Below are 141,582 nucleotides of genomic sequence, written 5' to 3'. Positions count from 1 at the left end.
TGTTTCTGCTGCGCAGGAGCAGGTCTCTTGTTTTCAGTGAATGAAAGGAGAGGCTTTTGCCTGGAGGAACCCGTGGTCTGAGTTCAGAGATAAGACAGCAAAGGAGGATGACAGACGGAGGGTAAGGGGCAAGAAGGGAGTTAATTCTCTGAATGAACTTCTGTTGTCTAGCAAGGAAATAGCAATTTTTTCCAGAACCTACAGAGACTTAGGTACAACGACTTTGTGATTACCTTTCATCCTTTTTCCATTGGCGATTTCTCATTGCAAAAAGAGCCCTTTGCAGTGCCCCACGGGCCATGCCCCGCGAGCAGCCAAGGGCCGCGTGGCCGCGGGTCGGGGGACGCCTGTGGTGTGAGCCCGCGCTAATGGGCTGGTGTCCAAGTGGAAAGTGTGTTTTCAATGAGGAAGTGCTGAGATATTAGTGGAGCCTGGATTACCCTGTGATTGTGCTGTCAATACTGCTGTATTGAGTCGGAGAGAGCCTGCTCAACACAGGGAAACACTTAGCTCACTGCTGCTGCTTATTGAGAAGCCAATAGCAATTTACTTGCTGACACTTGATATCGAATCCGTTCCCAGAGGTGCAGCTCCCGCTGAACCGCCGGTGGGTTCTCGGTGACACCTGCGCCCCCCTCGCCCCAGCTGCCGGTGTGGGGATGCTGGTGTTGCCCTGCGCGCCCACGCCCGCAGGAGGAGGAGGACAAGGGCCTGTGCCAGCCCCTTCCCTGCGGGACCGGCGAGTGGGGACCCGTCCCTCTGGAGAGCTGGTCTCACGTGGGATTAACTTTGTGCAGATACGTCTCCTTTTCTAGCGTGTATTCAGTGACAAAGAGGCAGTGTGGGTGCTCTGGTCCTTCCATCCAACATCCTAAAAGCCTGAAGCTCCTAGGACCTTTGGGCCAGAGCAGCCGGATTCCTCCTCTGCTGCTGTTCTGTTCTCCTGGCACAGACACAGCTGAATGCCCATGGCCCTTCTTGCTTGCACACACACCTTTTAAGAAAAGCTTGTCATCATCTGCTGGCAAATGCATCCAGGATATTTCTTTGAAAATCTGACTCCCTAAAATGGAGACTAACACATGAAAAAGTAAGGATGGGATGAGAGCAGAGCTGGAGTACTGATGTCGGATCACTAGAAGGGGAAGGAGAAAGTGGGAGCCTGTGTTCCTGTGATGTGCTCAGCTGGGAACACAGCGTGCCGCAGTTCTGCAGGAGTGCGGAGGAGTCGGCACACCGAACCGGACAGTCTGACCAGCCCCTGTGGAGGGGCAGTGAGATTCCCACAGGCTTTTAATTGCAGCTCTTGCTGTTTTGATATGTTGCCTGGCAAACAATTTTAAGCATTCCAAAGAAAATCTGTTAGTTGTGGTGTTGCTTTTTGGTGCACCACTCCCTTGACATTTCCCTTGGGTGCTAAACCTTCTAGGAGGGCATAAAACCTGTGTCCTAAATATAAAAGGAAACAAAATATGATGCACGAGGAAGGCACTTGGAGCTATACTATTTTCATTTTGCAGAAGTAAAATGTAGGTCATGTTGCAGGTCGCGTTTAAATACATCTGCTGCTCTGTGCTTGCAGTTTGTGTAGCATGTGCTGCTGCCTTGGCTCTGCAGGTCTGGAGGAGCAGCTGTGCAGAAGGGCACAGTGCTGCATGTCTGCCAGGCGAGGGGAACCGTTCCCAAATGCTGTTGAAGTAGCAGGCACAAAGCTGTTGGTGTTTGGCTGTCCTGTAGCTGCTGCGGAGAGCAGGGGTGCGATGGAAATGTGTCTGCTGCCGTCAGACTCCTGCTAAGGCAGGGCTCGGTGAGCTGCTGCCCTGCGGTCCCAGCGCGTGGTGGATCGTGTGGCTTGGGCTGCCAGTCAGACACAGACCTGCGGTCACTGTTGGATGTGCCCTCTGTGCAGGGTGTGCCTGTTCCCCCTGCCCTCCCCAGCCCCACTCTCGTCCCAAGGCAGACGTTCCCACTTGTGGTCCCAGAAGCAGCAGTGGGTGCCTGGTGTGCAGACGTGGTGCTCTGTGCGATGGCTGTCCCCGGAGCTGGGAGCCCATCTGGGGACCTGACTGCCCAGTGGCAGTGAAGTTTTTCACCACGCTGGCTTGCTTCATGCATTTCAAAAACTCTAGAAAAAACACGAAGATGGGTTTGGTGTATAAGGATGAGCAGCAGTGGCACGTGATGGGCGAGGGCAGAAGGAGTAAGAAGCAGCAGCCCCTGATGCCTTTTGAGTATCGGCAGAGGGCGAAGCAGCGGGTGTGTATGGGGGATGCTGGGTGGCCAGGACCGCAGGTGTCTTGTCCCTGTGCCTGCTTCTGTGGAGGTCCCGATTGCTTATTATATTTTGTTCTAGTCTGTTGCTAATCTTGTTCAGCAGTTGCTCCTCTTAATTATTGAAGTACTTTTACAGAGATGTAGCAGATTAATCCTTTTAGTTCTGCTTGCTGCCAGAAGAGATTGCCACCATTATTCTCATGCTATGGAGGAGAGGCGGGAGCAGGGCTGGCTCCAGATGCAGGTGTTGACACGTGTGTGATGCTCTGGGGCTGTACAGAAGCGCAGGGTGCAGGTACCAGGGTGAGCAGTGTGTGCACGGGCAGGGCTGAGGCTGGGCTGGTTGAGCAAGTCTGGAGTCAGTCGGTGTCAGGGATGTCACAGCTGCGCTGTCACCTGCCGGGACCCCTGCAGCCCCACGCCGGGTCCCCGCGTGGAGGGCAGCTGCCGAGGCATCGCTTATCTGGTCCTTGCCTTGCTGGAACACAAATATTAACTGACAAACAGTTGTGTAATAAACAGCACAATCACTTTGGCCTGTTGACTTATCTTCCAGCAAAAGAAAGAAACAGGGAAAAGCAGGAAAGTTAACTTATAAACCAGTAAGCTGTTACTGCAGTTGCATTCGTGTGGCCTGAGGCTGGCATGGTGACTGCGGGTTGGGGGGTCCCAGAAGCTCAACTTGGAGAAAACAGAGAAACATTTGCTTGTTAAGTACAGAGGACAACAGGATTGCTGTAGGCACTGTGTGTAGCACGCGTGCAGCCGGTTCCAGTGGTACGCGACCTCCTTGCTGCCCCTTTTCCTCAGAACGCTTTCCTGGGCAGTGTTCAGCTGCGCCTGGCTCTGTCCACAGGAACCCAGTCATTTTCTTGAGCAGAAGTGTCTGAGGCGGAAAGCTGCGCTGTCAGTGCTCACTAAAAGGTATCCGGAGTAGAAACGTAAATCTGCCAGAGCAGATCTTACGTACATTGAGGGCTGTCTGCGTTACCGCTGGTTAGAAACATTAGCGCTGGCGGTGCACGTTGCCTCCCCTCTGCCGCTCGTGCAGCCATTCCTTTCCAAATGTTGATGCGGCAGCTTCTCGGCGGGACGTGGTTTGCAGCGCGGCAGCTTCCCGGGCGATCCCCGTGCCGTGCCGCTGTGCACAGCCTCCTGCGCACACGCGTGTGCATACACCGGCTGCCGGCGCAGCCTGCGCGGCTCTGGTAGAGCCATTTGGGTTGTGCTGGGGAACATCCGTTCTGCGGTCGCTCTGTTGGTGCTGCCTCCATCTGTTCTCAGCTAAGTTATTTCTTGTCATGTGCTCGCAGTTGTACACGCAATTCCAGCTGAGGTCTTGCAGTGCTGTTAGCGGGCCGTTTATTGCTTCCTTATCTCTACAAACACCCTGAATAACATGTTAAGATCATGTTTGCTGCTTTCACAGCTGCATCCCTTTGGTTCAGCTGTCCTGACTAGCGCATCAGTCTGTCTCCTCCTTTGTAATTCCTCATTGGTAAACTCTGGATTTACTGCAGAAATTCAGAGTTTTCCCATTATAATCTTGGATTTAGGTCCTTTCTTGTTATTCTAGGCCTCAAATTGTAACTTTTTCTTGGTGTAATATTCTGGTCTTCCCCTGTGTTGGATGTGTTTCCCAATTTAATTTCACGCAGTATCAGTGGTCTCTGCTGATTTGCGGCAAGGCCATCAGTGAAGTTCGTTAGCGAGATGACTCCCAAGGCCTTCCCAAATAACCTCCAGCCAGGGCAGCGTTTTCTTTAAATCATTTTGGTGTCATCTTCTCTTGGCCTAGTTCTCTGCCCTTTCAAAATCTCAGCTGGTGCCCATCTTCTCTGACTGATTTCCCCGTGGTCTGGTATTGAAGAAGGGGCAGTTATTTTAGTAAAGAAAGATACTGCATTAGTTTGCACAATGTGTCTTTGATAAACCTGCCTTATGTTTTATCATGGTTTCCATTTATTGCCATCTCTTTAATTATTCTTCCCATCACAATACTTACAGCTCTGTCTGTGACAAGATAAAGCTAATGAAACCCACAGCGGTGTCTCCCCAGCCCTTTTTTAACAGAGGTTCTCTATTGTTCTGTACTGAACACAATTCCTGTACTGATGGACGGTCAGGAATATCTGATGTTGAACCTAAGATGTACTTGGCCATTCTTAATTGTGACCTCATGCTATTGTCTGTCTCTGAGAGATGCTGCTGTGCCCCTGGCTTCCATTCAGTCTTCCTGGAGAAAGGTGGGATCACCGGACCTGGGCTGGTTTCAGGTTTGGGAAGGCTGATACTTCTGAGAAAGCGGTTGAACCTTTAGTCGTTGGGGGTTACTTATCAGCAAACACTTGTCACCCGGCTGGAGTTTCATGCACAGGCTGAATGTGGCCCTCTGAAGCCAGAATCGCATTATTATAAACCCAGATCCTATGCCCAACGAGCCGGGGGACGTCCTGGTCCCCCGCCAGGGCTGGGGAGCAGCCAGCCCGGCCTCTTGGGCAGCTGGACCTGGCAGTGGGCTAGGAAGCGCCAGCTGTGGAGACCTGTCACCCTGTCCCCGCAGTGGGCTCTGCGTTGCACTGGGGGATGCGGCAGAGTGCCGGGACACGACAGAGCACCGGGATACGGCACCATCGCACCGCCTTCCTCCACCTCATGCTGCGCAAGGGAAGCCAGGGGGTGGAGTGGGGACAGACAGGGCTGCACCGTGGCACCCGGGGCTTGAGAGTGAGGCTTGTCTTTTCTCCATACTTGAATCTGAACGAGACTTTAAACAAGAAATGAATTACTGTAATGAATAATGGAAATTGAAATGAAATAGATGATTATAACTATAAAGAACACAAATCTTCCCGAAGCAGACCACCTTCTCTGCCGGGGTGTCCCCAGCAGGCTGGAGGAGTCTGGAAGGCAGCAGGAGGCCAGAACCACAAATCCTTTGCCCCTGGGGGCTCCTGGAGGCGCATTCAGCACCCGTGGGTGCTGGGAGCTCCTCTCACGCCGCCTTCGCATGACAGCTTCTCCTGCTCTTCCTTCTAACTTCCTTTGCACTGCATATTACTGCTTTTCTGAAACTTTGTTGCATTTACAGTCCACAATCGCCAGGCGGTTTTCCCACTGTTTTCTGGTGCCTTCTGCCTTGAGTCTCTCTGAGGTGGTTCTTCAGTTTCCTTGTGCCTGGGCCTCCTTGATCCTTTGCAGCTGGTTGCTGTTCCTTGTGTTCCTTGCAGTGCACGCATGGCAGCTTCTGGCTGCACCACGGCTCGTTTCTGCAGGAGGCTCACAGCGCCGGCAGTGATATGTACTCTGAGCTGCGTCTGTGACGGGTCATTCTGGCAACTGCAGCTTATGATTAAAAAGAAAATCAGTCACTGTCATCTTGGACCCCAGTACCAGTGATGTGACAGTCCACAATACATCAGCTTCTTCCTCATCAGAGCATCTTAGGCTCAGGACTGCCCCAAGGGTTGTCCTCTGACTCAGCCTGCTACCAGGAAGCTCGTCTTATTTTATGAGCATAGCACAGCCAGCCACGCAATTTCCTGAAGAGCCTGCGCTGAGACCCAGGGGACCCTCGAATTCCAATTTTTGGTCAGGTCTTCAGGGTCTCAGTGGCTTCGGAAGAGCACCAGAGGGCAAGAACTGCAATTACTGCTGCTGCGTGATCACACCCAGGAAATTCCCTTATGTCCTTGGTCCTCGGGGAATTCAGAGCTGTCGCGTTGGCTTTTGGGCTGGGCTCGGGCTGCCGGCGGCGGCCTCGCCAGTCTTGCGGTTCAGGTGCAGGACAGTGGCTGCAGCTGAAATCATCTCCCCCCTTTACAAATGGGAACTGGTTTGCAACTTCTCTTTCAGAGTGTTGAGCTTTGCGTTGTGTGTGATCATGGTGAAAAGCAGCCGTTCCTCAGTTGCTAGAGATCTACTGACGATGCTCGTTGCTTTTCTCTGTGCAAACTCATGGAACATCCTGCAGCCTCAAGGGGACACGCTGCCCGTGCGTGGGAGAAGGATGGTCTGCTTTACCAAGGGGCCAAGGGGTGCATATATCTTGTGGATAATGTGCACCTCAGTGCAAAGTACAAATAAGTTGATTTGTTTCCCAGAACTGTAGTCCTTGGAAAAAAATGTAGTCATGTACAAGTTTTCATCTTCCTTCTTATTCCTACTTTCTGTGATGTGTTAAAATTGGATTTTAATCGAATAGCTTGTTCCCAGCTGTATCTTTTAATGCTACATTTGCTGTTGCTCCAGAGATATTTTAAATAGGATGGAGAGTCACCCATAGGTTTATCTATTGTAATGCATGGCCCGTGTCAGGAAATGAATTAGGCAACAGAGTTAAGGAAGTGTTATTTGTAAAATGTCTTTGACTTCTTACAACCATTTAAGAATTGGGGGTAAATAAGAGATTTGTTTGAGGTCTGGAGTGATGGCATATTGATGTGTACATAGGTGCGGATTGCAGAGAGCCCGGGAGCGGGTCTTGCATCATCTGTGGCAAGAGCCGAGCTGTGCAGTCTACTGAATGCTGCCGTCATGAGTTGGACAGGTTTCAAAGATCTGACGGCTGGTTTATGTCCCCTTGGAGCTGGAAGATCGAATGCTGGCCGGGCTCCAGCTGCCTCCTGCTATGGTTTGGCTCATGGTATCACTGAGGAGGAGGAACCTACATCAGATTTGAGGATAAGCGGAAGGACATCAGGATGAGCCTGATGGTCAGAGAGTGCCCCACGTCGTGTGTTGATACCAGCACGTACACGGAGGGCACATGGTGCTGGACCTTCCTGGAGGTGTTTCCATGCAGCCAGTGTATCGGTTACCAGGGCATGTGTGTGAGAGGAGAGGAGCTCAGCTCAGAGAGAAAAATTGCCAGGTGTTGTTGGTGCGGAAGGCTTGGGTTCCAGTTCAGCTTTTCTTCATGTTCATAATGGGCTTGTGCCCATTACCTTGCACCGCTTCTCCTGTGCCCGGAGAGCGTGCAGCCGTGTCAGAGCCTCCAGCATGTGGGCCGTGCCGAGGGCTGCGCTGTGCCGAGGGCTGGGGCTCTGCCCAGGGCTGCACCATACTGAGGGCTCAGGCGCTGGGAGAGCTCGTGGAGGGGGAGAACCGCACAGGGTGTTGCACGTGTACTGTGCAGTCTTTACTGTGTACTGTGCACGTGTACTGTGTTCAGTCTTTAATGTACAGAGTAATGTGAAAGCGATACTAAAGTCCACCTCATTTGTTTTTAGGTTTTTGTTTTTTCATGTTTAGTGGAAAAGCTATCTGTAAATTCCTCAGCATTTTAACAGGGATGTGTCTGTAAGAATCTGTGGCTTGAGAATTGTGCGTTTCCAATTTTTATCAATAAACAGTGTACAGGCTTGTGAAAAAGTGTGCAAACTACTTCTCAGGCTCCGTTCCAGGCTGATCCTCTCGGATAGAGCTGACGAGCCACAGTCGTTCAGCCTTTGCTGCGGAGGCCGGGCTGGGTGATGGAATGGTTCCTTCAGGCCTTGCTTCCTGAAGGTACCTCCTTGTCCTCATTTACCCAGGTGGTTAAAACCTCGCCTGCAAGCACATGGCAGGATGCCTGATGCTTCTCCCTGCCTGGTAGGGAAGGGATGTGGGGATGAGGAAGACAGTTTGTAAATTAGGGACTTGTTTTGTAAATTAGTTCATCCTTTGTCTGACTTGCAAAGCTGGTACCTCTGCCTTGCGGCTGCACAGAGGGGAGAGCAGGAGAAAGGAAAGAGCTGTGGAAGGACGTGGTTCAAAGGAGACAGCTGAGGTGAAGCTTCCCAGGTGATGTGTCTTGGCCTCTATCTGTTAGGGGTCTGGACCTGCATGGCTGTAAGGTCATGGAATAGTGGCCTCTGAAAGGCCTCGCTGAAGGATCGTCCTCCTGGTGGCTGTGTTACAAGGCACACGCTGGCATTGAGTCCGGAGCTACTGCAGTTCCACTCTGCTTAGGGGAGAGAACAGAAAAAGAAGGGAAAGGCGTTTCAGACAAAAGCTTTTCCATGGTCCTGGAGGGGTGGCTGCAGGAGGCCGGCGCTGGCCCGGGCTGCTCCGGTGTGAGTGCGTTTTGAGGTTGTTCAGGGGCATTTCTGCCCAGGGCAGAGCACGTGGCTGGGGCTGGACTCTCCGGAGCGTGAGGCCAGCTCAGTGCAGCACCCGCTGGCCGCGGCAGCCCAGGGTGGCCATGGGCTGTGGTAGGGGCTTGTGATGGAAAGCGATACCTCCCTGTAGCTGAAACTCTTTCATTTCCCCCTTCTTTTCATGTTGCCTCTTCTGCAAACCTTTAAAGAAGGCCTTCCTAGTTAAGCCTTCCCAATTGGGGTTTTGCTTTTGAAAGAAAAATAAGGAACAACTTTCTGATTTAACATCTGTTCTGGCTCTTTTTAACTCACTTGCTATTTACCATATTAAATTTTCTCTTAAACTCCTGCTCATGCTGTGTTGTGTATTGCCCCCTTTATTACTTTGACCAAAAAAAAAAAATCATATTGCTGCTTTTGTGGTGTTGTTACTAACTCAAGATTTTCTGTGTGATGAGCAATCGGGCTGCCTAAGTAGTGGGATCTACTGATCCTGTTTGTCTGTTAAAATTAAATCAGTTATTTTGTGGTGATTTTTCTTCTTAAAGCTCTTCTGGGCTCTGTGCTGGAGTGGTTCTTCTCGTTGCTCTTTAGCTTCAAAAATGGACCATTAATTTCTGGAGAAAGTTGTATTAGTTCCCCACCGTTCGTTGGCAGGTGCTGAGCAGGGAGGTGTCCTGTGTGATTCCTGCAGAGCAGCGCGTTCACAAAAGCTCTCTTGGTTGATGGTCACCCTTAGACCCTGCTTGAATCTGGCCCCAGTCTCCAGGGCTTGGTTTGTACTTTCAGACCCCTCCAGTCCCCTAGAGCCGCAGTGACAGGCAGCTGGAGGTGGGTGGGACAACCTCGGGTGGCCCTGGGTCCCTTGGCGAAGGGTCTGTGGGGTCTGGGTCTGTGGGGTATGGGTCTGTGGGGTCTGGCCCTGGCCCCGAGCCTCCCCACACTGTGGCTGCCGGCTTCCAGTGGGACGAAGGAACCTTTTCTCCCCCTTCTTCTTCTGCGCTTGCTGCCTCTCGTGTGGGGCTGGGTACCCTCAGCCCTGGGGAAGGATCTCCTGCCGGTGCAGAGGCTGTAGGAGAAGGCACAGTCTCCTCTAGGCTCAGGTTTAGGAGGCCCAAGGGAGCGTTTAGGCTTTCCTGTGTAATTGCTAGTGGTACATATGTCTGGTGTGGAGCAGGTGTGTCAGAATATCCACAGGTGGGATTTCAGGGTTGAGGAAGTAAAATCAAACATGCAAATTCTGGTAAAATACTTCTGCTCTGAACATGTGCAAGACACGGTTAAAGTTGGGCCAGTGTATCCCGGGTTTTCAAGGAAACTGTTGGGAAGTAAATGCATCTTTATTGACTTGTGATAAGTTACGTGTCTTGAAAAAGCTTCACATTGTTGCAGATTATTTTATGACTGAGAGATTTTTATTTTTTTCCATGTAGTAAAGGTGACCTGTCTGACTTCTGCTGCCTTCAGAAGTGTTGGCCATGGTCGTTGTACGCACACAGCAACGTTCTGTTCTCGCTGTAGCATGCTGGCATGGTTAGCAGTTGAGAATGACTTGGGCGAGAGTTTCACATGTCTTTTGTGTTTTGAACCTTGACAAAGAGAAAGAAATAAGCTACCTTTAGAAGTGGAGACTGGATTTCAGGCTTCCTGTTCAGATTGCTTATGATGTAGAAGTGGGGGATTTCTCATGTCATTCTCTTCCAGCTCCTTTTCTGACACCAGTGGACAGGTTAGTTCAGTTGTTGAACAGATTTCTTTCTTTTCCACCTATCAATTTTACTTATTTGTGGTTTTACGTATTACTTCTTTGAGAAAACCTTTAAAGAGCGAGAAATTATTTGTACTTTGACACTTGGTTTCTTTATCAGTTCCTCAGTTGACTTTCTTGTCAACCAGAAAGGTTTCTGCGTGCTGTTTTGCAGAGGTTTGTTTGTGCATCTGCCGGCCAGAGTTCAGGCTTTAGTCTGAGCCGCGCTGGTCTCAGTCTATACAGTCCGTTTCCATCAGCAGGGCTGGTTTAACGGGAGCACGGGTAATCCACTTGTCTTTGTGCCACACATACAGCATAGCTTTCCTGTGGGACTCTTAAGGTCACTTTTTGCAGATTCAGGCTCGGTGTATATCTCTTTACCTGATTTCCTTCTTTTCGTTAAATCTTTGGTCACCCGTCCCAGCCGAGGTGTGGCTGCTGGGGATGCGGAGTGGTTCATCCCTAACGTGCTCGTCTTATGGAGATTTCTCTGTTGCTGTAAAAGCAGTGATTTGAGTGTTCCCAGTGGCAGAAGTGTGTGAGATCTCAAAGACATTCCCGTGTTGGACAATTAAGCTGTAGATTTAGTGCCAGGATTTAGTTGGAAGGGCGAGCCGGGCCATGTGTGTGACCCTGGGCGAACACGCTGCTCGCTGCTGCTGCCACCGTGGCCATTCTGACCCTGCTGACACAGGCAGGTCTGGATGTGCACAGACCACGTTGTCATCTTATCGGGGAAAACACCCAGCTCGATGGATCACAGACCTCACCAAGAGTGGAATAAGCCCCTGCAGTTGTGAGGCTCATTTTTAGGTTCTCTCTCAGGGAAAGTGTTGCCCTTTTGGAGGGGAGATGTGGAGGAGGCTGCGTTCAGACCTGGCTGTGAGAGTGGGATTTATTTTACGGCTTAGCCCCATTCTCTCTCTCTAAGGGGCTTCTGGCCGTTTGGCTAGGCGTGGAAAAGTCCTACGAAGTCTTGCCTGGGAAACGTTCTGTGCTGGCTGCGCCGGGGAGCTGACTGAGCCCTCACCTGCTGGAAAGCAGCCCCGTGTTTCTGGGGTTGGGAGCCAGCGCTGTCACCCTGGGGCTCTTGGAGCAAGTCCCAGCCTCCATCTGTTCCGTCTCCTCTCGCTCCACCATGCACCTTCCCTTGCCTGGAGCTAAAACAAGGAGCCAAGAATTAATTGGTTTGTGTTTCCTTTTTTCCCCCTTGTTGCGTTGTGGTCTGATTGGTATCTGGGCTCCTTGGACACTGGAGGTGTTTGCTTCCCCTCCTCCAGAGACAGACGTGGGAGAGCTGAGGGAACGCTGAACGCAGGGCGACGAGAGGGGTCCTGTCCGTCTGTGCTCCCACTCGGCTCCTGCGGCAGGAGGAACGGCGGTGCTGGCGATGGCGGTGCTGGCGTGGCTGCCACACGCTCACCGGCCGGGCCGGGCAAGGTGGAGGAACTGCTGTTGGGCTGAAGAGAATTTCAGTCTTACTGTTCTTCACTAGTTTTGGACAGTGAAAGTAGTGGCATGTGCATCCTTACTGGATTGCATGTGCTGGATAGAAGCAATGCTGTTCTCAAGCGCAGATGTCCCACGGTGCAGCCGGGAAGGGCAGGGGCTCAGGGGCTGGGCGCCCCCACACTCCTCTGGCTCCAGAACAGGCCCAGGGATCTGCTGGTGTTTGTGTCCATTACTGTGGGCTACGAACTAGATAATATCCCACCTTTGGAGGTGGAGTAAACTTTCCCAGACAGGAAGCGTAAACAAAGGTTAAATAAACAAATAAAGTTTGTTTCACAGCTACCAAGGAATTTCATTGATACGGATTTTAACGCGGTGCTCACAATAGGGGTGCAAGAGGAGAGAAAGTCACTGTAAGGTGTGAGGAAGATGGAATGTGCGAAGAGGAGCAGGGAAGACTGGATAACTTAAGAGAATTACGAATTTGAGTGGAAATGATGATATTAGTGTTATTTTAAGCCTGGTCATTCTGTAGACTTCAGGATTTTCAAAACAATTCTGTACTACTGAGTCATGTGTTCCAAATACAACTTGAAATTGTGATAAATCAACATTGTTGGGCAGCTGTGGCTTCGGTGGCACTTAACGGGATCCAAGGAACTGAGGGAAAGAGCAGAAGGTGCCTCTCGGGTTCAGCCCATTGTAACAGTGCAGTGAAAGCTATTAATTATGTTGGTAACTTCATTAGTTCTTCACTGGTTGACTTTGTGTGTGTGAACTGCCATAAAATTGTGGTCCCATACTCTGAGGAAGGGACTGGTTTTGGAGATGACAAAGGGGAGGCCCCTTGGTCACGGTTCTGTGGGGGTCCTGCCCTGCTGGGATGGTGGGTGCTGGGCTGCGGGGTCGCGAGGGGCTGGCGGGTCCAGGGGCAGCGTGGGGTGCAATTGGCCCTGCTGGAGCAGGCAGGGGGCGTGATGGATGTGGTTTTGATCAGTGTAGAATGAAAAGTTGTGAAACTTTGTGGCTTGTTTCTGATTAAAGTCTTGAATCCTGGTCGCTGTGTGTGGGCGCTGGGAGGTGGCAGTAGGACAGCCCTTCCTCACCGCGTCCTTCCCACGCTCACCTCTGGCTTTCTGCTTGCTCCAAAACGGCCGAGGCTGCATCTTGGGGCTTTTTATGGGTGTTTCTCATTACTGATGTTTCAGAGAAGCCCTTGATCAGGAGTCCATGTTTCTAGTAATTATGCTTTGTATGGATTTATTTTCTTATGCATTTAATAGGGCTCTGTCTTTTCAGCTTGTACTTGGCCTGAACTCTTGAGCAAATTAAATCATGTCAGGGGCCTTCCACAATTGAGATGGGCATTAAAATCTTTGATATTTCTCAGGGCAATTATTGTGACCAGGTGAGGAAGAGGAGGCTGTTCAGCCGGCGGTGCAGGGCAGAAGCGTTCAGACCCCTTCATTAGCAATGCTCAAGTTCAGCATTTCAAGTTCCGACTTCAGTAGCCCGCTCATGCGGCGGGAATGCCAGGGTGACCTGCGGGCTTTGAGCAGCGCCTGGAGATGCTCCTTGAAGGGAGCTCCGTTTAACCAGGTGCTTGCCTTTAGCTCTGCTGAGAAACTCACTTCTGAAGATGAGAAAAAATTCCCTTAGTGCACCTTCTAATTGTTCATTTAGGAGCAGAACTTTCCTCCAGCTGGGAGGGCTTAAGGCTGTTGTAAAGTGCTAATTAAAAGTAATAGTGATAATGAAAACAGATGTTTTCAAGAAAAGAGAGTGGGGTTGGGGCACTGCTCTGCTGTCCCTGGCATCTCTGCAGCATCTCTGTCCTCTGCGCTGCGGTTGCAGGAGGATTTGGGCACGGGGTGGCTCGTTCCGCTGTGACAGGGATGGCTCCTGAGGGAGCACAGAGGTGCCCTGTGGAGCTTGCACGGTACTTGTGCTGCTGTTTGGTGCCCAGGGAGGGGCGGGTGTGTGATGGTGGAGCTGGGGCTGGGCCAGGAACTGCAGCCTGGCTGCCACGGGATGGTCCAGCATCACTGGAGCCTCCAGGTGCTCCTGCAGGATGAAGATGAATCATGCTGAAAGCAATGAGGTGCAGGTGCCACTTGATCCACAGCAGAGGCAGTTGAGCGCTTGAGTCCTACGTGTCCCAGTGGCTTCCAGTAGCTCGGCTCTGTCGCTGCCGCAGCCGTGCTGGGAGCCGTGGGGTTTGCTGGGGAAAAAAACAGTGGGGAAGAAAAAAAAAACTATCCCATCTCTTGGAGCTATATCCTCTTTCTGAGCTGTAGTTTGTTAGGAACCAGGAAGGGGCTGTTATTTAGCTGAAAAGGTTTTGAGTCTCTCTTTCACCCTTTTTTTTTACCTATGGGCCAAGTGTTATGCACACAGGTTACAATCCCCAGCAGTCTTCTCTGGGGAGTCTTTGTTGTCCTGGTCCACCATGGTCAGCAACTGCTGTTGCTGTTGTGGCGCTAATTAGCATGTCCAGTACTACAGCGGTTTACATGGGGAGCTTGGAGTTATTCAGTAAGGTTAGTCTCTGGCTTAAGAGGCTTTCTGCGGTAGCTTTCTGAGCACAGAGGTATTAACAACACAGAAGATAGAGAAGACCACTTGAAATTTCATCGACCCTTTTTGGCTGCTTGTGTTAGGGGTTTTGTTTTGTGTTTCCAGGATTGATCTGTCTCTCCCATTGCCTGGCTGTGAGTGGTGACCTTTCCCGGCCCCCGTGGGAAGGTGTGGGTGTCTGAAGGACAGGCTGACTACTCAGGACTCCTCTTCAGGACCATTATTTGACTTGTCCTCTTGTGCTGCACAAACAGCCTTTCTCACTGCTAGAAAGCTGATGTATTCTGTATTCCATAGGTGAATGGAGGGTCACCAGCAGGGTTGATGGAGGGATGGGAAAGCGGTGAGGGTGCATAAGGTTTTGTCTTTGACTTGCCTTGAGGATCCTCTGCAGACCATGTCTGTGGAGGACAGAGGGAGCCTTTGGAAGGGGGAGGCACCAGGGAATGGGGAGAGGCACCAGGGAGTAGGGAGGTCATTGGGCTGCTGATGGGAGAAAGCATGAAGAGGAGGAAGGGGCTAGAGCATTAGCCAGAAGCACCACTGATGGTCTGATCCAGGTTGAGGGCAGCCCATAGTAAGATTCCTTTGAGTGGTGTAAAGTTTATTTTGTAAACATCAACTGTGATTACTGAGAGAAAGTGACCCAGATTGCGGGAACGCAGCCAGCCAAAACGGAGAGTCCTGCACCAGAGCTGCTGCACTCGTGGCATATGGTCCTACAGGTTAATGCTGTGATGAAGCTGTCAAAGCCTTGGCCATACTGGGGGATAATGGGACCCATAGTCCATAATTAGTGCCCACAGAGCTGCTGACAGAGCCTGGAGCTTCAGCCCTTGTTAAACTCATTTTCAGCTGTCATTTGGCAGTGGTGGCAACGTGGAGCCCATCTATGTTCGAGTTTCCATTCCTGCTCCTGCTGATGGAGAAGTAATAGCTGCTTTTGCCAGCGTCAGTGTAATCTGGCAGTTTGCATTTTGCTTACCTTCTGAAGGCCAGCTGATGCCTGTTACTGCATTTAATTCAAAAGAAACTTTTTGTGTTGTCTGGCTGTATGCTGGTAGATCCACTGCTCATCTTGTGGGCAGCCGGTGGCACGTGACAAGCGGCTCTCTGTCACCTGCGTGGAGCATGGGCACCCAGTGGTACGCGGAAGTGAATCTCCCAAACGGTGAGACCACGACATGGGGCATATGTGTGATAAATAATCCCTGAACTGTGTCTAGTAACGTGACCTCCATCCAGGCGGTGGCGTGGAGGTGCCTGGGGTTGCTGCTTGGGCATGGCAGAGTGGGGAGGGCCCTCACCGAGGTTCTGAGAGGCTTCAGGAAGAAGATTATGTCCTGGCAATTCTTATTTTTGTAAAAAGCTCAAGACGGCACTAGGAGCATCTTGCAGGCACCCTGCAATTATCATAATAAACAGTTTTATCATCTGCTTGGCAATCAATAATGTGGCTTATGCTGCTTTAGTATCTCAGTGGTATTGATTACCTTAACAACTGTGCTGCGGTCAGTGTCTGTTAACCCTTGCTCTGCTGCGGGGCTGCTCCGTCCTGCAGCCGGCACAGGACTCACCTCCAACCCCGGCATGTGCCAAAATGAAACAGCAAACAAACAGCTTTTCATCAGGGAGGCTCAATGGTAGAATTTTAATCCAGGAACGTGGAATCGAGTGCATGTTCTGGATATGTGGTATTTTAAAATAGAAGGGTTGAAATGCAGTTCTGGGTTTGGGCTCAGAGGAGTTTGGGTTGTCGCGGTGTGTGCAGGGCTATCAGGAGGGTCCCCGAGCCCTGGCCAGGCAGCAGCAGTGCTGCTCTGCTCCCCTGCGCCCAGTGTCGTGCTTTACCGGGGCCTGGGCTCCAGCAGCAGCGTGTGCTGGACACAAGTCCCCACACTGTCCCGTGGGACTGCCCGGGCGCTGGTGGCACCTCCCAGCCTGCGGGGCTGCGGCACCGGCCATGGGCACCAACCGGCTGGGGAACCGTGCGCTGCTGCCGGCACCAGGGACTTGGTTTGAGCTCAGCGAGCCCCTGGCGCTGCTCTGGCGGCGGTGCCGCTGCCGGCGCAGCGCTCGGCAATCAACAAGATCAGGTCAGCGGTTGACTCCATTTTGGGGGAAAGAAAGATGGCTCGCTGTCAGCATCCAGGTGGGACTTTAAGGAAAGACGGGACTTTCTGGGATTTGGGTGTACTGAGGTAGTTGGGTCTTGTGGTCCAGTGTTTCTCCTAATGGAATTTCCCATCATTTACTGCCCTGCTGATTTCTGATCAATGAAAATAAAATTCTTTTGCCTCCTGAGAGGCTCCGTGTATGGCTGCAGCCTCCAGCTGTGTCAGTTCCGGTAAGATAATCTCATCAGGCGTGCAAGAGGGTAATAGGAAATAAAAATAAAACCCGCAATTAGCAAGAGGCCGAGCAGCAGAGTAACACTTTCGGTCCTGGAGGTCTGCACAAGTGTGTGTGGCAACTTCCTTCCCTATCTCCGAAGGTGCCTGCGTGGTGCCGTCCTCGCCAAGTTTGGGGATCTGTACAGATCCACCACACATGCTTTGAAACCTGTATTTATCTGCATCTGTGTCAGCTCTCCCTGGGGAGCTGGTTAAACTTTCACAGGAGCTGTGTTTGTTCTGAAGTGGAGCGGGGATAGAGCGGCTGCATACGGGGACCGGGAGAGCATGAACTTGAGACTTTGAGCTGTCGAACTGTGTGTAGTTATTGACTGCAGTTGCCTGCCGCAATCAGAAGGGTTGATTTGGACCAGATAAAATACTTAGACTGTATCTGAAGTCTAGAGCATGGCACTGTTTTCGTAGTCAATGAGTGTGCAGCAAGACATTGGGTCCATCTTCTTGAAACACTGTGTTTACAGGAGCATATGGGACCTCTTGGACCTGCTAAAATTTGCCTAAAAGGCACTCCAATTGGGAAGGTTTCCCAGCCATGCGGGCAGGTTTCTTCACCTGTCTCAGAGTTCTGGGTTTCTTAGGTTATTTTCCCACAGTAAAACTGTGACTGTGAAAATTTGCTCCTTATCAAAACACTAATAGCTGCTCTGGGCACACATGCTGGTGACCTTTGCGATGGGTCTTTGCAACACCAGTGTGCTATTCAGAGCCAACACGTCAGCCAGCCATAGGGTTTGTCTGAGGATCCGGCAGAACGGTCACTGCGTGGCCCGGTGCCGCCGAGCCTGCCCACCTTGTCCAAAGCGTGGGAAGGGGCGACCGAGCCCAGGACCAGGCTGTGCCTCGGTTTCCTGACAAGGACTGGATCTGAACCCTGGCAGAGATCTGTCTGACTCGTGAATCTCTTACCCTCTGCTTGGCCCTTGACACCACTCTGGAACACGTGTTGTTTGGGTGAATGAGTAGAAAGGAAAAGCTGGCAGACCCGGGGGGAGCACTGAGGCCTCTTCCTCAGACCCTGAGCTCTGGGGGGACGTGGGGACCATGGAGCCTGTGTGACGGAGCAACGCAGTTTGTCCTTGGCAGGTCCTTGGTTAGTTTTGGAGTTAGGTCAGCAACAGTGCACTGAAAATGCAAACCAGATGCAAATACAGTTATTTATGCAGGAATATAGGCTGGAGAAAACTGTTCGATAAGAAATGTTGGGTTTTAAGAGCAAAGGGTGAATTGCGCAACTGCGGAATCGTGGAATGTCTGATGTTTTGAAACAAAATCGGAAACTTCTGTGGTGTCCTGCACAAGAGGAGGGTTTGTGCAGGACCTGGAACAAGCTCCATGTCCCGCAGCGTGTAAATGTCACCTATGAACTAAGCAAGCACTTTGTTTTGTAGAGAGAAATGTGACTTAAGGCAGTTTACCTATGCTACAAAACACCTGCAGCGCAGAGTCTCTCTGGGGGAATAATGCTCTTTTCCCCAGCTGCTCGCTGAAACCCTCTGGCACTCCTGGATTACGCTGCTCTCAATGGCGGTGGGTTGATGATTACATAAATATTTTCCTGTGTAGTACAGTAGCTGGCTCAAAGGGATCAGCAAACTTGGAATAATAGTTCATAACAAAATGTTTTCTGAAAAGCTGCCTGAATCTTGTAGTACTCTTATTGGCTCAATTTGAGCTGAAGGACAGAAGAAAAAAATGCAGATAATGTAGAAGGTTCACCTTTTCAAGGAGACCCTTTCTCTTAGTTCCATGCCGAGTGCTTGAGCCCTGCAGCTTTCAGTCCTGTTTTGTTCAGTGTTTCCTTTGCTTCCTGCTGCTTGAAAAGCTGTTTATGCTAATGATGCTGTGAAGATCTGAGGACCCGGCTGTGCTGGGAGCCCGTGTCTGGGAGGACTCGCATTTCCCGAGCTGTCAGCGTGCCGGCCCCGTGGTGCAGTGCCCGCCAAGGACCAGTGCTCCATGGGGTTGTCTCGCTGGGAGATCACCATCCTGTCCTTGGGAGCAGCCTGGTGGATCTCCCCGCAGACCACTGTGTGCTGCCGTGTCCTCTTCTGGAACCTTGTGCCCTTCAAGACTCATTGGCTAGAACCCCCATGGGAAGACACGTGGTGTTCACAGGGGCGCGTGAATTCACCCAAAGGGCTGTCGGGCATTGGAACAGGCTGCCCAGGGCAGTGGTGGGGTCACCATCCCTGGAGGGGTTCAAACATGGGTAGACGTGGCACTCAGGGACATGGTGTAGTGGTGGACTTGGTAGTGTTGGGTTAAAAGTTGGACTCGATGATGTTAAGGGTCTTTTCCAACCAAAGCAATCCTATGATTCTACAAATTCTTAGCTTTACCAGGATTAGAGACTAGTTCCTGATGACTTGCAGCCCTGAGACTCTGGTCAGCTGTGCTGGAGCCGTAAATCGAGGTTGGCTGGCTCCGTTCTCCAGCAGCAGGCAGGTCTGGCTCGCTGGCTCTGGTCCTGGTGCGGTGGCACTGGATGTGGCCATGGGTGCCGCTGGAACCAGCAGCCGGGCACTGAGCCCTGTGTGGACACACAGATGAGTCTAGCCTGAGCCTGGGCTTTTGGTTGGTAAAGCCTGACTGCAGAGGGGCAGCAGGGCTGGATCGAGAGCTTGTTCAGGGGCTGGCAAGACTGATACCTTGTTATGAATACTCAGCAAACCACCGTGTTGATGAGGCAACTCCACTGTGAGCAGGTGTGTGCCAAAACACAACTTGGTTGTGCTTGGAAAGGAGCAAGATGTGACTTATTATAAACTAGTTTTCTTCTTTCACATAACTTCTTCTTTAAAATGTTGAACTTGGCAAATGAATGTCAGTATTTCAGGGTGGTTTTTGTTGTTTTCTTTTGTTTTGTTTTTGTTAGGAGTGGCTAAGAACAGTCCCAAGGCACTGACATTGTAAAATGTTGATGGAAACCCACTACTAGAAATCCTTCTTTGAGCCATGCCTCCGTGGGCACTATTATGCTTAAATTTTGACTCATAAGTACCATTTTATCCTAATTGTCCAAGTCATGTTGCAGAATCCTCAACGCTTGTTTTTGTAGTAAGAACACCTGCCAGCCTTTCTGGCACCTTAATGAATGGGCAAGAGCTGGAATTTGTATCATCTGTTTAAGTTACAAGATAAAAGCATTTTATGAAACTGGGAATTGAAACTATCTTTGTATTGCTACCGAGCTTGAGTATCCAGCCCTTGTTGCTTAGGGAATTTAAAAAGATCTTTCTATTCTAGGAAGTGACTTTCCACATATTTGTTTGATAACAGCTGCTGTATAAATCTCATGAAGTGACAACATGCTCATGCAGCCTTATTCTGCCCTCTTATGTGACCATCCAGCTTAATAAGTGAGTCAGTGTGTGATCATGTAATTAAAAACACTATCATAATGCACATGCATAAAGGAGCAAAATTAAATTTGCTTTGGCAACATACATTCTGTTCTTCCTTAATTTTTGAATTCTCAATACTAGGTAATGATTTTTCATTGTGTCTTTCCATATGCAATTTCCTAATTGTTATGAGAGTGATTTTTAGCACGCCGGGGGCTGGGTAGCGACAGAAGCAGCTTTGCAGCTCGGGGTCCGTTGTGTCCCTGCTGCAGACAGACGCGGCCATCGCCTCGTGTCCCTCCCAGCCCTCGGGAGTGTTGAACGTATCTGCTCCTGGGGATCAGGAAACCTGCCTGGCTGCTCGGTCACCTTTGGTATGGCCACAGGTTTGAGGCTGGAACAAGTGTCATTAAGTGCCATTCCTGAGACAGGAGCCTCTTGGCTGACCTGGAGCTTCACCCGTTCGGGCTCCATCTTCCTGAGGACACTGAAGGCTGATCTGTGTCAGGAGAGGTGTGCAGGGCATCCCGGCCTGCTTGGTCCTTGGCTGCCTTTGTCCTCCCACCTCTGTCCCTCTCCACTTGCCTCTGAATCCCCTGCACCGGAGCTGATCTTGGCTGGTCTCAGCCTGCATTTATGGTATTGATTTATAGAGCGTCTGTTGGCACAACAGGTAGGTGTGTGTTTCCAAAGTTTAGAGGCCGTTGTGCAGTTTTTTCCAACAGGAACCACTCCAGTTCAGTTGCTGACTGCACGTGCTTGAGTGAGCAGTGTCTTTTGTGGGGTCACGGCAGAGCTCTCGGAGCCAGAGCTGCCACTGGCCAGGGTGCTGTGCAGGAGCGGAGCCGCTCGGTGCTGTGCAGGAGCGGAGCCGCTCGGTGCTGTGCCGGGAGCTGCTCTCTGCCGTCTGCTGCAGGAGCAGCTGGGGTTTGCCTGGTGGGGGCTGCCAGGGGAATGGCTGTGGGTGTCATGCGTCTGCTTGGATCTTCTCCCTGTCCTCAGTGCCCTTTTTTCATGGTGCCATGTGGGTCATTAGCTGAGGGAACAGTTTCTCACTGTCTCTTTCTCCTTTTGTTTTCCTCCTTCCTCATTGCTTCCAGTCTTGGTTTACTGCCAAACAGCCTCTTGTGAAAGGGCCGCCTAATTAACCCTGTGCTAATTAACAATTTAAAATTACACAGCACGGCTGTTCATATTTAATTCTCGGGAAGCCTGGGCAACAGCAGGGACCCCTCCTCCCTCCCTCCTGCCGCCCGCGCTGCTGCACCTCCCGCACCTCCCGGGGGAGGCAGCAGCCTGGGGCCGGGCTGCCCTGAGCCCCCAGCACCGGGTGCGGGGCTGTGGGAGCACCGGCTGCCGTGGCCCTGCAAGCGTGGCTGAAGGTGGCACTTCCGTCCCTGTGAGGACGGGGCCAGCAGCTGGAAGGAGGTGATGGGAGGAGATGTGGGGTTTGACTCCACTCATGGTGAGGGCAGAGTGTGGCTGCAGAGCACCAGCCATGGTTAGGAGCTCTGGATGAAAGGACGGGGCACGCAGAGCAGTGCTTTCCTTCGCCCTGGGCCGCCCAGCCGTGGCTCAGCTCTGGGCGCCGCGGCTGCTGCTCCTGCCCTGGCCGAGCGCTCATGCCCCGCAGCGCTGCCCCCGCGGCTCCCAGACCTGCTCCGAGGGGCTGCGAATGCAGCCAGGGAGCGGGGGCTGCGGACGGTGGTGAAACAGCGGTGGAGCAGCGGTGGGTGCGAGGCCAGAGGAGGGACTGGGAGAGCCCTTCCCTGTCGCTGGGAGCCTGAGGAGTTCCCAGCGCTCAGGCTGTTCTCTCTGTAGCTGGAGTTCATTGATTTTACGGGAAACCATGTTTACAGACAGAGTGCTGATCGACCTGACGAGTTGACTTCTGCCTCCTTAAGTAAGAACTACCTTTTGGTATTGACTGGCTGATAAACAGAGCGGCGAGGGCGGGGGAGGGAGGGGGCGGAGGTGTGGATGCACAGCAGTCCGTCTGTCCTCGCATGAGCTCCTTGTCCCACGCGTGTCACTTGGGGATGGTCTGGGATGGAGGAAGGCGCGAGGCCTGTATTAGCAAACTAATAACTATAATACTAATAACCACATCATACTCCTGCTTAGAGTCTGGTTTGTTTTATTGAGGAGATTGCTCTTTTCATTGTAAAGAGATGATATCTGCAGTTCATATGTGAATAGAAACAAATATTTCTGTGCCTCTTCCTCCCTCAGTGTTGTTCTTCAGGAACAGCTCTGGTGATGGGCTGGCCAGGGTTTTGCAGGGCCCTGGTTGTGCCCGGGGCCTCGGGCAGGTCAAGTTTGGGCTCTGGGTGTTCCCACCTGCCCTGAAGCGGCTGCTCCATGTCGAGGAAAGGGAGAGAAGATTCCTGTGGGGTAGCACCTCCTGAGCTGGTTAACTCAGTGAGTGGGGGGAGAGATGTTAAAGCAACCCAAGGCAGAAAAGCCCGCCAATTAATTGGTAAGCGCTTGCAGGTTTGCCTTGCCAGGCCGAGAGAAGAGATTGGCTTTCTTGTCAATAAACAAGTCCCCAGTGCAGCATCAAAGCCGCAGTCCTTTATCAATCGCGGCCTCCTCTTCCCGCATGTTCCTGTAACTTACCAAGCATTTATTACATTGATTTTACAATCAGGCTATTAACCCTCCCGCCCCATCAGCCCTGCTAACCCTTTTGGCCCAACTGTCAGTCAGGCATCTTCCTGCCAATCAGGAGTTCTTGATAACGGGGCTGCTCAGCCCCACGTTGTGTCACATCCAGGCGTGTTTCCTGGAGAGCTGTGCTGGCAAACTGAATGCTTCTGTCTGAAGGCGTTTGTGGGGTGGTGTTGTTCCACATCGCCTTCTGAAGCCTGCACAGATACTCCCAAAACTTTTCTTGGCAGAAGTATGAGACTTATGGAGTTCCTTATTTTACTCATTTTTTGTACCCAATTTTGTACCCAGTTTTTGGATTGCAGTTGTCAATGCAAAAAAGGTAGCAGTGAGAGGGAGGGAGCATGTCATGTTGTGGGAAGGTGAAAATGCAGCCTCAACACAGAAGGATCTGGGATCAATTTAAAGAAAACGCACAGCTGAGTGCTCAGTGGTGAGAGCTGGTGCAAGTAAGAGCTGCTACGGTGCAGCGTCCAAGTGTTGTTTCAGCCAAGGTAAGCAGAACGGGATGATTAAGAAGACTGAGCCTTTTGGCAACAGGATTATGGTACTCTTCATTCTTATTCCACTCAGTGCACCAGGTTATTTTTATTGCTGATCAAATCCCTGTTTATTCCCAGTGTACCCACAGCAGCTGTGTATGGCTCAGGGTCCCAGGAAGGTGGGAACTGCAGGCGCTGACACTTTGGATCATTGACCATTGCGCCTCCATGTCCTCCCCTCACCATGCTTGCTTTGAGAATTGTTACTCTCTACCTTCACAGGTCATTGCAAATACTTTTTCTCCAACTTCACCAGAAGTAAAATAGGACACAAACCTGCCCAGGTGCCTTCAAACAGGTGTGGCCAAGATAGCAGTCTGGGGGCGGCACTGTGAGGTTGGACTTGTTTTCATCCTGCTCCACCTCTGCTTCCCAGGCCTAGGGTGGTGTTGGGGTGTCGAGGTGTTGCTGCTGTTGCAGGGGCAGGGATAGACAGAAGACACGTCCCCCTGGCTGCCTGTGTGCTTTCTGTCGCTACCGGGGAACTTTTTCTGTCCTTTGCAGCAGGAGGCTCGCCAGGGCAGGAGAAAGGGCACCAGAAGCCGGGAAATAACTACAAGGCAAAAGCACGTAGGGATCGTCTTCCCAAAGAGTGTGCAGGAGGAACCCCCAAAAGGAACTGCGGTATTTGGGGGATAGGGCAGAGAGATCAGTTTCTCATCTAGGTGGGTCATATCCATTCTAACACAGTTATTAATGTTAATCTGTAATATCACAGAAGTTTTGCATTTCCATTGTAATGAATGAAGAGGAGCTTGTTAAAAACAAAGGTGTATAAGTGTACATGCATCTGACATGCATTTAAGTACATGCATCTGTCATTGCATGTACTCGCCAGAGCTCCAGCACTGCACTGCTTGGAGTATCTCGTGGCCTGAAACAGTAACTACTCGGAGGATACTCAGGTAAAAGCATCTTTAAGAAAGCTGTGCTAGATGAGAGCAGTTTAAAGGAAGACTTAAAATAATTTGGATAATTTAAAATATATTATTTAGAATAAATCCCACTGAGTCAGTTTAAGAGTAACATCGTATTGTTAAATCAAAACCTGCCCTGCTCCTCAGAGCTTTATACTGAGTAGCAGCAAAATCTCTCCCCAAGCATGTACTCAGTTTTGGAATAGTCTGACAAGCAAAGTGGTGCTGCTGTTTAGTTGGTAAAAGATAAAATGCTGTGGAAAAATATCCTGTGTGCCATTTTTGACAGTGGATCTAGAACATGGGTCTTTCATTGTAAAAACATGCAGAAGTTGGCCTCTGCTCGTGCAGTTTTTACTCAGCTGTTTTCTGTGGACGTTTTGTATCTGTATACCAAAGGAAATCTGTGGACCACAGGTTAAAAATGACTTTTACAGATGAGGGAGTAGTGCTTTAATTTCTGCTGGTGTTTCCTCCCATGTGGCTTGTGCAGGAGCTCTCTATCTGAAGCAGACTATAGAAATGCTTTTTCACAGACAGGATCGTTGGTGGATTTGCAGCTGATGTGGCAATCTCCTGCTGATTGTGGTCTGCATTACAATGGTGCAGCTCCTCAGGCAGAACCACCTAATCCTGTGGGTCTGTAACCTCCCGAAGGCCACAGGGCCCTGCAGGAGTGGCAGCCGGAGGGTGCTGGGGCGGTGGGAGCTCCGTGTGCCGAGCTCAGTGTGCCGTGCTCGCCTGCCTGGCACCCCGCGGGGGCTCCCGGGTCTGCCTGTGTTTGACAGAATGGAACTGCTGGACAGGGCGTCCTTCCTTCTCTCGACCTGCACCGGCCCTTGGCTGGGGGTGTCAGGAATGTCGGCACAGAGGCCGTGCCCCGCTGAGCGCTTCCCTGTCCCCAGGATGGACCCTTCTCACATCTGGAATTTCCTGTTTGGTTTCTCTCTGTTTAAACTCTGTCCAGAACACAGCAATTAAATCTCCTGTGCATACCAAACGCTCTGAAATCTCTGTGAGCTGCTCTGGGTCCCATGCTCTGCCATGGAGCTGTGCACGTTTTAGCTCTGGTTCTGTGCTCCCTGAAGCACTAGCAGAAGGGAATCACCCAGAAATAACAGCATCTGGCTTAGAGAGTCACAGAGTACAATTTTCACCAGGTTCCAAAGCTGCAGCACTCTTCGTTTGTAGTGTCTTAACTCTGTTGCTGTCAAAAGCTTTTCTGTTAAATTTTTGTTTGTTTTCTGAAGATCTGAGTCTTTGGAGGGGCAGTGCAGGTCCTATGATCTTCCTGCCTCCTTCAGGGAAGGTGGTGGGGGAGCTTTTTACCACCTTCCTGTTCCCTTTGACTTGTTTCTTGCATTCCTGCTTCCATTGTGTTTCCAGCGCTTGTTTCCAGCACCATGTTACCTGGGGCCAGGCTGCCCGTTCCCGGAACCCGTCTTGGGGCTCCGGCTCTCACAGACGCCTGTTTGGTCCTGACGAGCGGGGTCAGCGGCCTTTGTAGTGGGGGTCTTCATGGGAGCTGTTTGTCCTCCCTGACTCACCTGCCTTTCTCCTTCTCTCCCTGCCTGCAGGTCCAAGCCGTACCGGGTGCGATGAGCGCTCCGTGCCGGCCCTGCCATGGAAGGCTGTGACTCGCCTGTCATCCCCGGGAAGGACAATGGGTGCGGCATCTCTCAGCACCAGCAATGGACTGATCTCAACAGCGCCCACCTCCCCGACACAGCCGGCAGCATGGAGCAGCCCGCGGCCGAGAGCCGTGGCCCCCTGGACAGCCTGAGGGTCCCTTTCCCCGAGCGCGTCCCCGAGAGCAGCGCCGCGGCCGGCCCCGGCGCCGAGCCCGCCGGCAAGGAGGTGAGCTGCGGCCAGTGCGCCGCCTCCTTCGCCGGCCTGCAGAGCTACATGGAGCACCGCTGCGCCGGCGCCCGCCCGCCCCCGCCGCTCCGGGGGGAGAGCGGGAGCGAGAGCAGCGAGGACGGGGAGGAGGAGAGCGACGTGGAGAACCTGGCTGGCGAGATCGTCTACCAGCCGGATGGCTCGGCATACATCGTGGAGAGCCTCAGCCAGCTGGCGCAGAGCGGGGCCGGCGGCGCGGCCCTCCCCGCGCTGCTCCCCAACTCTCTGCCCAAGCAGGGAGAGCCCTCCGCCACCGCTCCCGTCTACCCACAGATCATCAACACCTTCCACATAGCCTCATCCTTCGGGAAGTGGTTTGAGGGCTCAGACCAGACCTTCCCGAATACCTCAGCCCTGGCGGGCATCAGCCCCGTCCTGCACAGCTTCCGCGTCTTTGATGTGCGACACAAAAGCAACAAGGATTACCTGAACAGCGACGGTTCTGCCAAAAGCTCCTGCGTATCCAAAGATGTTCCCAACAATGTGGACCTGTCCAAATTTGATGGCTTTGTGCTCTACGGGAAGAGGAAGCCCATCCTAATGTGTTTCTTGTGCAAGCTCTCCTTTGGGTATGTCCGCTCGTTCGTGACCCACGCGGTGCACGACCACCGAATGACTCTGAGTGAGGAGGAGCGGAAAATTCTTAGCAATAAGAACATCTCCGCTATCATCCAAGGGATAGGCAAAGACAAGGAACCCCTTGTCAGCTTTCTGGAACCAAAAAACAAAACCTTTCAGCACCCTCTCGTTTCCACAGCTAACCTCATAGGCCCTGGACACAGTTTTTATGGTAAATTCAGTGGCATTCGCATGGAAGGCGAGCAGGCCCTCCAGGCCGGGGCGGCCGGCGGAGCGGAGCCGCCGCCAGCGAGTGTCCTGGCCCCCGGCGCGCTCCTCAACCTGGGCGGGCTGACCAGCTCGGCTCTCAAGACTCCCATTACCTCAGTCCCCCTGGGCCCGCTGGCGTCCAGCCCCACCGCGTCTGCCGAGGGGAAGGACCCGGGGGCGGCGGAGGGGGAGAAGCAGGAGGGGGGCGACCAGGACAGCCTCTCGGAAAAGGCAGAGCCGGTTGAGGAGGTGGAGGAAGAGGAAGAGGAGGATGTGGAGGAGGAGGAGGAGGAGGAGGAAGAAGAGGAGGAAGAGGAAGAAGATGAGGATGATGAGGGTTGCAAAGGACTGTTTCCGAGCGAATTGGAGGATGAACTGGAGGACCGGCCCCAGGAGGACGCTGGGGCTGTGGCAGGTGGCGGCAGCAGCAAAAAGGACCTTGCTCTCTCAAACCAAAGCATTTCTAACTCTCCCTTAATGCCTAACGTGCTCCAGACCCTGTCACGGGGCACAGCTTCTACTAGTTCTAATTCTGCTTCTTCCTTTGTCTTTGATGGTGCAAACAGGAGGAATCACTTAAGCTTTAACAATGAGGGCGGCGGAGCCAGCGTAGCAGAGGGCAGCAGGAGGCTGGACTTTATAGATGAAAGTGCCAATAAAGACAATGCCACAGCACCAGAACCAAATGAGAGCGCGGAGGGCGAGGACGGGAGCTACATCTCCCATCACCAGCATGCTGGCCCCCTCTGTGAACTTGGGGGTGGGGAGTGCCCCTCGGGGAGCGGCGTGGAGTGCCCAAAGTGCGACACGGTCCTGGGCTCCTCGCGGTCGCTGGGTGGCCACATGACTATGATGCATTCTCGCAACTCGTGTAAGACACTCAAGTGTCCCAAGTGCAATTGGCACTACAAGTACCAGCAGACGCTTGAGGCGCACATGAAGGAGAAACATCCTGAGCCGGGTGGCTCCTGCGTCTACTGCAAAAGCGGACAGCCGCACCCGCGGCTGGCGCGGGGCGAGAGCTACACCTGTGGTTACAAGCCCTTCCGCTGCGAGGTCTGTAACTACTCCACTACTACCAAAGGCAACCTCAGTATTCATATGCAGTCTGACAAGCATCTCAACAACATGCAAAACCTGCAGAACGGAGGGGGAGAGCAAGTCTTCAGCCACACCGCTGGGGCGGCAGCGGCTGCAGCAGCTGCGGCGGCCGCGGCCGCCAACATTGGTAGCACCTGTGGGGCCCCCTCCCCCACCAAACCAAAAACCAAACCTACATGGCGGTGCGAGGTGTGCGACTATGAGACCAACGTAGCTAGAAACCTTCGTATTCACATGACCAGTGAGAAGCACATGCACAACATGATGCTGCTTCAGCAGAACATGTCCCAAATCCAACACAACCGGCACCTGGGCCTCGGCAGCCTGCCGTCCCCCGCCGAGGCCGAGCTCTACCAGTACTACCTGGCGCAGAACATGAACCTTCCCAACCTGAAGATGGACAGCACTTCCTCAGATGCACAGTTCATGATGGGTGGATTCCAGCTCGATCCCACCAATCCCATGGCAACGATGGCTCCATCTCTAGGTGAGGCTGAAGGGTTTTCCACCCTGTCCATGTGTCAGGAAGGGATTGCGTTTGTGTTACCTCAAAACTCATGTGTGGACAGGGCGCTGCGTGCCGGATTCTTCCGTCTCTGCGGCTCCTGGTGTAGCACAGCCGCAGTGCGGTGAGTTACCTTGGGGTGGTGGTCGAGGATGGAGACGTCTCTTCTGCACTTCCCAGACCGGTTTGTCTCATTCTGGGAAAATACGTTACTTTTCTGGTACATTTTGTAAGAGTTTTGGTAGGGGGCTAATAAACAGTACATATTGATAGTTGCTGACATGCATTAAACATTCCTCCTCGTGGAAAACATCTTTCCTGCAGCGTTCCCTAATGATTCTGCCTTGGTTTGGTAGGAGTGTGGGAGGCTTGGCAAGTGCCTTTGTGAGAGGGTCTGGTTGGCTGCTGGTGCTCTCAAAGGCAGATGCTGAGTTAGTTTGTTGCCCTGAGAAGAAAAGGTAAGCAAGTTTTAAGAGGTGTGATGTATTTGGTGCAAGGAGTGATGTTCCTCTGCTGAAAAGAGTGAGCTGAAACCGTTCTTCTGGTGCCAGCATGAGATGCAAAATTCAAGGCTTGACCAGATTGGGATTATTAAACTGAAGGGAAATGGCTAGAGAGAGAGGAGATTATTTCCCTCTTCAGATGACAAAAGCACTTAAAAATGAACTACTAAATGCATTTTTCCTGGCAATGAGTATTCATCATGTGCTGAAGTGCCGGTGCACTGGATGGGAGCTGCTGTGGAGCAGAGCAGAGCACCCACCACGCTTCAGACACAGACACCCACTGAAATTACTGCTGTCTTTATGTTGGTTTGCTGCTGCTGAGAACTTTTCACAGTGCCTGGAGAAGGTATGTGAGATTTGCCACTTTACCTGCCTTGCTCTGCCCTGATTTCTCGGTGCAGCGCTCTGCTCTCCCCGGCCTGGTCCAGCCACCAGCACCGTTGTTACTGCTGTGCTCCGTTACTGGTTCGTTGAGCTCATGCGTGTTCTCCTTTCCTTCAGCTATTCATAGTACAGTTTATTATTAGTCCAGAAGGACATGAAAGTCACATGAGAGAATAACAACATAAGGTACTAAAAAAAGGAAAAAGAAAATGGAGGAACTCAAGTGACTATAAATTAATTATCTTTTTTTTTTTCCTGTGGTATCCCAGCTTGCATCCTTGGGAGGTCAAGGACAGCATCTTTTTAAGTGTATTTTCAATAGCTCCACGTTGCCGACAGATGTAATAGACAGTCATTTGTAATACAGCTTGTAATGTGTGAAGTTGCGGTGCTGTCTGTGGGTTCTGGAGCTCTCGGCCCCTCCTTCCCGAGGAACAACGCGGCTGGTGTGGGAGAACCTGGGGCTGTTTGAGGTGGAGCCTCCCGAAGGGCACAACGAGGGGTTGTGGTTCTACACTGCGTCGCTGTGGATCTCCAGCTGAGGATCACGGGGCGAGTTCTTCCCATGTCCATAAGCACTTGACATGAGCTCAGCTCGTTAGGCTCATATACACACACTATGAACTTCGATAGAAGTGAAACAGATTTTTCCCGTTTTTATACTTCAGTCCAAAACTATATTTGAGTAGAATATTAATAATTTGGAAGAGTCTGCTTAGGGGTTTTTACTGCATTATGTGTTCAGGAGAGACTGATTTAAAGAGAGGATTTGGGAGTATAATCTAAAAGGGATGCCTAGAGAAATCACTGTGATTAGGAGATACGGACCATAGAAGGCAAGTGGTAGAATATTTAGTGAGCAAGTATGCAAGAGGAGCTGGACGGAGAGGATAATTCTGCTGTGGCAGGTAGGAATAGAGTAGGTGATGAAAAAGTTGTTTGCCTGCTCTGATGGAACTATGGGTTCCTGGCAGTACACGCAGGGGGTGTTTCCCGTGCTGGTCTTTGTGTGAGCACCAGATCTGCTTGATGGAAATGAGGCGCTGTTTCTCTAACAAGCTCAGCATTCGGGTTGTTTTTTAAGCTGCAGTTCACCCTGCTTTGGACTGCGATGAACATAGTGGTCTTGCATTTCTGCAGGAAGGACAGTAGCACATACCCGGCCCAGAGCTGTGGTCTGCACCAGCTCTGGTTATGTGTTTTCAGAAAGGTCAGCGTGGTTCTGCCTGAACTTTGTGTGCCTTGAAACATAGGAAACTAAAAGTTAAGGAAATAAAACCTCTTTTTGATTGACCGAGTAGCTGTTGACCTGAAGGTTCCTTTAATAAGATTGCTGAGCTATGACGCAAGATCGAGGTAAAGTACCAAAAAGCTGCAGGAGGAGCTTAAATGTCTTAAAAATGGAAAAGGGGAGCAAGGTGGAGCAAAGGTCCTGAGGAGAGGCTGGTGGTTGGTCTCTGTGCTTGGGCATAAAAAGTTAATGTTAGAAAAAGAAAGTCTCTCTTGTCCGCACCTCCAAAGTGCTCTCTGATTTAAATAAGAGCTTGCTGCATCATTTACTGTGAGTGAAGAGCTTTGGCTTTGAAGAGTAGATCCGACACTTAAAGACAGTGAGTGTCCTGCCAGCTTTCCTTGACACGCTCTTGTACTCTCATCATTAATAGTGGTTGCCTTTTCCTTGTGCACACAAAGCGTCTGTCAACACTGCTTTTAGAAGACTGCCCACCACTTTGCACCCTTGCACAAGAGATGAGATTCAGTGGTGTTGGGGCGGTGCTTTTCAGATGGTGCTTTGCCACATTCTGCTGCCTGGTTCCGAGGGCAGCGGGTGACCTCGCAGTCATGCTGCCATCGCTGGGACTTGCCATTTCTGACCTTTGTTGGATTTAGCAGGTACTGTGCCCAGGTACTGCATGAGGTAACATTTCTTGCTTCTCCAGGTAGGGAAATAAAAATAGGATAACGTGTTATGCTGTTCTTGAAATGGCCGTGGAGGCTTTCAGTGCAGCACTAAGGAATTCTTTGTCTTCTGAAACTTTGTACAAAGTATTTTTCCTGCCGCCTTTCATGGGTCTCTCAGAGGTGGGTTTCCAGGGCTGTCGTGGTCCTTTCCCAGTCCTGTGCACCGGCTGCGGTTGCTTTTGTTTGCCAGACGCGGTGCTGGTCGGCAGTGCAGAGGAGCAGGCGAGCGGATGGCTGCGCTTGGCTTTCGTTGTGCACTTGGTGAGTGCAAGAGTTGCACCGAGCACAGCATACGTTCTGCTCTGTGTTTCTCTTCTGTGAGTAAAGAATTCAGCTTTTCTGACCTCTTTCTCCCCTTTTTCCTTTATGCAGTGGGTGGAGAGATCCCCCTGGACATGCGGTTAGGTGGTGGACAGCTGGTGTCTGAGGAGCTCATGAACTTGGGTGAGAGTTTCACGCAAACAAATGACCCATCGCTGAAGCTCTTCCAGTGTGCTGTGTGCAACAAGTTCACTACAGACAATTTGGACATGCTGGGCCTCCACATGAACGTGGAGCGAAGCCTCCCCGAAGACGAGTGGAAGGCGGTGATGGGGGACTCGTACCAGTGCAAGCTGTGCCGCTACAACACGCAGCTCAAGGCGAACTTCCAGCTCCACTGTAAGACGGACAAGCATGTGCAGAAATACCAGCTGGTAGCACATATCAAGGAGGGTGGCAAGGCCAACGAGTGGAGGCTGAAGTGCGTGGCCATTGGGAACCCAGTACATCTGAAATGCAACGCGTGTGACTACTACACCAACAGTCTAGAGAAGCTGCGTCTTCACACGGTGAACTCGAGGCACGAGGCCAGCCTGAAGCTCTATAAGGTAAGGCTTGGCTTTGCTTCATCTTCCTTCATTGCCCAAGTGCTGGAACAAAGGAAAATCTGTTTTGAACTGCAGTGGATTATGATCCTTTGGAGAAGAGCTGCTCAGCTCTCCAGCAGGACCCAGTCTTGCCTGGCAGTACAGCTCCTCAGCCTGCGTTCTGGGAGCAACCGTGGCTGCTAGAGCCTTGGGCCAACAGGTGTTCATGTCAAGGTGCTTCAGTGGGGACTTGGGTGTCCTATAGCACTGCATATACGTGGTACTTCCACACAAAATTTCAACAGTCGCTGCTGAAAACATTGTGCAAGGTGGTATTTGCCACGCTTTTGTTGTCTCTTTTCTGTAAGGCAGTTTGTTCACCCAAATGGGATTCTTCACGAGCACTCAAAGGTTTGTGCTGTTGTCAGAAGCACGTCCGTCCTGGCGTGGAAGGGGACGGAGGCAGAGGCAGCTGGTGCGCTGCTCTGGTGCTCTGTGCCCCATGGTGCCGTGTCTGTAAGGAAAGTGTTGCTGGAGGCTGGAGAACGGAGAAGGCTAAAAGAGGAGCCCGTGTGTGTATGTACTTGACTGTGCATGTGGACACACTGTATCTGGAGGTGTTTCAGGTTTTCGTCCACCACAGTATTTGCACTGTGGCTGCCATCTTGTTTCCTTTAATTTTTGTTATTTTTCCCCCTCATTTTGTGTCTTTTGTTAATCTGGATAACCATCTTCTCTTTCCTCACTTCTTTTCTTGTTCGCAACCCCCTCCCCTCGCTGGCCTGAGCCCTGTGGGCTGTAACCCAAGAGGAGCTCCGGATACAGTAAATAGTCCTTTCACTCGTGCAGCAGAATTGCTCCAGACGTTTCTATTGATTTTCACTGGACTTAAAGCTTCACCTTTTTCTCTAATCATCCCATAATGGCTTTAGTATGAACAATCAGGTACGAATTGCCATAAATCTAAGCAGCAGCATACCTTCCATTGACATGTGCTATCCCACTCATTGTCTTCTCATTTCTCTCTGGGTTTTTTTATATTCTTTCTGTCCTCATCCTTTTCTTCCTCCTTTCCCTGAAACATGGTGATATTTTTTTTAATATAAGTTTACATACACACAGGCTGTATTTTGTGCTTAATTATTTGAATATTTTTCTTTGTGTAATGTGAATTTAAAACATGACATTGAACTGTACAGTAGTCCATCCACATCACAGTGCAGACACACTAGATTGCAAAACTCCTGGATTTTTCCCTAGGAATGAGCAGTTCCAGCAAATTCAGAGAGGAGAGGGACAACGGCAGCGTCATAGGAGGTTTGCCTTGAACTGTGGTTGATGGGAGCTGCCCAGAGGAGGAATATGGATCTGCTGAACTTGCTGCTGAGGCCAAGGCTGCTGAACCCGTTGCTCTTGCCATTGTCAGCTGGGATCCAGCCTAATGCAGCGCAGTCTGTCTCTAAAAATGGTCAGGTCTACACATGAGCCTCTGTTCTCAGATGTGCAGGAGACCTGGGAGAGTAAAATCAACTGGAAACTGAAGGCAGGAGAGTCGCAGGGAGACTTTAAAAAGCCGGCTGGGAAACTGAATCTCCCCTGCCTGTGGAATTCAGTTTGGGGCAGGAAAGAGTTGTCTGAAAGCTCTATGATGTGTTTTCACACATAATATTGTTCTCTTAAATAGATATTGCAAAGGTTTAAAAAAATCTTTATCTAGATCCTTCATCTGCAGTGGTTTCTACTGGGAAAGCAGCAGTCAGCACTGGAATTCTCTCCTCTGAGGGAAAGCGGGGCAGGGGGAAGTGAAAAACCCTCCACCAGAGTCAGGCTGGGAACAGCTGTAGGTGCTTGTAGTGAAGGTTCCTGAAATGCTTCTTCAGACAGGCCAAGAGGAATGGTTGGTTTTCAGGTTCATCAGGGGCCAGACAGCCCTGCGTCGCTTCTGAGGTGAAAGCAGTGAGAGACCAGATGGAGAGCAGCACACCTCAGAGTCGTGCAGTCTGTGGTGTGGTCCATATATTAGCTTTCTCGTGTGCCTATATAAAGTCCGTAGCAGGGGACAGCGGATAGCTGGATCGGTATAGCGGGAACTGGTGTTGGGCTCACGGACAGCCCGTCGGTGGATGGAGCGGCCCCGGTGCGGCTCCTCGGCGCTGAGCGGCCCTGTCTGTGCTCCGGAGATGTGGGGGAGTTCACAGAACGGCTGCTCTTCTCTCAGGCCTTGGTGTGGTCTGCAGTAAATTGAGATTGATTGGATGTTATTTTTCCTCTTGCTAATGTAATCCATTAGCCTGGCACATGCATAATCAGTTTAGAGCACAGTTAACTGGATGTAATCGAGTTCTTCCCTGCCTGCTGGAGAAAATCCTCTCCAGATGCTGCTGGGTGAGAGCGCGCACTAGGCTTATCACACACAATCCTCCTTTTTCTGCTTTCTGCCGTTTTCCTTTTAAATCACATGTTGTTGGCTGCTTGCATTGCCCAAGAGCCACTTCTGTTAGTGCTACTTGCTGCCAAAAAGTGTGATCTGGAGGCACTGTTAGCCTGCAGCGGGTGAACCTTTTAGTCTCCTCCTGTAATGCTTCCAGAGCCCGAGGAGAAGGTCTGGGCTGCTGCTGCCATCTTCCCCCTGCCGTTGCAATAGCTGGTGTCAGGCCTCTTCCCGGGGCAGGGTCCTTGCTTACAACAAGAAACTGGAAGATCTGATAATCTTTCCTCTATTCTTATCTTCTCCCTGAGTCCCTACTGTCCCCCTAAAATCCTGCGACTAAATTGGAAATCCTGTCATTTATCTTGCACTTACCGGCGGAGCGCGGTGCTCGTGCCTCTCACCATGACTGTGCATCCTCTGCATGCAGCTGGTGGGTTCTGTGTTCTGAGACATGACCCGAAAAGCAAAAGAACCATCATAAAGGTGTGTGATTAAGTTTTTGAGGTAGATGTACTGGCTGGAGGTAGCTGCCGGGTTTGAAGAGCCTTCATCTCCTGGCTGGGACAGCCTGACGAATGTGGTGAGTCTGGTGGTTGGAAGCGGAGAGGCAGAGGCTGTACGCACTCTTGACAAGTGCAGGCAGACGGCAACAGAAGCCAAGTCCTGTCTCCTCGTGACCGCGGAGGACGAGAGCAGACTCAAAGCAGAGCAGCGTTCCCCACATCTGGAAGAGGTCGGGCGTCTCTTGCACAGGTGGAATTTCCAGAAGGAATTAATCTGCTCAGGCAAGAGCCAGGTTTGGACGTTTCCTACAACTTCCTGAAAATCCCCAGTTTAAAACCTGCAACTCAGAAGAAGTTTAAACAAAGAACTACTGAAGAAACACATTGCTGACCAGACTGCCAAATGAGTGCATTCAATGAGTTCATTCAGTGTCTTCCTTTTCAGTTTTTCCGAGTGCTGAGTTAACTTTTTTAGGGAATAGGGAGTCTGAAGGAGAGGGTTTGGGTTACTTGATGGCCTGCATAGAGGTTCTTTGTTAACTAGGAGATGCAGACTGTGCAGAAAAATGACCCCTTAATATCAGTACTGGAGATACTAGCAGTGATGAAACTCTGTGGCTCTCTGCTGACCTGGAAAGAAGTGAAGATGACCTGTGGAAAGGAAAGCAGGAGGTGCGGCTGTAACCCAGCAGCCTGTGGCTTGTCCTGCCTCTTCAGTGGCGCAGCAGGAGTTTGAGCATCTCTTGAGTGGGAAGGCTGAGCTGGAGGGACTGCGGGGAGATGTGGAGCTATGCTGGGGTTTGGGAGCCAAGCTTTATGGTTCCAGTTAAGTACAAACACAAGACAGACCGAAACCAAAAGCACATGTTCTGTGCAGCGTTAATTGAAGAGCTGTGGTGGGGCTGTGCGTCTGAAATCAAGATACTGATCCAACAGGCAGTTGAGAAAACTGGTGGGAAGGAAGGAAACCCCAGGGATGCGGTTGGGTGAGTGACAGAGGAGCTGGGTGACTGGGCATTAACTTGACTCCACTAAAATACCATCGAATTCCCAGCAGTGATTTAGATCACTTGGTTAAGAAGAGGGGACAAGGCTGGATCACCAGGTACCGGACCAGGATGGTGGCTGCGATGTCTTTGGCAGCTTGCAGTGTAGAAAGTGCTGGAGGAGACTTCAGCTGGTGCTCTGCACGTGGGGTAAACGTAATGGCAGCGTGTGCTGCAGAGACCAGACCGCTGGAGACTCAAGTGTCAACTGGAGGAAACTTGTTGGAAAATCCAAAAAAAGTTTTTAATTCCAGATGATGCATGAAATATTGTATGAGATGTAGCTACTGAATGATAATGATAATGCATTCAAATTCAGTGTCCTTCCATAATATAATAGAAACAGGCAAAAAGAGCATTTACCATAATAGTATCTAGATTTGAAGTTAAAACTACGTGAAAATGGGTGAGCTACTGTTAGAGAAATTAAAAGGGTGTGATATGTGCAGGTCACAGGGGATTTACTTAAAATCACGTTAGGTGCTCGTATTAAATGTATACTACTCATGAGAAAAAGCTGAAAATGAGCGGGGGGATAGCCTGCCAAAGTCCACAGACAGTCCAACATGATTAAATAGGAAAGTATTTCAAGGGGAGACAGAAAAAGGAAAAGAGAAGAAGGAGCACAGCATGGGGAGGGGAGGAGGAGTGAATTCTCGCCTGTGTTTCAGGGAACTGCAGGATAAACCACAGAGGCGTCTCAGGCGGAAGTGCTAGGGACAGAACCGGGACCGGAGGGTTCTGCAGGAACCTGTGCCTGCGGTGGGACAGTTGTAGCAGTGCTGTGTGCCGGAAACTGCAGAGCATGAACTCAGCGGATGGATAGAAGCGGTAGCAAGCAGAGTCCGAGCAGGCGTATGGGTGAGAAGGGTGCCCGTCCCTTCAGAGCGGGGCAGCCTGGGCAGGGCTGGCTCGGCGCTTCCTAGAGGTTGGTTGGTCGGTCTGTCTGTCCTGTGTCACAAGACGTGACCGCAGTCCTTGCCGGTGAGCGGCGGTGGTGCCATCACCGTGGGACCAGCCCGGCCCGGCGAGTCACCGGCGTGATTCAGCTCTGAAATACCCAAATGACTTAACGTAGGTGAAAGGAAATGCGGTTGGGTTTTGATTTTTGTCAAAAACTTCTTTTGCTCTCTGCCTTTTAAGGTTCTTAGAGTAAAGTTGCCCACAAAGAGTCTGTTGTGCTTGTTACAGAGGATTTAGAGCTGTATTAACCTTTGATTTACTCAGTCTCTGCCTTCTGTGTGTTTTGGGTTTATTTTTGCAAGCTTATCTTTTGAACTACAGATGCAGCGTCAGAGCTCTGACTTACACTCATGAGTAACACAAATTGTGCCAGAATCCTGTTTAAATTATAGAGTATAAGGGAATTTTAGCTGATTTCCTACAATGTCTTAAGTTAAAATTCCAACAGCAGCTTCACAAGTGAAATACCCATTTAAGTCTCCCCACAAAGTCATTTTTAAAGCTGGTCTCCAAAACCTTTAATTCAAATCTGCCATCCTCTAGTCTTGGATAAACTCATAATGAAAGATAAGCTTAGTAAGTGAAGCGTGCTTAAATCTGGAATGAACTTTGAGCCCTGCTGAACTCCCAGCTGGAGCAGCTGTGTGAGCTCCAGCCTGGGCTGGACTGAGCCCGTGTGCGTTGGGCTGAGCTCAGCCCTGGGACGGGGTTGCTCGCCCAGACCCTCCACACCCCCGAGCTCTGTTCTGCCTCCTCCCGCCTTCCAGAAATTCAAGCAGCACTTTGCTTCTACACAAAACTGCTTTTCACAGTACAGTCAATTAAAGGAGGAATGAACCCTCATGATCTGGTTCTACTTTTGCATCCTGTTGGGTTTGCCAAGTATTTTAATATAAAAACCACTCACTATCCGTTTAACCCTTTCAGAAACCTCCCCTCTTGGGACTGCGCCTTGCTCTGACAGATTGCTCCAGCACATCACCCTGGCATAGAAGTAGGTTTTTACCTTCCTTTAGGTATAATATTTGATGATAAAGTATGTTAGAATAGGATCAAAAACCACTTTGTCTGTACTGCTTTTTTAAAGCGTTGAAATCAAAACTATTGAGAATACACAGCACTGCTTGCTGTATGTTTTATTTATGGTCTTCAGTCACTTAGATTTTTCTTTCAATGGTTTTCCCCCAAGTACTGAGCCATGTGCAGCCAACAGCCTGGTGAAGAAGCCGCCCTGTGAAAGCAACTTGAATAGCAATTGAGGGAGACAGCAGCTGTAAGGGGAGCGAGTGATCTCGGCTGCAGGAGCCAGGAGTTGGCCAAAGCATCTCAGCAAAGCCTTCTGTCAAACAGGACTTCAAGTTCAAAATATTTGTGAGAATTGGTTAAAAACAAACAAACAAAACCCAAACAAGCGAAGGACACCTTGCCAGGCTTTATCCTCGTGTGCCGAAAGGGGCAGTTTGTCCCAGCTCTGCCGCAGTCCCGGGCTGGGGGCTGGCAGGGCTGACACTGGAGCGAGGGGTGTCTTGAGCTGTCCTGGACCTCAACTCTTCTCTCGCAAAGTGTCACTATTTTAACGAGGTGGCAGCAGTGGGAACGTTGTGCGACATTTTCCCATGTATGATGCCATTTTTGTCTGTTTACGGTTCTTTTTTTTATGTCAGTATTTCTGGAACATGTGATACATATTTAAATTTCAAAGCAGGAATTTCTGCCATTTCAGAGGATGCTTGTACGAACTGTCAGGGTGAGCACAGGCAGTTATGGTCCTTGCCCCAATGTTGAGCCATGAACAGAAGCTCTAGCAGGTCGTGCTGTGGTGGTGTAAGCTCGGGGACCTGCTGTCCCTCCTGTCCCAGTGTGCCAGGTTGCTGCTCTGCAGGGGAGCCGGAGGGTGAGAGTGTGGTGGAAATGCAGAAGACCTGCATTTGTTCTCCAGGTGATGGGCCGGTGTGAGCGCAGGCTGGTGCAGAGCTGTGTGTGTCCACCTGCTCTCTGCCAGCAGACCTGGCGCTGCGGCGGGAGATCCCGTCAGGAGAGCTGGCCTGAGATTTGTTCTGACAGGTAACAGGCCCGTTTGTCAAGGGCCTTATCCCGGTGCGTTTGTCAGGGCTCTCATCCTGATGCTTTTGCAGCCACCTGATGTGTGTAGTTGGAGACAAGCAGTGGGACTGAGCTGGCCCGGGTGGAGCAGCGGCCGAGCTTTGGGGACAGTTCTGCAGGGTGGGGTTGCAGTGCAGGGCTTGTAAGTCCTGCTGGAGCCTGTGCCTGAGCGAGTCCCCTGCCTGATGACCCTCTGCTCCCATCTGGGTGCCCATGTTCCTCCTCACGTGCCTGCAAGTCCTGGGAGATGCTCTTAGTCCCTTTGCATGGCTGGGGCGGGTCAGCCTTTCAGCGCCGCGGGATCAGTCCTGGCCAGGTGACGGCAGCGTAGCTGCCTGCTCTTTGAAGATGAGCTTATTAAATAATGGATGGCTGTTCATTACTATCCATCTCTGACAGTGGGTTGATTTGCAAGCTGGGAAGGAGGCCATAAGGTGCTTTCCCCACCCTGTTCTGTGTGACATGTTGGGCTCTGTCAGTGCAACCAGGTTACAAGGCGTGTTGTCATCTTCCCTCCTGAGATAACTGAGCTGTTCCTGAATAAATTTTGTAACAGTTAAACTCCCAAAATAATTGTACTGTGGAAGTGGCATAGGAGGTTCTATGTTTGGTATCTCTTAGGGAATTCATTAAATTACAATAAATAATGTATGCACAATACATAACTTATTACCGTAATGTTCTTTTGGTCCTACTTGCCAGTCCTAAAAATTCTGGCCTTGCACTGTAATGTGTGCAATCAAGTTCTGCAACTCAAATTAGGCAATAAGTCACACTTGTGCAACAGGTTCTTTGGAAGTTGTGCCTTTGGGTACAGTTGGACAAGCTCCGGTAAACCTCATTGCCGCTCTTTGAAGATCCTTGTCTCCGGGTTACGTTGTCTGTGTGCCAAGGCTGCTGCCCACGCCGCAGAGCTGCGGGCAGAGCGCCAGGGCGCCGAACCCAACCGCTGCCGGAGCACGGCCCTGGCCCCGAGCTGCACCATCTTCAATGGCACCGCTGCCTGGTAGGTGATATTTATGTAAAACCTGAGAGATGCCAGTTGTTCCCTGGCTGCAGACGCTGTGCTGAGGTGTGCACAAGGAGCAGATCCCAGCTCCTTGTGGCTCTGGCAGGGGCTCGGCGTGTCTGTGCAGAGCAAAGATGATGAGCTCTGGTGTCAGTTGACTTTGGGTAGTGCTGTGTCATCGTTCTCTAAAACTGCCTTCCTGCTACCATATTTTGAACCTTCCCATGAGCTGTGAGGAATTGAATCTGGCCGTTGTGGCACAACAGGGAAAAGCTGCTGGGATCAGCTTGCAGTACAAACACTTGCTTAGGCACCAGTTTGATTTATGTTGGAGCTGCCGTACAGCTCCTTTGTTAAGCTACTTTTTTCCTGACACCAGAAATGAATGCCGTGATTACTTCCTTCCCTCTCTGCGTTTAAAGCAGGGTGCTCGTTTTCTAAGAAGGTACCTTTGTGTGGCTGTTGAATCATCAGTGCAGTCAGTTAATCCCAGGATCCTGGTTTCCTCGTTGTCCCAAGCATCAGTTGGGGTTCTGGTGCCCAGCAGAGCCGCTGTGGTGATGCAGGTCCCAGTGCAGCCGCTGCTGTGCCATGTGGCTCCTGGAGCCTCCTCGGCTCCCCCGCTGGCTCAGGCGCAGTGGGAGGTGGTGCGGGAGGCAGGGGCCAGCATTCTCTGATCTAATTGGACAGAATGTAAAAATTTTGATTTTATGCCTTCCTCTCGTCCCACGCTTGCAGGTACAGAATTTGCAGGGTTGATGCCTGTGACCTGTGTGGGTTTCACCACGTTCATGTGGCCATTCAGATCCTCTGACTTGCTGCTGTTTAATTCCCTCCAGCTGCCTGGTGGCCTTGGGACTGTTCTGACTCTCTTGGAACAGGCATCACAGTCCTGTCCCACCCACTCCTGGTTCTCAGGCTTGCAGAGGGATGGTTACAAAGAAAATCACCTGGGGAAGTTTCAGGCAGCAGTAACAAAGCCTATCTCCACAGAGGGGAGGCTAATTACACAGCTAATTAATCCAACAGATGTCACTTTAAATGCCTGTTTCTTTGTGATTCTGTTGCACACGTCATGCTGGTTAAACAGACTTCATGGACCCCATTCAGAATGCCAGCACGGGCTGCAGGAGCTGCAGGTTGGACCTGGCGTGTCCCCTTCGCTCCCTGGGGTTCCTGTGGGGGAACTGAGTCCTGCAGAGCCCAGCCTGGACTGTGCTGCGAACCGACGGCACTCGGAGACAAAAACCCTTTAATAGTTACACATGGTTTAAAACCCCTGAAATAGCAGATGCGAGTGCCAAAGCGGTTGCTTACGTTCCTGCTGTACGTAGGGAGGCGAAGCAGAGACATCGGGGAGCGGAGACCCTGTCCTGCTGCCCGGGAGCATGGCTGGGCCGAGGAGAAGGGAATTTGGAGAGCTGAGCTGTGCGGGGAGGCTGGCGGTTCCACCCAGGCTGCTGGGGGGCCCGAAGCCGCTGTCTGATGTGAAGTGGTCCATGCAGTTCCTGCAGCCAGCTCCTCCTGTGCTGCGGGGAGGGTTTCCCTGGGCTGGCTGTGCTGAGAAAAATGAGCCTATTTCCAACATCTCCAGCAAGTGTTTGCTCGTGAGGGCAGGGACGTGTCCAGCTTGTCCCCCAGGAGAAGGGAGCAGTTCCCTGTCCTTGTGCAGAGCTGGTCCCTTGCTGCAGGTCACTATGTGACAGCTTTCGTCACCTCTGCTGAGACTGCCCTGTTTCTGGCTCGTGCTGCATGGGACTGCCAGCCTGGGGCCACCTGTAATGACACAGTGCTGGTGGCTTTGTTCGGAGGTGCTGCTGTATTTTCTGCCCTTTGTGCTGTTGTGTGGGCTGATAACGTTAAGGCAAGGTGTGAATGCCACAGCAAGTGTCCATCACCCCAGGCACCCTGCCCTTGTGTGAACATCCAGGTTTGGGTTTGTTGTTTTTTGGGTGTATGCTCTGCTGGCTACTTGGCTTTTTATTCCACTTCTATAGTAGTGGAGTCAGAGGGTTCCAGGCTTCTTACTGGGCAGACGCCTCCTGGGGCCAGGAGGCCTGGACAGTGCTGAGCAGAGCTGGACTGCAGCGCTGTGCCCAGTGGGGGTGCTGCGGTGGGGAACGTCACCCCAGAGCTCTGAATGTGGCGCACAAGACAGTCCTGGGGACGGCAGGTTGAGCTGCCCAGTGTGACAGAGGCAGGAGAGACACAGGCAAGGGCAAAGAGCATCTTTCTTGGGGTCTTAATGTTATCGGTAAATCACAGTTGGCGCACTTGATTCAGCATAATGGATGTGCTCTCATTTCCCACAGCTGATGAGGATTATATCAGCTTGGTTTAACAGTCTCATTTTCTGCTCCCAATGCACACTTGTTTTAATGCGTTTCAGTTAATGAGGTAGAAGAGAGAATGAGGTGTTACTGTTTATGTACAGACAGCAAGTCTGTGCAGGGGACCCTGGAGTCCACGCAGTCCCTTCCCATTGCTCTCAAAGGGACAGCATTAGCTGGCATTTATAGAAAATTTATTGGCTGTGGTTTATCTAGGTAAAATTTTTCCCAGTGGTGCATAATTCTCTCTCCTGCCTTCCTTATGCATTATTGCAGCTACAAGACATGTCGCCAGCAGCCTGTCTGTGGGCAGGGGACGTCAGCGAGCTGAGCTGGCCCAGATGTCATGTCTCACAGCACAGCACAATATATTTGATATGGGAAAAGCTGCTGTGATCTACCTGCGGTAAAAAGTTCACGTGTGCCCTAGAGTAATTTACGGCTGGGGCACTTGGTACCTTGGTTGTTTCTCTGCAATGGTGTTTGCAGGCCCTGGGGGTTGGGGCGCGCAGGCAGGTTTGCCAGCCAGTGCCCGCAGAGCTGGCGGCTCGTGCTGTCTCCTCCCCAGAAGGTGTGCTGTGCCGTGCTGTGCCGTGCCGTGCCGTGCCTGCTGGGGTGTGGCAACGGACCTCCCGTGCCCCAGCCAGAGGGACTCACCTTCCTGAAAAACAGGTTGTCCTGGTGCTGATGGCAAATATTTGCTGTGGGGTGTGCTGGAGCTGTGTTTCTCCCAGCAGCATCCCATCTCGCTGCTGGTGGGAAGTGCCTATAAATAGTTAACACTGTTATCTAATTACTGGCCAAGTGCCAGTTGCTGGCATCACTTGCCTGACAGCGCGCCTGGAAGGCCCTGCACATTGTACCACATTTGAAGGTAAAGCTGCTGTTGGTTTAAGCGGGAATTAAACAATTACCACGTCTTAGTTCTCCCCACCTTCAGTGGATTGACTCTATAAATTGTCAGCCTGTTGACATTTTAATGTGAATTATGTCATATGGTATCCCCTTTGATTTCAACATGCCTCAGTTTGTAAATACATGAGCCTCTCAAAGGGCTGTGGTTAGCACACACGCGGGAGGCCTCGGGGTTTTTGGTGGGGAAGGAGCAGAGCGCTCGCCTCTCGGCAGCAGCGTGCCTGGCACGGTGTCCCGGCTGCGCCGCTGGAGCTCCAGCACCCGCAGCGGCGGCCACGTCGGGGGCTCCCGGTGCCTGCAGGGCTGGCAGAGCCCCTACCCGGGCACTCGCCAGGGGTCCTGAGGCGTCCCCAGCCTCCTGGGTCTGGGGTCCCTGTGCCCGTGGCGAGAGCTGCGGCCTCTGCGAGGGCTGAGGGCTGGCTCCTCCAGCGCTGGTGTCCCTGTGCCAGCCGCAGAGACCAGGGCAGCACTGGTGCCCTGTGAAGACTCGGCGCTCACCTGCGCTCCCGCTGGCGGCTGCTGCCGGGGTGCAGATCGGCTCCTCGGTCAGGAGCAAACAGGAGGGTGCTGGTAGGGCAGGAGCTGCACCCTCACACCGAGACGTTTTGGGGCTGGATGTAGCTAGAACCAGAGAACAGTGAAGGGTGCCTGGCTGTGGCAAAGCCTCTGGGGGCCAGCTGGGTCATGCCCCAGGCAGGGAGGTCCTGTCCCCTTGTCTGGGTTCCTGCTGGGTCCTTGCAGCCCTGTCCAAGTCCAGGTGTCCTCCTGTGCTACCGAGAAACTCCTAATTCAGCGGATCTCCACTTCTTGGATCAGCCATTCTTTCCTTTTTTGAAACTGGCTCAAAGAGGCATTGCAGTCTTCATGTGTGTGTCAGGGAAAGGAGGATCCTTAGGCAGGGTAAGCAGCGAGTGAGGAATATCTGGGAGCGATCCTGGGATGGCTAATGCCTTCCTCCCTTCAGGTATGATTTGCATCCTCTTCAGCAAAAAGCATGAGAGTGTCCCCATGTGAGAACTGCTGATGTAAATTGTGACACCCACAGTGTTTGCGGGGCTGTTTTGTGACTCCATGACTGCTGGGTATGGGTGCATCGCGTTAGGACCACGATTCTGCCTGTGTGGGTGGTGGCAGTGTCTCTGCTCATGGTGTTTGCTGAGCCGGGCCGATGTGTGCAGGATGGCTCTGGAGTGGGCAGTTGTGCCTCTTGAGCACCAGCTGCCGAAATGGAGCAGATGCTGTTGCATGTGCTCTGCTCCACATCCCTTGGAGAAGACCAGCTGTCCCAGAGCCAGTTCTTGAACATACTTGGACCATAGTGGGGGACGTTTAAAGACTCGGGTGTCCTTGCGTAGATGGTGTTTCCATGTCACGGGCTCTGCATTCCAGGCCGCTCCTGTCTGCCTCTGTATGTTTCCTGTGGTCCCACCGTGTGGGAACCCTGCTCTGATTGCTTCCACACCTCCTTGGATCTGGCTTCCCTGTGTTTTCTGGTGTGTGCTCTGCATTACTCAGACAGACTGTTAAAATGTCTGACTCTGAGCTGGGCAGGTGGATTAGCGAGACACGAAACCTGCATACTGGCCTCTTGAAAGCAAACGCTAACCCCGAGCAAGTGTCTTTGCAAAGCAGTTAATCCCACACAGTCACAGAAATAGGAGTCTCAGGACTACTGGAATAAATGGAGTTACACAGGCATCTTCAGAAATAGGATTTAGAAATCTGTCACCTCTTCACACTTCTCTGCCACGGGTGGACACTGCTCCCGAAACAGATCTTGCTGCTTCCATTTTATTTCTGAATTACAGTAGTCAGTAAGTAGTCTTAATGCTGATTAGTGCTGCCTTTATAGTATTTATCATTTACCCTGTGTGTGTCTCTACAGACTTTACCTTGTGGATTGCAGATCCCACATTGCTAAAACCAATAAATACTGTGCCTGGTTTTTCCCAAGAGCTTCTGTACCTGGATATGCCAAGTACAAGTAGGTGCAGATACACTTGAACAAAGGGAGCACCAAAGAGCAGAGGCATTCATCATCTCCGGTTTTATTCTGTTGGTTTCAGTGTACTTCTGCAAGCTCCATATTTTCCATTTTTGTAGTCTGTCTTGGAGAGAATAGCTGCAACTAATATTTGGAGTAATTCTGGTCTCTTGTAGATCTCTCTTCAGAAGTATACTATAATTGAATTAGGTTTTAGATACACATCGGACATTTTACACAAACATGAGCATCAGCGTTACAGCTGCACTGAAAGGAAGCACTGTATGAACTTGGGAAGCTGGCGCTTCACGTTCTGTCGGAATCTGAGCAGGTCCGAGCCCTGACTCCCCCTTGGTGTCCTGGGGCCCCGACTCACACCGGAGCTGCTCAGTGGTGTGAGCCACGGAGCCATTGCCTGGATTTATATGCACAGTTCTTGAGACACATTAGTGTCCATTCGGTTCATGGAAGCCCTCACAACCATCTTAAACACAGAAAATATCAGACCTAAGGTTGCCTTAATTCAGCCCTTTGTGTGCAGGCGTTATTACAGTTTTTAATTATAAGTATTTCCATACATATTTTTCCAGTAGGATTCTTACCTCATTCTGTGAATGAGTAATTATTCTGTTTCTTTTTATCTTCCTCTTTCATTACATTGCCCCAGGCTTTGTCTAATACAATCCAAAGCTTTCACTGAATGAAGAATTATTTATTTTCTCATGGGCATTTCTGTGGTGCTCTGTGTTCTGTTTGTGTGTTTCACAGACACTTAATGAACTTACTTTCACAGCGCTTGTCTGAATGAGGCGGTGCTGCTGTCCCTCTGTTTGGGGTACCTGATGCCCAGCAGCACCCCACAGGTGCTGTGTTGTGGTCCTGCCCCGCTGGGCGCCCACCCGTGTCTGCCCTGGCTGCTCTGCTGGAGGGGCTGCCCGGCCCTGGGCTCGCTCTGCTGGTTTATCTTCAATAAATATTATACATCTCCTATTTCCTCTTTGTTTCTCTGTTGTAGCAGTCCACTGCACCTTCCTTTGGTTCCCCCTCCTCCCATATCACGTGCTCTTGCAAATCCTTGCATCATCTGCATCTTTGACTATCACAGCTACACCACCACCACCGCCATCCAGCTTTCCTTTTGTTGTAGCACCTCTTAACATGCCCCAGAGTGCGGACGGTGCCTTGTCTTAGTCCAGGACTTGTCTGTGTCCTGGACTGACCCCGTAAGCCCAGCTCAACCATGGCACTGGATGAGGAGAAGGCTGATCCGGGTGGGATGCCGGAGAACGTTGATCCCGGTGGGATGCTGGAGCACGCAGCTGAGCAGAGGCCAGTGCTGGTCCTGGTGACCTGCCCGATGAGCAGGTACTACTGTCTGTCACAGCAAGTGGAGATTGGGAAGGGCTGATGGTTTCATGTCTGGGGGTACAGGTTTCTGTGTTGCAGGGGTGCTGTGGCACAGCAGGCTTTTGTTGGCCATGGTTGCACAGAGTCCTCTAGCTGACTGGAAAAGGTGGAAAGTATTTCTCACAAATATTTCTGTGTGAGGACTGTGGACGAAGGATGAGCTTGGTCTCTTGTTCCTAAATGTGTCCTTGTTGGCTTCTGTGAGGGGAGGTTGTGTCATCCATCTCTTCGATATTGATATTCTTCGATTTATGGAGAGGATTAAAAAATTGTCTTGTGTATTGTTGTTATTGTACGGTTATCTGTTGGGATTCAATGTGGTACATTGCTGTAGGAAGTTATAAAGAAGCTATATGAAAACAAGGAAATCTTCAGTCTATCATAGCACTTGCACCTTCTCTAGAGGGAGATGAAACAATAAATACTGGGTAAGGGAAGTTGATCTGTGTCTGTAGTATTTTATTAAATAATGTGAACTCAGTGTGGTTTTTGGAGGCTGGTTCAATTTCCCACGTGGTTTTATGGAGCATTATTACGGTGTTCCCTTGCTGCACGTGGGCTGGCCAGAGTGCAGGAAGCTGCCTGTGCTACCTGTCCCATGCTGCCCGTCCTGCCCATAGGCAGTGGTGCTGCCCTGCTGCCCGTCCCATGCTGTCCTGCCCGTGGGCAGCGGTGCTGCCATCCTGCCCGTCCCTGCTGCTCCTCGGGGGCACCGGTGTCCCAGCCTGCTGTGCGAGCTCCTGTGCGGTTGCTGGGGCACCGGGGCCCAGGCAGAGTTGGAGGGGCTGCGGGGGGCTTGCTGCGGGGGCAGGGGCTCATCCACCTTCCTGCTGCCCTTGGCGTCACCGGAGCCGCCGCTCCAGGCCATGTCCCTCTCGGTGGGGTGTCCTGGTGCCACTGCCCGGGTGCCTCTCAGCCTCGGTTAGCAGTCAGGAGCTCAGTGCAAGTGAAACGTCCTGGGTCTTTCCTTTCAGTGAGCAGCAGTTTCTTTTCCAAAAGACTTAATATGGGGGAAAAAAACAATTTAAATTCTTAAAGCAGGCTCCACATGTACAGAAAGTGTTTGGGGCAGTTGTTTTAAGCTGAGCTGGCATTAACACCAGCAGACCAGCACGTTGTGTTCTGTGCATCGAGCACACGGATCCTTAGAGATCCTTGCAGCGTAACGTGGATCATTCCTGTCACTGCTGAAGGAAATAATACATCAGCTGTATGGGTAGTCCTGCGATTGCTCTGTGTTATGGAGAGCCTTTTTCAGTCACTCAACAGCCATATAATTACAATATGGACAACAGATTTTTATCTTGCTGTCTTTTCAGGTTCCCTCCAGCCCTTTTTATTACAGAACTTGCCTTTTATCCAGCAATTTTCCATATTCATGGGCTGCTCTACTACACCAGCGTGTTCACAGCTTAACAACTCACACTGAACTTATAATTTTCAAGTATTTATACAAAATACATTGAAAAATGACTGGGTAGTGGGATCATTGAGCCTGGTGTTGGTTACTGTCCTGCCTTCCTGTTCAGCTGATCTTTCCCTGTTTCTTTTCCACCCTGGCAAGGATAGGGCTCCTGGAACTGCCCAGCTCCCGTCTGTGCGCAGGCTGCCAGCCCTGACCTCCTCCTCGGTGCCGCTGCTGAGTCACAGCAACAACGTTCCCATGTTTTTGTAACTTCATCCTGTTGCTGTCCATAAGGTACTTTGCAGGCACTACTTTAAAACCAAAGCACAGCTTTCAGGTGGTGTTTCCGTGGGGTGCCAGGAGCATCCTCGTCCCTCGCGGGGCTGCCCTACGCCCCGTGCCCGCAGCAGCAGCGCGCGAGGTGGAGGGCAGCACTTTTCACAGCAGCTGATAGGAAATGGGCTCTCAGTTGTGCTTCTGTTTTTAGCACTATAATTAGCAGGATCAATACACACACTCCTGTATTCATCTCTTTGTATAGCAGTGCTTACGCCTGTGCCTCCTTGGGGAGAGCTGTGAAGATTTGGGGGATCTGGAGAGTTCTCTGAAGTTGCATTTGCCCAAGAGCGGATCGGTGTGACTGCAGCTCCTGCAGTGCGGTGGTGGGAGAAGAGAAAGTTCCAGGGCTGCAGTGAGACCTTTCTCTTTTCTCCTGTTCTCAGCTGCCCAGCAAGCCCATAGCGCAGTGTCCAGCTGTACAAAGGGCTATCCGTGTGCTACCAGAGTTATTAATGCTGACACAGATGGAGGATGGCACCTCTGGCTGCCACCTCCACTTGGAACATCCTGTATGTGTGACCTCCCTGGACTGTGCGCTTGGCTCTTCCTCGAGCGCACGGGAGGAATCTTAGTGATGCTCCGGCCCTGCCAGGGCTCCCACCCCGATTGTCAGGAATGATTAATTAGTACTTTCAGGTCTCTTGCACACTTAAAAGCGTGGGGGAAGTGTGAATACAAGTTCAGCCGTTGTTGGCTCTTGTTTTCTGTTAGTCTTTGTCATTTTTTGCCCAATGACCCTGGGGGACAGTGAATGTGTGGGGCTGCTGCTCATCGCAGTCTGCATAAACAATGTCCTCGTTAGGAGCTGGCTGAGTAAGGCCTGTGGAGAAGTTGGCTGCAGAGCCCCGCACAAGCTGGGGCTGTTGCCTCCCTCTGGGCTTTAGCCCCTCCTCATTAAGCAGGTCCGGGCTATTGATTGGGAGCTTGTGTTTGGAAGAGTCTTACTTACTCTATGCATTATCTTGACAGATTGATCAGACCTGATTGAGAACCTCTTAAAGGAACGAACAGCTGTAATGGGAAAGTTGGACTCTGTCATCCGTTAGGATGATTCTGGGAGCAAGAAGAACGGGGCTGACATCTTGGAGCAATTGTATTTACAATTAACATGGCTGAAAACGATTGCCTCTATTGATCCCCCCTTCCTGCAATTACAGCCTCATTGTTTACATTCCAGCACTTCGGTTATAAAAAGGAAATTCAATAATTATTGCATTATTTAAAGTTAAAGTGCCACAGAGTTTGCTGGCTACGCTTGCTGGTTGATTTAACGTTCAGTAAAATCCATGCTGAGCTCTCCATCTTTAGGCTGAGCAATATTTGTCTTTTAATGAGACTTCAAGGGCTGGTGGAGCAAACCCAGTTTGCTGGGTGGCTTTTGGGGTCATTTATGGGTTTCGGCATGGCAAGCACCAGCCTCCCAGCCACTGCCTGGCTGGGACCATGGTGATGGCTCCTCGTCCGTGCTGCCAGATGATCAGCTCTTAGGTGGAGCTGCCCAGAACTTTGGTGCCTCACACATTGTTACTGACCTTTCCCGGGGCTGGCAGGTCTCTGCTTGGCTACCTGCCTGCTCCTTTTGCAGAAAGTCCTTGGCCTTGCTTCTCTGACAGCATTGCGGTCGGGGGCTTGTGGTGGGATGGTCGGGGGCCCGTGGCGGGATGATTGGGGACCCGGTGCAGCCCCGTGTGGTTTTGCTCAGCAGCTCTGTCCCTGCCTGGGCTGTGCAGGGTCTGCGTCAGCCCCACCACTGGACCGAGTGCGTTCACTTGGCTCTGGGCAGGGTTGGAGGGCACAGAAAATACAGATGTAGGAGGAGAGGGTGTAGGCATTGGCTGTTAACCGGGGCAGTTGGTGCCGTTCTTGAGCCTTTCCATGGGACTCAGGGACTTGCATCAAGTATTGCAGCCTCTTTGGCAGGAGTGCTACATATCCAGCCTTTTGGAAAGAAAAATAAAGATCAGAAACCAAAAAGTAAATAAAAATCCAGATTTGTTGAGCAAAGTCCCCTCATCCTGATCTTGTGGTGGTGATTTTGAGGGCTTGGGTGACACTGAGGAGGCCGGAGCAGTGATGCTCACCTTTAGGCCATTCCAGTTACCAACTGCAGAAACTGGTGGGCGTGTGTGTCCGAACTCCGCGGTGCAACCTGTGCAGCGAGCGGTTACACCAGAAGCCGGGGAGGGGTTGGTAATGCTGCTTCTTCAGAAGCAGCAGACAACTGCAGCATGTTGGAACATGGAAGAGTGTGAGTTCATCTTTTGAACTTGCTGTACAGAGGATGGATTTTTTCCCCCTTTCAGACCATCAGGGCTGGGGTCAGCTATGAATGCTCTAGCCCTTCCCAGCATACAGCCCGTGTGCACTCCTGCCGTGTCCCGTGTGCTCCCGCCGTGTCCCATGTCTCCAGCAGCTCCAGGAAATTCCAGCCGGGGCTGCAGGTGTGAAAGCAGAGCAAGACGGATGGGCCAGCTCTGACTTTTATGGAGTACTTGGAACAGACCGGGATCAGACAGCTGCATCCACATGACTTTCATTAAAAATTCAGATTCTTCTCTTCCAGGGCTGTGTGATTTATCTCATGCAGCAGATCAGAGGCACATGGAGGCCAAGAGACGCTTATGAGGCCTCTGAGGTCTGTGCGGGGTCTGGTCTCTTCCCGGTCTCCCCTCCAGCCCCGCTGTGAGGGTCCTGTCTCCTCCTGCTCCCCAAGGGCATTGTCACAGCCACGGCTCTTGCTGCCACGTGGAATGTTTCCTGCCAAGCCTGTTACTAATTACTCGTGTCTGACTTCACTCTGAGGAAGAGTCAGTCCCTGGGCACCATGCTGTGCCGGGATGTGCCCCCACAGCTCCTCTGCACATGCGTGTGCCGGCAGTGGCTTCACAGTGACCTTGCACGGACCCGGCGCCGCGGTGCTCCCCTCTCCTGGGTGCCGCCGTGAGCTCCGTGGGGCCCTGCTGGCTCCAGGTCCTGTCGCTGGTGCTGGTCAGGGGTGGGTGCTCATGAGCAGCAGTGAGAGCGGTGCGAGGTGCCGTGGTGCTCCCTTCTACAGCTCTGTAACCCTCCAGCGGTTCTTTGGCTCCTTCTTCCTCAGCTGCATCTGTCAATTCTTTTAAATCACTTCTAATTTACCCATTCCAACAGAGCAGACGTCATGCTGAGTTCAGTGGTAAGAAGAGTGTTACATGTGGAAAAAAAACTCCTCCAAAGATGTTAAAGACTGAAAACTTTTTCTTCAAGAAGGTCTCGGTAGTTGTGTGTCCTCTGCTTTTGTGGCAGGAGTGTCCTGTACTGTGGGCGCCAGCCAAAGCAAGTGACCAAAAGCGATTTGGAAGAGATTTCTCCAGATTGTTTATCGATTATCCATCCAAGCAAAAAGGATGTTTGTGTGCACAGGGGGTGGTGGACGCATGTTGCCTGTCCCGGTTTGTGCTCTTGCCCAGCTCAGATGAGTTGTTTTGGACCCGGTCGCCGCTGCGGCTGGTGGTGTGTGTGCGGCTGTGCTGAGGAGGGTTTGCTGTCTGGTACCGCTGGGTCTCCGCTTGCTGCAGAGAGCTCAGGAGTTTATTCTCCCTGTTTGGGTTCTGGTCCCCAGGCCTGTCACTTCACCTGCAGACCCCTGGTCTGTGCAGGACGTCCTTGGGCTCCAGAGAGGGCAGGGGGGCACCGGCTGCCTCAGCTGGGGCAGCTCTGGAGATTTTCTGCTGTTCCTTGTCGTTTTGCAGCCTGCAGGAGGGGCCACCACCCTCGAGCCTGTGGAGCTTTCTCACACCTTCTCCTGCTTTTGGGACCACGGAGGTGAGGTGGGATCTCAGCACTCGCAGACCGGGGGCATGTGAGGTTCCCACACTGTCACCGCGGGTTTGGCCTGAGCAGCTTTTAGGGCTCTCCAAAGGGGAAGATTTATACCAGATGAAGTTAAGATTGCATAGAAATTGGGCCTTTTTTCTAATGAATAATAAACTTCAAAAGCCTGAGATAGTTCAAAGTGGTTATTGCATCTCCCTGGTGACCCAGGGTTACAGTTCAGACATCCCCCACAACAGTATCTGACCCACTAAACACAGCAAACAGGGTTTGGAAAATAACATTGTGCCTTCTGGCAACAGAGCCCTGTAGGGAGGATGGTCTGCTCGTGTTGCCGTCGGAATGGTGGCTGTAATAAACTTAATACAGAAGAGCTTTTGAGCAGATACAGATTTTACATCTTTTAAAATGTGAAAGACATATAGAAGTTTTTAGAAATCAGATTAAATGGTGAATGTTAACTACAGTAACACCCACAGCGGTATTCAGCAGGAGAGTTTATTACTCGTGTGATAGTAGCAGTGTGGATCCTTGGTCCTGGTGACAACAGTTTCATTGCCGAAGAAGGCAGCGAGTCCATGGCACAGGGTGAGGAGGGCTGCCTGCAGTCAGATTAATACAGCTGTCACGTTAAATTCCACAGTAATTGAAAAATACTGTGGGTGAGGCCGTGTTAGATGGGGAAAAGATAGATGGCAAAATAAACAAAGTTGGGATATGTGAAGGATGGAGGTGGAGAGAAAGAAAAATTGAATATAGCGTCATTCCTTATTTCATTTAAAAATTAGATTTCTATAGCCATACATTGTGAATGTTCATTATGCTATTATTTAGTAGAAGAAAACAATTCCAAGCCGTATGTTAGCAAGTGAAGACTGGCAAGTCAGTCCCCCAGCCCGGCGTGTTCGGCTCATCCCAGCGCACATGAGCGCTTGCTCAGGCGCCTCTGCTGCCCATGCCCACGTGTGCCCCCGCAGCCCCGATCCCAACGCGGCCTGCCCGAGCCCAGGCCCGCACGGCGGGGCTGCTGCCCTCGTCCCTCCTGGCGTTTGGGGAGCCTAGGCTGTGCCCTGCACTCCACAAAGGGACCAGTCACTGTGCACTGGCCCCCAGTGCTCTGCGCTGCATGTAAGCGCAAGTTATAATTTTTCTCTTGCTTATTTAAACTGTCTTCACATTCAGACCTTTCCAACGTGCTGACTTGTTCAAGCCAAACCCCGAGGAAGGGGGAGGTCAATATGCAACACTCCCTAAACCAGCCCGAAACGCTCCTGGGGCAGGGCTGCATCCATCCTGGCTGCCGGCGCAAGTGCGGTTTGGTGCGGAGCAACCCCGAAAACGTGTGTTCCTGGTGAGAAGCGGTGCCAGCCAGCTGCCGCAGCTCCCTGGTGCAGGGCATTTCCCCCGTGCCAGGGATGCAGCCCTGGAGCACGAGGCAGAGCTGCAGTCACAGCTCCTCTGTGGAGATGGAATTACCAAACCCGGTGCTCTGTAGCTGGGGAGGGACCGGTGTTAACCCCGCAGGTCTGTGCTGGAGGTCGCGGCAGGCGGTGCAGGGGTGACAGGAGGACACGAGGTCTCTGAGCAGGATCCTCCTGTCCACAGAGCAAGGGCGCAGCTTTGGCCAGAGACCCGAGTGCCTCCCGACTGGCTAATGGGCCGGGTTGGGTTTGGTTTGTTTCGTTTGCAGGAATAGGTGTTGTGAGCGGCACGGCGCTGCGCTGCGGTTACTGTACATACAGAATAGCCCGCATCCCCAGGGAGGCTGCGCTCGGGAGCCGTATGGTTTCCATCAGAGCGTTCCTCTGTCTGTTTCTGATTTAAAGTGGAGCTTTGACTAAACCCGATCAATATTTTGCATGCCATGCGTGAAGAACCAGATGTTGGAAGTTTCCTATCATTGAGAGGGGAGGGGGCAAACACCCCCCCTCAGACTTGCAGAAATCAATGTTCTCTGACAGAAGTTGGTTGGTTTTTCTAGGAACAATATATTCCTTTGATTTTCAAGTTGATTTGTCTTTTAACAAGGTTGAGGTTTAATATTTTGAATTTGTTTTCTGTGATACGGATAAATTCTCACAAGGGGAAAGCTTAACAGTATGATGGACAATAACTACATGTACTTGTCCAGCATTTCATCACTTCTGGCAACTCACAGCTCGTACTCGCTTGTGCGGCACGCTGTCTCGTGCCGGCCGCGGAAGGCTGACGTGAACCGGAGGTCGGCATGTCCATGGTGCACGTGGTGCTGCTGGCGCCCCCGGGTCCCGCGTCCTCCTGCTCGACAGGCTGGTGACGCCGACCAGGCACGAGGGATATTGAAACACGCAGGAGTGGGAGCAAAAGAGGAGCAGAAAGAAGGATGTGTTTATTAAACCGTTTAAGACAAATTTTTCCTAAAATCCCTTTTTAAATGACAGCAGTACAGCCTGTGCCTCTGATTCCCACAGATACCACATCCTTAATATTTTCTTGAACCCACGACCAGATCTTTCTCTAATTGCTCACCAGAGGTTTCTTCTCGCAGAAGCTGCTCGTGAGCCCGTTGGCACTTTCGAGCCTGAGCTGAGCGCGGTGTTTGCAGGATGGGGTTTCCCCAGCACCTCTGGGCCACAGGACCGGCCACGTCTGCAGAGCGGGGACGGATCGAATGGGACAGGGGTTTGTTCCAGGTCGGGACCCGCAGGGCAGAGCAGGGCTGCCTGAGCTCTGCCATTTGGCTCGCTAACCTTGGCTTTCTATGTCTGAAGCTATTTCTCTTCTTCTGGCTCAGGAAGAGGGTAATGCATGCAAACAATAGAAACGAGAGGAAGAAGTAGTTCTGATGAGGGAAAACAGCAAAAAAATCTTTTGAGGGCACCAGTGGGATTAGTGCCCTAGTGGATTCTTCAAATATTACAGTGAATTTAATTAAATACATCGTGATCCCAAAAGAGGCGAGTCTAATTAGCCAGATCTAGAATACATTTATTCTCTTCCCTCACTCTTCCAATCAGAAGCCTCAGCATCAGCTCCTATCCTATTTTTAATCATTCCTAGACTCAGAGGGCTCTCCTGCCTCTGTGTTCGCTGAGCACACAGCGCTGGGTAATATGTGTCTTTAATCTTATCTGAGCTGTAACTGAGATAACAGACGTCAGAATTGTTATCAGAAAGTTCTGGCTGCACATAGGCAATATTTTTGATTGACAAACCTTGAGATCACATCCAAATCACCTTATTTATGTGCCTTGGGTGAAGTGCGTGGCAAGGAAAGAGTTTCATGAGATGACCCCGAAGACAAAAAGAGGTCTTGAGGTGGGACAGTGGGAGCTGGCAGGGATTCCTGCTTGGCTGAAACGTAGGTGGTGAAGGCTTGTGCCAGATCATTACAGCGAGAATCGGGCCTGTGGAGCTCCAGCCCTGCGGTGCCCGGGCCGAACGCAGCCCGGCTGTGTCGTGGCAGCTGCCGGAGCTGTGGGCAGCTGGTCCTGCTCCTGGCTTTAAGAACTAATTGCCTCATCCTTGGGATTCATGACATAAAATAGTATTGGTTTCCCTAGCAGCATAGACCTCTGTGCCAGAGGATTGATAGATTTTGTCAAATAATCAAGGTATAATACTCTTGAATTAGCTATATTGGCTGCGCTAACACAGCTTCGGAGGGTGATGAGCTTTCCCAAGTGCTGACACGGTGCAGCGACAGCAGCTCGCTCGCCGTTGGCGTTGGGTCTGGCTGGCAGTCGCGGCCGCGTTCCCAGCCAGGCTGCCGCAGATCCCAGGCGGCAGAGCCGCGGTGATGGGTGGGATGGCACGCGCTGTGCTTCCATACGCTGCTTCCAGGACCTCTTGGTCTAATGGGTTCGTTGTGTTCTAGGATTGCTTTGGTTTTATTCTTCGTAATTTTCAATGAGAATTTATCAAATTAAATTTTATCTGTTTGACATGAAGTTGGATCCCCTCCCAGGATAAGCTTTAAATATGAAAGAATTAACTATGCATAGGTCGTGAATTGCTGTTAATGTTGGATCTGGTATTTTCTTTCACTGAAGGAGGTGATCTTGCCTGTCTTGATTTCTGTTTCTGTGCTTGTTTCAGTGTGTTACGTTTTTCTTGCCTCTAAGCAGGAGAGCGCGTGGTACCTTGAGAATAAACAGGCTCGATCTTACCGTGTCTTTGTCAAAATGTGGTTTCTTACTCAATTCCCAGGTGGCTTTTAGCAATTTACAGTGGACTAAGCCAGGGAGAGTGGAGATGATAAAGGAAATTCACATCTCTGTACTTTGTTCTTCACAGCACCTTCAGCATCACGAGAGCGGGGTGGAGGGTGAAAGCTGCTACTATCACTGTGTCCTCTGTAACTACTCCACCAAGGCCAAACTGAACCTCATCCAGCACGTGCGCTCCATGAAGCACCAGCGCAGCGAAAGCCTGCGGAAGCTCCAGCGCCTCCAGAAAGGGCTCCCTGAGGAAGAGGAAGACCTGGGACAGATCTTCACCATCCGCAAGTGTCCGGCGGCAGAGGCGGGTGAGTGCCGCCTCCCTGGCGTGTTCAGGGTCGCTCTCCAGGCTCCTCCACCTCACCGAGTTTGACGGGCAGTGTCAGACCCTCTGTGAAGCTCCACAGCAAGAGAGACTCTTGTTTCTCTTCCCTGGTGCAGGGTGGCACTTACTGCTTATCAGTGATAGGTGATGGAAGCCCCGCAGCCCCGCGGCGGGACGAGCCCCCTGCCTGCAGGTCCAGCACAGCTCTGCCACGCGGGGTGGCTCTGAGCACCATCACTCACGTGCCGTGTCGGCTCCGCTCTGTACGAGGGGCTCAGCGCGAGTTGGACGTGTAGAGGTGGTGTGTATGTTTGTTCTGGAATATTGTGTGAGCGTCTAAAGATACCGTCACACTAGGACAACTAACAAACTAGTGTTCTGTACTTTTCATAGATATTTTGCAAATGCATGAGGTCCTGAGCAGCAGTGTGAACCCGTCCCAGCTTGTTCATTGACTTTGAGCATGGCAGCCACGCTGGATGGAGAGGAGGGGCTGGGCAGAGGGGTGGGCAGGGGAAGGGGTGAGTGTTTGGTTTCGATGTCTCCTCTTGACAAAGCAGATAAAATGCAGGGCTTGGGCAGAGCATTTAATCGTACAGGAAGGACAGATAACAGGAAAGGGATTGCAGCTGTGAATCTGGCAACAGAAGGTGTGCCGTAAAGGGGAGAGTTAGGCTGAGCAAAAATGTTAATGTTTAATCATTTAAAGGGTTAAGAAGTTTTTTACGTTAGGAAGAAGGACGATCTCCTGAAGTCCTCTTTGGAGGAGCAGAGCCTGCCCAGCCGGCTGCCACATGTGCTGCCGGGCTGGGAGGCGCCAGGGCTGGGGGCACTAGGGAAAGTCTGGACAGCCCTCGCGTCAGCCTCGGCCAGGGCTTGGCTCCGCGGCTGTGGGGAAACGGGTAAATCTGACAGAAAAGTGCTTTGAGAAGGTGGCATTCCGCAGCTGATGAACACAGGGACAAGGAGAGTCATCTCAGCTTAAAGGCGTTGGGAAAGGAAAGTAGCACCAGTTGGAGGAGAACACGAGTGGCTCTTGGAAGTGTCTCTTGAATTCAGGCCTGGGTTGTGATGCTGTTATGTGTGTTAGTAACAAGGATCTGAAATATTGCAGAACACCTGAAAAGTAAAACAGGAGTCTTATAATCAAGAGTTAAATTCAGTCTCATGGAAACAAGTGACCGATCTGTGAACCCGGTGGCCCAGCAGAGCAGAGGGCACGAGATCGCGTTCCCAAAGGTCGCGGTGACAGTGGAGCTGCGGTAGGGACAGCGGAGCCGCAGCGGGGACAGCAGCTCCCACGGCTTCTCTGCCTGGGGAAAAACACGCACATTCCAAAGGGAATGCTGGCCAGTGTTGTACGGTTTGGAAGTTTTCTTAAAAGCAGAAAGAACAGAGAGGAGAAATCAGCTGTGCCCTTTTGTGTCATGCAGAACAATCTTGAAAATCTTTGTTAACTTTAGAAGTTTTGGTTTACTTTGTCTTTCACTTTAGAAACTTTCTCTTTCCTTGTCTGTGCACCAGGATTGTGACACTGCAGGTGCTGAGGGTGCAGAGCTGACTACTGAGAGGTAGAACGGTTTGACCATTTTAAAAATGTATTTTTTTTAACTAAAAGTCTTGAAAAATCACTGTAAGGAAATCTCTGTTGAAAAATATTTTGCTTTTTCAAATGGTTTGAGAAAACTTCCTTTAAGCTTATTGGTTCTTCAAGAAAACTGGCAGCAAAAAACGCACTAAGAATTTTTTTAGCATATTTTATTTCAAAGGTTAAAAATACAAGTAAGGGTAAGACTCCGTAGAATGCAAAGAGGGGGAACCTCTGATGCAGTTCGCTTTGACCTGAGGTATTTCATTTCAGACGCTCTCTCGACCCGTTGTTGGGCGAGACTGGGCAGGCGCTGCTCTGCTGCTCCGCTTATCCTGCAGTGCCGGCAGCCGGGTGTGGGTAGGAAGTGGCTGTAGCCCATGGGGTGAAGGGGTGTTTTCATCTCCCTTTATTCTGATCCCCTCACAGTACCGAAACGTTAGCCGGAGTACGGAACGGGGCCGCCCTGTAGCCAGGCAGCTGTGGCCATGTCCAAGAGCAGGGACCAGGACATGAAGCTGTGTCCCGAAGGCAGGGACCGGGACATGGGGCCATGTCCAAGAGCAGAGACCAGGGTATGGGGCTGTGTCCGAGGGCAGGGACACCGGACGGGCAGCAGGGACACCACCAGCACCCGGCTGCTCCTCACGGCTGGCAGGGCCGACCTCTTGCAGGGCACAGCAGTAACGTGTTGTCATCTGTGACTTATTCAGTGTAATTTCTTCATGCATCAAAAGCTCTGCCTTGAACAGGCTGATCCTTGACTTTTTTTCTGTGACGCGTAGACTTCCAGCATTATAAAATGCCGCTGTTATTTATTATTTAGCTGGCTGTTGTTATTTTCTGTAGTTTTGGGTGTCAGCAATGTGTAGCAGGGGTACACACGTACCTAGACTTAGATTCACTCTTCTGACATACTTGTTTTTTCTTGGTTTTGAACTTGGCCGGTGTATTTGGCTGTTGCAGCCATTCAGGAGAGCAGCACGTGCTGATCGGCGGCTCAGCCCTCATACCGCAGCCTTGTGGTACCAGGACCGCGCCAAGCGGGGGGCGTCACCTTGGTCCCCGTGCTGCTCTGTGGCAGGGAGCAGTGCCGGGGCTCAGCACTGGCTCTGCCCATGTGTACCTACTTGCTGGTGTGTGTACATACTGGTGTGCATATGTACTGGTGTGTGTATGTACTCGCTGCTGTGTGTACGTACTCGCTGGCGTGTGCAGGCATGTAGTAAACAGCTTTGCTGTCTCTGGGCGGTGTGTAGATATTTGCTTGTATAGATGCATCTCAATCTGTTGGAAGAGAGTGTCTGATCATACCTTAATTAGTCCTCTAACAATCTACAAAGGTCAGTGCCAATTGCCTGTTCATTTACATTTGTAATTGTGATGGTTCTTGATTGCATATTAGTTGCAACTGCTTCCCTCCCGCCCCACAGCAAACACACGCGCAGCCTGAGCAGCAGCCCTGGAGACACAAGGACCTTTGTCTCTGCCCGCGGCAGCTTCACTGGAACTTCTGTCTCTTTTATGGAACGGAGCTTTAGCAGCTACACTCTGCTTCCAGTAAAGGGATGATGAAGTCATTGGCAGGGAAATTATATGGGCATCAGGCAAGAAACTCAATCCTCCTTGAACTGGATAATTAAAGACAATTAAACTTTTCTGCTCGCTCTGAGAAGTGTGCTCATTATGCAGGAGACAGGGAAGTGGGCCCAGGCTGGACGTTCAGCTGTTTTGTTGGTCAGAAAGACTACAGTGTGAGAGGTGGGGGGTATTTTCCTCTGTGGGGTGTTTTTGGACATCTATTGCTGTGGTATCTGGGCTGCTGCCACTGCAGATGTCAGCCCCTTGCTGCAGAAGCATCTGTGTAACGATACCCATGAGCTAATTGATTTTTAGGGATGGGAGTTTAGAGAAAGGAAAAAACAAACAAGTAAACCCCTAATAAAAACCAAAACATTTTTAAAATGTAGGGATGGATGCACTTATGACTCATTAGGTAACGACAGAAATAGGAGAGGAACAACCTGCACCAGATTTTCATTCTGGCTTGGACAGTATTTCCTTGCAGAAGGCACTGGGTGCAGGTGGCCAGTTCAGGCAGAGCTTTTGGTGGATGTAGCTGCAGAGGACAGTTTGTGCGGCCACGGGACGCTGTTGGTACCAAGGCTGTGTGGTGCCTACGTGGCTGGAGGCTCCTGCCCCAACACATGGGCTGAGACCACCCGCCGTGGCCCAGGACGAGGTGAGCGCCTTTCTCCTGCTCTTGCAGTGTGGTTTGAGTACCACAGCCTGGACACAACCTGTGGGACTGTTGAGAATACTTTTGAAAAGAACAACAACAAAAAATGTGGCAAGTGAGCCCAAACCAGTCAAATGTGTTGATCTTTGCAGTTGTGCTGGAGGCCATTAGAGAGGTTTGCAGGACGAATAAGATGACTTGTGGAAAAGTCATGTAATAGTTGGTGGGAAATGCTGGCCGTTTCTCAACTCCCTGAGCCATCCAATAGGCTGTTTTACAAAGCTTTGTATCCTTACTGTGAAAATCCGTAGGAAGGCTAAATATAAAGTGAAATAATATCTTCTATTCAGCACAGCTCTAGATTTTTTTTCTTAGCATGATATACTTCTGGAGGATCTCTCTGTCCTTGTGGAGGTGGGAATGTTTCCCTAGGGTCAGGCTAAGCCAGAGATACCACTCATTCTTGAAGAATTCTTCTGCTGGACGCACACAGCAAGGGGTGCCCAGCCAGCCCATCACTGCAGAGAACCCGTCCTGGGTGGACGCACCATTTTGCAGTCCTGCTGATCTCCACCATCCCCTCCGCAGCTGCCTTCTGCTGACACGCGGTCCTTGTGGGGCCCTGGCGTGTGCGGACGGGCCCTCTGGAAGCAGCTCCCCCCCTGCCCAGCGCAGTCAGAGCACCTTGGTCTGGGCAGGAGCATCCCCGCTGCCCTGCCCGCGGTGAGGGGCCAGCACTCACCCCGCTCCACACAGCCTGACCACAGTTACGTGAGGAGCACCTTTCCTGTAAAGCTCTGCTCTGGTCACCCCTTGAAAGCTGCAGCTGCAGAGCTCCCGGGGGGCACCCACAGCCTCTCTGAGCCCGGGCAGAGCCGGGTGCACTGTCCATCCGTGCTGCCTTGGATGTCAGCGTTCAACCTTCTGAAGGGCTGTGAACTGTACACTGAAATCAAGATGTGAATTGTAATGAAACCAAGTATGCAAACAGAACTGAGGTGTAGCTGCAGCGGTTGCCAGATGAGAAAACCCTGTGCGGTTTAAAAATAGAAGTTACCAAACCCAGCTTGGCTCTGGCTGTGGTGCTTGCAGACAGCTGGATGCTCATATGGTGCTTGCCCCTCTGTTTTCGCTGTGAGTCCTGTGAAACACTTTGCCGGTGTTCCTCTTTCTCAAAAGCCGTTCTGTAGCGGCACCGGGGATGTAAAGCCATTGCCAGCAGGGGCAGGTGCTGGTAAACGGGAGCAGATTTGCTCATGAAACACACAGGATGTGGTTTGCAGTATGAAAAGGTTTCTCCTAGACAAGAAGTTTCTATTTAGCAGGAGAGAGGCTTGGTGTCACCCCATTTGCCAGTTTTAATGTGTGACTTGGAAGTCGCGAGTGCTTTACCCTCTTCCTCGAGGCCAAGGCGTCGCTCTCTGAATTCCCCTCTCCCTGGCTTCTCCAGTTCCTCCCCTCCCGAGCCAGCCCTGCCCTGGACTTGGGAATTGTGATCGACCTGTCTGTACAATAAAGTGAAACAAATGATAGGGGAAGGGGAAGGAGATCTTCCACAGAAATCTGTCCTGTTGTTTGCACACCCTGAAGAGTGGGCAACCGTGCAAGGTGTTTCTTGTTCACAGTAATCAAGCATGACGTTATTATTAATGTAATTTGTTACAACAGGGATGTGAGACACTCCTTTGAAGTGTTTTTTTCGTGGTTGCTAGCTCTGTACTTCAGTGGAACTTTAAGACTTTTGAAATTAAAATGGGTAATGCCAAATGATATTTCTCCCTGCTTGAAATAACTCAAATTTATTTAGATCTGATGTCCTCCACTTGGTCTCAATTAAAGGAAATGTGGTCATTACTAATGCTGGAGAAACAAGCATGTTGCTCTCCTACATCTGATAGAGGTAATGGAGGGTTTCAGAAAGGAATAATTAGTTTGCTTTTGTAAGCGTCTCTCCACTTTTCTGTGGGACTTAATTGCACACAACAATTAAAAACTTCCCAAAGCAGGTTGCTGGGCCAGTGCCTGCAGGAGAGCAGGGTACAGTTCATACCGTAGCATCTACCAGCCAGAAGCTCGCACGGCCCTGGCTCTGCTGGGGAAGCGCAGGTTGATCTGGCTGGAACGTGTCGCCCTTGGGTGAGGGAGGAGCAGCGTGCGAGGTGCACGCTGAGGGATTTGGTGTAAAATTCCCACCTGGTGTGAGCAGGATTTCCCCAGTGAGGTTCTGCACGCCATCTCCACCCGTGGCCCTGCGTCTGCGGCTGGGGAAGCGGCTCCGCTCTCGCGCTGCCGCCAGCCCCGCTCTCCTCCGCAGGCGGGTCCCTCCCGGCGCTGCACAGACACCTCCTCTCACACGCTCCCCTTGCCATTTCCAGCTTTGTCCTTGATTGACACGTTTAATCATCTGCCAACCCAAATGACAATCTGAGCTCCCGTGTGCAAACATCAAATGCTGCCCAGCTTCATTAGCTTCTCATGGGCTTTTTACCTCTCTCTCGCTCCCCGCAACCCAATATTGTCTTTTCCCAATATGTTGTCTGTAACCCCTGAAGGCAGCAGCCTCCGCTCGAGCTTTGTTTTCCAAGTGTCATGTGTAAATCCAGCCCGTGGTGGGCAGGTGGCTGGTGAGCGGTGCTGCCACCGGTGCTGCCGGGGCCGCCAAGGCCGGCGGGTGCTGGTCATGCGCCCGTCCCACCGGGGTGTCCTGCGGCCAGGGCCACGGCAGCACCGGCGTCTGGAGAGGAAATCCGTGTGTCGTCTCATCCTCAGACACAGCGAGTAAGACAAGCCCTTGTCCTGTTTTGAGAAAACACTCAGCCGCAGTGCAATAACATACATGAAACAGCAACCGAGGAAAACAGCTCTTGGCGATGCGTATGTTAAGCAGATTAAAGCTGCAGCTCCCCTTTACTGCACCATTTCTGATCTCCGTGCCAGCCCCACCAACTACCCCCACGTGTAGGATTATCCTCTTGTTTTCCAAGATCTCATGTCATGTGTGTTCATTTAAAGCAGGAGGACAGCTTGTTGCTCTGCCCTTTGTTGTTCTGCCGAACCCTGGAATTTTTTCATTTTTTGGTGGATTGAATGGCTTAGGAACCTTTACCTTTCCAGGCAGTTCCTTGCAGACAGTGGCGTTTCTGTGCAGGGTCTCCGGGTGTCCAGGTGGATAGCAAGCTCTCTGCTTCATGGTGGCACAGAGAGCCAGGTGGAAACTTGTGGTTCTGCTTTACTTTCATATCACTTTAATGGTTATCAAAATCCATCGGATGTCCGTCTAGCAGCTGTGTTTGGGGTTGCTATAGGCACTGTGCTGCTTTTGAAGGTGTGAAGACATGAGGAGAGCCATGTGCTTTGGAAAGGTCCATCCCTTTAGGGGACTCCTAAGTCCACACAAGGGACTTCTCTGTCCTGGCATTATTCTGTAGCACAAGCCGTAACTGTTCTTTCCTTGCGTCCTTTCCCCCACCCAGATTTTGGAGAACACTGTTCCCATTCCAGCAGCATCCTTGTGTCTGTGTGTATACGGGACACCATGGGACCACTGAGGTCTGGCTTTGCAGAATGCAGGGATCAAGTCAGTTGCCCTTTAATATCTGCCAGAGGGGAATTTCCTTTGCTATTTATTTTTGGGGGTTGGTTTTGAGTTTAAAGTAAAAAGCAGTTGTGCCCTAGCTCTGTTTTGACCAGGCAGCAGTGAAGAGATAAGCTCTAAAGGATATGAAAGGTTTAATCATTTTAATTTTGTTTTTATTAAAGTTTATCATGACTTTTTTCATGTGCCCCTGGTAAAGCAGGGGGGGTAACAGAAATCTGCACAAACCCCCAAGCATTCGCTTAATGAAACTCTAATGGGAGGCGCCTGGCGGGAAGGAAGTGGTTGGGCTGGGGGACCCGAGGCACGCTGCACTGTCCCTGAAACGTGGCAGGAATCTCATAAACCTCCCGTCCAGCTCCAGCAGACACTTGTCACTGGGGCTCATGGCTTTCATTAAGCAGAAAGAGAGGAAGCGCTGATGGCTGACTCGTTCCAGAATGTTTTTCTTGTTCGGCCACATCCTAAAGCCCTTTCCACTTAAGAAAACTGAAAGGGAAAACATCACCAGATGCTGCAGCAGAACGCTGGGAAGCTCCTGATCCCTCTCCTACTCTACTTTTTCCTCCGGGCTGTCAGGAGGACAGGCGTCTGTCCCAAGCTGGCCTGGCTGCTCCTCCTGTTGGGACAGCAGGTTGACACCGATGTCCCTGCAGTCTCGCCCTTGGTACAGAGCTGGGTGACCACAAGCTCTGGGGCTGGTGCCAGCTACACCTTCTGATTCTCTTTTCCATTTCTCTTTTCCCCTTTCTCCCAGTTTTAGAATAGGGAACTCTTCTCTTGAGGACTTCAATACGGTTGTTGCTGTGGTGCGGATTAAATTGAGGACTGAAGGGCTCTCCTTTTTGGGGGTGAATCATTAAAGCCTTGACGGCATTTCAGGCTGAACAGCAGCAGATAATGCAGCACTGTGTCAGGATGTGTTGGAGAGGGTTAGATGTCTGTGTGAGCAATACGGGACCGTACCAGCAGCAAATACAACTCATATCTAAAGCCTCAGCAGTGCAATCGTGCTGCTCCTATCTAAACCTCACAGTTGCTCAGGTGCTGCAGCTGACTGAGCCCCCTGCTTTGGTGTTCTGGTGGTGAGAAGAAGAAACCTTCCAAAGACTGAGACACGTGTGCTCCAGAGGCTGCTCCTCTACTGTCAACCCAAATTTCTGATGTTCATCTCCATGGCATTGCACAGTAGTAGCTTCCTCCTACTGCGGGAGCAGCGTCTGCGGGGCTGGACAAGGACAGTGTCTGACATAAATGAGAAACTGCTTGGAGATTTTTCTTCAGAGGGGGCATTATGAGAATGGAAAGTATTCTCATCTTGCAGCTCATTTGTTAGGATTATAGACTTAATTGCAGGAGATACAGAGCTTGGTTACTGGAATTGCTTTTGTTTTTCTTTAAGAGTCACAGGCAAAATGAATTGTGTACGTTATCAGTGGGGTGACTGGCGAAACAAGGTTTTGCACCAGCCGGCACAGAGGTGACCCCCAGCCCACACCACGTCCTGCTGCCCAGCGCTTCCACGTGTGCGCTGGGAGAGCGCTGCCCTGGGGCGTGCTGCGCCTGGATTTGCCTGTATCCCTCGAATACTTGCTTCCTTTTCCTTCTGTGAGGCCTATTGATCCTCTGGTGATGAACTGCCTAAGAAGAAGCTACCACACATCTATTTTTCCTCTAAAAACTTGAGATTGCTTAATAATGTGACAACACCAATGTCTTGCTCTGCCTGTTTCAGAAGGAAACTTAGGGACCCGTAAAGAGATAATAACCTACCCCAAATACAAGTCTCATCCTTATTCCTACAAAAATTTAGTTCATGCCCTTAAGCAAGAAGGTTTCTGTTTCTTCCAAATAGTCAGTTTGCTCTTCGAAGTTGTACATCTTGATGCCCTTGCCATATATTTTGTTTTGACCTCAATGATTTCTGGAGGCCATGAGTTCCAAAGGTTAATTAGGAGCTGTATGAGAAAGTATTTTCCAGATTTTCTTCAAATTTGCATTTTCTTCCATGTTCATTGTCAGTCCTCCAGAGATGGGAGGATGAGAGGAGCAGAACTGGTCCAGCTCCCTTGAACCAACCTTCATTTGGATGCTGCTGTCAAGGCCACCTTATTTCTGTTCAGATCAAGCAGCCCTAATCAACTCCTTTTCTGTGTAGGTACCTCTTCCTACCCTCCCTTTCAGCCTGTTCGTTCATCTGTGGCCACTTCATTGAATAAATGACAGCGTTTAATATTTTGTCATGTTCCACACGTGTCCTCACGTGTTGTTTCTTTCCTATGTGGTATGTCAGATGTGAATTGCCGTTGGTCTGTCCGCAGGGATGTCCTGGCCTTGCCGAAGCTGGCACAATATGTCCATTCCCCTTGATGGCATATACGTCCTGTCGATGGCATGTGCGTCCCCTCCCTGGTCCTGCATTGGGCTCCGAGCCTCAGACCTCAGGTTTTGCCCGGAGTGGCGGCTGCGGGGCCCCTGCGATCGCTCACCAGGCTCCAAGGGACAGAAAGAGGGGACGGACCGAGCGTGACTTGCGAGCGTTGTTCCTTGCTTTTCTGCTTTGCTGGTATTCATGCAGGGCAGACACTTCTGCTCCTTTTCTGGGAACTACTCTCTCATTTGGTTACCAATTAAGCTGAAAGCGTTCTGGCCTTTTCCATCCTCCTTTTTATTGTTGTGAAGGGTGAATTAGGGCTTGGTGTTTAGGATTGTTCTCTGGCCCCGCTGCTACTTTGCTGCCTCCTTTGTGGCAAGACAATGGCATTAATTTTGGCCTTTGCAGGCGGGCAGGCAATCTGGCAGCGCACAGTGCCTGTCCGTTCCACTTCACTTGTGCAGCCACCTCTCCTTTCCACATCACCTACTCACTTTTCTCCTCCTATTCTTTTTTTCCTTCCCTTTTGTGTGTGTGTGTGTGTGTGTGTGTGTGTGATTGCTCGGGAGGGCTGGGGGCCGCGGGCTGGGTGCCCCGAGCCAGCGCCTCGCTGTCCGTCCTGGCTCCGAGACTGGGGAGTGGGACTGGGGAAGGGAAGGAGGAAAAGAGGTTGCATGACAATCACCAGGATTATCCGAAAATGGCAGAAATAAGAAAATGCTGAAGAGGCAGGAAACATCCGTACGTCAAGGATGTGCTGTCTGGAAGGTGCAGGGGGTTTTGCAGTGCTTCTTACTGGCACAGCATCAACACCTCCAAACTGGTACCTGTAGAGAGGGAGAACGGAGCTAGAGCAAGGAAAAAAAAATCTAAGTCTAGCCCAAAAAGGTAGTTAATACAAGATAAGAGGCATGTTAAACTCCCATCAGAGGGATAGTTGCTCCAAATGGTGCCAATTTCAGAGGAAAAGGCTCAGAAAAGGAAAGAATGGCAGGATTAAAATCAAGTTGAACAGCACAATGCTTTTCAAAAGGTGAGAAGGATGGTTCTGAAATGAATACAGAAATTAGTTGCTGTTTTGTTTCCACAGCGGGCGGGATGAGGCGTGCAAGCTCTCAGGGAGCTTGGTACTGGGGCCAGCGCGCCCAGCGGGGAGAGCTGGGGTCTCACTGGAGAGCCTGTGGGGCTGAAGTTGCCTCCAGGTCAGAACCGTGACAGAGAACTCTCATCCGTGGCAGGACCCGAACGTCCACCGTGCTCCTGCTGGCGCCAGGTCACGGCTCACGGGGGCATGGCCACCCCAGTGTGGTCTGGGCTCTGGGTCCTTTTTTTGTTTTCTTTTAAATAATGTAGAGGAGAACAGAGGCGTTGGGAGCCAGTCCGTTGTTGGCGGTGTGGGTGGCGCTTTCCCGGCTCTGTGTGGAGCAGCAGCCCCAGCTGGGTGCGGCAGCGGCGATGGCAGGAGGCTGCACTCATGGCCTGGCTTCCAGCCGCGCGTGGCCCTGTGCCGTGGGCTGCCCTGCGCTCCCGGCCACGCTGCCTCGAGTGTCCTCTGGTCCCACGGCCCCCCTCACCCCTCGGGGGCTGTGCTGGGCTCCGCTCTCCTCTCTGTGCTGACATTTTGCACAGGACAGCTCTCCTGCTCCCGGTCAGCGTGGTTAGCATGGCCGGTGAGGGGCTGCCCGCAAACCCCTCCTGCCGCCCGGGGAGCAGCGGCCAACTGCACCGCCTGGGCACACACAGTCAACAGTTCCCTTTCTTCTGCACAAATTGGCAAGGACTAACCTTGTCATATCCAGTGCAGCGCTAACGGGCGCCTGCCTCCAAGGGGTAATCATGCAGGCATAAATTCGGAAAGTTGCTAAGCTATGAGCAGTCTTATGAGCATTAAAAGTGTCCTCTTTGCCAGAAAGGTCATTCATAACTTGGCTGCGCCGCTGATGTACAGTCAGTGATATTGATTGATTAATGTATAAAAAGCACCAAATCCATTTGCTTCTATGAAAGAGAATAAAGTGCAGTCGACTCTCTCTTTATTTTCACCTCATCCTTTTGTTTGAAGGACGTTTTTTTTTTTCTCTTTTTGTTTTGCCAGCTAGGTTTAAGGGGGTTACAAAAAGACAGTTTCTGCCAAGTAATGCGTTCACAAAGGGAACATTGATTCACATCAGTGTCGCTTGAATTACCCTTAAAGGTTTGCCAAGGAGTTGTTCTTATATTAACCTTCTGTTCATCAAAGACAAAATAAATAAATAAGTCATAAAATCAGCTTCACTGCCCACACTGGAGCTGGATGTAAAACAGGAATTTGTTCTGTTAGGAATTTGTGCTTCAGGTGCTGCTGCTGAGCCCCCTCCCCTGTGCTCGGAGCCTTTTTCTCTCCTGCACCACCCGGCCAGCCCGGCTTCTCCCCTTCCCAGGGCGATGCTTCTCCTCCCGCCGCTTCTCCCCTTCCCAGGGCGATGCTTCTCCTCCCGCCGCTTCTCTGCCGCTGCCCTGTCCTGAGTGTGGGAGCGTGTGCTCACACAGGACACGCGCGTCGTGCGGATGCAGCGCTGCGCAGTTCTGAGCTTGGACAGATGCGGGTATTTTCGGGGAGGGGGATTCCTGCAGGGGTGTTTTCTGAAGGAATGGGTATAAAATGTTGATTTAGTCTTTGCAAGCTTGACAAGAATGGTTTCTGCACAGAAAGCCTTGTGGCGACCCAGGACATTCTGCCCCATCTAGTTTTAGCATTCTTCTAATTCACCTTAAGTCCTGTTTGCTTTCCTGGACTTTGACAACTAGTAATTAATTACATGTTGTTCTTGTTTTCTTCTGGTTAATTCTGAGATGGAAGATATTCTTGTGCCTGTGGAGCTTTGTGCAGCAACATCTCACCTTTGTATCTCCAGGTGTGTCTGCATTGTCTGTCCCAAATGACACTCTCCCCAGTGAAGGGTGGGTGGTTCTCTGTTCTTTTGGGACCGTGGCTGGGGAACCTGAGCCTGAATGATCACTGTTCTCTGCAGCAGGAGCTGTGCTGTGTTGTTAGTGCTGTTAAACCCTGACCACATTTCTGTGTTTTCACTTGGTCCCTGTTCCAAAACCCACGAAGGACAATTCTGTGTGTGTTCTGAGCTTTGTTTCTTTGGCTGTGTTCTGCATATGGGGCAGCTGTGCATGTCATGCTCGTCCATAAAACACAAAGCATGGATATCAGCCCTGCTTGTGAACGTCTCTGCGTGAGCTGTCCCCACCAGGCTGTCAGGACAGCGTCCCGGGTGCGTGGGTGTCATTACAGCCGCCAGAGTCCGTGTCATTGCAGGTGACCTGAGCCACTCTGCCGTGAGCCCATGTCTCCCAGCGTGGCTGCACGTTGGTGCTGGTGACCTGCCCCAGGTCACAAGGAGCCACCGGGGGGATCCGGTTCCTGCCGAGGGCTGTGGCCGCACGGTGCCGGCACCACGGCAGAGCTGGGGTGGAGCTGCTGGCCAGGCCAGGGCTGGAGGGTGCTGGGTGTGAGCCAGTGGGCAGCTGAGGTGCCACCACCCCTGCAGCACAGCCATGTGACGCTCCCATTTCAACATCTTTTACCCAACAAAGCAAAAGGATGGTGATGATCCTACTAACTGTTGGGTGTGCTCTGGCGTTCACCAAATGCGGTGGCAGAGCAGCCCCGCCGCAGGATGTCCTTCCTGTGTCCCCGTCCTCACGTTTGCTGGCGTGGAGCATGGGCCGTGCAAGCCCTGGACCGCGTGCTGCTGTTTCACCCCTGTGCAGCGACCCCTGGGACCCTGCGCACCGTCCAGTGCAGCTCACGGTGCGGGGTAGCACCTTGGCTTACCATGAAAAGCTTTTTCTCCATGGCTGCTGCAAAACCCAAAAGGAATATCATCTTATTTTTTAATCTTTTTCTCTGATTGTGGGAGAATTGCAGAACGCCGAGGCCCCCTCCCCCTCCGACGAGGCGGTAGGGATTGGATCAGACGGTACAGAGTGAGCATGCTGAGAGTGAATCCATTTTCTCTCCTCCATCTCCCCAGAATAAATTAGAATTTGCCTGATTTAATAAAATGGCTTCATCTCTCTGCCATCTTTTCTATCTCCCATGCGTTTCATCCCCACCCCCACTGCAAAAGAATAGATGTGGGCTGCGCAGCGTCCTGTTGGAGCTGGCGATCGCACATGGAGGGTGCGTGTGAGCGGCTGCACACGCAGCCAGCAAAGGGCCCGGCCATGCAGGCGCACAGGATTTGTCCCTCTATCTCAATTTCTTTATTGTCAAATGTGATAGTTATAATTGCTGTCGAGGTCAGTGTAATTTACTGTCCATCTGTCATTAACCCAACCTCGTGGTGGATGTGACTGCCATGCAGATATCGTTTGGGGACTGGGAGTGGTTAGCGATAGAAATTTTACAGCACAGATTTGCCCCAGCCACTTTTCTCGTTAATTGGCATGTATTTGTCTATGCATGGAGTAGAACTGTAGCTCTTTGCTGCAGACTGAGAGGAGGGGTTATTGTTAGAATTTAGATGGTTTCGCTAGAGCTGAACCTTTTTCTCTCACTTGAATCTGGCGTTTTAATTTCTGTTTCCTAGGTTGATTTTTTCCTTTCCGCTCTGACACTAATTATGCCAGGCGCGTTGGGAGCGGCTGCTGCTGAGAGGTACCCAGCTAAGTGTTAAGAAAGGTTTTAAAAACAGACTGAACTCTTTCTTAATGAGGCTCAATCGTGCTCTCCTCCGGGTGGTTTTGTTTTGCTGATCTGTCAGTTTTTCAAGGATTTAATTGCACTTTTTTCATATTAGTCTTTGAAATGGGGCTAAGCAGCTTTCTGTAAAATAAAATAGAAAAAAGGAGAGATGTAACTGGCTTTCCTATTTTCTTTCTTTGCGTTCATCACTCCAGGATCGTCATCTGCCACTGACTCCTGGGACCCAACAGCAGTAAAGAACAGAATTTGTGAGAGCAGCAAACGAGACGGCAGGCGAGGCTGCCACGGCAGCTCCAAAATTGTAAACCTTGCAGGCAGTTTTCTCTGCCTGCCGCTCCTCAGTCTGGCTGCTCCCGTGTCCCCGCTCACACTAATCCGGGAAGACCTTCCAAATGTTTCTTTTGGAGGAAGAAGTGGGAGGCGAAGGAGGCACAAGGAGCCCTGAAGTGGCTCAGCCAGTGTAGCTCATTTCCTGCAGAAATGACACAAAAATGATTGAGAACTGATTGCTGGGAGACTGGCGGAGCGGCAGAGGTTGGTGGGGACACGAGAGTCACCTCGCCTGAGCCCCTGCTCAGCGGCCAGGACCATCCCCAGGACATCCCCACAGGGTCTCAGTGTCCTCAGGGACAGTGAGTGCCCGGCACCCGTGGGACCAGCCGCCTTCCAGCTCCTCTGGAGCCGGATCCAGGGGAAGGGAGGCAAAGTAGCTGATGTTGGGATGGGAGGAGGCGGATGTATTCGTGATGCTATTATCGTTATGGCATAGAAAAAACATGTTTGAAGCAATCAGCATGGAATTCTTAATTGCTTCATTTACTCCTGCTCTCCTCGTGGGACAGATTGTACAAGCGCAGGAGCTGCCAGGACCCTCATGATCGCGCACTGGCCCTGCTGCACACACTATTTTTAACTAGCGCTTTGTTTTGCAAAGACGCACAAAGCTGCTGCTTTTTTCTCCCAAGGATGCCAATAAGCAGCAGAGACAGTAAGAGCTTTCTGATCCGCCTGACGGTGACTCTGCTTTCTTAGCCTGCAGTTCATTTTTCCTTCTCTTTGCATTTACATTTCCTTGTTTCCACTTTCCCTTCTGTTCTTTTAGCTTTGGTTTTCTCCCTCCATCTTTCTTTTGTTCATGCTTATCCCTTAAATATTTGAGAATCTCTTGTATTTTCTCTAGTCTCAGCCTAACAAAAATCCCGTTTTCCTTTCCTCGTTCAGATGTGTGCCTGCCTTCCTCTTTCAGTTTCCAGCACACCTCTCATGAGGATGTAAAATCCAAGAACCAGATCTTTGCGATTTCAAAATAAAATAAAAGTAAACTCTGCTCTAAAAACACTTTAGCAGGAAAGCCAGGCTAATTGTAAATCAATGAGTCTTAAAATGCAGCATTGATCTCCAGTTAGAAGTTTGAAGGGGAAAGCAGTAATTACTGCACTGAAGGTGGATTTTTTTTTTCTCTTAGTAAGTTCTGGGCAGAAGGAAGGCTCATTAGGGCAGCACTTCGGAATCTGAGTAATTAGTTTTAAAAGTACTTTTGTGGTGTTATTCCCATGGCTAGAAATTATCGGAGTCTTCACAGATTTATAGTTCAGCTCTGATAAGGTTTGATTTATTATTGTGTTTGGCAGGGAAGATCCATCCTACTCAATCACCTGGTGAGGATCCGGAGCCGAGGTTGGTCTGGGAAGAATTGCTGTGGGCACGCGGGGCCAGCGGGTCACCCGGCATCTGCTGGCACCTTACAGTGCACGCGGGTGCTGCGGCATCACGCCCCCGGTGCCGCCGTGCTGGCACGGTACAGTGCACGCGGCTGCTGCTGCATCACGCCCCCGGTGCCGCTGGGCTGGCACACTGCACTGCGCCCCGGGGTGCTGCTGTGGGCCAGCTGGAGCAGGTCAAGGTGCGCACAGCTGGCCGCAGAGGGGCTGGGGGTGATGCTGGAGAAGCAGGGGGAAAGAGGAGTACAAGCTCTTCCGCTGCCAGGGCGGGTGCCCATGTAACCCTCACAGTGAGAAGGCAGCTCGTGTGTGCCCTGCAGCCGGTAGGTTTAGATTTTTTTCCAAATTCTTTTGTTAGGTTTAGCAATTATATCTCTAGATATTCTCATTAACCTTAATTATCTAATCCCTTTTGTGAATATTACTGAATTCTTGGCCACAGCAACATCCTGTGACAGTGATTTCCACAATCTAATTACCAAGTCTGATTGTATAGGAAGAAGTGTTTGTTTCACCTGTGTGGTGCTGTGGGTCCATTAGCCGCCAGGTTTCCTGCACTGCCCAGCCACAAAACCGAGGAGGTGAGCACTGGAGAGGGTCGGGAGCATCGGGTAGCACGTGGTGCTTCAATCTGGCTGCAGCACCAGTGCTGCTCCAAAGGAAAACAAGACGTGCAGCATCCGGACCGTTGCCGTGGCACATCTGCGAGCCCCGTCACCCTCTCTGGCAGCGAGCTGGTGGCTGCGAGCACCAGCGTCCTCCTGGCTGCAGGATCCCTCTGCACAGGGGCACAGGGTAACCCCACCAGGCTGGTCGCGGCTGCTGGAGATGCAGCTGCTGGTCGGCTGCAATCACTGCCAAACATGGCAGAGAAAAGCTAAACCCAGGTAAAATGGGGTTTGAGCTCTTCCTGAACATGTTCTGCTGGTGAAGTCTGCTTTGCCAATAGACCGATGGAAAATGGAGAGGACAAAGGCTCTGTAAGTCAGAATAGGGGCTCTTACTCCTTGTGAACATCATTTTTCTCCTGTCAAGTTGGCTGAAAGTCCTTTCTTCTTGCTCATGGGAGAAATGGCTCAGAAAATCCCACTCCGTCTTCTTCAGACCATTACCTCTTTGTGCTCTTTTATCAGGTTGTCCCCTTTGCCACCTTTCTCAGAAAAGCAGGGCTGATCTCTTTGGTTCTGTCCAGGGGAGGTTTAGGTCCTGCGTTCCCCATATGCCTTTCTTCCCCCAAAGATTTTGGCAAAGGGACTGCTTGTATTAAACCCAGTGTTACATGTAGCATTGCAGCCAAGACTGCCGGCCATGCAAGGCCGTGTAATATTCTCCATCAGCTCATGTTGTGCTCGAGCAGACCTGCTTCCCTTCTCCAGGCTGAGGCTGACGAAACGGGTGCAGACACCGTTGCGGATACCGACAGACCCAGGCCACAGGTCTGGGTACAGACACAAAATGGTCCAAGTTCGCGCTAGAAGAAATATTGAGGGCTTATTGTTCTCTGACAAAACCATGCTAATTGTGGGGAACTGACCCTGTAATTAAGGCTAATCCACGTGCAAGGACGCTTTATGGCACAGCTCCTGAGCTCCTGCCTGTCCTCTGGGAGTGGGTTCCCACTCCTGCCCATCTCCCCTGTGTGTTAAATTGGGGCAGTCATACAGTCTGACTTCATCTGACACCTCTAGCTGTCCTACTTGTGTGACTCGATAAATATTTTTACAGAAATGATTTAGTTTGCAGTGACTGTTATAGATCTGATTCTGCAATGGGAGGAAAGGGGAAGGTCTCTGGAGGCAGAAAACCCTTGTGTGGCAGAAAGCCTGCTGGGAAGTCAGCTCAAGAAGAATTAGAAACCCTTTAAATAAATGCTTACTTGACATGACTCTGTCTTCCACAGTCTAACAAGCAGGGAAGCGAATGGCAGCCGCTGGCCAGAAATTGATTGCATTAATTGATATGCCAATAAGAGAGCTTGTTACATCCGCCATTGGTTAGGAGGCCGGCTAACAAGTCCCACTGATCAATGGAACCAATAAAGATTTCATCCATTAATGAGCAACATGGTAATTAATGTTATCCATAAACCAATTAGCCCGGGTAGCTAATGTGCTGGTTAGCATGGTGAGCGGCAGCGCCGGGGTGCGGACCGGCCATTGGGTGCGGAGAGGGGCATCGCGCCTGCGCTGCCACCATGGCCTTCGCAGAAACAAACCACTCCCGACAGCCTCCCCAGGATGGTGGCTGATTTTCTGGCAAGGGACGTGTGTCTGTAGATTTACTAGGCAATTTCAGTTATTTCTTTCTCTTCTTTAAACCTTTCTGTAGCACACATGAGCATCTTTTCCACTTTAGCGTGTTTTCCGGAGCTGTGCAGGTGTACGTAGCTCGTGTTGAGGTGGCAGAGGGCTGTGCCTGGTTCCCCGCTCGCTGTGGTTGGAGCTGCCTGCACGCTCTGCCGGAGCCCAGCTCGCCCTGCAGCTCGCAGGAGCTGTTGTGCACGCTGCAGCGCTTTCTCCACACCTTCTGGATGAGTTACTGCGTTAGTGTGGGAAGCACAGAGTGTACGGTGAAGGCTGTTGTCTAAAACCACTCGCAGAGGGGTTGCACTGGGTTGCTGCCCACCAGCTGTGGGTCCGCGTGGCTGTTGGTGTCACTGGTGCTTGTGGGGTGACCTGTTGTGAGCAGGACCCCGCAGAGGTGCCATGGGGTCGCTGAGGTGCAGCAGCTGCTGCCAGACGCTCTGGCCAGCCCTGTCCTTGGCGTGGGGACAGCAGCGCGCGGCTGGTGCTGGGCGGCCTCATCCGCCAAGGGGTACCAACTGTTACCAGACAGAACTCCTCTGGCGGGGCTCTGTGAGGGCAGCCCCTGCCCGCGGCGCCACCCTCGGTCGCTCGGTGTGCGGTGCTGAGCTGTGTGCAGGGGCGAAGCAGCCACGGCAGAGCTGGGGCCAGGCCCTGCCGGGCTGCGGGTGGGAGAGGGGCCTGGGGCTTCCGAGGGGTCGGGGCGGGGGACAGGAGCAGCCCCAGGGGCCCGGGGCAGCCTCAGGCCCACAACTGCGCTGTGGAGTTACTCGCAGTGTCGGGTATTGACCCTTGGAGACCCCTTGTGGATTCCCTAATTGAAAATTAATACCAGATCAATGCCATGGGCAATTTGCATATTGATCATAAACAACTTTGAAGGCACCAAGTGTGTGCTGGATCAATAGAGCTCTTGGGCAGGCTGCAGTGGGAGAGCATCCCCACTCCAGCTCTGCGAGAGGTTCTTGGGCAGTTTGGGAGCAGCTTTGTGGTGGTGACGGTGACGGTGGTGGTGGCACCTCAGCGGTGCCGGGCTGGCACAACTTGTGCCCGGCTGGAGTCGGACCACTGAATTAACAGCCTTTTCCCATGGTTCACTTTGGAAGGACAACTAAAGGAAGTGCTTTAGTTTATTTTTTAATTTTAAACCAAACAAGCGAAGCCCAGAGGTGTCCCACAGTGAGTGTCAAGTGCCTCCGGGCACACGGGTCTCGGGGGGGTCACAGCTTGTCCCCCTCTCCCCTGTCACACCTCCTCTGCTGTGCTGTACGCCCTGTTATGCTTACTTTAAATGGGGTTTCCAAAAGCAGGAATCTTATTTTTCTGAGGACACCAGTAGAAATGTCATCAGTGATTTTTTTTTAATGTTTTTGTCCTATATTTGGGCTTTGAGGGCCCTCTACCTTCTTGGGACATTCACAGGATATTTCAGAATGGTCTTAGGCTGAAGGGAGCAAATATTTCAGATCAAATTCCACAAAAACCACCAGAAACTTCATCTGAAGATATCTAAAGCACTTTAGGAAGCCTTCTGTCAAAGAGGGACGTGCGTGGGCCGTGGGGATCGGCGCGTGGGTGAGTGCAGCTCCGTCTGCTGCTCCGAGCCCGTGTGCTGGCTGGGGAGAGGAGGCGACGCCTCGAAGCCCACAGGGAAACTGAGTCAGACTTGGCTGTGGACCCGGCGTCACCATGGATGGGGAGCAGGGGGTGGGCAAGGCCAGACCCGCAGTTGCCACTCGTGCAGCCGGGCTCGGGAAGTTGCTGTGCATCTGATTAGTGCGTTACGGGGCCTTCATTGACTCGGCTGTGCCGCGCTGATGAACTGAGACTGGGGACAAGCGCTTGTAATTGAGAGAAATAAATTCTTATCACAGGCCTCTGCTGGAGCCACCACCTGTGCCTGCGCTTGCTCCGGGTTTTAGGAGCGTTTCGAATCCCCGGAGCTCCCAGTGTGCCCTTGTTAGTGTCTGAGCAGGCGAGTGCGGGGACTGCGGGCACCAGGTGGTGTCACAGGGTGGCCGAAAGCCTCCCAGCCCATCCGTCGCCAGCCGGCGCCACTGAACTGCCTGGTTGCAGCCTGGGCAGCCCATGCGTCACGGCACCTCCAGCATCTCCCTGGGAGCTGCTTCGTGCTCCTGCCTGTTCCTGCGTTTTGCTCAGGATTCAGAGCAGCAGCAGCACCTTCCATCTTTATCTGAGTTGGGATGGCAACGGAAAGATCCTTCCCCAATGCATGAGAGGGGATAAGGGCGTCATAGGGGAAAGCATTTTTTCTTGCTCAGTAAAAATTAAGGATGAATATATAGTTTATTCTAAAATAAACCCATCTCCCATTTTAAATTAAAAGGAGAAAAAAAGCCCAGGGGTCAGCAGGGCTCTGCAGCTCAGATGTGGCGCAGAGACGTGGTGGGGAGCGCTCCTGCCTGCCGCAGGGAAGCTGTTTGCATCTCCTCGCTCGCAGCAGCCCCCGTAATTTTGCCAGTTCCTCTGGGTTGCAGAGCAGGCGGCCGCCGTCAGCGCCGTGCAGGCGGTGGGAGGTGAGTGGAAAAGCTTCACTTGACATTCCCTGACCTCCCCGGTGCAGCTGAGCACCGGAGAGCCGGGGCTGAGATTGCAGTCGCTTTCAATTACTTGAAGCCAAGAGAGGTGGAGAAAAAGGGCCTGTTGGCTCCAGGAAGCTGCAATCTTCAGCTGCTGAAAGCTTGTTAGTACAAGGGGAAAGCAATTACTGACGTTCTGCCAGTGCCACTAACCCAAACCCAAGGAAGGGGCTGCTCAGCCCTCGAGCGTGGCCGTCCCTGCCTGTGGGTGACGCGCGGCTCATCAGGCATGTCCTCGTGGGCAGCTCAAGGGCTGTAGAGCTCTGAGTTTTCTGGGTCTCCGTGTCCGGTTCTGGTCAGCAGGTGTTTGCTATGCCTACAAGAGTTTGCATGTGTCATCTGCCTCCCCTTCTGCACCAACCCAAATTGTGTTTGGTGTCAGAGAGCTCTGCCCACGCCAGAGGAGGGTCACAGCAAGAAGGGGATGACTCACAGGCTGAAAACAAAGCTCTGTGTTTGAGGGGCTGCCTTGCTGCCCCGGCCTCTGCCCTTGCACAGAGGGCTGAGAGCGTGACCATTCACACCAAGCTTTGGTATTGCAGCTTCCTAGCAGGCTGGTTTTTGTGTCGGTTAACCTGTGGAGGTGGCACACGTCTGGTGACCAGAGTGTCGAGAACCCCTCAGCTGGCTGGAGCCAGTGCCGGCTCTGTCTGGACCTGCTGGCTCTGTCTGCTCTGGCCTTCTCGGGGTCCCAGGAGATGATCCTCAACTTTTCGCTTTGAAGTCCCTGAGAAGCCCATGAGGCTCTGTGAAGAAATGTCCTTGGCCATTTAAGAGGCTGCCACCCCCAGCTGCGTGTCTGGCCCCTGCAGCATGGCCGCGTTTCTCACCTGGTCAGCAGGAGGTGACCCTCCTGTTTGGACACGGGTGGTTCCAGCAGCCCTGCCGACCCCTGTGCTCCCACCACCCACTGCCTCATGCCAGCAGCACGCCCCAGGATGATCCTCTTTTATTTTTCATTATACATGTTATTTATGGGCATTCATGATTTCCCATGTTCATATATATTGCTAGTTTCTAGAAATAAGCTCCAGGAAGAGCCCAGTGACACGACACCGCGGCCAACATTACTGCAATCTAGTCGGGAATGAACCGACCAGACCGCACGCTTCAGAGCCCTTTGGACTCACTCCATGTGCAAACCGTCCTTAAAGACATTTGCTGAGAACCATTAATCATTTTTTGCCGTTCTTCATAACAAAAACCTTCCCAGGCCCAGGGAGCGCCGACGTGCACAGGCCCCGCGCCGCTGCCACCGCGCTGGGCACTGGCTGAGCTGCCCTGCTGCTGTGTCAGCCTCACCGCTCCCCTGGGCCTGGACCTTGTGGGACAGTGTGTTGTAAGAATATTTTAATTGTCCCAAAACTGGGGCACTATAATTATGGCTTTTCTAAGTTTTTAGCTAAGCTTAAAAGAACTCCAAACATGCTGAGGTTGGGAAATGCTTGGGGAGGGGGAGAAAGAGGGTCGGCAACACGTTGATTAACTTTTCATTGGAGCTATACCATGGAGACTGAGAATAGAGCAGGAGTAGTAGATCTAAAAAAAAACAAAACTAATGAGAAAAGGGACATTTTAGTGTTTGAGTTAAGAATGGTTTATGATGATGTTACAGGGCAGGATTAAGGTTGTTGGGAGCACTCCTATGTGTATCCAACGCTTAAGGCTCAGCTCATTTTTGCTACAGTTACAATATTCTCAAGATGTACCTTTTCCCAGAGCTGATGAAGTTAGCTTTAGCTTCAGCTTGGCTTTAGTGCTGGTTTTGTTGATGAATCTGAAATTTCTCTGGAGTGAGGTTGTTGGTACTCAGCACAAAGCAGCTCTTATGTGAGCACCGCGCTCCGCTCGCACTGCCAGCCGAGGCCGCGTGGATTTGGGGCAGCGGTTCCTGTTCTAGAAGGTGGGATGTGAAGTTCCTGAAGCGTCTTGGCCTTTCTGAAAGCACGCGCTTGTGTCTGCGTGGTTGCAGTGGGTCCCTGGAGCCTGGGCCGGTGCTGCGCTGGGTCAGCGCCGCTGGTGACCAGCTCCGAAAACCCACCGGTCTCTGTCTCAGCAGCTTCGCTTGTGTTTGTGGCAGAGGGAAACTGAGCCAGGGATGGGCAGGGTCTGCAGGGAGGGGGGTGAGTGGAGGGTGAGACCAGGGGAGCGGGGGGCAGGGGGGCAGGAGGTGCTGCTTCCTTCATCCACCAAACTGGGGCTGGGCACCACGCTCCCCGTCCCCCACAGCCTTGTCACCTCTGCCAGCCCGGCTCCTCCAGCCTCCCACCCCCGGTCCCCGTTGTGTCGCAGCCCCGCACGCCGGGGACCGCGCTGTCCGCTCCCTGCAGACCTGCAGCTGGAGATGGGTTTTCTTTTGTTTTGCTGGTTGATGCGTGTTTGTGTTTTTGCATGAGTCTCCTTTCCAGCTGATTCCAGTTTAGAGCTAGGTTAAACTGTGCAAAATACTGTTTAAAACAAAAAAAAAGAAAGGAACTTGTCAAGATGCATTTGTTAGATCATGTTTAAAATGAAATAGAATTGAAGGTAGTTTTTGTCCAGAGAAGGGGGGGCTGAAAAGCCGTCAAGCCGCAGGAGAAAGCCCCTCCTTTGTTGTCCTCCTGACATTGAAGTGTAATTTTTCATGGTTATTTGGACTGGAAAATGGGGGGAAAGGGAGAGATGGGCTTGCGATTATTTCCCATAAATGACAACACAATCACATCACGCTCCACTACAAACATGCTCAAGGAATTTGCCTTTTTTTTTACATTTCATGTGTGAAAATAACAGCAACCTTTCTAGTTCTGCTGAAATTCAAGGGAGCAAATCCCTATTGGGTTCCATTGACTTAAAATTTAGCCCAGTTTACAGAAAGACTGGAATGCCTTGTTTGCAGGGTCAGGGAGAAGTCGGTGCCATCTCAGGGAGGGGGTTCTTGCACTTCTGTTCCTTTGCGCCGAGATGCGGCATCCTCCAGTCTGTCCAGTGACAGCCACGGTGCGGCCGGGCCCTGGGGGTGCACAAGGAGCTGGCACTGCCAGAGCCACCAACACACTGCCCGCGGCTGCGGTGCCAGATCAGTCCCGGATCAGCCTGGGCCGGTCCCGTATCAGCCCAGGCCGGCACCGGGAGGCAGGGGCAGCTCGGAGCTGCCGGGTTCTGCGGAGGTGGAGGGTTCTGAGCCGTCAGGGCCTTTCCCAGGCTGTTCCTGCCCCTCTCAGATCCTTGCAGCAGATTCCCGGGTTCTTGCACCTGTAAAGCTGATGGCAGGGACTGCACACAGACTGGCTTCGGCTTTCTGCTCCATGTCCCACTCTTCTCTTCCCTTAAAACAGACCGTGGCAGGTTTCACCACCACTAGCTTCTATTTTTTTAAGACAGAAATTGTCTTTTCTTCAAATTGTCTGGTATTGATGGCATTGTTCCCTTTCCTAGTGCCGCTACGTTACCCAAAGCCCGAAGCCAAAGGCTGCAGGATTTGAGCAGCCCCCCAGCCTGGCACTGCTCAGCTGTGGGAGGCCCAGAACTGGAGCTGTGGGCTGGAGCTGGGAAATCACATAAAGTGACCGAATGCAAAAATAATAACCCTATCAGTCACCACATTCGTATTTAAGAAAAAAAGGTGCTAATGTGTGCCAGAGGGTCATCCCATCTCTGTTGAGCAAGAAGCTTGTGTGGGAGATAACCAGAGACCTGGAAGCTGTTGTAGGATTTTCAGATCTGTTCAGGGAAACTGGCCAAAAATTCTGAATTTTTTCTTTGGAGAAGAAAGCAAAGGAACAGAAGCTAAAAGTTCACAAATAGTTCTTTTGCTGTTGGATGTATTGTTTTATTTATCTGAATACTTGTCTCTCTAGTTAACTGCACAAAAGCCAGATAAACGTTCCCTGCCTTGAGAAGATAGGAACTGGGATGGCTTTATCAGCTGAGGGCACGCTCATAGTCAGTGTTTTCTTTTTTGTCAATGAAAGCTGCACAGATACGCTCCGACCGCGCTCTGAGACAGGGCCATCTTGGAAATAAGTGTCGTTAATCCAAGATACATGTGGCATTATTGCTGTTTCTCTGCATCCTTTTGTCAGATGATGGGACTCACCCACCTGTGTTTGCATCAGGGCTGCAGTCCATGGCGCTTCTCTCGTAACCTGTGCCTGGTGCTTCCTTTTCACTGCTTGGAGTCCTGCTTTTCCTTTTAGAAAAGCGAAAGGAATAAACAAGTTTATGTAAAATAATCCGGTTAGGTGCTAGCACAGAGTGTATTTGTGAGCCACCCGTTCTGAGCCAGGATCGTCATCCCAGCGGGGTGCAGTTTGGGGACAGCTGGGCAAAGCCGCTCATAGGGCGGGCAGCAGTGGCCGGTGCCCTCTGGCCCGGCACAGCTGGGGGGCTGAGCCCTCCTGCTGCCCCGCAGACCTGGCCCGCGGCACGTCCCCTGCCGGGGCGCTGGGACCGGGCGTTGGAACCCGTGTGAGCAGCCGGGCCGGGCGGCAGCCCTGCGGGGTGACCTGGCCCGCGGCAGCTCGCGGGGCCGGCGCGGCACGCGTGTCGGTGCATGTGCAGCGCACAGCTGGCTGCACACACGCCGGGCTGTCACCTCCCGGCAGCGTCAGCTTGCACAAGTCAGACAGGTCTCAATCTTGTCGTTCCATAGGCTTTTTTGGCTACTTATCCTGAAAAAAGGGAGCATCAGGGATTCTTTTTGTTTCAAAGGAGAGACCCTGTGTACAATTAAAACTTGTTTCTGGTAAACCTCATTCCAGGAAAGATGAGCTTTTAACAAAAAGCTTTTGACAGCTGCAGGGTATTTCATTTTTTTTAATGCCAAATGAAAAATCAATACATTTTTCTAGGTTATACATATTCAGAACAGGCTTGATATTTCCATTATAATGGAAAATGGGTGTCTGCACATCTCGCCTGTCAGAGCTGCACCACCGCATTTTCCAAGCCACTGCTAAATATTTCAAACCTGATTTGATTGTGGTTCATGACAGCTAATGTTTCTCAGCTCTCGAGCCTGCCGGAGGGTGGGGAGGCGAGCGCACGCTCTTTCTCTCCCATCCCTACATTTTCGCCACCCCTGAAATGCCCCTTATCCCTTTGGATAAAGATCTGGGTTTGTTAAGGAAAATCCAGCTGAGAGGAGAGCTGGGAGGTCTTGCGCTGTTCAAGCTGGCCTGGATCCAGCGGGGGGTTGCTGACTTCTACCCTCAGACTTTGTGGGTTTTGAGAGGGGCAGTGTGTGTGTGTGACGGTGTGCGGGGACCCGGCTGCATTTTCAGTGTGTACCTGAGTCAGAGATTCTCTGACATCTGCAGATGTCAGATACTCATGATTTTCCAGACTGTTTTCCTCTCTTCCCCCTACCATAGTGAATGGCTTAATTTTAAATTAAAAGGAAATGCCACTGTCTAAATTTTTTTATTCATGAAGGAGGAAAAGACTCTTTCTAAGATTTTGCATGGGCAGATTGGTGCGGTGGGAGAGCAGGCTTCTTGGATGCCAGGTGCCCCACAGCTGCACGTGCTCGTTCTTGGTGTTGATCCGAACCCCAGTGGCTGGAAAATCTAAGAAAATTTCTCGATAAAGCATCGTGGCCTTGCAGATGGCAGCCTGGTACAGGGACCCGTGGGCAGGTTGTGGTGTTTGTATTTCAGTGGGACACAATCCCCTCCATGCAAATCCCGAAGCAAGAACTCTTGTACCCACCCTGGCAAGCTCCCACAGAGCATGAAGCCGCCTTGTCCTTCATGAACCCCACATTGCCGGTGTTTCTGGGAACCAGAGGCACCAGTCTGGCACCTGCATCTTCTGGGGATGGGCTGCAGCAGCATCACTGCCCTTCCAGAGCCCCTTGTTAAGGTTCCCAGGTCAGGAGTCAACCCCATCCCCTCTCACAAAGCATCTCTCTACAGAGCTCCCCACAAGTCCTGGTCAGCCCCCCAGCATGCTGCCGAAACACTGCAGAGACTTGTCACCCTCTGGATACCAGCTCTGACTGGGATACCTTTAGGGATGTACGATCTTAAGCTGGGTACCTTTTTAATGACAAAACGACTGGTGGAGTTTTTATCAGTCTTCTTAAGGAAAACCATTAGGTGAATGAGTCCCAATAGTGTGTACAGCTTCAAGGAGGTATGGTCAACCGGTAACAATATGGTCATGGTTTGGAGATAAATTCCCTACATCCTGATGACCATGGCCTCCTGCAGCCTTTGGGAGCTGTGGTCACGAGGCTTCACGCTCAGCTGCGGGTCTGTCATATGGGGCTCTTCAGATGTCTGGTAAAAGATGGTGGTAAACTCTGCTCAAACACAGCATGGGAGCAGTGTGACAACAGGATTTGCAGATAGTTAAAATGGAAGCTCAGAGCTCCTTGTTGCATGTGCAGTAGATTGAGGAGAAAAGCAGAGCTTTCCCTCCCAGCCGTGCTGCTGGCCCTGTCCTCTCAGAGGGGTGTCCCAGGGGAGCGCAGGAGGATGGACGGTGGGTCCCATTGCTGTGTGTGTGTTTGTGGCCATCGCATCTTAGGAACGCCTCGGCAGCTGCAGCGCTGTCACCAGAGTGTGGGTGCACGTGTTTGGGGAACGGGACCTCTGCTGCACCGTGTTTCCCATGTTGGAGGATCTCGCTGTTGGTAGCTGGTGGGATCACCCGTGGTGCCCTGTATGCGGTCTGTTGGCGCTGGTTCTCAGCGGTTCGCAGCTCTCTGCAGTGCACATGGCCAGCCGAGGAGTAGTGCAGTGAGGACGCTCTCCCCACTGTCCTGGGCTCAGCCGAAACGCTGCGGCTGCAAGACAGGCCAGGCTGAGCATGGTGAGCCAGGCTGCAGCAGGAGGCTGCTGCAATGGGATCCTGAGGCTCCTCACCAGGCGCTGAGTCCCAGGATGTCCCCAGTGTGTCCCGGGGGTGTCCTTGGGTCCCTGGTGCAGGGAGCTCCCCAGGTGCTGGGAGAGGAGCAGGATTGTCCTTGGCACAGGCTCCAGGAGCGAGGAGCCAAGGGCAGCACTAGGGCCCTTCCCAGCTGAGCGCAGCCTCCATGGGCAGATGTGTCTGGTGCTCTTCTCCCTTCCATCCTGCTTTGAAAAAACCAAACACTTCAGAAAATATGAGCTGAGGCGGGAGGGGGAGGAGGAGGTGTAGAGGCCGCTGTGCTCCCGAGGTGTGTGCGGGAGGCAGCTCTGGTCTCGCCGGGGCCGCTGCGGGTCGGGCTCAGGGGTGCGAGGGTCCGCGGGGGCTCGGCTGGAGCCGTGGGACCGGCACAGGGGCTGCAGGCCAGCGGGGAAGGAGGATTTGCCATTTGTAGCCTTGTTTTTTAATCATTTTCTGCCATTATTGGTATTCATAGCTCACATTTTTCCGGTTACTGTCAGCCTGGGCTTTCATCCATTTTAAAGAGCTATTTTTTCCCTTGTTGATGATGATGATGGTATAAAGACAGATGGTGTAACTGCTTATGAATGTCCTATTTTATTCCCCTCGAACCAGACAGTGCACTTGAAAACGTGTATTATTTCCACATGCTCAGGTTAGAGCCCAGACAGTGTCTGAGCAGCAGCCGGCCGCCCTGCTCCTCCTGCTCCAGGCCGGTGCTGACACCTCCGGGCGGCAGCCGGGAGTGCGGCTGCGCTGGGCCCTTTGTTCGGGTGGGGGCAGCGGGGCCGTGGGGCCATGGAGGCAATGAGGTGGAGGGGGCAACGGGGGCCAGGGGGGCAACGAGGCCGTGGGACGGTGGCTCCCACCCACCTCTGTCCGCACATCTGTCTGCAGCAGCCAGGGCACTGGCCCCAAGGGAGCACTGGAACCGGCACAGAAAAGCTGGGTGTCCAGGGAGAGGTTAAAGTGAGGATTTGAATAAATAATAGAACCCCTGTAATGAAGGTTTTTGATAAAACCAGCTAAAAGCTGCTTTCCGTACCCCTGCCTCAGTTGAAGAGACACTATCTCACCCTGCACGGCAGCAGTTTGAAGGCAGCAAGGTGGTTGGGTTGGGTTGAGGGGGCCATTTGTTGGTTTTGTCCCCAGAGTGGAAAAAAACCTGGAATTTTAAGTTCTGAAACATGAAGCCAGCTGCTGAGTTCCAAGCCCTTCCCTCCAGCAAACTCGGCCAGTTGTCTCACAGGCAGACTGCTCACCTTGCCCTTGCATCACCAGTTTGTATGTTCTGACGTGTTAGGTGCTTTGCCCAGCGATGGCACCCAGCGCACCTCTTACCCGGGGTACTGCTTTGCCTGGCAAACACCACTGGGATCCCTGCAGCTCCCAAGAGTTGCCAGCTTTTAACAGAGTAAAACAGGGGTAGAGTATAAATCACAGTGCTACCACTTAATATCAGTGCTGATCGCCGGGTGCTTTTACAAGTCCCTCCCTGATTTAAGCTGTCACATTCTCCAAGGGCACTGCTGAGTATCTGCAGCCTCCTAATATATATTTTTAATCCTGATTTCTAGCCCTGTCTTTGTTAGGGGGAGGATGGAAGGTGGTGCTCTAACTGGTCAGGTAGTTCAGATGAAACCTCAGGATAGCCTAGGATTTACCATGACCAGATAATGCGACTTAAAATTATGAACTGTCCTGCCTAAAAGAGGATATAATGGCTTAAGAGAACCCTTTCTTCCCAGTGTTGATGTAGCCCCTGCCAATTACGTGGTTGCTGTCAAACTGCAAGCACTAGACATACATACCCGAGGTATTAGATGGTAATGCAGCTGCTGTGGCGCGGTGTCCCGCTGGCGCGGGTGCCTGTGCGCAGAGCGGAGCTGCGCCGTGTCGACACGCTCGGTGCCACCGCCTCGGCACGCCGGGGCTCTGGCTGACAGCCATGGCAGCGGCGCTTTGTGTTCTGTTCTGAGCTTTCAGCGCTTCACTTCACCGAGTATTTTTTCTCCTTCATGCTTTTGCACCTGTATGATCCTGCCTGTATTCAAACTCTTCCCCTGGCTGGAGTGGAAGTGAGCCCCCAGGCCTCGTGTCAGGTCTGTGGCCGCAGGCGGCAGCGCTGCTCCTTGTGTTGTCTGAGCAGGAGTGAGTGGGGGCATTTCTACAGTGAATTCGGGGTCTCGGTGACCAGGGTTGGTGCTCTGCAGTGCTGTTCAGTCTAAAGACCTTGAGATGGGGATGAGGAGGAAAGCTGAAGGTGCTGGAGGCTCCAGTCAGTCCCTGGCACTTCTCTAATCCACGGTGTGATTAGGTAGAAACTTCTTACACCAGGGAACTGGTTTACTGTTTGTTACACCGCAGAGGACAACAGTAGCTGTAAGTGGTAGGAGTAGGTGAGATTCTTCATCCCTCCCATTTTTCCTCTGCCGTTTCTCTCTTGCCCGGCTAGCAGGTGGTGTGGGGAGAGCGTGGGTGATGCTGGAAGTGGCCACTCAGCTCTTGTGCTTCAGTGCTGGCAGTTGCTCTTGTCCTATGGCAGTTACTCGCTCTTCTGTTTTGACTTCCATTTTTACATTACACTTTCTGTTTCTCTTGTTTCAGAAGAACCCGTTGAAGATGTGGAAGGGCCCAATGAAACAGCCGGCGATGCTGAAGAGCCTGCTAAGGAGCAAGAGAGTGGAGGGGACAAGGACCAGAGTAAATGGACAGGTGGGTTTTGGTCCCTCTTTTTGTTTAAATCCAGGAAAGTGGGAAGAGCAGTGGTCTGCAGAACTTTTCCCTTCAACAACCACACCACAGCACTCTCAACGTGGCGTGTTGTCCTCTGAAGCCTTTGGGTGCAGCTTCGTGACACACTCGTGCGGTTTGAGCCAGGTCAGTGACATCCCCTGGGCAGGGTGGTGGGTCAGAGCTCCCTGTGCCCGGGCACTGGACCCGGCTGGGGCGGGACGGCCGCTGGGTGAGGAGCAGGGGGAAGGGGCTGCCCCTCCAGCCAGCCGCCAGCACTTCAGGTGGATTAAGCATATCGTGAAACCCGCTCTGTGTTGTTAACACTTGAGAGACTATTAGTCTGCTTTTCCATCACGGTCCTGGCTCTGACAGCAAGATTTTGAGGCAGAGAGGCAGATCCTGAGCTCAGTTAACCGCTCGCTTTCTCCTGAAGCCATGACATCCTGAAATGGAAACTGCAGATGCACAACAATACCTAGGTTGTTGCAGTGGACTCTGAATGGTGTCTCTTTGCAAAATCCTGAGGTGGATTAATTAGGAAGGTATTAGTTCCTCTGTCTTTCCCAGAAGATAGTTGCTGTCTTGCAGAGGTGAGTGCGAGGAATCTTTTAAATATTCCTTGCCTTTGAGCAGAGAAAACTGCGAGATTGTCCTCCTCTAGAGAGGGCTGTTCCCCTCCTCAGCACGTGCTGCCGCTTCTGCACAGGTGTGGAAGTGGAGGCACTGGGAGTGGAACTCAGTTCCCTTGGCCAGGACAGAGCAGTTCGGATTTCCCGTCTCTTTCTGCACAGAGACCCTTCTGCCAGGAGCCACCTCCTGCCCGGTTTGTGGTGGCCTCTTAGTGAGACACAGCCAAAGAGATATTCCAGCTCACACGGTCTTCAAAAGGATGAAACGTGGTCTTTCACCTCAATACAGTTTTAATCTCAGCCGTGGGGAGAGTTGCCTGCAAAGTCCTTATGTTTGCTAAATGTTTTCACACCAGTGACCCGTTGTTCCGTACCTGGATGTTCTGAGAAGGTGGCAGCAGCATCCTTGGACCCGTCAGCTCTTGTGAACGTACAGCAAACAGGGGCAGCACGCCGAGAGGACCGGCATGGTGCTTGTCTCAGGCTGCAGGAGTGGCTGGGGAACCGCACACCTGGCAGCTCCATTTGCCCCAGATTTTCCTGGGAATTGACCAACCGTTTGTAAGTACTGACGGGAAGATAATGAGATGAGTAACAGTCGACACGGATTTGTCAAGAGCAAATCATGTCAACACGACCCAATTTCCTTCCGTGTGAAGAAGGCCTTGTTTGCAGTCAGTATCTTGCATCTTCTTCTTAGGAAGATTCTTGACGCTGCTTTTCAGGACAGTCTCGAAATGAAGTTCAAAAATGATGGTGTAGGTGAAAATATTGTGGAATGGGTGCATTTCTTCAGCACTGGAAAGCTTCCTCTGGAAGATTACGTCCATTTCTTGGGGCATCAGGATTGAGAAGCAATTTCAGAAAGACCAAACAGCAGGAATGACCCAGAGAGAGGATGGTCTGCATAGCATCAGCTGTGAGGGGAAAATGGAGCAAACAGGCTTATTTGACCCAAAAAGAGAAGACCAAAGGGGAGAACAAGATATGTTGTCTTGTGCATAAAATGCTTCTGAAAGGAAGGAAATAATTTGTTCTCCACGTTCAGGATATAGACAACAAGAAGAAATAAGCTTATATTGAAGGGAGAAAGGTTGAGGTTAGATAATAAATTAAAAAAATATATATTCTCCTGGTAAAGGTTGTGAAGCAGTGGAGTAGATTTTCCGGAAGGTTCCTCAGAGATGTGCGGAGAGGATGAGCCGAGCTGTGTCGGGTGAAGCGGGCAGAGCGGATCCCGCTCCGGGGACACTGAGGTGCTGCTGGGACCCGCAGGTCTGTGGAGGGGGAGATGGAAGTGCAGGCCCAGAGCCAATAAATAGTGTGTTGCGGTGGGGGCTGATAGACCAGTTTTCTGTTCAATTTCTGCTGCAATTTGATCATTATGTTCCTTAGCAATTTACTCACCTTTTGTGCCTCAGTGTCTTAACTGCGCACTGGGTGATTATTTCTTCTGCTTTCTTAAAGACCTGTGAGATCTCGAACAGACATGGGCTGTGTCTCACGAGCTCCCTCCGCACAGACCCCAGGCAGGTCAGGGCTTGTGGCGGCACCGCGATCCCATGTCAATGTTCACGCAGAAAAGAAAAACCCTCTGTACATTTGCAAAAACGTCTCAGCCGCAACGTAAATTTATCATTTCAGTTATTTATTTATCTTAAAGCAGAATACTCTTAAGCAGAAGCATTCTTTAGGTAATGCTTCCGTTACAATATACATGTGCAGAACTCCATCTGATTTAAGGAGTGTGCCAGGCAGGGAGATGCTCCTCACCTGATGGCTGAGCTTTAGAAATTATCTCATCGTGACCAATCTGAGATTTATCACAGGCAAACCAGCAAGGAGGATAGAAATCGTGGCTATTCCCGACTCCATTTTTAAGGCAGGATGTAAATGATTAATATTCAACACAGTGGTTTCAGCGAAAGCCTGAATCAGACCAGGGTAGATCAGTACAAGACTTTTGAGATTTGAGGTGGGGCTTATGTATGTTTTCTGGCTAGAGAGAAGCACTTCATCCGCAGTGACCCAGCTATGAGAGACTTTCTTAATGCACTGTCAGCTGTATAGATGTAGAATATCAGGGGTTTTTCCACAAAAACAAGAAACAAACTCTGCTTAAAATATAGATTAAAATGAAATATTTCTAGAAGACTAGCCTGAAGGGCTTTTATTTTTTTTAATGATTTTTTTTTTTTTTTAATCCATGATGCTCACCTAACACAGAGCAATTAGTGCAATGGAGCGTCCCTGATTCGAATCCGTGGTAGATTGCTATTAAAGGAGGTATTAATGGGCTGCCGAGAGCTGGGAAATTGTTGCAGAAAAGTGTGTTTATGGAGTATGGTGCTGGCAGGCATGATTTCAATCGGATTTGACATGTTTAACATAAATGTATACTGCACAGCTCCTGCAGTTTATGAATAATTCCTACAGGCCCACTGCCTTTCTAATTACTGAAATTGAAAAAAACAGGTCAGGCACATCCTGACGGAAATCTATTACTGCCCCTCCCCCGCTGCCGCTTTTTTCTGATTTTTTAGTATATGGCGTTTGTTGAGCACTTAATGAGGGGGAGAGTCTGTGGAGCAGAGCAAGGGCGCTGGAGCAATGGGCACTGGCTCCTGGTGAAGGAAACCCAGCGGAGGGCTGGCAGCACACGGGGATTGCGCCTTTTCCCCCGGGTTTCACAAAGCACCGAAGGCTCCAGGCAGTGGCCGCAGTGTCAGCCGGCCGGCTTTCCGCAGGCACACGCTGTGCCGGGCTGGCCTGCTCCCCGCGGGCACACGCCGTGCCGGGCCGGCCAGCTCCCCACGGGCACACGCTGTGCCAGGCTGCGGGGAGGCTGGGGACCAGCAGTGGCTGGGAGACCCCAGGGCCCCTCACCCTTCTCCGGGCAGGCGGGGGATCCTCCTCGGGCTGTGCCGCAGCCGTGGGCACCGCCCGAGCCGCAGAGCATCCCCGTCACCCTCTGCTGGGTCCCCTGTCCTGCCCCTCCGCTCCAGCCACCTGCACCAGTCTCTGGTGCTCCCTCGCAGTCAGCCTAGGCGGCTTTGTGACTCTTTTTCAACTTTCTTTTCCTGTCTATACCTGGTGAACTATGGCTTCTCATGGCTACTACCAGCCCTTCTTGCTGGTTTTAAGGAGTTAGCATAGTTGTTTAGACCATCTCCCAGTCTTAACACGTTGATTTTAATAAATCAGTTGTTATGGACTCTCATGGTAGGTTAGTTGAAATACTTATTCAATTGAATTGAACAGTAATATTCACACATATTGATAGTTGACTCAGGAACCATATTAAATAAGTAAATGTAAAATATTATTGCTTATTTCCTTTCAGCCACTTAGTAATCAAAAACCCCCAAGATTTCCTGTGGTTCTAAAGATATAACTGTAGACACTGTTGCTGGAAAAGAAGGTGCAGAGCTTTAGGTACCACTTTGTGAAAGTGGGCCCATGGGATGGGGTGATTTTCTCCGTGCCCCACCTTTCCTTGTGCCCTGTGCGATTCTCTGAGCGGCCAAGAGGCAGGGAAGCCACCCAGGACTTTTCTTTCAGGTGCATTTGCTGGAGTGTTTCACTAGTCGTGTGCCAAGGTCAGTGTCTGAGGCAGCCGCTGCCACGGATGTATCTGAGCACCAGATTCAGCGTGGCAGAGCCGCCAGTGGCCACAGTGCTCACCAGCTCTCTTGCTCCCCGAGTGGCTCCCCGAGTTCTCATGAACTTTGGGATTGCTCCGTGGCTTTGTGCCATTGCTCCAGGACCTTCTGCCCAGCCTGCACAGGCCATTTTCTGTCCCCCAGCACAGGGCTCTGGGTTGGCAGCACTGTGTTGGAGCCTCGTGCTGGGAGCAGCGTGGTGCCCAGCGAGTCCCGGGGTCTGCAGGGATGTGGGTCGATCTGTCGTGCTTGTGATGGCAAGAAAAGCTCTGCTTCCAGTTGTCCCTTGTGCTGCCCGGCATTTCACATTTCTGGGTGCTCTGTGTTTGGACACAGTGTGGCAGAAAAGTCTGGTGGCGGCTGGGGCTTCTGTGTACCGTAATATGAATATTTAATAGTAATTCAGTTGTTCATACTCACTGCAGGATGGAAGGTATGACACAGCATTAGAAAAACAAATTATTTGACCATTTCACATTTCTGAAAGGCAGCAATAAAGGTCTGGGTAGAAAAGCATGCTTGCAGATCTCTGTGTATTTACTCCTGCCTATCATGTGATCACGTTATTTATCAAATACAGAGCTGAAAAAATACTGTAGAGCAACAGGCAATATACAGGCCTGTTAGTATGGCTACAACATCTTATTAGAACGAATGGTACCTTCAGGGAATAAGGAATGTAAACAGAGTGTTTCGGAAGGAAACATCAGACCCTGCGTGGTCAGACAGGGAACGTGGCCGTGCTGGGCAGTGCCGTGCACCCTTGGCCCTTCGGGAGCTCCGGTCGGTGCTCTGTCACCACGGTCCCTTGGTGGAGTCACCTCCCCAGAGTTACTCTTGCCTTAATAATAGAACTTGCACCAGTCTGCCGGGGAGGCTGAGACCGAAGCTTTGTGCGCCGTGATTCTGGGCTCCTGCGCAGCTTTAATGGAGCTGCACGGGGAGGCCTGGGCTGCAGGGCTTGGCCTCGCCCGTCACCGCGGGTGAGGCTGCACGAGTGTGGGAACAGGTGAAACAGTGTGCCCAGCGGCGGGATTTCGGGAGGAAAGCCGCTGCTCCGTGCGGGGTGCCGGCTGCAGGGCGTTCCCCACCGCGGGCTGCGCGGGCACGGCAGGGCCCGACGGGTCCCAGCGCTCGTGATGCTGAGTAACTGCTCCAGGAAAACATCAGGGAAGATGTGAGGAGGGAGGCACCACCAAATATGGAATTTTATTTTCCATCGGGCAGTGAAAACACGGTTCCCTAGTCCCGCTGAAAACTTTTTCCCAGGCCAGCTGCTGGACTGAGCCGGAAGGGATTTTTTCCAGTAGGCTGGGGGCGGGGAGGGCACTGGCTCTTAAATCAATGGCGATGGCAGAAACCCCACTGTAAATTTCTAGGGCAAGTGGCAAGCTGGTTTACGGAATGCAGGGAGTTGAGAACCTCTGGCTTACGGAAAGCAGCATGAATTAATAATCATTTAATTGGCTTCTCCATTATGTTGCTGGGTTGGGAGATGAAAGTTTAGATGAAGGGGCTGTCAGTGGTACTTCAGCTAAAAGAATTCGATGGCTGGGAGGGGGTGGCGGTTCCCTTCCCGCTAGGACGGGGAACAGACGGCTTTGGGGACCTTTGCCGGTTTTGCCTGTGAACCCAGCAAGAGAAAGGATCCCCACTTCAAGGAATTTTCCCATCTCACCTCTGAAATACCACTTGGGAGGATTTCTGCTCCTCCTCTGAAAAGCAGAAGCTGCCAAGACAAGTCGGTGTGTGAGAAGCGCGGCGGCGGGGCAGCCGTTCTGCACAGCTCCGTCCTGCTGCGCCCGACTTTGGGTACACTTGCTGAGAAACAGATTTTTCTCCAAGGTCAGCAAATCTGAACTAAATCCATTTAAAGAGTCAAACAATAAAAATATCGATTGATAGATAGTTGTACATCATACTTTGGACCCAGATGCCTTTTCTTTTCTGTGACGCCCGTACCTCTGGTGCAATCTTGCCCGTGGTTAGTGCGCAGGCCTGTGCTCACCATCCCCGGTGCCGAGCTGCCCTTCAGGGCCGAGGCTCTTGTGACATTTTTGGACGACGAGGTTTTGTCCCGTCGGCCCCGCGGGCTCGGGGAGCTCTGCCAGCAGCGCCGAGCCGCCTGCCCTCATTTCTCCAGGCAGAAGAGAGTTCTTAATTCCTCTGATCTGTGATGTGGACTGAATGTGTCACTTTGTGTGTTTGGCTGTTTATCAACAATAAACTTTGGTCTCGGTGTTAAAATTCCCACTCAAGCTGTCAACTCAAAAGCTAATACTTAGAACAAATATTCAGTATGCGTTTTTCAGAACTCTGCAACAAACTGGTTATTCTGGGGCCTGGACAATCATTAATAATTCTGGTTTTGAAGGATTAAAGTTATGGGTTGAGTCAAGTGCATTTAGTAACACTGGGCACTTTGGAGGTGGTAAGTAAAAGTCAATTTTAATTACCCTTTACTTTTCCCTAATTCTAAGAAGGCAACTTCCCAGTAGGAAAGAAATAAGGAAATACCCTGTTGTGACTGCAGAGGTTACGGCTGGCATTAGCAGCTACGGACTGCTTGACAGCTGAGTTAGATTCGGCCACCGTGTCTGAGAACGCTGGTGAGGTGCCAGCGCACGGTGGGGTGGTGGCACAGGGTGGGCCGGGGGCTGCCCCATGGTGCCAGCGCCGGTCCCACCTCCGGTAGGGACACCAGGGTCTGTGCCGCCCAGGCTCTGGGAGGGAGGCAGGAACACTGTCCTTGGCAGAGTAGCCGCACAGGCAGGTCCGGGGCAGTGCTGCTTCAAGCACCTTTCATTAGTAAGACCTAAGGGAGACTGGCTTTGGTCTTGCAGACACCGTAATGACTTTGCAGTTCTGACCCCAGGACAGCCTCGGGTTCCGCCACGATCAGCCCATTGCTCTGTGCAGGAGATCTGTCCCTGGTCAGCCCTGGCACCGCAGACTTGTTTTACACAACGAAACGCCGGGTTTGGAGAAATGTCCTAGCACCAGAGCTCTTCTGATCCCTGCCTTCCTCTGTCAGCGTTGTCATGTTTGCAATGCCTGTTTTCCCTCTCCTGGAAGTTTTTTTGCCTCCGTTGAGCTGAACCTCTCTAGCGGTGGGTCTGACAGGGAAGGCGTTAGAAATGGACTGTGTTGTGCTGTGATGTGGTACCTTCTGGAACACGGCTCATGGTGGTGAGTGGAAGGTTCTTTGAGAATGAAGCACTTCACCTGCATCTTACTCTGACAGCATCTTCTGAAGCAAAGAGCAGATACCAGTGGGTTCACAAAGAGAATAAGAGACAAGGGGAAGAGTATGGGGGGACTGGTCTAAGAGCGTTACAGCGCCTTGTTAATCGGCAGCCGATCCATCATATTAAATATCCAGCTGTCATATATTACCTTTCAAGTGAAAATGAATAACTCCCATTAAGGGCAAAATGGGTTTGAAGTCGATTCGAGACAGATTAAAGTACTGTTATGAATGTGTGTTCGGGGAGGAGGAGACGGGGGCTGTGTATAATATACTTGTCCTTACAGTTTTTAAATAATAGATGTCCCACAAATTTATGTACTGCAGGCTGCCGGGGTTCGGGGGAGGGGGAAAGGTCAGGGACGTGCTTCTCAGAGTGCCGTGGCTTGCAGTGTTTTGCTGTTGACTTCTTGGCTCATTGGCCTTTTTCTGTTTTGCTGCAATCCAGTCTCCTCAGGCTGCTGTGGGATGGTCCGTGTCCCATGCCAGCCCTGGCTGCGGCTGGTCCCGCTTGGCCAGCATGGCTCTGGTGGCAGCACTTGCCAAGAAGTGCCCTCGGCTGCTCTTCCCAAGGGGCCCGGGCTGGCCGTGGCGTCCCGGCCGTGCCATCCTGGCAGCATGTGCCATGCTGCTGTGCCATGGGGCACAGATCGCCTGGGTTGGTGGCCACGGCCTCCAGCACCTGCAAAGCAAACGTATTGCAGAGTGTTTGCGTGCAAAACGTCCTGGTGAGCCAGGAGCATGAGTTCTGCTTCATCAAGTCAGCACAGCTGCTCGTGGGGGTGGCACGTGGGCCTGCACATCTGGCCAGGCGTTTGTGTCTGACCCAGACACGGGACGACACTCTCCTGCACCCAACAGGTTGTAAGCAGCCCACAGAAACAGCTGAGGTTTCTCTGCTTCTGTAAATGACACAATTCCCTTACTAGGGAAGATAATCAGCAATTAACTGGTTTTGGCCAGGCGTGCTTTGTAGGACACAAGTTAGTCCACACTCATCATCCTCCAACTCCTTGGTATGTGTTTCAGGAAACAGCAACAGAGTAAATGGAACTCTCTTTGTCCAACTTAAGCCTCTTTGAGGATGTCCTGATATAAATCTCTTTTTTGTTGCAGCACCAGCCAGCCAGGCAGAGAAGGAGCTGACAGAGCCTCCAGCATCCTCTAAACGAATATCATTTCCCAGCAGCTCTGAGTCGCCTCTCTCCTTTAAATGGTCAAAAACTTCAGAGGAGACCAAATCAGAGCAGGTAAGGAAGAAGAACCCAGTTTTTTGTGCATCTGCAAGCAGGTAATTTGTTTCATATGTGCCAAAAGCAAAGAATAAAATAGGAGAAGGAGGATGAAAGGTGATAACTGGTGGTAGGAGAAGGCATCGAATTATTAAAGTCTAGCTGTAAGGAAAATGGAAAGCAGCAGCTGTAACAATTGTGTGATTCATTTGTCTTGCTCTGCAGATGTACCAGTGTCCATATTGCAAGTACAGTAACACGGACGTGAACCGGCTGCGGGTGCACGCCATGACCCAGCACTCGGTGCAGCCCATGCTGCGCTGCCCGCTCTGCCAGGACATGCTCAACAACAAGATCCATCTGCAGCTGCACCTCACCCACCTGCACAGCGTGTCACCCGACTGCGTCGAGAAGCTCATCATGACGGTGAGTGGCTGCCTGCCCTGACCTCGCTGCGCTGGGCAGCTCCAGCCTCGCAGGTTTTTGCCATCCCTGCATGTTTTGTCTGCAGAGACGATCTTGTCCATGCTTGAGCACTCTGGGAACTGGCAATGTTGTAGTGTTGAGTAATTTCCCTGTGAAGAGGTTAGAATAAATATGATTTCCTTTAAGTCCTGAGGTCATTGCATGGGATCGCATTTTGCACAGAGCTGCTGGGAGATGCTTTAGCTGATGTGCTGCTCCTGTTGCAGAGGGAAAGTGCTGGTGTGTTGATGAGCGCCTCCCAAGGAGGACAGCCAGGGTGATTAAGGTAACATTACAGGAAATTAGATATCGGGCTTCTGCTTAAAATATGATTTTAAGAACCAATAGAGGAACTTCCCTTGGCAGTCTCATCTCCTGGAGAGGAGACAGTCTATTGTGCTGCCCATGTTCTGTGCTTCGTTCACTTAATGAGGATAATTGTTGTGGTTGTATGAGATAAGTTGGATCTGTTACTTCTGCAAGGAGTCACTCCAACCAAAATTACAATGCTTCTGTTGTGTAACAGTTCCCGTTTTTCTAAGTAACCTGAACAAGCGAGGGATGAGCTGCAGCTGGCCCAAGGGAGGTATAGCTTTACGGGACTGTTGAATACTGGAGCTAATGTTTCATGTGTTGTTTTTAAGATGGTTTGAAATTCCTTAATTTAACTTAAAATTGAAGCATAGGCAGTTAAAATTCTCTGAAGTGGGAAGTTAGCCACTGGAGTGTGGAGCAAAAGCTTGGTAGGTAAAGTCAACTGTCTTCATGTAGAGCTCAAAACTTGTCACGACTCCACTTCTCAAGCTGTTTGCCAAACAACGTGGTGCCTGTGGATGGGCTGGGGTTGCTGTTGCAATATTCTGATGAGGAGCAGAAGCTCGGGGCGGCAGATTGTAGTTTGCACTGGGCTCTTGTTCTGCCCTGCATCCTGTTTCAGCACCCGGGGTGGGAATCCTCCTCCAACACCACCTCTGAGGAAGCAAAATTCGTCTGACTCAAGAGCCAGTGCTTGCAAAAAGTGGTAAATGGACAGCGCAGTGTCCAGGTTCTCACGTGCAGGACCCAGGTTTGTGCTGTGCTGAGCTGCTGGCGCGCACCTGGTTGTGTGTACAGCTGTGGGGCCTCTTCTGTAGGATCTGGACCTGCTGTCATGGCGCAAAAACGCTCCCAAAGGCTCACCCACCCCTCAGTAAATAACGTTTTGAGTCCCAAATGTTGTTTTCATGAATTCCCTTTTCATGGGTTTCACATGAGCACACCATTCCATTTGCTAGTGTCAGTTTAGGATACAGGTAGAATTAATAAGACACATTTTCAAAAACCTTTCTAAATTCACAAATAGGATGTATTGTCAGATTATTTCTTCGGTATAATCTTCAAGGCAAGGTTGTGTCTGCAGTTAAGAACTTGTTGCCAAGTATATAAAGTAAATATTTATTTTGATTCCTGACAGTTTTTTCTCTTTGTGATTTTTTTTCTTGCACCCCATTTCTGCTTGTTTTCTCCCTTCTTTGCCAATTCCTGACAATGAAGGTGACTAATAACATGTTTGTCTTAATCCTCCTGTTCCATATCAACTCGCCTCCTGTGACATCGTTGGAACAAGCACATGCAGCACTGCCCAGCTCTTCTCTCACAGTTCTCTCATTCTTCTCTTTCTATCACCCTTCCAGTCCTCTTACAGCTCCCTCTCAAATGCCTTTATGCCTTTTATCTTCCTCCTTTGCTTTACCAGCTACCCGTCCTCCCCTTTTTCTGCTCTCTCGGCCCCGCTGGGCTGCGCAGAGTCCTGTCCCCCAGCCATCTGTGCAGACTCACAGTGGCCACAGTTGGACCAGCACTCCCAACCACCCACGAGAAGCACATCTGCCCAAGTAGGTGCCGCATTGTAGAACCCGTTAAGCACCCGGCCAGGCTGACACCCCCAGCACCCTCTGAATGACAAAACCCCGAGAGGCGGGGAGAGGCACAGCAGGGGTTCTGGCCCTGTGGAGCTGCTGTGCCTGCAGTCGCTGCCAGGGTTTGGCTCCTGCACCCAGGACAAGGAGCGGTCCCCTCACAAAGACCTGGGTCTCTCTGACCTGCATCTGTTTCGATTGATGGTGCTTGAGTGTGTAAATACCTTCTGAGGACTTGAAGGAATCTTACAAGCTTCTGACTAAATTGGTGGAAGACACTTTGACCTTCCAAGAGCAGTGAGCAGGAGCTGAGCTGCTTTCTCAATGCCAGCAAGCGTAACCAGTTTGCTAAGGGTGTCTGTTACGCTGGGTGAAATGGTTTGTTCTGAGCCGGGCTGTCGGCAGAACGTGCGGTCTGGCACGTCTGCGGTTGGGCTGGTCCATCCTCTCAACCAGAGCAGGTCTGTGTCCTCCAGGACGCCGGGGGACTCGACTCAGAAGCCACTCGTTCAGGAGGTCGGGACACCCTGCAGACGTGGCAGCGCTGGGGAGGACGGTCCCTGTGGGTCCCCGTGTGCTGCGCTGGAACAGGGCCGCATCCCTCTGCCGGGAGAGCTGTGCAGACGGGCTGAGCCTTCGAGTTCATCCTCTTGAGTGCCTCTGGTTTATCCACCTGGCTGTTGCCCCTGGCCCTGTGCAGCTATTTCCTTTGGTCCCTAGACACGTGTCCGGGGAGGAAGATTGCCTCTCCTGCCTCAAGTCAAGTACGTGTTGGTCAAGAGGGTCATTCTTTTTTACATTAAATGGCAAATATTTGGAGAAATCAGTACAGCGTGTGCAGAATGTAGCAGCATCAAAGATTCCTGTCTCAGTCTGACATGTGAATCTAGTCTTGGTGCCACTGCGAGGGAATTGCAGTCCAGTAAATGGGAGCCGGGTCCCTTTCGCCACAGCATCTTTGCGCTCGGCATTTGGAAGAGGCTCCAGTTAATAATACCTTATCAGACGCCTTTCAGGAACCTGCAGTGTCTAATATGTCTGTTACCATGGTAACGACTGCTTGCTTGTGCTCAGCATCTCGGGGCTGGCTCTCCGTGCCTCATCCTTTCCCGCAGCCAGCAGCCCGGCTGCCGGGCCCAGGGGACGCGTGGGTCCCCCCACCCGCTGGGGCGCTGGGACGGGGCTGCCGGGAGAGAGGAGCTTGAGCCGTGTCCCCACACGGCGTGAGGCAGGGCCAGGGCTCCCACTGGCCCCATCTCCTGCGGTTTCCTTCCACGGGGCTGCTGAAGGTTGCGAGGTTCCTTGGACGCGGCATTCCAGCCGGTCCGAGCGGGTCTAATCGCCATCTTTCCACCTAACAGCCTCTTTGCTAATCTGGGGCCTGCGCCGCTTCAGCAGAGAGCCCCTTAATGAGGGTGAAGTGCAGTTCGCATGCACAGTCTGTTGACAAGACTGATGGGCTGGAGCTGGGAGCAGGGACGGCTTCCCGAGAGCCTCCGGGAGCCGAGCTCAGCCTCTGCACATCCCTCTCCCATCCGTCCTCTTGTCAGTTTTATCTTCCTCGGTTTAGGGCGTCTTTCCAGTGTTTCCAGCCGTCTTTCCGTCTTTTTCTTTTCTCCCTTGCTCTACGGGTGATTCTTGCCCATCCCTGCCATCCTCACCTCTCGCTTTTGCTATCTCTATGTTTTTTCCCCTCTTTCCTATTGTCTTTTCTTATTGCTCTCTCCCTTCTGCTGTCATTCAATTTTTCTGTCTCCCTCCTTCTCGCCCCCTCTTGCTCCCCCCTTTCCCTCTCACTCTGTGTCTCATTCTCCATCTCGGATGAAGGTAATGAAAATAATCGGGCTTCATTAATTCTGAGCCCTGTGAGATGATAGCCATTTGGAGCCATGTTTGCCAATTAGATGGTCTAAATTAGAAGTGACCTTGGTATACTGCCATCGCTTTGCCTCTCTGAGTCTAATGAAGCTTTTCACTCCAGCACCCTCTCTCTCTCTTTGTAATGGAAATTACCTCCTTTGTCTGGTTCGGGAACCTTGCATTGCATGTGTATTTCCCCCTGGTTGCATGGACATAGGGAGAGTAATGTATCTCCTCAGACCCCATCTAGAGATTTTATTTTCAAAGCCGCACAATTTCAGTATTTTTGGGGCATTCACAGAGGAACCGCAGAGACCATCCACACCGTGGGTCACTCGGGCAGAGCGGGCAGATCCAGCGCCCAAGGGCAGCTGGCTGTTCACGCTGGCCAAGATTAATTTTTTGGACGTGCCAAGAATATGCTCGTGTCATGCTGCCCTGAGCCTCTGGCCTGTGATACGCCTGATACGCAGCTCTGCAGTTCATCGTCTCAAGAATCTGTTAGATCGAGAGGTGGCGGGAGCCGCGCAGGTCACTGCGAGGGCTGGCAGTGGTGCTGGGTGGACGCTCAGGCTGCTCAGAGCGGTGCTGGGCTGGTCCGTAGGTGTGGGGCAGGTGCCACTGGCTGAGGGTGCCGGTGGGACGGGGAGGGGGTACAGGCCGTGTGCCAGCCCTTGGGTTCTTGTTACGGTCACTCACTGGACCACAGCGTCTGTAGAAATGGCCAGTGAGTTGGGATGCCCTCACATGTCAGTGGATCTCGCCACTGTAAAGAAATTTTACCTGTTCCAGGGGATCTCAGTTCCACCCAAAAGGGAGGGTCCTTGGAAGCGGAGGGGCTTGTCCCAACAGCTTTCCACCTTCCAAGGCAGACAGGGCTCCTGTGCAGACTGCTCCAGAGGACAGCTCTTGGCCGGCGGTGCCGTCTCTGGTGCAGGCCAAGGGGAGACGTTCCCAGGTGGGGTGCAGGGGGAGCTGCACAGTCCCAGGGCTGAGCTTCCCCCCACACTCCTTACCCAGCAAGCCGCTCACTGCACCCAGCGCGAGAGGGACAGGGATGGGTGGTCGGAGCGAACCGTGAGTTCCTGCCCTGGTGTTAGGGCTTCCCAGACGTTCATGGTGACCCTGCATCGGTCACTGAAGTGCCAATAAACAGAGCCTGACCCACTGTTGGTGTCTGGATGCCAGCTCAGAGCGAGCGGGCAGGGGTGAGCTGCTGATCCCTCCCCATCTCCAGGCTGGTGGAGAGTGAGGCAGGTGGAGGAACCATTTGCCATCGTGCAATGACGTTGCTCTGGAGAGGAGCCGCGGGCGCTCCTGGGCTGCAGAGGTGGCTCTGGAGTGACATGTGTCCCCCACTGGAAGGCTTCACTGGTGGCTTCTGGGCCAGAGATGGCGGCTGCAGAGGGGATACAGTTTCCTATTAGACAGAGCAAAATGAGCATGTATGGAAGAAGGGAAAAGACAAATCACGTTTGTTGGGCTCCCATCTGTAGGGTTGTTATTTTAATAATGGTTCAACTTGACTGACTTGTTGCCACTGTGGACCAGCTGGTGCTGCACAGACCTTTAAACAGGGAGATGGAGGTGTGGAGCAGGGCTGAGGATGGTGCGGGGTTACGCACAGATATTGCCAGCTCAGGTGAGAGGGAGGCAAGAGCTTTTTACAGCGCAGACACAGGCTGTGCTCGACATAAACATGTTCCTCTCTATCACCAGAACAGCCAGTGCTGTTTAGATAAGTCTGAAGTAAAAAATGCAATGCTGCAGAGCAGCTCTCCTGGTTTATCTGCCAGGTGGCCGTGGCCTCCTAAACCATCCTGCTCCTTTGCTGCTCCCGCCATTTGCACATAATTTCTGCATGGACAAGGAAACGGCGTGTCCTCAGGTGTACAAATAGTTAAAATGGGCAGGCTGGAATTCAGTGTAAATGCAGAAGGGTTTGAGCTCTGCAGCCTGTTGTCACTATTTTCATCTTCTGCTGCGTCTCAGGGGACAGAGCGGTCCTGCCCTGGCAAACGGCACAGGACATTGGCAGCGCTGTCAGGAGAGACCTGAACGGTGCTGGGCAGGTAGAGGACTTGAGCGGGGCCACCAGAGCGAGACCAGTGCCTTGGCGTCGCATTTTGCTTCCCCTGCGCGGCTCCTGCAGCCACCCTGCATCTGTATCCAGAATTTCTCATTTCCTGCATTTTTCTCCAAGCTCTTTTCTGTTTGCTTTTTGGGATTTTGTAACACAGCTTTTTTCTTCATGTCCCCCCCCGGCCTTTTTTTAATTGTGGTGGGAGGGGTAGAAGTAGTCTGAGAACTGTGGCTGTGGAGATGCAGGTAGATAAAGGTAATTACTTAAACACATATAGGGCAGGACTTATTGGTTTGGAGACCCAGATTAAGATGCAGAGGAGCATGTGAGGTTGATGATTATATTTCGGGGAGAGTTAATTGACGGAAGGTGAAGGCAGACAAAGAACCGCTGCTTACTGCCTTCTTGAATCCCAATCAGGAATTATGATTAAAGACGCGGCGAGACAACAGAGGCCTGATGAATTGGTGTCTTTTTTTTTTTCTTTTTTGCCGTCATTCACACTTGATTGACTTCAACCTTTCAAGTGCAAAAGTCTCTCTTTTCCATTATTATTCATAGCCATCTGAGTTTTTCTAATTAAAGTGTATGAAAACAATTACTGATCCGTCGCACTGAGTGTGGTAGTGGGGATGGCTGCCTTACTGTAATGCGTATAAAAAGCCCACAGTTTTCTATAATGATGTGCAGCTGAGGTGTTAGATAATTTTATTCTTTTTCTACTCTGTTGGGGTTTTTTTTAATTTTTCATGATTTATTTTTCATAATTCCTAAAGATCCTAGGAAAGCGCTCTCCCTGCTGATAAAGCGGAGAGGGACGGCTCCTTCTTGCCGCTCCCGCTCAGCGTCCCTGCTCGTCCCCCTCCCCTGAGCTCGGCTACTGGGAATTAACCAGTGACCTTTCACGTCTCCCGACCCACCACCCACAGCCATCAGATGTTCACGCTTAGAGTAGAAGGTGGAATGAATTTGGTGTGCTCGGCTTGCCTCCCGGTGATTTATCAGTGTCAGCTGCCTTTCCTGCAGCCACGAGCAGGACCCGGCACTCACCCCGCCACCAGTCGTCCCAGTAAAGGGAGGGAGCTCAGCATCCCTCCCGCTGCACTTCAGCAGCCTCTCATATGCGAGCATTTGCTTCTGAGGTTTTCCATGCACTGTTTTTAGTTCTGTTCACTTAGTGAAGCCAAGATGTGTTTGCTTGGATTTGACATGCACGTAGATAAGGAAGATTTCATGTCATTTGCTAATACGCGGTTCAGTCAGATCTGTGTGGTCACTGGCAGAAGGCAAGGCACGCTGCATACAGGTAACAACCACGCTCTCTTCCAAAATCTGGGGCTCAAACACCCTCCAAGTACCTGACAGAAGGGTGGAGAGGCTTGTTTTGCCAGGAATCGTACCAGTCCAGGAGCGCTGACTGATGCCTTGCTCTCCCAGCGCTCAGAGGGAGCAGCAGCACCCCAGGCATCACAAGGCACTGTTGGTTTCTGTTCCTCCCGGTACCCGGCCCTGGTGAACAGGAGCGCTGGCTGCAGCTGCCGGAGCCGCAGAGGTGCCTCTGGACGCAGACACCTCCGGCGCTGGCGGCAGCGTTGGGGCGGCAGGGACGCCGGCAGGGACACGGTCCTTCTGTCCGGCCGCTGCTCCAGGACAAGAGCTGCAGGGCAGCGTCCCAGGGCTGGGACAGGGGCTCTGCAGGTTCAGAACGTGCTCGTTGTCCTGCATCTGGTGCCAACCACGTGCACACTACTAGTGAGGCAATTGATGTGTTCTGTGTGTGACCAGACACAAACACAGTTTTCCAGACAAAGATGAGCATATGCATGTGACTCTTTGAAGAGCGTCTCTAGTTGAAGCACACAAACTCTGAGGCTCTTTAAAATGTTGGTGTTCACGCACCACACTGGTTATGGTGTGCAGGTTCTAGATAAACACTTGTAGAGAGGCGAAGGGAACACATCAGTCAGAGCAAGGAAGGGGTTACCAAAAGCTTTTGCAGACAATTTGCTGTCTTTTTAGTCTTTCCTTATTCATCCTTTCCTTTGTCACCTCTCTGCTTATTTGTACTTTTCTTTATCGTGCCCCTCCCTTTCCTGCATCGATACACTTTGAAAACAGTGCTGCAATGCTCCCTAGTTCAAGATTACAGTGTACTTTACGAGGTATGATTTAATTAGGGGCCTTATTATGTTTTCAGCAGCTTAAGGTGGGCCTTTCAACTTATCTACCTAATTGGTTGCACAAGAAGTTTCACAGCCCATGACAAAACACTGTCAGTGATCAAAGTCTGAATTCTACATAAAGGAAAAATATTAATAATAAGATTATTCTTCAAGTGTGCACTGCTAATTATGTCCAGAATGTAACTGTAGAAACACTTTTGACTGATGTGAGCTTTGTCTAATAAACATGAGTCTTCAGTGAGCTATGAAATGTGACGCCTCTGACTTTACAATACTGATGTCTAATTTTGCCACCAAAGATGTTTAAAATATTTTCCTGTGTTTTTCTCCTCCCCACATCCTTCCCTCCCTGTCTCCAGGTGACAACACCTGAGGTGATGATGCCCAGCAGCATGTTCCTCCCAGCGGCTGCTCCAGAGAAGGACGGGAACTCGGCCGCGGAGGAGCTGGGGAAGCAGCCTGGTGAGTGGGGTCAGCAGGGTCCAGGGTCCCCCAGACCCCAGCTCCCAACCAGGGACTGTCTGGGGACATCACTGCCCAGGCCAGCTCCACGTGCCCACCTGTCCCGCAGGGCCGCGGTGGGTGGGTGGCCAGCAGGGGCTGTGCCTTGGGCTGCCGCAGGGCCGCGCAGGCAGCTCAGGCTGCAGAGCACAGCTCACCACCACGGTGATTCCCCTGCAAGTGCTGCCGAGTCGCTGCCAGGAGAAGAGCAGAGGTGGCCGAGGGCTGAGGGGCCTGGTGAACGCCGAGGCTGCCGCCCACAGATGCTGCTGCCAGCTCTGCTGTGCTCGCTGGGCAGTCTGGGGAGCCTGGAGCTGCTGCCGTCCTTACCCAGCCCAAATCTCATCTGCCTTTTCACTGCTGTGCTGGGTTACAAAGGCATGGCTGTGAATCAATGGCTGTTTAGTCCTGGCTTTGTAGTGTGATGTGAAAGCATCCTGAGAACATCATTCTGTGTGGGCAGAAGTGTGTGATCTCAAGCCCAGAAGGGAAGCAATGCTGTTCTTCTTTCTGTGCCCCCTTGGGAGGTGTGTGGGGTCTGGGAGCGAAGGCAGCCGTCGATCCTGCATTGCCAGGGTATCTGATGGGGATCCATTTTTTGGCCTCTACCCATCCCATTCTGACTTCTGCATCAGGGCTGTGCTCTTAGACCCCAGAGAAGCAGCAGTGCACTGAGCACCTGGTCCTTCTCCTGTCCCCGCTCAAACCGCACCCTTTGAGCTGCTGCCCACAGGACGTGAATTTCATGCCTGATGTTTCTCGCTTTGATGGGACCAAGACTTAAATGATAGATTCAATTTGATGAACCTTCTTATTGAAAAATAGGCAGAACATCAGAGAAAAGCAGCACAGGCGGGCAGGTGGCTGAATGGCCTTCACTTAAAAGGAGGAATTAAAGGTCATAAATGCACTAGGGGAACGTGTGTCTGTGTGTGTCAATAATTTCCAGATATTCAAAGTGGGCAAGAAAGTAAATTGTGTAGGTTTATGCAGTGGGCCATGATGAGGGTAATGGGCTGGTATTCAAATAAATGAATGAAGATAGAGGAGAAACGTTAGAAATACCTGTGCTCTTACAGAGAAAAAAGCATGGCTGTATTAGGGACAGAAAGAAGATGTTGATTAGCCCTCGTGTGCTGGTGTAATTTTCAGGTTTGCTCTCATTGTGTTTCCACAGAGGTCTCTGAGGACTCGGGAAAGAGTCTCTTGCCGTCGGACAGCGCAGAGCACAGCGGGGACCCCAAGCCCGTCCCGGCCGACGCGGGCTGTGCCAGGGAGGACGCCGGCTTCCTCTGCTGGAAGAAGGGCTGCAGCCAGGCGTTCAAGAGCTCGGCAGCCCTGCAGACGCACTTCAACGAAGTTCACGCCAAGCGACCTCAGCTACCAGTGTCCGATCGCCACGTCTACAAGTACCGCTGCAACCAGTGCAGCCTGGCCTTCAAAACCATCGAGAAGCTGCAGCTCCATTCCCAGTACCACGTCATCCGGGCAGCCACAATGTGCTGTCTCTGCCAGCGCAGCTTCCGAACCTTCCAGGCCCTGAAGAAGCACCTGGAAACCAGCCACCTGGAGCTGAGTGAGGCCGACATTCAACAGCTGTACGGTGGCCTTTTGGTCAACGGGGACCTCCTCACTATGGGCGATCCTTCACTTGCAGAAGACCACACTATCATAGTCGAGGAAGATAAGGAGGAGGAGAGCGACTTAGAAGATAAGCAGAGCCCAACAGGTAGTGACTCGGGGTCGGTGCAAGAGGACTCTGGCTCAGAACCAAAAAGGGCCTTACCCTTCAGGAAGGGCCCTAACTTTACCATGGAGAAATTCCTTGATCCATCTCGCCCTTACAAGTGCACAGTCTGCAAGGAGTCTTTCACACAAAAGAACATTCTCCTGGTCCATTACAATTCTGTTTCTCATCTGCATAAACTGAAAAGAGCCCTCCAAGAGTCTGCTACAGGGCAGCCCGAACCCACCAGCAGCCCAGACAACAAACCTTTCAAGTGTAACACGTGCAACGTGGCCTACAGCCAGAGCTCCACACTGGAGATCCACATGAGGTCTGTCCTGCACCAGACCAAGGCTCGCGCTGCCAAGCTGGAGGCGGCGGGCGGCAGCAGCAACGGCGCTGGCGGCGGCAGCAGCAGCAGCGGGCTCGCTCTGGGTTCATCCACGCCAAGTCCAGTCAGCGCTAGCAACAGTAATACCTTCACAACCAGCAACACCAGTAATTCGGGCACAACCCCCATGCCCAGCCTGCTGAACCAGGTGTCCAGTGACACTGTGGGAATTCCTCCTCTAGGTAACCCCGTAAGCACTAACATCTCCTCCCCTTCGGAGCCCAAAGAGGCGAACCGCAAGAAGCTGGCAGACATGATTGCGTCCAGGCAGCAGCAGCAGCAGCAGCAGCAACAGCAGCAGCAGCAGCAGCAGCAGCAACAAGCTCAGACCTTGGCCCAGGCCCAGGCCCAAGTCCAGGCCCATCTGCAACAAGAGCTGCAGCAGCAGGCTGCTCTGCTGCAGTCCCAGCTGTTCAACCCAGCACTTCTGCCTCACTTTCCCATGACCACTGAGACCCTTCTGCAGCTTCAGCAGCAGCAGCATCTTTTGTTTCCTTTCTACATCCCTAGTGCCGAGTTCCAGCTCAACCCAGAAGTCAGTTTGCCTGTCACCAGCGGTGCGCTGACGTTGACTGGGACAGGTCCAAGTTTGCTGGAAGACCTGAAGGCTCAAGTTCAGCTCCCTCAGCAGAGCCATCCACAGCTCTTACAGCAGCAGCAGGGTCAGCTGTCCTTGTCACAACCTCACTCCGTCCTTATACAGCAGAGCCAGCACCCTGAGAAGAAGAATAAATCCATAGTGAAGGAGAAAGAAAAAGAAACGCCACGGGAAAGGGAAGGTGCAGAGAGGGGAGAAAATAATGTAGCATCTAAGGAGTCTCTGCCTGATAACTTAAAGCCCAAAGAGAAGAAGGACTTTGTAGCAGGCAGTAGTTCGGAGCCCTCCTTACTGCCCCCACGTATCGCCTCTGATGCGAGAGGGAATGCCACAAAAGCCTTGCTGGAAAACTTTGGCTTTGAGCTTGTCATTCAGTATAACGAGAACAAGCAGAAGGTACAGAAGAAAAACGGGAAGACAGAGCAAGGTGAGAACTTGGAAAAGCTGGAGTGTGATACATGCGGCAAGTTCTTTTCAAACATCCTCATCCTGAAGAGCCACCAAGAGCATGTTCACCAACATTACTTTCCCTTCAAGCAGTTAGAGAGATTTGCCAAACAATACAGAGAACACTATGACAAACTGTACCCGCTGCGGCCTCAGACCCCGGAGCCGCCCCCGCCACCCCCGCCGCCCCCTCCGCCACTGCCCCCCGCCCCTCCGCAGCCGGCGTCCACTCCCACCATCCCCGCCTCCGCGCCCCCCATCACCTCTCCCACCATGGCGCCCGCCCAGCCGTCCGTGCCGCTCACCCAGCTCTCCATGCCCATGGAGCTGCCCATCTTCTCCCCGCTGATGATGCAAACCATGCCCCTGCAAACGTTACCTGCGCAGCTGCCGCCCCAGCTTGGGCCCGTGGACCCTCTGCCTGCCGACCTGGCCCAGCTGTACCAGCACCAGCTCAACCCCAGCCTTCTCCAGCAGCAGCAGAACAAGAGGCCACGGACGCGGATCACAGACGACCAGCTCAGAGTCCTTCGGCAGTATTTTGACATTAACAATTCCCCAAGTGAGGAACAGATCAAAGAGATGGCGGACAAATCCGGATTGCCCCAGAAAGTGATCAAGCACTGGTTCAGAAACACTCTTTTCAAGGAACGCCAGCGCAACAAAGATTCCCCGTACAACTTCAGTAATCCTCCCATTACTAGCCTGGAAGAACTGAAGATCGACTCACGGCCTCCTTCTCCAGAGCCCCAAAAGCAGGAGTACTGGGGGAGCAAGCGGTCCTCCCGCACACGCTTTACCGACTACCAGCTGAGAGTCCTGCAGGACTTCTTTGATGCCAACGCTTATCCAAAGGATGATGAATTTGAGCAGCTTTCTAACCTGCTGAACCTCCCAACACGTGTTATAGTGGTGTGGTTCCAGAATGCCCGTCAAAAAGCTAGGAAAAACTATGAGAACCAGGGAGAAGGCAAAGATGGGGAACGACGGGAGCTTACAAATGACAGGTACATTAGAACAAGCAACTTGAACTACCAGTGCAAAAAGTGCAGTCTGGTCTTTCAGCGCATTTTTGATCTCATTAAACACCAGAAAAAGCTTTGTTACAAAGATGAGGATGAGGATGGACAGGATGATAGCCAGAATGAAGACTCTATGGATGCAATGGAGCTCTTGACTCCAACCAGTTCCTCCTGCAGCACACCAATGCCCTCCCAAGCTTACAGCACACCTACGTCTTCAGCCAATGCAACCTCCTCAGCTTTTCTGCAGCTCACGGCAGAGGCAGACGATTCCTCCACCTATAGTTCTAAAGCAGAAGCTACAGATGAGAAACCAAAGCAGCCTGAACCTCCAAGTACACAGCAAAACCAAACTCAAGAGAAGCAAGTGCAACCAAAGCAAGAGTCTCAGCAGCAACAGGACCAAGGAGAACAAAAGACAAGTTCAGCACACCAAAAGATTTCACAGTTATCCTCCCCATCTTCAATGCAGCAGCCGCCCCCTCCTCCCCAGCCCCCTCAGTGCTCCCTGTCACAGTCCAGCCCAAGTCCATCTCAGCTCTCCCATCTCTCCCTCAAACCCATTCACACGTCCACCCCTCAGCAGCTGGCAAACCTACCTCCTCAGCTAATCCCCTACCAGTGTGACCAGTGTAAGCTGGCATTTCCTTCCTTCGAGCATTGGCAGGAGCATCAGCAGCTTCATTTTCTGAGCGCACAGAACCAGTTTATCCACCCCCCATTCCTGGACAGAACGCTGGATATGCCGTTCATGCTTTTTGATCCCAGTAATCCACTGCTCACGAGCCAGCTGCTATCTGGAACGTTACCGCAGATTCCAGCAAGCTCAGCCACTTCACCATCAACTCCAACGTCCACTATGAACACACTGAAGAGAAAGCTGGAGGAAAAGGCCAGTGCAAGCCCTGGAGAAAACGACAGTGGGACCGGAGGAGAAGAACCACAAAGGGATAAACGTCTAAGGACAACCATTACCCCAGAGCAGCTGGAAATTCTTTATCAGAAATACTTGCTCGACTCCAACCCAACGCGGAAAATGCTGGATCACATTGCACATGAAGTGGGCTTGAAGAAACGTGTGGTGCAAGTCTGGTTTCAGAACACGCGTGCACGGGAAAGGAAGGGGCAGTTCAGAGCTGTGGGGCCTGCCCAAGCCCACAGACGCTGCCCCTTCTGCCGGGCTCTCTTTAAAGCAAAGACCGCTCTCGAAGCTCACATCCGATCCCGGCACTGGCACGAGGCCAAGAGAGCTGGGTACAACCTGACGTTGTCTGCCATGCTCTTGGACTGTGATGGGGGACTCCAGATGAAGGGAGATATCTTTGATGGAGCCAGCTTTTCCCACATGCCACCAACTAGCAGTGATGGACAGAGCGTTCCTCTGTCCCCTGTGAACAAGAGCATGGAGCTGTCACCTCGAACTCTGCTGAGTCCCTCCTCCATTAAGGTGGAAGGGATAGAGGACTTTGAGAGTCCCTCCATGTCCTCGGTCAATCTGAGCTTTGACCAAACGAAGCTGGACAACGATGACTGCTCTTCTGTCAACACTGCAATCACAGACACTACAACAGGAGATGAAGGGAACGCAGACAACGATAGTGCAACAGGGATTGCAACCGAAACCAAATCTGCATCGGGACCCAGCGAAGGTCTGACAAAAGCTGCCATGATAGCGATGTCTGAATATGAAGATCGACTGTCTTCTGGCCTGGTCAGCCCAGCTCCCAGCTTTTACAGCAAAGAGTACGATAATGAAGGTACTGTGGACTATAGTGAAACATCTAGCCTCGCAGACCCCTGCTCCCCCAGCCCTGGCGCAAGCGGTTCAGCCAGCAAGTCTGGAGAGAGCGGGGATCGGCCCGGACAGAAACGCTTTCGCACTCAGATGACTAATCTCCAGCTAAAAGTTCTTAAGTCATGCTTTAATGACTACAGGACACCTACCATGCTGGAGTGTGAGGTCCTGGGCAATGACATTGGACTGCCAAAGAGAGTTGTTCAGGTCTGGTTCCAGAATGCTAGGGCAAAGGAGAAGAAGTCCAAACTCAGCATGGCCAAGCATTTTGGTATAAACCAAACAAGTTATGAGGGACCCAAAACAGAGTGCACTTTGTGTGGCATCAAGTACAGCGCTCGACTGTCTGTACGTGACCATATCTTCTCTCAACAGCATATCTCCAAAGTTAAAGAAACCATTGGAAGCCAGTTGGATAAGGAAAAGGAGTATTTTGACCCAGCTACTGTACGTCAGTTGATGGCTCAGCAGGAGCTGGACCGGATCAAAAAAGCCAACGAGGTTCTTGGTCTGGCAGCTCAACAGCAGGGCATGTTTGACAACGCCCCTCTGCAAGCTCTTAACCTTCCTGCTGCATACCCAGCACTACAGGGCATCCCTCCAGTCTTGCTCCCCGGCCTCAACAGCCCGTCCTTACCAGGCTTCACTCCATCCAACACAGGTGGGTACGGGTGTCGTCACACTGCTCAGAGATGCAGCTTAACTTGACACATCATCGGCACGAGCAGATGTTCCCTTGAGAGTGACTGAAAATAGGATACCTGGCCCTTTAGTCAGGCATGTTTACTTGACAGCAAAGAACCAATAGGTATTTTATCTTTAATTCCTGAACTCAGGTTTTCTAGCTAAGTCAGAAATAGAGCAAGATCTAGACGCGGCGTGTATCTGTTCTGTTAGCACAGACTGAAAATCCTGAAGCACCTTCAATGGGAAATAGAGGATCTATCAAACAGAACATGAAAAGGACTGATGTGCTGAATGCGTTGTTCGTTATACCTTTCCTTTTGTTATGTTTATGTAATGCCATCCCAAGTTTTCAATAATTCTGAACTGGTGACAGAAACCTGGAGCGTCTTTATGTAGCATCCTTATAGTGACCTCCAGGACAAATCCCAATGCAGCTGTGGGTTTTGAGCAATGGCTGGGCACAACCTGAAAGTACCATCTCAACAAACAACCATGTAGTCATGGGACAGATCTACTTTGTATTTTAATAAGATTTTCCTTAACAATACTATATTAAAATCAAGTTAGGCATACTCCTTTGTGTGACCTAATCCCAGACACTGGACTTTGGTTTTTGAGGATCCCCCTTTCCTTTGTACCTGGTGTATGGGTGGAAAGCATAATTTGTGCAGCAAACACTGGCAGTGGAAGATACTGCTCAGCAGACTAGCGGTGACCTAGAAAGCTTGATCCAAGGGCCTCATTTCACCGTGGTACAGCCGTGGTGTCCCAGAGCCATGCCCGTGTCTGCACTGCCGCTCACGACAGGGTAGCCGCTGTTCTCTGGGAGACTCGTGTTCTCTCGGCCAACAGCTCTGTGTGCTTGGGTGGTCCCTGTGCCAGCTGATGTTCCCCGGGGCTGCTCTCCGTGTACAGAGACATCCCAAGACTCGATTCCAGTGTCTAGTCTCGGCAACAGGCTGAGTGTGTCTCAGGCCGGAACACCGGTGACACCATAACGCCAGTGTGGTTACTCCATGCGCCACTGCGCACCTTCGCTGTCTGCACCGCAGCTACACAGGTCTCCTGCTGTGAGTGTCCAAAAACAGTGACTTTCTCATATTGTACTGAACTAATTGGCTAATGATGAGTTATAATCCATGGTGTGGAGCCCAAATAGGATCTGAACATCATCCTGGCTTCTTAATCAGAAACCAGAGTGCTGCCAGTCTCCATAAAGACTTTCTGATGCTTCTAGTCAGCAGGCGGGTTCTGAAGGTCCTTTCTCAACAGACTGAATAACTCAGTGCAGATGCTGCCAGGTAACTTGGTTGTGTCATGTTAACCAAATTGCTGCCTGTAGTTGTCATCTGGGAAGTAAATCTTTGGATAAGCAAATCAAAGCCATAGACAAAAGGGTAGTAGCTGGTGCAAGCAGCTCCGTGGAGCTTGCAGAGCTCACCTGATGCTGGCGGGCACTGGCGGCAGAGCCGCTCGTAGGGACTCACAGTGGCCGTCTGTCCCTCCCTTTGGAACTGGCTGTGTTCACCTTTTTCTCCATTACTGCTTGTCTCTGAAACATCTTCTGTTGAGAGATGAAAGAAATAAATCTCACTGTGTTTGCTGGGTTCTGGCCTTTGCAAAGATGATCCACTCTCTTGGAGTTGAGATCCTTTTCTCCACAAGAGCAGCAGAGGGGATTACCTTGTAGTTGCTGATGTCCGTGTCAGAACGTCCTATCAGAGAGCCAAAAAGACCAGAGTAAGTTTTTCTGGAATCTGGAAAACCTTTCTCCTGGCAGTTAGAGCCTCTGCAAGGCTTCTTTGTGTGGTTACAGAACTCTTCCCACAACCCCCAAAGCAAAAGGAAAATCATTCTTGACTGTAGCTATAGGATCGGTCGTTGTAATTAAACCATTTTAAAAACACTTGCTGTTAGCGATTCTTCTATCCAGGGCTGCTGCCCATTCCTGCTCCTTGACTGTAGACCCAGCTATGTGCCCAAAGGGTGTCTCTCCATGCCAAGGCTTTCTCATGCAATACTTGTGTTCTTACAGAAGATCTGGTCTCAGAGGCCAGAACTAGGCCAAGGGGATCTCTTTGGCAAATTATGTTGCCAGCCTGTCACAGATAGCTCTGTGCTCTTTACTTCCTACCCTAAATTTATAACGAGATCTAAAATCACTTTTTTGCACTTCAATCTATCTTGTTGTCTTTATTTTTCTCCAAAGACCAGTGTGTGTCCTGGGGAGATGGGGCGACATCCTATGAATGTTAAAAGCAATCAGTGACTGCCTAGACAGGGCTAAGCTATTTAGAAAGTCAAACAGACTATTTGTGGCCTTTAGATAAAGCTCCAAAGGTCAGGCCATCTCAGCTCCAAGCCTGTCGAAGCAGATAAGGCTGCCCAGCCGGGAACATTATGAATTAGCCACTGCTCCTGTGCCTGAACCTCTCAGGGGCTGTTCACCCCGGGAGCAGAGTTTTATGGCATCTCTCTGGACGGTGCCCTTATCTGCGATCCGTAGGGCTGCGGCGTGGGGGCTCACTCCACACACTCTATACCTGCACAGATGGCTGTTGTCTCCCTGCGGCACGGGGAGCAGCGGCAGGTTTCAGCAGGGCTTTTCGCAGGCGTGAGTCCCTTCCCAAGGCAGAGGAGCCCTGTGCAGCTGCAGGTCCTGCCCGTGCACCGCGCTGGCCCTGCTGGATGTTCCCTGCGGACAAGGCCATGAGCTGCCACCCTGCCCCAGATCATCCGCAAAAGGGGCTGTTTCTCCTTTCCCACTGGGTGTATCTAGAAGAGGTGCAACCTAAAGTAAAAGTTGCTGTGCCTCTATGGCTGTTCCCTAGTTCTGTGCCTGCTCATGCTCAGGCTGCCTTGGCACGGCTCCTGTCGCAGCTGCGGGGACTCAGGTTTGTTAGTGGATGGTTGGATGTTGTTGAGCGGTTTTGTGGCAGAAGTGGATCCAGCAGCCAGCTCCTGGCTCCAGAGCCATAGAGCATAGGAGCCTGTGCCTGCAGAACGTTAGAGCTTTGCTTCGTTTTTTTTTCCCCAAATGGCACTGACTTCCCAAGCAAAGTGTTCCTTTTTAGGAGCACATTCGCCAAGTGCAGTGGATGTGACTAATGGATGTGACTTGGGAAGCCACGCTCCTCTTGCCCCAGCTTCTACCAGCTGTGAGAGTAGAAATTGGTACTGGGAAGTGTGTTGTCACTGGGTATTCCTGCTGTTGGGATGGTGGGCAGACGTCACATTCCACCATTAATCCATCTCCTTTGTGAGGAAGCATCACCACGCTTTTAATTCCACCCAAAACATGATGTTTGTGCCTGGGGGAATGTCTGAATACTGCCTACGCTCTGAAATTACTCGAAAGCTGTGCACCCAAAGCCCCTGACATCGGAAGGAAGGGGTTGCATCAGAGGTCTGTGGGTTAGTGATCAGCCTAATAAGGACAAAGTAATTTAGATTCAGCCCGTTCAGTTCTCTTCAGTTGCCATGAACAGGGCTTTCTAATCTCTGGAGATTTTAATGGGATGGCAGTATCTAGCGTTACAGCAATTTGGCGCAGCCTTTCCCTGCTGCTGGAGTTCTTTGGCCAAAGGACCAGCTTGTGGAGGTGTAGAAGTGCGTGTCCCTGACATCAGCTCGTCATCATTTGGGCATTTCAGAGGGGTCAGTGGAACAACAGTGGTGCTGAGCATCCCGGGCGGCTGGGACACCACTTGGGGTGTCACCAGGCAGCGTGGCCGAGCCAGCTGTGGGTGACAGGGCTGATGAGGCACATCCACAGGGCGTGGGGCTGCGGGGAGCAGAGCGGTCACCCCCAGACACGGGGCTGTGGGGAGCGGAGTGGTGCCTGCCCAGCACCGAATGACTCCTCACCTCTCTTTCCTCCCTATTGCAGCTTTAACTTCTCCCAAACCCAACCTGATGGGCCTGCCCAGCACAAGCGTCCCTTCACCCGGCCTCCCCACCTCTGGATTACCAAATAAGCAGCCCCCGGCCGCGCTGAGCTCACCCACCCCGGCACAAGCCACGGCGGCCGTGGCCCCGCAGCAGCCGCCTGCAACCACCCCGCAGCCACAGCAGCCGCCTCCGCCACCGCGCAAGGAGAAGGAGAGCGAGAAGGCAAAAGAGAAGGAGAAGGCACCCAAGGGGAAGGGGGACCCCCTGCCAGGGCCCAAGAAGGAGAAGGGGGAGGCGCCGGCGGGCGCCCTCTCAGCCCCGCTGCCCGCCATGGAGTACGCGGTGGAGCCGGCCCAGCTCCAGGCACTGCAGGCCGCCCTCAGTTCGGACCCCGCCACCCTGCTGACGAGCCAGTTCCTCCCCTACTTCGTCCCCGGCTTTTCCCCCTACTACGCCCCGCAGATCCCCGGCGCCCTGCAGAGCGGGTACCTGCAGCCCATGTACGGGATGGAGGGGCTCTTCCCCTACAGCCCTGCACTGTCGCAGGCGCTGCTGGGGCTGTCCCCCGGCTCCCTGCTGCAGCAGTACCAGCAATACCAGCAGAGTCTGCAGGAGGCATTGCAGCAGCAGCAGCGGCAGGCACAGCAGCAGCAGCAGCAGCAGCAGCAGCAGCAGCAGAAAGTGCAGCAGCCCAAAGGAAGCCAAACCCCCGTCCCTGCGGGGGCTGCCACCCCGGACAAAGACCCTGCCAAAGAACCCCCCAAGCAAGAAGAGCAGAAGAATGCACCCCGCGAGGTGTCCCCCCTCCTGCCCAAACCCCAAGAAGAGCCCGAAGCAGAAGGCAAGGGCGCGGAATCCCTCTGCGACCCCTTCATCGTCCCCAAGGTGCAGTACAAGCTGGTCTGCCGCAAGTGCCAGGCGGGCTTCGGCGACCAGGAGGCGGCCAGCGACCACCTGAAGTCCCTCTGCTTCTTCGGCCAGTCCGTGGCGAACCTGCAAGAGATGGTGCTTCACGTGCCCACCGGCAGCGGCCAGGGCAGCGGCTCGTACCAGTGCGTGGCGTGCGAGAGCACGGTGTGTGGGGACGAAGCCCTCAGTCAGCATCTTGAGTCAGCCCCGCACAAACACCGAACAATCACAAGAGCAGCAAGAAACGCCAAAGAGCACCCCAGTCTATTACCTCACTCTGCCTGCCCCCCCGACCCCAGCACCGCATCTACCTCGCAGTCGGCCGCTCACTCAAACGACAGCCCCCCGCCCCCCCGGCCCCCCCCGGCTTCCCCCCACGCCGCCAGAAAGCCCTGGCCCCCGGCAGCCCCCCGCGCCCCACCGGGGAAGCCGCCGCCGCCGCCTTTCCCTCCTCTCTCCTCATCTTCAACGGTTACCTCAAGTTCATGCAGCACCTCAGGGGTTCAGCCCTCGATGCCAACAGACGACTATTCGGAGGAGTCTGACACGGATCTTAGCCAAAAGTCAGATGGACCGGCGAGCCCGGCGGAGGGGCCCCGGGACCCCGGCTGCCCTAAGGACAGTGGTCTAGCTAGCGTAGGAATGGACACCTTCAGATTGTAAGCTTTGAAGATGAACAATGAAAATGAATTTAAATAAAAAGTTAATAACAAACCAATTTCAAAAATAGACTAACTGCAATTCCAAAGCTTCTAACCAAAAAAAGAAAAAAGAAAAAAGAAAAAGCGTGGGTTGTTTTCCCATATAACGTTGCCGGTGGGTTTTACATTTCTTTTTTCCTTTCCTTTTAATAAAATAAAACGTAAAAAAGAAAAAAAAAAAAAAAGAAATCTGTTACATTTGTCCTTTCGAAGGTACTGTTGGTCTGGGAGACGAAAGCCCCGTGCTGCCTCCTCACTGTCTTCGGAGCTCGAGCCCCTTGTACATCGCCCGTCTCAATCCCGCCACGTCGATAGCACAGCAGAGCCCGGCACGCACTGTATGGGAAAGCAGCCCACCTTGTTACAGTTTTAAATTTCTTGCTATCTTAGCATTCAGATACCAATGGCTTGCTAAAAGAAAAAGAAATGTAATGTCTTTTTATTCTCAGGTCAATCGCTCACACTTTGTTCTGTTTTCAGAATCATTGTTTTATATATATATATATATATATATATATAATTTCTTTCCTTTGTTTTGGGGTTTTTGTTTTGTTTCATTTTCGTTCCAGAAAAGGATTTTTTTTTCTTTTTTTTTTTCTTTTTTTTAATTTAAAATGGGCAGAAAGTATTCAAGAGAAAAACAATGTGAACTGCTTTAGCTTTTCGGGGATTTTAAGGGTAGCTTTTCTGCTGAAGCCAATTTCAAGGGGAAAAGTTAAGCACTCCCACTTTTCAGAAAAAAAAAAAAACCACACAAAGAGTGTTGAGGACTCGGAGCTTAAAAAATAAGTTTTAAAACAACTGACTTTCTGTATTTATGATAGATATGACCATTTTTGGTGTTGAGTAGATTGTTGCATTGGAAATGAACTGAAGCAGTATGGTAGATTTAAAAGAAAAAACCCTTTTGTGTACATTTAGCTTTTGTATGGTCCAGCTGACGGCTTCTCATTTGATGTTGTCTTGTTCATTCCTAGCCAGATAGATTGCAATCCATTGACTCGCCTGAGCTTTTCTCCCCTTTGTACCTTTACTCCCCATTCCCCCGTCCTGTAATCTTCCACTTATGGTCGCTACCTTCATTTCTTAGAGGGTGGTTGCATAATTATTTTATAAAAACTAAAGAAAGAAGTTCAAAGGGTTTTGGGGGGTCAGTAGGATCCCTTGCAGAATATTTTTTGTTGGGGGTTTGAAACTTTTTAAGGCGTATACATACGATTTACCTATGTCTGTTACCCTTGTGCACTTATCTCTTTCTTATTTTCCATTTTTCCTCTTTTTTTTTTTCTCTCCCTGCCCTCTTCTTTTCCTCATTTTGTAAATGCTTCAAAGACTCTGTTCCTGAACTATAAGCGTTTGTTTCTGTTTGTGTAATTAGGCTGCACTCTGTTCCTTCTTTTAAAAAAAAAGGTTTTGTTACATTTTTTTTTCTCTAAAGAAAATTCATGCTTTAAATAAAATCCAAAGACATACCCTTTCACCACTGGTGCAGAATGAGCAAAAAGGATTCTTTTTACTTGAGAATTTGTTTCTGATTTAAACAAACAAGTCTAAGTTTAAATAAAGAATAAAAAAAAGTACCCAGGTTGTTATCTGTGCTTCTTGTGCAAGCAGAGAGACAACTGTGAGCGGAACCAGCGCGGGCAGGCGGGTCCCGGCCCCGGCGGCGGCTCCGGCGGCGGCTCCGGCAGCGCGGGCGGCGCGAGCACCGGCGGCTGCTGCGTTCCCCACACAGAGGCTGCTCCTCGTCCGCAGCCAAATGCCAACAGAAGCAACCTCCCCCGGTTCCTCTGCCCGCCAGCGCCTTCTCCCAGCGCCTTCGTCCTGTGCCCGGAGCGCGGGGACCGCGGTTCCGCCGGCACCACCGCCACGCCGGAGCGCTGGGACGAGCGCGGGCCGTGTCCGGCGGGACGCTGTCAGCGCCGTGGATTTTTGGTTTTAGTTCACTGAAAGACTAGATCCTGAACTGTTGTACATATTTCTAACTAGGCTAATGCACAGTGCAAATCCCTTTTTTAATTGTTTTTTAAGTAGACGAAACTAAAGAGAGCACCGTCTGATATTCCTACCAGTACCCGTCGTAGCATAAGGTGTCAAAAACAGAAACAAATACACAAAAAGCATTTGCTGTTTTAACAAACTGCTTTCTTTTAACAAAAGTTCTTGTATTTCTCCCCGTGTTTGAGATGAACATTTTTTAAATTCTAAAGTTGTACAGGTTTTGTTTTCCATTATTTTATGTTGTTTGTAATTCTATGAAATATATATATATATATTTTTCGCCATTTAACTGTTGTATGTTACTCTGTCTGTATCATATAGAAATGTTTTTGTTTGTTTTGGTTTTGATTCTCTCTGTGATACCAGTTAACAATTTAACACTAGCTTTATCTGTCGAATTCCACAAGGTCTCTTCTGGAAATCCTTTTGTTTTGTCTTGGTTTGTTTCCGTTTTTTAATTATATTGCTTGGTCATAGTGCAATTTCTCTCTCCTCCTTCCCCCTCCTCCTTCCCACCCACTAAAAGGTTTTATAAATTCCTTTCCTTGTATTTTTTCTAAGTGTTTCTAGAGACTTCCAGTGCGAGGTTGCTTCCTCCTCCTGCAGCCCGGCTGCCCCAGGCTGGTGCTGGGACCGGGACCCCGGCCCCCCGGGCCCCCGGAGCCGCCGCGACCCCCAGCCCACCCGTGGCCTTTGGGACGAGTGGGAGCGGGGCCGGGCCGGGCACGAGGAAAAGATTTCAAACTTGGCATTGAGCAGGTTTCTGTTTTATTTTTAATAAAAAGCTTTTTTTAAGTGGTGAAGATGGCCAAAGTTTCATACAATTGAGAATAGAGAGAGGTGTGGGGTGAGTGCGGGGCCCCCGCGCGGGGCAGGCGCTGGCACCCGCCGGCACGCTCGCTGTTCACGGAAATATATTTTGCTTTAAAATAAAAAATTAAACTTTTAAATAGAAGCAGAAATTGGGTTGGCTGGTTGGTTGGTTGGTTGGTTTGTCGGCGCTGAGATACTGCCCACTGTGAAACACAAAGCTTTGACTATTTTTTTCGGTTTTATTTTTGGGGGGGTGAGTTTGGGTAGAACAGAAAGCATAACTGAGGTGAAGAGGGTTATGAACAGCCTTTGCAATGTACAAAAAATAGAGCAAGTGAAACCAAAAATGATGTTCTTGGTGTTTTTCTATAATGTAGTCTTGTTAGCTTTTTTTTTGTTACTGTAACAATGCTGATCTCGAACTGTACCAAAATACATGGAGACTAACAGAAACAGAAACCACATGGAACTTTCAAAACTTTAAAAAATTTGTCACAAAAGACTTTGTTGTCATAGTTGAGTTGACTGTAGATGGTAATTGAATATACTCCTTTGGAAATATTTCATCACGTATGTTTCCTGCTCATTGTGATACATTAAAAAAAAAATGAGCAAAAGCTCTCGTCTCCGCTGTCCCGCGCGGGGCCGGGTCGGTGGGGGGTGCGCGGGGCCGCCGGCTCCTGCTCCGCGCGCGTCACCGCGTCACCGTGTGACCGCGTCACCGTGTGACCGCGTCACCGTGTCGCCACGCCACCGTGTGACTACATCACCGTGTGACCGCGTCACCGTGTCGCCACGCCACCGTGTGACTGCGTCACCGTGTGACCGCGTCACCGTGTCGCCACGCCACCGTGTGACCGCGTCACTGTGTGACCGCGCCGTGGGCGCCGCTGCCACGCACGCGTGTCCCGTGGTCCCGCGCACGGCGTGCCAGCGCGCCGGGGCTGACGCTGTGAATTAACGGCAAAGTGGAAGTAATGAGCCAAATAGTACAATTCGTATTATGGCTTCGGGATGCGTTGTATATGGAAAAGACATTATAAGTACATTTAATTTTACTAAATGATTGTATGAGAATTCTGGGCACACCGCTGTAATTAATGGTTAAAGGGAAAGCACGATGCCTTGATGGGTTGAGGTCATCTCTAAATCTGTAAACTAGAAGTGAACTGAAACCACGATCTGTTTTCTACTGATCAAACCGAAAGGAGATGAAGGTAAGAAAGGTAAGTGGCTGACTCGCTGCTCCTTCCCTGCGCTCTCAGGGAGGGAAACATGATGAACTCCTGAGTGTTAAACACACAATGCTCTTACCAAAAATTGCCCCTTGCAGCAGAAAATGCTTGAAATTCATTAATAAGGACCAGCTCCAAAAGAGAGCCCCAGGGGCCACCGTTCATCTCTAATTTATAACTGCAGCAATAAATAATTTAAAAAAAAAGAAAAGCAAAACCAGCCCCACGCTGCAGGCGGGACGAGCAGCCGTGCCCAGGGCGGGCGTCCTCGGCCCAGAGCCCCCGCAGCACCGGCCGGAGCGGAGGCCGCGGGCAGGAGATCCTGCAGCTCGCCAGGCCGTGGGATCATCCTTTAATTAATCAGGTCAGGACATTCACTTGTGAGCCAGTAAGTTCAATAATCAGGTTGCTGATGTACCTTTACAAGAACAAAAGAAAAACTAATACTTATACTGATTCAAGCTCCAAAAATACATGAACTATGAAATAAAGGGGGTCAGAATTGCTGAGCCCCCCGATGCCTCCCGGTGCTACGGCATAACCGAACTGAGCGAGGGCCGATCCTGTGGCCGGAGCAACGGCACCCGGGAACTGCAGCTCAGAACCCAAACCCTGCTGGTCCGGGCTGCCTGGCCCAGGCTCGCGGTCGCTTCTGGCCTGAGCCCGGACTGCTGGGTCTGCAGCACCTCTCGGCTGCTGGGGTTTTACATGGCAAAAATCCATTCTGCGTCTTCCAGCAGCGCATGGGACTGTGGCAGTAATGGGGTCGCCAGCACGACCCTTCCGCCGGTGTTTGCGCTGTGCCGCATTAATGACTTCGCTGTTGTTCGCAGACCTGCAGTTTTGTAAGTTTATTATGTAACATTGCTATTTATTCCCGGGTTGAATTCCAGTTTAAAACAGCTACGCTTGAGAAAGCACCTCGCTAGTGGTCAGAGAGGTGTAAATGGCCTCTAGTAGCTGCACAAGCTGCAAACTAAAAACCTCTGCGAGAGCATCTCTGTTCAGAGCAGCGCATCAGTGGAGATGGTGCAAATCTCTGACAGAAATAAAAAAAGGGTTTCCATGCTGTGATTCTGGTAAGAGGAGGCTGAGTATGATTTTTAATAACCTTTCATTGCCATCACCTAAAAGCAAGGAACAGATTTAGCTCTTAATAGCACACTCTTGTAGGCCAAAAAAATACATATTTATAAAACCAGAGCAGCGGGAACCTCGCCGGCGGGTGTGGAGCTGAGTTCCCACCAGCAGGTGCCGGTGCCCGCGGGTGCAGCCCGTGTGCCGCTGCCATCCGGGCAGCACCGTCAGCTCGGGGGGGCCAGACAGGCACAGCGATGCCGCCGAGCACACGTGGGTCAGCAGTGTGGACAGTGCGTTCCTGCGGTGCCAGTGTCCCTCCCTCCCTGCCAGCCCAGAGCCGTGGCCAATGCTGCCAGGTCCCCACCGCAGGCCCCAGTGCACAGGTGAGACATCAAGGACACATTTTCAATGCCACCAAGTGACAGAAGAGCTGCAGCTGTAAAGGTGTCTGGGGTGTGAAACAGCCAATGGAAACCCCAAGCCCTTGTTGGTCTGGCTGTGCGCTGCAGGCCCCCCTGGCCATGCCCGGTTTTGCTGCAGGCCAGCCAAACACACGGCACGTTGCCCCGTGGCCACAGCAGCCCCTGGGGAGTTGGGCCGGGCACAGAACCCCGTCTCCTTAAAGCAGCTGCTGCAGCCTCGTCACTTCTGCAGCCAGGACTCTGCTGAACTGAGCGGGGTCCCACGTGAACAGCTTTGCTAAATGACATCCTAAGTCTGCTAAGAGAGCCGACATCTCTAATGCAGACGGATGCTCTGAGAAACTGCCAGCAGGCCCAGGCCGTGCCAGCAGTGGTGAAGGGTTAACTCCATCAGCACTTCAACTACAAATGTGGAGCCCATTCTCTCCTCCAAGCTCGTTAACAATGTACACCTGATGATCTAAAGCACTAGAGAGTCATTTTAATTAACGCTCTGCCAGAGGGGATGTGGTGAAGACACTGATTTCACTCCAATGACTTTCTATTTTGGTGTATTGCAGAGTCGGTGCATTAGTTCCCTGGCTGATGTGGTGAGCTGACCCAGCTGCAGCTCAGCACGGCCGAGGACGTGGCTCCGGGGCTGCTGCAGCGGCTGTGCCGGCAGCACCGGCTGCTCCTGCCCTGCCCGCTGCCGGGACGCGGGTGCTGTGGGTTGGTGGCACTGCAGGAATGGCAGACAAAGCCCTGCGGCCACAGGGACCCTTCCACGTCCCTGCTGGGGACAGGAGCAGGACCACTGGGCTGGGGAGCGCTGTCCCACCAGCCACGGCCGCCCCGGGGGAGGCACCGGCCGGGCCAGAGGAGCCGCAGCCGGCGCTGCCCTGGGTCTCCCGCGGCCGCTGCGGTTGATGGAAGAGACTTCACACTGCGCCCCAGAGAAAAGAGAGCGGTACCGATAAATGGTATTGTGCTGTTGGTTAGATGGTAGCATGATGTTACTTAATTAATGTTTTAATACCCTAGGCATCTTCTGTGCCGTATAATTCATATCGATTCAGCTGTGAGCATGTTCAGTTAAAAAGACTCTCTTTCCTAAGCAAACTTTCAATTATATTGAATTGTCACAGCAAAAAAAGGCCTTTTCACAGCATGGGGGAGGGGATTCTCTACCAAACTGCTGCTGGCCTGGCCAGGCACACTTGTGCACACTCGTGCGCACGCACAGCACCCACACGCACGGCACCCACACCCACCTGCCCAGCCCAGTGCGGGGCAGCAACGATGGGCAGGAGCTTGTGTGGGTTTAAGTCATGGCTTTGGGGACTACTGGTATTTTCTGAACTTCTGCTGTTTGGTCTGTGTTCCGTTTTGCAGGGCTCTGTGCACCTGGGGCAGGTGGGTCCCTGGGGAGGGTGTCCCCACCGGTTTCTGGGAGCAGCCCCCAACACACAGGTGTCTGCAGAAGTGCTGGGTTTGGGCTGAAAGCAGGTCGGGGGCGAGCCCTGCATGGCCGCGGCGTGGGGCGGCTCCCAGGCACCTCCCGATGCCGCAGCCCCAGCCCAACAGGCACACCAGGGGCTGGAGGGAGGTTAAAGCCAGATCAGAATTGATAAGAAAATTATTAGCAGGGCAGAGACAAGGAAAAGCCCTACCTTCCTCCTCCGATCAGGTTAATGTGCGTGGGGAATGCTGAGTGTTTTAGTAAAGCACTGCCTCTTATTTTTGAAGCAGAAATTCAGTTTCTATTACATGAAGCTGTATCCTGCCTGCTCCAGCAGCGCCTTTGATCAGCACATGTGGCCGGGGAGAAGGACAAGGGCTGTGACCAGCTGCACTGCATGTCCTGGCCCTACTGGAAGGGTTTCCCCATGTGCCCATGGTGAGTGGGGACCCAGGGGACACATCCCTTCTCAGGGCCACCCGTGGTCACGGTCTCCCCTGCTCAGCGGGGCTGTGGTTCCGGCAGCGGTGCCGCACAGCAGCGAGATGTTGCACCAGCCGCTTTGTGGGTTGAGCTCTGGCTCTGGGCATGCAGGTGGCTTCTGGAGGGGATACGAAAAGGTCCTCGTGCAGAGGCAGGTTTGCTGTGCGCAAACCCAGCAGGTTCCTCTGGATCGCACCAGCAGCCCGTACCAGCCAAAGCAGCTCCTGGAGCCCTGCTCCCAGGAGAGCACATCCCCTCCTCACAGAAATGTGGGTGCAAGGTGGGAATCTCCCGTGTCCCCATGGTGCGCTCCGAAGCCCAAGGTCTGGACCTGTACCTGCGACACCATCAGCTCTGTCCCCCGCAGCCACCCCAGGGCCGTGGGGAGGGCTGGGGGAGCAGAGGCTGAGCAGCCCTGGCTCTTGGGCTGTGCTGATGCCCCTGCAGCCTCTGGGCCAGGGGGGCAGCTTGGCACATGGTGACTGTCAGCGCTACGGAGCTGTGCGCCTCAACCCTGGGAGCAGCTCATGGAGGTGCTGGCAACATTTTGAAGGATTTATGTCTCCTTTCAGCAACAGACGAGCATCTTCACTTTCTGGAAGGACAAGATGTGCCTGTGAGCAGAGAGCCGTGGTGCATCAACAGGGCCACGTGTGGTGACACCAGGCAGCTGCCAGCTTTGTCACCAGCCTCTGCCACAGTGCCACAGCCCTCAGGGCCATCCATTGTCCCCAGCCCTGCTGAGCCTCCTGTCCCCAGGATGGGGGACCATGAAGGCTGCTCCCCACACAGGCTATCCTTCTACTAGGTAGGCTTTATGAAAGATTCCTGGCCTTTTTTTTTTTAATAATAATGAGGCAAAGATAAAAATTCTGTATTTTCATTACTCCCTATTTTCACAGCCCGCTGAACAAAAACACAAAGCACTTCTCCTGCTGCCCCTTGCTCCCTGGCCCTGCCTCTTTCTCCCATGGAGTTCAAATTAAAGAAAGGCAAAAATTGAAGCTGTTGTACGCAAGGCGATTGCAACATGCATATTTGATTTTTATGATGGATCTAAATTGCTGAATAAGGCCATGGAACAAAGGGAGACTGCAGCTTCCTGCCCATCACAGACAGCCAGCCCGGCAGAACAAAAGTGCCAGCCATTAGGGGCTCAGCGGGGAGACACATTATATAAATGACTTTGTTTCTCTGCCCCTTCCCCCCCACGGGGCACTCGGGAAGGGGCTGGAGGCTCCTGATTTGCACATCCCGGGAGCGCGTGCGGCCGGCGCGCAGCCCCGTCGAAGCACAGAATGGCTGCCCGGGCCCCGCGCGCCCGCCACGCGCCTCTGGGCCTGCCGTGACACTGCCCCACCGCACCATGGCGCTGCCCCACCGCACCAAGGCGCTGCCCCACTGCACCAAGGTACTGCCCCACTGCACCAAGGCGCTGCCCCACCGCACCAAGGTACTGCCTCACCGCACCAAGGCGCTGCCCCAACGCACCATGGCGCTGCCCCACCGCACCAAGGCGCTGCCCCACCGCACCAAGGTACTGCCCCACCGCACCAAGGCGCTGCCCCACCGCACCAAGGCGCTGCCCCAGCACACCATGGCACTGCCCCACCGCACCAAGGCACTGCCCCACCGCACCATGGCGCTGCCGCACCGTGGTCCTGCCCCACCATGATCCTGCCCTGCTGGGAGCAAGCAGCTGCTGTGGTTGCACCGCATCCTTGGAGCTGCAGTGGGGCCCAGCCAGGACAAGGCACAGGGTCTGGAGCCTTGGTAAGGGGCTGAGGCTCTGCCAGCCCTGTCTCTGGCACTGTGCAGCAGAGAAGGGCTGCCGTACAGCCATGCTGACGACTGAGCCTCGATCAGACCATGGTGACTTGGCACTATGAGACGCCCCTCAGGGTTTTGGTGACACATCCCTCAACAGCACCTTTTACAGCCAAGGCTGCAGTGCTGCGTGGCAAGCAGCACTCAGGCGATGCTGGCCAGATGTCCCCAGCAGGTCAGGGCCACAGCTGACCCGCAGCAGCTCAGCACAGCTCGCTCGGCCAGTGTCGATGCAGCACCAGTGCTGGGCCAGGACAGCTGGGAAATGACAGACATGACGGCCTGGATGGTCCCACAGACACCCCCGCGAAGCAGCTGGTGTCTGCAGGTGGGAGGGGACGGACTGCAGTGGCCTGTGCCCGGCTGGCAGGGGTTTGCACCCGGCTGGGGAGCTGCTGCTCTGATCTCACGCTCACAGAAACCACCTTTTGTGTTTAGCAAAAGGCGTTTGTGAGGGAGGCTGCAGGCGGAAGATCTGTGATTCCTCAGTCTGCAGCGGAAGGTACTTGACAAGGGTGGGATCTGGTTAGGATCAGACCGGATCAGGGAACGTGTTTCCCGCTGGCTCCTCGGAGCTGCCGTGGAGAAGAGCTGGGTGCCCTCCATGGACGCAGCGTCTCCACAGGGGCGGGCACTGCATCCTGGCACTTCAGTGGTCCAGGGACAACCCTGCACGACGCGCCTGCGTGATGGGTATTGCTAAGGAACACTTTTGTCCCCAGCACAGCCCTGGCGGTCCATGGTCCACAAAGCCACAGGGGTACAGTGAGGTGTGAGACTGCCACCCGGCCTGTGACACCCCAAACCTGAGCCTGGGGATGCCCCAGGAGGATTCCAGCTACAGCCTCATGTCATGGCCACCAGCCCGTGAAACACCTTCCACTGGAGCCAAGGTGGACTGGAGGGGCTGCTGCAAATACCTCTCTGAGGCCCCTGGGCACAGCAGTGGCCGACCTGTGTCATGCCAGGGTCCAGGGGACTCAGGGGTGCAGCGCTGGGCTGGCGCTGGCCCATCGCACTGTGTGAGCTGCTCTGGCTGGGCCCATGGGCTGCCAGAGGGCAGCCTGAACGCCTCAGCTCCTGCTGCAGACGTGACACACCGCTGGAGAAATGAAACCAGCCAGACTGAAAGCATGCTTTCCTTCTCCAGTGCATCCCCAGGTCCTCTACCCGTGATCTCCCCCTCTGCGCTGCACCAGGGAACTGCAGCTTCTCTCACAGGGGCCTGATGGTTTCCCCTGCCCCTGTGCCAGTGGGAAGGAAGGACACCATGCCACTGTGCCACTGTGTCACTGTGCCACCGTGCCACCATGCCACCGTGCCCCTGCCTGCGCGGGCAGGCTGGTGGCGTGGCCGGAGCTGCTGCAGGGTGGTGGGCTGCCATCGCTGCTGTGGCTGGAGGGGCTCATGCCACGGTTGTGCTGGTAGCGTGCTGGCCAGACCAGCACACAGGAGCACGGGGAGACTGTCTGTCCCCTGTGACGTGCCGGGCTCGCCGGGCAGGAGGTGGAATGGAGTGGGGCTGCAGCTGCAGGGGTGGCTACTTGTAGACCCGGAGCAAGCTGGGAGCAGCCTCAGGGCCGGAGGAGATGTGTTTAGCTCTTTAAAGTTTGATTTCCATGACCTTTTTTTGCTGCTGGCTGCCACTCCCAGCACTGGGTCAGGTTGTGCTTTCCCTGCTAAGGAGCTAAACTGAGATGCTGTGTGTAAGAAATGGGAAGTGACAAGATATGACCAAAGCATTGGAAATCAATCCAAACTAAATGTGCTTCTTAACTATAAGTGAACAGTTGAAAACAATCCTCTTTTATAGCCATGGAGATAAATACTCTGTTTTTATTAGGAAAAAATTGCTTTGGACTGAATAAAGTCGTTTGATTAACAAGTCAAAGCAGATGGTTTATTGATGTTTCAGAAAGGAGTTTACAAGGTCTAGTGAAAAAAGAGACCCAGCTCTGAATTAACAAATTACCCTGGTATATGGGACATTGACAGTTCACTGCTAATAGATTTATGGGCTACTGCTGGGTGTTTCGTCCCCATTTGGTTTATTATGATAAAATATTGGGGCAGCGGTAACCTATAGCCTCATTGCAATATACTGTATCGACCCCTGACCCTGAGAACCTGACAGCAAACCTATATATTAGATTCTTAATTTGTCTTAATCTAACAGGATCGGCTTCCGTGCTGTAATTATTTTCCAAAGGCGATTGCGTGAGCGTGCGAGCGTGTGCAAGGGATGCAGGTGAAGGTGGATCACTTTGTGTATTGCACTGGACATACAGTTAAACTGCTGAGGACCTAAGAGCTCACAGCAGGAACAGCGCAGGAGCATCAGTGTCCTGTGAAGCAGGACATGACATTGAGAAATAATAAAATTCCCAGGTGCTATAAATTACTCTCATAAAAAAAATTACAATGAGGCCCTAGCAGCATCTGGAAATACGCACAGATCTTAACTGGAAATGCAGGGGCTTGCAGAAACAGTGCAATACAGCTGTTCCTTTTTCTGAAAGTTACTGCAATCACTTTGTGGCCCCCGTGCCCATGGCCACGGCTTTCCCGGGGACAGAGGTGTCCTGCACGCACCTGAGCAGCCAGTGCCTGAATCTTCCTGTCTGATACTTCAGGGTTAAAATGCAGTAATTGCATGCTTCGATGTCAGAGTGGCAGTGTACTGGCTGACAGTTCAAGCATGTGCACTGTCACCAGTCCTGCTTTGGGGCTAACACTCAGGGTGTAACTACAGGCCAGTCTCGAGGCTCAGAGCGGTTTAATGGGGCTGGCTGTGGGTCAGGAGATCTCGCTGCTGTACCTCCGCCCGGCAGGCTGGCACTGCCTGCTGCTCCGCGTGGGCAGCCCCGCGGTGCCGAGCCCTGCCCGCCAAAACCTCAGCGATGAGGAGCAGGAAGACAATCTCCAGCTCTGCTCCATCTGCTGAAGCAATTAGTTCTGAGGCCCTTGTGTGAAAACTTTGTTGCTGCCTCTTTGCTGCCAGTGTGGGTTTGCCTGCAGTATGGCTGGTGCCAGCGTCACCGGCGCTGCCCTCTGCGGTGCTGCTCACCCAGATGAGACAATTCGGGGGTGCTGTATCTCCAGCCTTGCAGGTTTTGGTGCCCAGGTTTGGGATCAGAGCCCCGTGCAGGAGCACACGTGGTTTGTACCTGTCCCTGCGTGGGGGGCCGAGCCGTGGGGCTGTGTCACCCCCACCCCGCTGGCCATGTCTGCACGCTCCAGAGATGACACGTGATGAATGGGGACAGACACATCTTTCATTGCGTCCACTGCACATGCACACACACGTTTTATCTCTTGCAGTCTTTTTTTTTTTAAAGGGACTGTTGGACCACTGGCTACAGGAATTCATATGATTTGTTCTGCAGCCATTTCTCCTTTCTCTCCTGTAATAGGATCTGCAGACATAATTTAAAGAGCTGACAGTAATTTAGTGTCTTCTTTACCTCTCTCCCCATACTTCCTATGAGTTCACCAGGTACTCTCTAGATGAACTAATCCTACTGTAACATACTATTTCTAGGCTTTATTCATCTAATTTATTAACTGTCTGCAGCTTTATTTACCAGGTTCTGGATTAACTCTGAGACCAGTTACTATTCAGAGCTGCTGCTTGCTTCATTGCTGTCTTTCATTCTGTTTATCTTTTCTTTGTAGAAGAGGGGCTCAAATGTATACAAACTGTCCTGAGGTTTAGCAGATATTCCAGGGAATCACAAGGCTGTATCTCATCCTCTCTAGTAATTAATTACTGCCTCGCACCTCATAGGAATCACGGCAAACATTCTTCTACATGCCACTGCTCCCCAGGAAGCAGAAGGAAAATGAAAAGATCAGTTTAATATTTTAACAGTTGACATTACAGCTTTTAATGTCACCCCGAATTTGGAGCTCTGAACGGGATGAGGTTGCTGTGATGTCCACAGCAGAGAGTGGGCGGCAGCACCACCTGTGACCATGGCCAGACCTGGTGCAGCTGACCCACGAGTTGGGGCTCTTGGTGGAAGAGGTGCTGGATGAGCCGTCTTGGGAAGGCTTGGTGACATGGAGCAACCACTCTGGTCACAGAGAACTGATTGCACTGCCTAATCACACCAAAGCATCACTTTGCTTGTACAATCAACATATTCTTGAGAAAACATTTGAGACTTTTAAAAGTCATTATAAATACATGCTTTAAATTTCGCACCGTCTTGCTGGGGTCCTGCAGCCTCGGTGGCTGTTGCTCCTGTGCGGTTCCTTGGCTTTAGCTGTTTCACAGATGGGGTCCCGCAGGATGAGGCCTCACGGCCCCAGCAGCCGCTCTGTGCTGCACGGGGGTGCTGGGACGCCTGGCCCAGCAGGGCTCTGCGTGCACCAGGGTGCTGGCAGCAGGCACACCTCGTAACATATGCACACATTGGTATCAAGTATTAGCATGTTGTCAGAAAGCAAGCATTTAATCTTATTAAGGAGGGGTGTGTGTTTGCTTTACTTGTTTTTTCTCCGTTACTTTCAGAGAATTGAACATCTGAAACATAAGGGCTGGTGGTGGTGTTGGCACTGAAGGGGTTAATGTGGTAGTTTAATTCTAAACTCTTGAATGTAGTAGCCTGCCCTCACTATTATTTGGTTCCTTTACTTCACCAGTTGTATATTGTCTAATTGTGATTTACTGCATATTTTTCACATAAATTACTTTAATGGACTCTTTGTCTGGGCTACATTGCATTGTAGAGAGTGCTACAAGGTGTCATACGAACAAGGTTATAGAAAAGATTGAAAAGCCTACAAACTGTTGTGTGAGTTAAGGAATAGCTCGTGTTGCACGTGGGCATGCGAGGGACACTCTTGTGGAGTGTTTAACTGTGCAACCCTGGTATTTTTGTAATGGAATATTTTCTAATGGAACTTGAGGGGATTTTGTTCAGAATGAAAAACATTAAGATTCTGGAGCACTATAGACAGCGTGAGGGGAGAAGTGCTCAAAGCACAGTCCTTCCTGAGCTGATGTAGCTTTGCCCAACCTGGCTGTCCTGTATGATAAGGCAAGTGTGCCCTGCCTGCGCTGCCCTGCCTGCACCCTGCCCTGCCTGCACCCTGCCCTGCCTGCACACTGTCTTGCCTGCATGCTGCCCTGTCTGTGCTGCCCTGCCTGTGCTGCCCTGCCTGCGCTGCCCTGCCTGCACACTGCCCTGCCTGCGCTGCCCTGCCTGCCCATGCATGGCTCCTCTGGCCCGCAGGATGAGCCAAGCCCCACACACTGCACAGGCTGCAGGTCCCCATGGAATTACCACAAACAGGCACCACCAGTGATCCCTCAGGCTGTGCTCAGCACAGCACATCTGGGCACCTTCTTGCAGCTGGATTAATGACAGCCCATTGGGTCAGTGCACCCTGCTCCTCTGGCAGGGAGGGCAGGACAGGGAGTAACGTGCAAGGGAGAACCCAGCCTGGCAGGGAGGCTGGTGGCTGCTGGGCTCTGCTTTCTCAGCCTTCCCGCACTGGAGGCAGCTCCTGTCTTGTGTCCCTGCTGTCCTGGCCGCAGTGCCACCATGGCTGACAAGCCTTGCAGCCGGGCTGGTGGACGGGGCTCCTTTGGCCTCGGAGCAGGGGAGCTCTGCTGCTGTAGCTGCTTGTGAGGAGCCCAGGCTTGACAAGCGTTCCCAGCACGTGCCACGGGACTACACAGAAGGTTGTGCCTCCTGCCGGGACATGGCGGGCTGACACGGCTCTGCTGTGCCTTTGCAGCCCGTCAGCACCACCTCTGCACCGCGCCAGCTCAGCTGGGTCTGCAGCCGGGAGCTCCTCACGCCTCGGGGAGGGAACGTTGTGGCTGTGGAGTCCTGCACTTTACGGCATGTAGCCAGCATCGTGCATCACCCGATATTGCTGGCACGTGTATTTGCAGTGCTGGTTCGCAGGTTCCCCAGGCAGTTTGCTGTGGTTACCACGGGACTCTTCAGAAGAGCGCCTGGCAGGCAGAGGCAGCTCCTGCTGACAGCCTGTTGGATGACTCTCTCCAAAGGATAGTTCTGATGCATTGTCCTGGCATCCTGCCACTTCTCCTTGGTCAGGGTCTATTTTATTAACATCGTCAAGATGGCAGGTCTAGGAGGATGAGAGTACAAGTCTTCTCGCGATTCATTGACTGGAGCAAATCACTTACTAGGAAGGAATTTCAGTTTCAGGCCCTGGCTTGATTCCAAACTGTGATGGCTTTTAGTCAATTAGTCACAATAAAATAAACTAGGAGTTGGCCTCTGGCTGGTGTCCTCACACCCTTGCTTGGGCACCGATGCTTTGACATCGGGCACAGCCGCGGTGCGTTTCTGCAGACTTGGTTGAACTAACGTGTCCTTGAAGGAGAAAGAAGAGGATTCTCCCCAGCTGAGGCACCAGATGCGGCAACGGGCAGCAGATGCCCCTGGCTCTCTGAAACAGCTCAGGAAAAACGGTCTGGATTTTATACACTCATGAATGACATATCAAAGGCCAATTATGTAAAGGCATGTTTTGATTTTCAGTGTAGATCATTGCTGTGCCTCATTTCAAGTTTTTGACCCTTGCACACTTCAGCTGAAGGAATATTGAAAGAAAAAAGTTCTAAATATATTTTTTCAAGATGGAAAAGTTTCTGGTTAAAAAATTGTTAGAAAGTTATGAGTGATGGGGAAAAAAGTTGTAGTGGAAATTATTATGAAATATGATTGTAATGACTAGTGCCTAGCAATGGCTATAGTTGTGCTCTAACCCCCATAGTAATCTTGCTTTCTTGCTCTCTCTCTGGATTTCACACATTCAAATAATATTCTATTCTGGAAAAAGAACTGAGAACTGGACTTCTGTTCACAATACCACACCACAGTGTTACCCCATTCATGGCACCTTGTATTTGATCAATATACTTGGGTACAGGAACAGTTTACATTTGAGCTCATTTATATTTTTCCTGTGATGGTCCATTGAACTTGGTTCTTTTCCTTGACCTTATGATGAGCTAGAAAAAAATGTTAAAAGTTTCTTCTGTTTTAGGAACTGCCCTGTTATTTCACAAGCAGCTTGTATGCCTGAGGCTAGTAGAATTACTGAAGGATTACTATGCATGCACACATAGCTTAGAAAGCTGCTTTGATTACAAAGTCAAAAATATTTGTTTTTCTTCATTCTTCTTCAAAGAGAAGACAAAGTTCCAAGCATTCTCTTGCTTTGTGGTCACACATCAGTTCCAAAGAAGGAAAAGGAAGTGAGTTTCCATTGCTAGTTTTCTTTACTAAGATCACAGGCCAGTGCTTTTATCTCAGTTTCGCAGTTCCATCATTGCAAGTAGTTCCCTGGACAAGCAAAACTTCATCCTGCTAACAAAGAGCTATGGCTGGAGGGAACAGCAGATCTGTTGTAATTATTTGTGCTTGTAGGGTTTCAGTAAACTTGATTCATTCCCTGCTTCTCTATCAAGAGTGTTGGGACAGATGTCTGAACCATGCAGGTTTCTTAGCTCCAAAGCTTGGCTTATACTTCACCTGTGCTAATGCCATGTTTTTCATCCGCCTTTCCATTTCTGGAGCTGGCTGCATTTCTTACAAGGGAGAGCAAGCCAACTTCAGCATCTCCTGGCTTTGGATGCTTTCCCCTATCTAGCATTAGATCTGTGTATGGCTTAGAGGCAGCAGTAACTCCTTTAACTGCTTGTAATAGACATAAATCAGGTGCCTGCCTTGATAGCGCTGACTTGTTCTGTACTTTGTGACACAAATGCTTGTGAACAATTCAGTGCAGGACCCTGAGTGCTGCTTCCCAGTAGTGCCGCTGAGGAAAGCCACAGGCAGGGGACAGCGAGAGATGGTCACTCATCTGACCTGACACCAAACCATTGTCTTTTCTCTCTCTGGCTCCTCCACATGATGGGGAGGACACAAGCCTTGTTACTCTGCAGGCAGCTCTCAGGCTGTAGATATTCAGCTGTTTTTGCATGCTGCCTGGATCTGCAGTCCTCTTGCCTCAGCACAGGCCAGGTGAGCGCCCAGGGTTGCTGGGCCAGGCGGCTTCCCCTGGACCTGACCCGGCTGGTGGCAGCAAAGCATGGAGCAGACGGGCAGGGCCTGTTGGTCTTCAGAGAGAATGACACTCGGGATGGTTTGGGCGCTGTCTCTTCTTTCAGGCTCCAGGGCGAGTGGCGACTTTCTTCAGCCATTTCATAAGGCACAGGCAGCTTGTACGTCCCTCCCCCAGAACAACAGGACACCATTTAGCAAGACTGCCAGACCTTGAGGCCAGTTCCACAGCAGGACAGGGGCTCGCAGCAACCCCGCTGGCCTTCAGGGCAGCAGCCGGCGCGGTGCGTCGCTGATCGGATCTGGCGGCGCTGATGGCACCGCGGGCCGGGGCTGCGGCCTGGCCAGAGCGGCGCGGCCGCCCAAGCGTCCCCATGACAACCGGACGCGCTGGCTGTATCCCCCGGTCTCCGTTGAGGGCCCGCCCCCTCCCTGCGCTGTCCAATCGACGGCCAGCACGGGCGGACACTGAGCTCCTGCTGGGCAATACTGAGGCCAGCGGGCTCGTGAGGCCGCATGCGGGGCGAGGTGTCCACATCGTCTCCACCCTTGGTGAGTATTGATTGGCTAGCTGGAGCCTCGGGGAGGGGCTTTGTCTCTCCCGCCTCAGGATTGGACGGGAGCTCCGTCAATATGTGGCGGGGCGGGGCCAAGGCTTGGCGCTCTCGTTCAAACGGCGGAGTGTGCGGGCGGTCCTGGGTGGGATGTTTCACAGTTTATTCCGTGATGGCTCCGGGTGGGATGTCTCACCGTATCCCCGTGACGGCTCCGGCCGCGCTGCGGGCCCGGCCCGGCGGGCACGGAACCAAAAGGTCCCCGGGGCTGGCAGTGCACGGTTCGGGGAGGTCCTGTGGCCCCGCTCTGCAGCGCAGGTAAGGGCTAGTGGACCAGGGTCCCACTCTAACGCCGTCCTGCTTCCCGCTCCTCCGGGGAGGCTGCCGGGAGACGGTGGTCGGGCCGGGTTTCCCCCACTTTCCCGCCGCGGGGCCGCGCTCTGCCTGCCTCAGCCCGGCTGGGCCGCGCTTTCCCGCAGCTGTGTCGCGGTTCCGGGCGCGCTGGCGGTCCCGCCGCTGCACGGCTCGGTGGCGGGGGACGCACTCTGCGTGGCCAGGGACCGCACGCGTCCAGCGCCTGCCCAGCTGTGTAACGGGTGGACGCTCGGGAGGGTCACACCGAGTCGGGAGGGTCCCTGCGCTGTGTGGGGCAGGGGCAGCTCGGGGGGCAGCCGGAGTCCCCGCCGGGGCCGCGGGTGTGCGCAGCTCCTGCGGGCTGTGCCGGGAACACCGGCTGCTGTGTCCTGGCTGGGGAGTGGGGTCACACGTATCCATGTACTCTCCAAGAACTGTATGCCGAACCTGTCATTAAGAGCCTCCAGGCCTGGAGATCTGAACTGAAACACGAAGCTGTTAAAAGCTGAAGTGCTAAATGAGACAGGTGCCTGCTTATGTTGGCCCTATGTGACCTCCGTAATTTAAGACCATGGTTTATTTCTACATCAGTGAAGAGATATAGAACATAGCACGCTTAGGTTTATGATCAGCATGTGTCTCATTCTGACCAGATCTTGGTCTGAATTATCACCATGTAGTGAAGTCGTGCTCTCTGTGGGTCACCTGGTAATTCTCTGGGGAGAGCTCTTTGTATCCAACGGTATGTTTAATAATGAATGCAGGGCAGATATAAACACTGTTGGCTTTGTGGTATTCTGTCCAAGATAATGGCATCTTCTGTAGCATAAATTGTTTTAGTTGAGTTTATATATGTTGAAAGATTGTATAAAAGAAAAAAATATTAATTTGGATTTTAAATTCTAGATGTGACTGCTGTGAAAGAGAAGACTTGTAGCAGATATCTCATAACTGGAAGTCATTGGGACAACAGCTGCTTTTGTGCTACAGAGCTGAAAAAGTAGGAGACAAGTAGCCTCTTAAACTCTTCTTAAGTATAATTAATTTTACTCCAGCTTTGAATTTTGGAGCCTCATTTTTTTCTGTCACCTCTCTCTAGTCAGTTTTTCCTTCTTTGATTTGCATTTTTGCCTTATGTTTTAATGAGGAATTGTTTTTTCATTTGCTTATACTGATGACTTAGATATACTTTCAAAAGTAGCTGAGAAGATCTTGATGGATGCTATCCATAAGTATTTCAGAGAGTAATATATGGTTCTTTTACTGCTGCCACTACTCAGTTAATGCTGATGATTAATTTCTATAAATATTCTTTTGCCCTTAATGTGAAAACCCTTGAAGGTGGGTTGACAGAAATAATTCCCTTTCCTGTTGATACCTGTAGCTCAAACACGGCTGTGAGGTGCTGCTGAACACACCCAGAGCCCAGGCTTGCTCTCTGCTCAAGCAGAGCCAACACCATCACCAGTGCTCTTACCCTTTCAGAAGGGCTGGAGCCCTTGGACAGAATGGGATGACTTGTAGGCAGATTCTGTCCCACGCCTCAGAGTGTTAGGAAAGGGCAGGTGGGTTTGTTTCTTGTTTCTGAAAATCAAAACCATTATGTGCAATTAAGCCACCTTTGATTCCTCAGCCTACGCTGGTTTGGGGATATGTGTGATCGCCAGTGAGGAAAACAAAGCAGCAGATCTGACCTTGGTGTGAATCCTGCTTTAGGAAGCTAGAATATTAATTGTATTTATAAGAGGTATTTCTTGGGGAAAATATGAGAATTACAATGAGACTCGTTGGTGGAAGTGATGAGAAGTTTGGCTTAATTTTTGGATCACTTCACTTGTGGGTATTAGGGTGAAGTATAGCTGGAGAAAATGGAAGAAACTCTACCTTATTAGAAGCATAAAAACTAGTGACTCTATCTTGGCCAGTGTTCCCAATTTTCCAGTAAGCTGTCTGCTGTACGGAGGTGTATAACCCTAATGGCTTGTTGTATGCCATTAAAAGGTATTGTACACTCATAAAAGAATGACATTTTGATCAATGCTGTTAAAAGAATTACTGTCTTGACACAGAAAAGCTTTCCTGCTGCAAGTTTAAAAATATGCCTTTAAAAGCTTTTTATTGAATACCTTTGCATCCCTCAGAAATGTGCTATTTTGGCACAGGGCTGCTCTGAAGTACTCCATGTTGTAACTTAAATGCAAGACCTTCTGTTTACCATCAGAAGGGAGTGAGGCAAGGCAGGTGTAGCCACTTAACTACTGTCATGGGGACAAAAGAAAAAGCACCTTGAGCTGTTTGTATGTAGCCTAAAAATAAGAACTCCCCGTTTTTAGAGAGTCCAAAATAATTCGAAAGCTATTTGTTTTTGTGTTACTGTTGATTCCTCCCTGTCCCTCCAGCTTTGTGTGAGTGCCCCTTTGGACTTTGAAGCTGTCTGTTCCTGCTGAGGAAGGCAGGAGGACCAGGAGCATCCCTGTTACAGCTGGATGCAGCTCGGGGGCAGGTGACTGTGTGGAGAGAGGGTTGGTTTGGAGAGCTCTGGGTGGTCCTACTGTGGTAATGCCTCTTGCAACAGAAGTCTCCTCTACTGCTGGTAAAAGATCTTATATGGGAGCTATTGCTTAATCACAACTGCTGAAGTAACGTTGTACCGGGCTTAGGGTGGCTGGAGCTGCACTGAGCTGCCCAGCACGGCTGCGCTGCTGCCCACCAGCCCACGGTGGGAGCCCAGGAAGCACAGTGGTGGGCATGGCCACCTCTGTCCCCTGCTCAGAGCTGGTAACGCACCTCTTGCATCTTACGGCTTTAAACGCAAGTGTTAGAGCCCCAGGCTGGGAACTGGGGGACAGGGGGTGATTCCTCAGCACTGTAGTGCTCCTTACATGTCCTCCTGCTGGTCATCAGTTTGTCTCATGTCTTCAGTTGTTCGGCTGTGCGTGATGTGCTTAAATACAACTCTTCCTGAAGATGGAGGGATTAGGTGCAAGAGCATGGTGGGATGGTTTTTGGTATAAAGAGATACTAGGCAAGGTTTTCTGACTTTTTTTCTTCCTCTCCTTTCTACATATTTATGATGAAAACAAGTGGGTATTCTGGATGTATTTGCTATGCTGCATGTCCTGTCGTGGGCTTGTGAGCAGCTGGGTGGGATGTAAGAGTGCTTGCTCAGTAGGTTTTGTAACAGGTGAGTAAGATCATAGAATTAAGTGGTATTTCTGTACATCAAAAAAATAAAGCTTTGAGACTTAATGGTGGAATTGTGTAAGCAGCTCCTCTTAAGTACAGCTTTTCAAGATATGAGATTTCTTCCAGGAAAAGGAAATATTAATACTCTGCATTGTCTGCAGAGGCAAGGTGCAAAAGAAAGAAGCAGCAGAGCTTGAATATTATTAGCACACGAGACTGTTACTCAGAGAACTGTGATCAGAGTTAAGCAGTTAGGAAGCTGTTATGATGCTACATATCTTCTCAGATGCTTGAGTTTTGTCCAATTTAACCTTCAAGGAAGGCATGAGAAACCCAAATATTTCCTTGCCTGTGTTTCAATTAAACTTTTGGTAGCTTTCTATGGGAGGGGTTTGTTTGTTTGCTTTTTTAACTATGTGAGTTTATATTAAAGTTCAACTGTAAGTTGCTAAAGTCGCTGTCAAGCAATTTCAAAGTAATTGTTCCCGCTCTGAGTTTTATTATAATGTGGTGGGAATAAGGTTAATACCAGCAAGAGAAAATGCTGGCACATGGCAGAGAATTTGAATGTGGTAGACACCCAGTAATGTGAGAAACTTACTCTCAGGTGGGGACACTGCAGGGGACACGGCGCCTGTGCCGGCCGTGGCGCCCGCGCCGCCACCAGCCCTGCTATTCAAAACTATGATCCCCATTTGGCTCTTCTTTACCAGGCAAACTTAACAACTTTCTATTGCTGATCCTTGATTTTTTTTTCTCACTCTAATCTGTAAATTTGTTCAGTAATCATATTGTGCCTTTTTTTCAGGGCATAGACAAAACTGCTGAATAATGTAGGGTCAGGCTCTTGAAGTTGGGATAAGAGAAACCATTCTCTTTTGTGTTGATATTTAATTGATATAAGCTGGAAACATTTATTTAGTGTTTGGCCTCATCTGCAATTATGTTTTGAGGCTTATCTGTCTCTAGCCTACTTGATGTGTCATGTTGATTTTGAGTTTCTTAATCAAATGTCATTTTGCGTCAACTGCCTTACAAAAATCTGCTATATCTGTGTTGTTAATTAGCAATAAACTTGTAATTAAAAATCAAGCTAGTCCAATAAGATATTTTCTGAAAATTCACATAATAATATTATATCACCCTCTCAATTTCTTTCTAGCTATAGTCCTGTATTGGCCATTTTGTTACTTTGAGGTCAGTGTCAGACAGACAAGATCACGGTTACTTGAGTCACCAGGCAAAAAACCCAACTAAACAAAAAAACACACACAAAAAAAACCCCAAACAACCCAAAACCTCTTGTTGTTTCTCTTTGTCCTCTCAAATATCCCATGTTTTCCAAAGGATACTAAAAATGAGCATTAATGGTCCAAAGAGCTCTTCAGCTCTTTTCTTCTAATCAGCATGGAAATTGAAACCTAGATCTTAACTCTTTCCCATTTGACCTAGTTCAAGCTACTCACTTAATTTATAAATGTCCTGGCAGCCTTGTATGACTTCCTGTGGGACTTCAGCTCGCATTAATCCGTTATCAGCATGATGTTTCCTAGAGGTCCTCTGCTTAATAGGCCAGATCGACAGCACTAAATGGTTGGTTTTGACCTTGGAGGCCTTGTCATGGTTTTTGGCCTCTGGCTTTGCTGAGGGTGCGAGAGAAGCTGAAGGTCTGAATCTTGTTGGGTTATTATTTTAGGTGAACTACATCGCTTTGGTTTATAATTAATATTTTCATGTTAATCTTTGCAACTGTGAACTACAGAAATTCAACAAACTTTTACAGCTAAAACCTGATCTATAGAAATTGATCATGTGAGTAAAGTATTGTAATCAATCCATCTGAGGCTAATTGTTTGCCAATATCTAGCTCATATAGTTCTTAGATGTCAGATTGATTGAATCGCTGTAAGAGAACTGGTGGGAATAATCTTTGGGCAATAGAGGAAGGTAATTCACGTTTTGTATGATGACTTATGAAATAAAACTTGTGTTGTCTTATGTTTATGGCTGACTTCCTGTTGGCATGTATGTAAAACATGTAATTTTGCTCACTTTATCTGCGTAAGACAAGCTGAGGAGAATAAAATGAGAACAATAACTGAAGGCTGTGTGTTACAGTAAGAGGAGTGAAGGGTGTCATAGAGTAAAACGGCATCCTTCATGGAAATGGTTATGGAAAAAATGACAACTGGAAAATAAGATGTGTGTTGATACCTGTTGAATATCTCTTGGAAACAAATGGATCAATCAAATCATTAAGATGAGACTAGGAGGGTATGTGCTTTATACTTGCTGAAGTTGTGAGCAACACCTTGATACTTTTGAAAAGGGCATATTCTGAAATCCAGAATGCTCTTACTGAGTTTTTGAGGAGTAACTGAACCAGTAGCTTGAAGTAAGGTTTGCTTTTAAGTCTAGAACCTTGATTGCAGTATATCTTCTTGTTATGGGCCTTGCCTGAGGAATAGTGTGCATGGAGATGCTTTCGTGAATCACATATTGAAAAAACATCTAGTTCATTATGCTTTCCTTGTATTTTTAGAAATGCAGTTTGTAGGATGTTTTCTTTGTAGCTCTAGTGTTTGGGCTATAGGGATTTCAAATCTTTTAGAGGAAAAAAGATAGCTTCAGATGCAGTTCAGAGTCTGATATTTGTTTTATTAGTGGAAATTTTTG

General features: G+C 51.4%; 1 protein-coding gene across 1 annotated transcript; it reads left to right on the top strand.

Moving 5' to 3' along the window:
- Positions 1 to 25,643: 25,643 nt before the first annotated feature.
- On the top strand, positions 25,644 to 117,648 carry ZFHX3 (zinc finger homeobox 3; the record flags this gene model as incomplete). The annotated part of the gene is made up of 9 exons (XM_080351825.1): positions 25,644 to 28,335; positions 31,578 to 32,074; positions 56,574 to 56,805; positions 87,404 to 87,499; positions 96,193 to 96,320; positions 96,528 to 96,728; positions 105,151 to 105,253; positions 106,470 to 111,932; positions 115,848 to 117,648. 9 exons carry the CDS (start codon positions 25,644 to 25,646, stop codon positions 117,419 to 117,421), a joined length of 10,986 nt encoding a protein of 3,661 aa, XP_080207951.1. The 3' UTR covers positions 117,422 to 117,648.
- Between the last annotated feature and the right edge of the window lie 23,934 nt (positions 117,649 to 141,582).

The sequence above is a fragment of the Nesoenas mayeri genome (assembly GCF_963082525.1).
Source record: "Nesoenas mayeri genome assembly, chromosome: 12".
NCBI classification, from domain to species: Eukaryota; Metazoa; Chordata; class Aves; order Columbiformes; family Columbidae; genus Nesoenas; species Nesoenas mayeri.
This window is presented reverse-complemented; position numbering and strand designations above follow the sequence as displayed.